Below are 133350 nucleotides of genomic sequence, written 5' to 3'. Positions count from 1 at the left end.
CTTCTTTGTCTCCTATAATGCCAATGTTTCATTGCAATAAGTGCCACTCCTAAGTTCAGAATCTCTGCTATGTTTACTCCAGTTGTATGTGAACTCTTCTCCTCCCACACTGTGGCAGGTTCACCTGGCAGTCAAGATAAACTGAGTAACCCATCACTGTGTTGTTGCTATAGCATGATAACGTGTAAACAGTGCATTGTCAGATTCCATAAGGTTTAGTGGTTTCTCTAAACTAAACCATATATATTGCATTAAAAGTCAGTCAAATGGACCAACACACAGCAATAGTCCCTTTACTGCATTGAGAAACTGATAGAATTATAGTGTAGATATTGTAACTGAATCTAGACATTGCACCAATTTCACAGGCTTCAGCTTTTGTTTATCCAAATGTCACTTCAAAAAGCTTGAAGAACGTCTGGTGTGTGTGTGTGTGTGTGTGTGTGTGTGTGTGTGTGTGTGTGTGTGTGTGTGTGTGTGTGTGTGTGTGTGTGAGTGTGTGTGCGCATGAGTGTGAGCGAGGGCATGCGTGTGTGTTTGTGTGTGTGTCTGTGTTTTGATAGAAGCTTCAGAGTGCTAATCTGTTTGTGCTGTATGTGACACCCAATCCAAGGTGAAGTCACTGTTTTTGAAAGGCAGCTCATCATGGATGGATTCCTGTAAGCTAACCACACAATGACAGGAGCTCAAATAGCATATAGGTATTCTGTTCCATGCATGTAGCAGCTTGTGAGTGCGTGCACCGGCGCTCTTGTATAGGTCTTCATCTGCTTAATAATTGTTTATCTGACAGAGATCAACAGGTTGGTCCAGAGCGAAGGAGAGCGCTGAGCCCTCATCCAGAATTGGGTGCACATTGGGGCAGTGTTATTACACTCTTCAGATGATAAACCTATGAGCAGCTATAGGTTTATTTTATGATGTGGTGGGATGGACATACGTAAATTATGTTTTATAATATAGCTGCTGGCTTCAATAATTGTATACTGTATACGTGTGTGTGTGTGTGTGTGTGTGTGTGTGTGTGTGTGTGTGTGTGTGTGTGTGTGTGTGTGTGTGTGTGTGTGTGTGTGTGTGTGTGCTTTATGAAGAAATTGATTGACAGTTATTGCTCTCTCTGTCTCAGTCTTCCTTGCCGTCTCGCCTCTGTCAGTATTGGTGAGATAAGATTTATGAGGACATTAGATTACATTCGGGGCCTCACGAGAAGCCTTAGATCAGATAAGACCCACCAGTTAATGAAAGAAAGTCAGGTTTTAACATATGCACACACCGCTACAGAGACAGACAGACACACAAACCCACATCCATGCACGCACGCGAGCGAGCAGACGCACACACACGCACACACACGCAAAGGCGCACACCTTTGAGCACCTGACTCAAGCTATGCATATGAACATATTTCACCCAAAGACATTTCAATAAGCAGTGTGAATTAATCCCATGCAGAGCGTTTTGTTCTGTGAGGGAAGCAAGAGTACAGTATGTCTGTAAAAGTACAGTATATCTGTAAAAGTACCCTCTGCTATGGTTGACATTGATCCAGATATGTCAGACGCACACATTTTCTAGGTACGCTGACAATGTAGTTCTCATCAACCCACAGCCTCTAAAGTCACTCCTGTAGTCTCATTTGCAAGAGGAGCTGCTATTTGCAGGTCAGCTCACATTTTAACAGCATTCAACACATACTGTATACTGTAAAATCCACAGTTCATTTAAGTCTGACATTGTACTGGTCCAGGTTACATTTGTACTGTCTTGATCATGAGTTACAAATGAATGAATTAGCACTGATAATTTTACTTCACATTCAATATACACCTGCACTGCCTCTAATGAATGTTCAACTAGCTGAAAAAGTATGGTGTACATTTAGCGTTATTAATCCACATTTATACTGATGTGCATGAAACATATGACGTTATTTTGTTGTTGCTTAAGTTTTCAGGGCTATAAAGCCGTGTCCATTGGCAGACACCAAACAAACTGTATAGCGGTACCTAACTTGGCAGCAAGAAAATAAGCTTATTGGCCCCAACAGTTAATCATAAAAGAAATGCAGGCACAGGCTCTGTAATTCCTTCCCTCTTTTGTTTCTGAAGGAAAATCATTTGGTTGGAGGGCCCCAGGCATAAGTATAAACAATAATTTTCTTAGTGGACTGCAGGTGCTTAACTAAAGAATGAAGTAATGGCCAGCGTACTGTACGTTTTGATGTGTCACATTTGCGTTGAGTTGGCTATATTGTGTGTTCACTTGTAATTGATGTTTTTCATTTTTCTGTAGCTTTCAGGTTTGTTTAACGTTTGTGTAGATGATGCTTCACCCTTCCTTGTATTTGTTTAGCTGAGGAGTTTGTGGTTTGTTTTGTCAAGGGCGTATTATAATGACGGAATAACAACACCAAGTATAATCCCTCAGTCTTTACTCCATTGTCATCATCTTACTGTACAGGAACCGGCCCTCTTCAGAGGGTTTCCACAACTTTCCAGGTTTCAAATCTAATGCAATTCCCGAAACCCAAAGGGCGCAAATGTAATGCCACAAAAAAACTGTTATGAAAATGTCTGAAAAAGGATAAAGCAAATACAGTATTAAATGTTACGTAATGTATGTTAAAGACCCAATCAATGATGATGAATGAGTACTGTAGCCCCACCACAAATAAGCAGTGACAGTTTCTATTCTCTATATTTGTAATGGTGACTTTATTTTGATTTATGATGGGGTAAGAAAGAACATTCAAAACAACTGGGCCTTTAAATATGTAGGGCAAGAGCAGGTACAATGTTCATATACTGTAGTGTCCCTCAAATAGAAACGTACAGGTAGTGCCATGTTCCCTCTTGGATCAAAATTTGTAGGTGATATCCAGATGGAATGTGAAGAAATTGGCACAGATGTGAAATGGGAGTTTAATTTAATGGATTCAAAGTTATGTGGCAGTGTTAATGTGCCATTGTACAGTAGCTTTAGTTATGGCAGAAGTAGTTGGTCAATTAATGTTCTTGACACAATAATAGGAAATATAGAGCAAAATAATCCATGCAATTTTGTTAATTGTGTTATGGTCACTGTGTAAGTTTGGTAGAGCAAAATAATCAATCAAAAGGTTGTTTACTTGTTCTATACATCTGTCACCACTTAAAGGGGCCCCACCATGCTTTTCAAAATTTATATTTTATATAAATATTGGTCCATAATACGGTTTTATACAGGTTTTAGCCTAAACAACCACTTGGATATTTAAATGTCATGTTCTGTCTGTCTCTAATTCCAAGCTATTTCAGATGCAATACCAAAATGCCCTTTGTTGGCAACGGGGCGCTGAGCTAAAATTGGAACGATACAGAGAAGATTAGCATGGTACCACAATGAGAACCATGTAGAGTCGATCGATTCAAGCCAATTTTAGTTCCACTGTACCTCATGGTTCCACCTCATATACCGGTCTCAAACGGAAATGAGCCCCTTTATGACATAAACAAGTTCCTGTGACATAAACAAGGGCCCGATTTCAAAAGTTCAGACACGCCCATTCAGAAAATCACTGAAATGAAACGCAAGGCTTAGAGTTAAAGAATGTTTTTTTTTGAAATTCATGGTGGGGCCCCTTTAAGAAATATATAAGATATAAATATTTTGTATTATATTCTATGGATAAAACTTTGTTATAATGGTTAGAATTGAGATTTTGAAACATCAGGGGAAACAATGTAAATCCTGACTTCTTGACATATTCCTGTTATGTAAACTGTTGTGCCTAATTGCGCAAGCTGTCTAAAAATATCCACCTGAAGATGTCAACCTGCCATGCATTAAGTCTGCATAACTTCAGCCTAAGGGTTGTGTCTGTCGTTCTGTGCTAACAAAAAGCATTTGCGTGCGAGGCAGCACATAATTTCATGTTCAGATGCTTTGCCGAAGATTACGCTGTTGAGAGCGTAAGGATCACTGAGCCCCTTCACACTGAGTGGGACATGGACTCAATGGTTTAAAATAGACAAGGAATTCCATGCTGATTCCAGACATTCCTTCTTGTTATTCATGACAGCGGAGTGTTTATCCTCATTGTACAATACATTCCACCTCAACGTATTTCATCAGGCAATAATTATAGTATTTTGACAGCTTTGTTTTCAAACCACTTTTCCAGTGCCTCAGTACCCAACTGGAGCTTTATGGTTTTGCACAAACATGTGAGCGCTCTTGGTAATCATAGTACAGCTTACAATAGTGACTGTTTCTTCATGTATATTTAGTCACACCCTCTTAATGCACATCTTGTGTTTCTTCGCAACTGCCTTTGCTTTTGGCAACTGCCTAGCAGTAGACCTACTTGAAAACAAACACTGTGCTTCAAGATAAGGTGAGTTTGGATGAATTCGGTATTAAGTTTGTACTGAAGCCAAGTATTCAACCTAACTTGGATCCGTTTTGCTGCTTGGGCAAGGTCAGTTTACATGAACTTTTGATATGATCCAATAAAGCAGTGCTGTGAGCCAAAATGTTTAAGATGACAGTAAACAAAGCTCAAGTTCACTCATGCCCAATGATATAATAAAAGTAGCAAATAGGGGGTTGTTTTTTGCTGGCTTAAGAAGTTTTCTTCAGAGGGAAAACACATGTTCAGAAGAAATGTTAACAAAAATCAGAACAGTTACAAGTACATCAGGTACATTGAGTCTGTCCATGTCTATCTCCCTGTTACTGATAACATATACAAATCCAGAATCATACAACACTAAACTAAACAGGCTTGGCTCTTCCCTCTTTATAACTCTGCCTGTCATTAAACAATAGGTGGCATAAACCTTGAAGATGTACACCCATGTCACACCGCGATAGATAAGAGCCTTCAATCTATCACACCCTATGATGGATGATGAAGATAGCAAGCCCATTATATGGGCAGCGAATTGAACATGGCGAGACGCCCTATCTGGGAATACTGTCTCTGACATTACATACCGTTATATTATACCATAATATAGTTAGGCCTACATCATATAAATTCAAGATCTGATCTTGATTGCAGATTCAAGTCTTGATTGTCCCAAAAGTAGTTATGTGTTTTTTTTTTACCACGCATTATGCTATATGTTATTATATGCAATACAATATGCACACAAGGTGTATAGAAAAATACAATAATGAAACAGTAAGTTGCAAAAAAGACCAACAAGGTAGATAAATGAGATAAATTGAATTTGATTTAATATTAACACACCTTTGAGAGAACGTACACCCTAAATGGAGGCATTGGAAAGTATATTTAATGCTTAAATGCCATTACACATCCAAAAACTGTATTGTGTGCTTGGTTGACTTTATTATTACTAATAAACGAGTGGGGGGGGAAAAGATGCACAGAAAAGTAATAATCATTGCGTGTTGAACAGGTGATACAGTAACTGGCATGCAAAAAAATAACACACTTTGACTGACAGGATGCATTCTTCTGCTCTTCACTACACACTCACAGCTCATTAGCCTTTCAGCACACGGTTCCAGGGTTCTCTGATTTGATTCCAGCCTAGAGAGAAACAGCTCTTCCTGTGCCTGCCTTGGAGGAAGCCCGAGCAAGGGAAAGAGGCAGTGGTGTAAAGTAACTAAGTACTGTACTTTTGCTTCTACTCCACTACATGTCGGATCCTACTATTGTACTTTTACGCCATTATTTGAAACCTTTAGTTACTACTTTAGATATTTGCGACTGTAGGTCGCAAGTTTACTATGAAAACGGTCACAGCTTGTCTGTGTGTAATCTCTGTCTGTCACGCCTGACACTGTGGTTCTATGGGTTGTCTGTGGTTCTATGGGTTGTCTGTGGTTCTATGGGTTGTCTGTGGTTCTATGGGTTTGTCGCTCTGACATCATGCTCTGATGTCACTGTGATGTCAGGGGAACCACTCTTTACAGAATGTGTTGCCGCTCTGACATCACGCTCTGGCTTGATGTCCTTTCTATGCCCATATATGGAGATTGCTGATGTCATCATGAGTCACACTTGCAAATTAATTACGTCCTTGTCCGTTTTATGCCCATATACACCAGTAAGACTCCCTAATCGGGAGATTATCTCCACAATCTGTCGGTAGATAATGCCGGTCTTATATAAGGGTCATTTGTGTACGGTGTGATGTCATACTGATGTCAGCAGTGTGATGTCATACTGATGTCAGCAGCTATGTCTCTATATATGGAGTTATATGTTGTTTGTGTCCAAATATGGGGCTTGTGAGGTCAGACTTAGTGAGATTCGTCGGTTATCTCCATATATGGAGGGATGTAGGGTAAAAAACATGGTTGCTATGGTAAACAGTTGGTTGCTAAGGTAAAAAAAAACATGGTTGCTATGGTAAACAGTTGGTTGCTAGGGTAAAAAAAAATGGTTGCTATGGTAAACAGTTGGTTGCTAGGGTAAAAAAAACATGGTTGCTATGGTAAACAGTTGGTTGCTAGGGTAAACAGTTGGTTGCTAGGGTAAAACCATGGTTGCTAAGGTGGTTGCTAATGTACACTAACAGACCAGCAACAACAGACTGTTGCCACAGCAACGTACACAAAGGTTTGTGTACACATGTGGTGTGATGTCATACTGATGCGGAGATATGAGCAGGGCAAAGGTGTGAGGTGTGACGTGTGACCGACCGACGGACTGACGGACGGCCGGTGGAGGTTTTGATACCAGTAAGACTCCCTAATCGGGAGATAAGCGACCGTTGGTCGCTTATCTCCTGTCACACTGCTGACATCAGTATGACATCACACCGTACACAAATGACCCTTATATAAGACCGGCATTATCTACCGACAGATTTGTAACAAGATGTCAAAATCGTTGAAGGTTGAATCTCCAGATATGGAGATAACCAACACATCACTCCATATATGGAGATAACCGACGAATCTCACTAAGTCTGACCTCACAAGCCCCATATTTGGACACGAACAACATATAACTCCATATATAGAGACATAGCTGCTGACATCAGTATGACATCACACTGCTGACATCAGTATGACATCACACCGTACACAAATGACCCTTATATAAGACCGGCATTATCTACCGACAGATTAGATGCAAGCAGGAACTCGACTCTGACACAACTCATCGGCTCATAAGCTGGTTCTCCCTCCATATATGGAGATAACCGACGAATCTCACTAAGTCTGACCTCACAAGCCCCATATTTGGACACGAACAACATATAACTCCATATATAGAGACATAGCTGCTGACATCAGTATGACATCACACTGCTGACATCAGTATGACATCACACCGTACACAAATGACCCTGACGGCACACACCAAGCAGTGTGATGTCATACTGATGCGGAGATATGAGCAGGGCAAAGGTGTGACGTGTGACGTGTACACAAACCTTTGTGTACGTTGCTGTGGCAACAGTCTGTTGTTGCTGGTCTGTTAGTGTACGTTAGCAACCACCTTAGCAACCATGGTTTTACCCTAGCAACCAACTGTTTACCCTAGCAACCAACTGTTTACCATAGCAACCATGTTTTTTTACCCTAGCAACCAACTGTTTACCATAGCAACCATTTTTTTACCCTAGCAACCAACTGTTTACCATAGCAACCATGTTTTTTTACCTTAGCAACCAACTGTTTACCATAGCAACCATGTTTTTTACCCTAGCAACCAACTGTTTACCCTAGCAACCAGCTGTTTACCATAGCAACCATGTTTTTTACCCTAGCAACCAACTGTTTAACATATGGAGTTATATGTTGTTCGTGTCCAAATATGGGGCTTGTGAGGTCAGACTTAGTGAGATGTCATACTGATGTCAGCAGTGTGATGTCATACTGATGCGGAGATATGAGCAGGGCAAAGGTGTGACGTGTGACGTGTGACCGACCGACCGACCACCGACCGACGGCCGGTGGAGGTTTTGATACCAGTAAGACTCCCTAATCGGGAGATAAGCGACCGTTGGTCGCTTATCTCGCTTATGTGTACGGTGTGACATCACACCGTACACAAATGACCCTTATACCAGTAAGACTCCCTAATCGGGAGATAAGCGACCTCCACCTCTCACGTCATACGGGTAGCCATAGTTACACCTGGAATGTTGAATCTCCATATATGGAGATAACCTACGCATCACACAAAGTCTGACCTCACCAGCCCATACTTGGGCATGGACGACTTATATCTCCATATACGGAGATGGCCATATATGGAGATACGATGACATCACAGAGTCCACAGCTGATGATGTGGCGTGATGTCATACAATACACAAACAAGCCCTATATAAAGGGGCAATTCTCACCAGGGAAGAGAGCATTGCCTGGAATGTTGAATCTCCATATATGGAGATAACCTACGCATCACACAAAGTCTGACCTCACCAGCCCATACTTGGGCATGGACGACTTATATCTCCATATACGGAGATGGCCATATATGGAGATACGATGACATCACAGAGTCCACAGCTGATGATGTAGCGTGATGTCATACAATAAACAAACAAGCCCTATATACTGATGCGATACGATGACATCACAGAGTCCACAGCTGATGATGTGGCGTGATGTCATACAATAAACAAACAAGCCCTATATACTGATGCGGAGATATGAGCAGGGCAAAGGTGTGACGTGTGACGTGTGACGTGTGACCGACCGACCGACCAACCCACCGACCGACCGACCGACCGACGGACGGCCGGTGGAGGTTTTCATAGTAAACTGCTCCCTGACGGTCGCAATAAGACCGGCATTATCTACCGACAGATTAGTAACAAGATGTCAAAATCGTTGAAGGTTGAATCTCCAGATATGGAGATAACCAACACATCCCTCCATATATGGAGATAACCGACGAATCTCACTAAGTCTGACCTCACAAGCCCCATATTTGGTTACCCTGGCAACACGGGGATCTCCATATCTCCATATATGGGCATAAAAGGGATTTGGTTCCCCTGGCATCACAGGGATCTCCATATATGGGCATAAAAGAGATTTGGTTCCCCTGACATTACAGTGATGTCAGTGGCTGGTTCTACAGAGGGGATCTCCATTTATGGGCATAAAAGGGAATGTATGTATGATGATGTCAGATATCATAGACGTCATAGGACTTTCACATAACGAATAACTGAGTAAGCATGTAAACCCGTAAAATCTATATTTAGGCATGGCTAATTTATGACCTCATCATGATGACACGAGCAAACACAGCTGAATTGCGACCTGACGGTCGCAACTAAACTGCGACCTACGGTCGCAATAAATGGAGATCCCTGTCCCGATGTCATCAATATTAAGCGCATATCTGGGAATGCCCATATTTGGTAATGACCATATATGGGCATGTTCTTACATCACATTGTTGACTATCATGCAGGGGTCTTGTGCAACTGGTCCGATATACATCACTGGCCAGATGGCCAAGAATTGGCGCAACCTCGCCCTTATGGCGAGGTTGCATGTCGCCCTGAGGCGTCTTACTAGTAATATCATAAAACATACATTTTCATGCTATTTTCAAACATTTTGAACTTTTGGTATTTAAGTACATTTTGAAGCCAATACTTTCGAACTTTTTACTCAAGTACATTTTGAATTCTGGACTTTACTTGTAACGGAGTACTTCTACATTACAGTATAAGTGCAACATTTGAGTTGTGTTTCCACCACTGGCTGGAGGGCAATGAGGTGCAGTGGTTAGGATGTGCATTTCGTGCAAGCTTTCTCTCTGAGCTCCTCTCTCGTGTTTGGACAAAAAGGAAAAGGAAGGTGGTGAACTGTGCCAAGAAAGGAGCAGTGAGGGTAGGGCGTCACAAGGGGGGGAAAGTGGGACTGAGTTACTAGGGCCCAAGGTGGAGGAGCCTTAATTGTTTTATACTTTAGCTATTGAAAAATAGCAGATCTACAAGCTCACAGTGTGGCACCGAGTGTAGATCTGCTATTTTTTTAAAGTCGTGAAAATGTGTGCAAATCTTTGAATATGTGTATTTTTTAATACGATTTATTTGTGGTTTTTTTCACGATTTAGTGCCGTGCTGCAAGTTTGTAGATCTGCTATTTTTCAATAGTTAAAGCACAAAATAATGCGTTCCCAGTCTAAATGGGTTAAACCCATCCTCCTATGAAGAACATTCATGGGGGGCCCGCAGTGAATCCTTGTACCCAGGGCCCAGAATTTGGTGCGACACCCCTGAGTGAGGGTGAGGCTCAGTGCCAGAGCAGGGATGAGATGCAGCTCACTCACGAATGCTGAAACAAATGTCAGGCGTTGAATGGGGGTTGCTGCTTGTTGCTTCATAACAGCCCGAGTGATAACAGACACTGGAAGCGTTTATAAGCAGAAGCAGTCTGTACTCCTTTGGGTTTCTGGGTGGTGTAGTCCATACCGAGGGGGGCTAGCGTGTAAGGGGCCGCCTCAGACAGACAGATGTGCATAAGCTGTTACTGACAAGCAGCGGTTACATTCGCAGCTGGGCTGGAATACTCCTCACAGCAATGGTGTAGAGAAAGGCCAGAGATACATTTCAATCACGCCAACCAGTAATGTAATACTAGGGGGACTTGATGGTTGTTTTAGAGGATTTCAGACCGCTGCGATTTTACTGTGCAACATTCTAATGCTTCATTTATTCTCCATAGGATGGTGTCAATTGCCGAGATTGCCCGGGTTAAAATTTGTCATTGATTTAACCATTTTTGTAACTTTCTCTATAGTGTCTCTAGTGAAATAGTTTGGTTCTACCATGTTAACAAAAGTATATATGTATACATTTAGCTGGGGTCCCCAGCTAAATTATGTAGTTAAATACAAGTTTTACTCTTATGTACTCTTATGATAGTTGTATTTAGCTAAATGATAGCTAAATACAAGTTTTACTCTTATGTACCTGTACAAACAATAAAATACAACCTTGAACCTTGAACCTTGTTAGGAACCAAATAGTTCCATTTGTACACTCTCAGAATTAAATTAACATAGATTTTACAATATAAATTGGGGTCTAAGAGATAGAAATGCCATTAAATGGGGGTCCTTGAAATTAAAATAGTTGAATCACTCACTTCACTCCCTCCCTGGCATATGGGGGTCCGTGTGTCAATTTGGGGGTCCTTGACATGAAAAGGTTTGAGGACCACTGACCTACAGTATCTATACTTTTATCTCTTTGTAGGCTATTGTAGGCCTGCTTGTGTACTGCATCGTGGAACTTACGACATCGCCTCTTGGGCAGGATTCATTTATTTAGAAACAACAGGGCCTATCTTTAATGGATGTTCTGTGGATTTCACGCATCCTATCTCTGTACACTGAAAAAAAAAACACATTGAAGTGAAGTATTCTTCAAACTCTCGTGTGTGACCACCCACAGAACTCTCCAGCTGTAGGCTACTCCTTTAAATGTCAGACTTTGAATGAAATCTTCCAATAAATCCCAAGCCTCTTATCTAATCTAGTCCACGATTCTTATCCAATATATCACCAGAGATAAACCACTGAACATCTTTCATCATGCTTTATCTCTTATACTATACTGTGTCTCATAAACTGACATTTGTAGAAATACATCTTGTACAGAGTTTGTCAAGAGGTACGTTCACTCAGCAGATAAATGCTGTTCTGAAATCAGTTGAAGGTCACTGAAACTGTATTGAGTTTAGTGCAAAAGATATTCTTAGCCTTTGTAACCAGGACAGCATCGCAACTAATTTAACAGCTCAAGCTCATTCAGGAAACAGCACAAATGTGTCAGATGGATTATTTTTCCTTTGTGGCAACAGAAGGAACAGGGAATTATAGGTCTTAAATAACTAATTAACAGCGTTATTTTTGGGAAATGTAACTGGTAACAATCCTACTAAATTGCAAAAGTAACTCGTTAAGTTACTCCGTTACCCCCAAACATAATGCCGTTACGTAACACTGTTACACCCAACACTGTCTTTCACCATAGTAAAACTGCATTCATGGTCTGGAGAGGACACTTTTTAGGGCACGTACCTTTTTGGCGAAGCCCGAACTGGCGAACAGGGGAAATGTCCCCTACCGTAGCGATCTGGCAAAAGAAAAAGGGAAAAAAAAACCTTCTGCATATTTTTCGTCTTTTTCGTTTAATCCTTCTGGACAGGGCGTTTATCGTGCACTTGCTCTTCGCGGCCACTCGCGCCTGCGGCGCTCGGGGGCGAAGAGCAGGACCAAGGTCCGCTGGCCTTCGCGCCGCTTGCAGTGTCGTGGACAATCGAGCGGCTCCGCCTGGAGCTGCGGCGTCATTTACAATAATGCGCAAGCACTCAATAACTACGAAAAATGCCTTAAAACAGAGCCATGTTTAAGACAATAAAACGATTCGCCAGATCGCTACGGTAGGGGACATTTCCCCTGTTCGCCAGTTCGGGCTTCGCCAGATCAGGACTTTCCCACTTTTTACACAAGGATAAAAGGGCAGGGGCTCAACCCCCCTTTGATGTCCATGTGTGCACGTGCCTGTGTGACACACCAAACAAGAAGCCGTCCACAGTGCACCCACTGCAGAGAGCCCTATCAAAACAACTATAAACATGTACTCCTGGCTCATAATTAGCATGTGACATTGAAAAAACATTAAAGCACAGCGCCTACTCTGACATATAAACGTACTTCACAGGCTGTAACTGTGAATAACAGACACTGTACAGTAGTGCTTCTCAAAGTGGGACCCCCAGGGGTTCTTGAGGGGGTTTCAGGTGGTCTCCATCAAAATGAGTTCACAAGGCTTCAAAATCAGTTTAACCACTTTAAACCATAAAGATTCTACAAATGCCTTCTAAATCCTATTCGTGCCAAGGATACTATTTTTGAGAACTTCGGTTCTAAAAACCACTCTTCTAAATCCAGAGTTTTCTGAAAAAGCTATGTTGCTATATAAAGTATAAAAGCTCAAATCTATCGCTTTTCTGCCTTTGTTGATTGTTCAAGTGAAGATTGAAAGGAAAGAGGGAAAGAGAGATGGGGATAGACATGTAGCAAAGGTTGTCGGGATCAGGACTCAAACCTGCAACATACACGGTGTCAGGCATTAGAACCTATGTGGTATGCACCTGGACCGCTAGGTCAGCAGGCACCCCTTCACACCGATTCTTTCCCGGTTTTAATGGGTTAAACCTATAGAGTAAAGATGAGTGTTAAAATGTTTTAATTTACTCGTTTTAGCAATTTTAACAATTTTGATTTCAGTGGGTGGGCATGCGTACAAGTGGCTAAATATGTTTTTTGAGACACAAATAGGCCCATTCCCAAGATGAACTGTTCATGGGCAGATGTGACTTATAGGGGCTAGTAGTGTTACTGTAAATAGTAATAAATAAATCGCCGGCTTATTGTGTCTAAAAATACATATTTAGCCACACACAGCCTAGGCAGGGACAGGTCTGCGCTTCCTCAAAGCCCAAGACACTGAGCAAATAGATGAAAAAATTAGCCAAGCAACACCTTAGATTTTCAACATGACTGCACACCTTTCATGACATCTCCTCAGATGCCCTTTCAACTTGTCACTCTTGTTTAGAGTAGCTTATAGACAAGCCATGTAACAGTTTGGGCTTCGATGGCTAAATAAAACAATGGCTTACCTAAAGAGCTTTCGATTACTATTGGGAATTTAATTTTTGGGGTCTTTGTCAGAATGCGATAAGTATTGGATTTTATGATTTCCAATTCCAATACATTATTGAGAAAAGTATCTTGGTAGATTATACATTTAAGGTGGCATGTTGGAAGAAAAGCTAGTAATAAGATAATAAGATTTAACTGTAACTGTCAGGAAGGCATATGTGAACATCTCAAGCTGCTTTGGGTCCAACTCACATTGAGTACCTATTTTGAAATGTACACAGTCAAAATTCAACCCACAGACATTTAGTCAGTTATAATCTGTAGGTCGAATTGGGGCTCTTATAAGCTCAAATCTAATTATGAATTGTCTTGTGCCGCAGCTTTTCTCCCAGAGAGGAACACCGTGGGTTCATCATCACCTGCAGGTAACCTTACACCATAGTTATTTTAATTGACAGTCCTGATACATTTCTGTTGCCATCTGTTTGGCAGCCTGGGTGCCCAACGCTTGAGGCGTTGAGACATAACCAAAATAGAAACAACTCAAAGCCATAAACAGGCTAAGACCTGTTCCCTATCACCTCCAGTGGCATGTCATTGGTGAACATGTGAACTGAATCTTCAATCCAAAAGTTACTGCGAGTGCCAAGTCATGCCACCACAGTGAGTGCTGTATAGATGGAAGACTACCGGTCCTCTATGCCAGGGGTTCCCAAACTTTTTTGTCCCAGGGCACCCCATAAATATTTTTTTAATCCGAGGCACCCCTACATTATACATTTTACATATCGTCGTTGTCAGGTGGAAAATGTCCAATGTCCGTTCGTTTTGTATTTATCATCTATAAAATGTACTAAAATAGTGAAAACAGCAGATCTACAAGCACACGCCTTGCATCGCGAGGCATTGTGTGCTTGTAGATCGGCTGTTTTCACTAGTTCTGTGCGACAGTCTTGTATGATGAAGCAGGGTTTTGCTTTACCAAAAGACCTATTTTGAACAGTGACGATATTTTAGCGATTATGTTGCGAGGAAAACGTTGAGATAACAGCCATTTTGGTTAGAACTGACTGAAAATAACTTTGTACTTCAAGTTTGAAATGATACTAAATATTTTTTCAAGTGTCCAAATAAATTCCAAATCATCTCGCGGGCACCCCTAGACTGCTGTCGCGGCACCCCAGGGTGCCCCGTCACCCACTTTGAAAACCCCTGCTCTATGCCTCTGACTTGGGTCACCTGCCAGAGAACATTTCATACCTTTTTATGCACATTTTTATTGGTCTTAGGCTTGTATTGCATCCTTTGTTATTGTCAGGGGCACACACAAATCATGTGAGCCCTTCATGTTTTTAGGCTCTGGCTTGTTTGCATGTTACTGGTCAGATGTCAGTAGTGTACCTTGTTGGCAGTTCTGGGGAATATCCATGAAGCTCAACTATTGTTATCTTCCACAATATCTGAACAAATAGCCATTATTTCCATCTCCAGTTGTGACCACATTATACAAACATCTTTATTCCAACTGACACCCCAGAATAAGTATATGCAAAACAGATAGCAGACTTCTTTATTCTTTGTCTAACCAAAACCTATAGTAGGCTATATACTCTCTTCAAATAGCAGACATGCAAGCTCACACGTTGTGAGCTATCAAAATTAGACTACATTCTTAACACTGTTTGTCAAGGAAACAGACCTAAGTGACAAAAACATGAGAACGAGTGAGATGTCTGCATGGTAGCCATATCTTGATCATTCACTATATAGGCTAAATCAATCGAGATTCAAGATACATCCATATCACTGTGCAGATGCTGTGTCATTTTGTCAAGCAACATGTTGCGAGCTTGCATAGGTCAGCTATTTTTGAATAAATAAATAATTGTAGCAGTGTCAAAATAAAATATGTGTCTCTGAGATATGCTGTAGTGGAGTAGAAGTATACTATTAGGTATCACAAAATGTAAGTATCTCAAAATTGCACTTAAATACAGTACTTGAGTAAATGCACTACTGTGCACTAACACTCAATTAAGTTCCATGGCACACATTCAGGTGAACCTTCTCACCTGTGTTTGTGTAACTCGATTATTTTCCCTTTGTCTCATATGTCTGGATAGAAGCCATGGAATGTCAGGCTTTGCTGTAATCTTTGCACACTATATAGTTACTTTGTAGTTTGTTAAGTGTAAGAGGTTTTGTTTGGACGTTTGCCAGAAGACAGCTGACCAGTGATCCGAACCAGCCTTATCTGTGAGGTGAACAGTAGCATGGTCTGATGCCCTGTGCCCAGGGGTGTCGCACCAAATTCTGAGCCCTGGGTACAAGGATTCACTGTGGGCCCCCCATGAACGTTCCTCATATTTTGTGCTTTAACTATTGAAAAATAGCAGATATACAAGCTCACAGCTTGCGAGCTTGTAGATCTGCTATTTTTGAAAAATCGTGAAAATGTGTGCAAGTCTTTTAATATTTCAAATCCTTCTAAGGTTTTTTGAAAAACCTATTCAATGGTGCTCAAACTTCTTCATGTAAAGGACCCCCAAAATTATTTTTCAAAATATTTAGTTCCATGGACCCCCCAGAAGCAAAATTTGAGTTACAAATGTTCGCTTAAAAAATACATATATTCAAAAAGATTTGCACGCATTTTCACGACTTTTCAAAAATAACAGCTCACATTGCCACATGGCATGGATGCCAGGCGGTGTCGCCGGTTCGATTCCCGATCCGGACGACCTTTGCCGCATGTCACTCCCCATCTCTCCCCCCTTTCCTGTCAGTCTACTGTCTTATCAATAAAGGCAAAAAGCCTCCCAAAAAAGAAATCTTTAAAGCTTACTATAACCATGACAGGACTAGTGTCAGACTGCTTACATGTCACCTTTGACCCTCAGCAGTGCCATTTACTGTGGGTCTTTGCTGCTGCTTATTTAAATGTCTCTGAAATCCAAAAGGTCTTGACCTTGACTAGAAAATGACTATTTACACTATAAGCCAGTAAGGGGGGAAAAAAAGCGAAGCCTCTGAAAGATCTTGGAAGGGGCTTAGCCTGCCCCGACGGTGCTCAACTTGTTTCTTGCCTGTAAAAAAAAAGAAAGGGAGTTCTGCTCCGGGCCTCATTCGTGCAGACGAGGAGGAGGAGGAGGAGGAGGTGAGGGGAAGCAGCCCTGTGACGGGATCCCCCTTCAGGTGAAGTGTGCTTAGATAATATCACCGTTACTACGTCCACAGAACCTGTTTGGGTTATTTTCGAATGAGAGAAAAGACGCGAGGGGGGAGGGGCCGGGGGAGCGGGAGGGGAAAGCTCACAACGTATCCTAGTAGACAACAAAGGGCCCTGCGTGCAAACTGGAGGAGGAACTCCCTTCAGGTGAGTGCCTGCGAAACACAGGCTTTGCACGAAACCAACGCACGTTCACCGGAGCACACCTTAATTTTTTACTCACACTCCACACACTCATGTGCGCGCACGTGCACACACACGTCAGACACACACACACGCACACACGCACGCACGCACACGCGCGCACACACACACACACACACACACACACACACACACACACACACACACACACACACACACACACACACACACACACACACACACACACAGGTGTCAATTGGAGGGCAATTGCTTTCCTGTAATGAGGCTTGTGTTGCGTGCTAGATCTAAAATAGCAATCTACCTGACTGTATACACACCTGTCAAGCCCTCAGTGTTAATTTAACTCTGAGAGAGTATACACATGTAAGCAAATGGACCAGTAAGAGTTAAATGAACACCCTGAGTTAAGAGAGGTGATGCTCCTGATTACTTTTGACTACATTTCAAGTTGCAACATTAGGTTTGATGCTGTTCCTGCGGCTGCCATACTTGGTTGCTCCCTGGCTGCAGTGTTGGAAGAAGTAGCCTCCGTTTTCCTCAAGTAAAAGTTGCAATACCACAAATACTTCAAGTAACCAAAGTACATTACTCATAGGCCCATTATCAGAATTGGCCCATTTTAGAGTCATATACTGTATATCATGTTATTGCGACCGTAAGGTCGCAGTTACTATCAAAATCTCCACCGGCTGTCAGTCAGTCAGTCTGTCCGTCACGCCACACTTTTCCCCTACTCATATCTCCGCCACTGTTGCCCGATCCATGCCAAACTTTGCACACACACTCCTTGTCTGCTAAACCACAACCTCATTTCTCACATGGCCCTCTTCTAGCGCCACCATGAGGCCGATTCTTGCAAGACACATTTTTGGACACTGCTCCTACAGATTTTGCCCTAAAATCACTCAAACCGGTACACAGTATCTCTACAGTCATGTCATCAACATGGATCTGTCCCATTTCCCATATTCCCTCCTGATTGGCTACCATTGCCTTCCAAAGTTTGTGTATGCGACCTGACAGTCGCTTATCTCCCGATTAGGGAGTCTTACTGGTTGTTGATAATTAATCATTAACCACATATGCCTTGTTTAATGCTTATGCTATTCAACATCCCAGTGTGACGCGTTGTGAGTTTCTAAATGTCCAAAGCTGTAAAGCTGTCAAATAAATGTACTGGAGTAAAAATGACTTCGACTTTGATTCTGCGATGTAGTGGTGTAGAAATATAAAGTAGCAAGAAATGGAAATACTCAAGTAAAGTAAATGTACTAGAAAAGATGCAATTGGAAATTGCAAGTGTGGTTGCTGGCGGTTGCTGAGGTGACCCTGCAGTAAGCTAACTGTCATGTGAAGCTCGACCAATTGATTCCCTATTGATTCCCACCTCCATTGATTCCCTATGGAGGGTATGCGCGTGACATCATCATTATACCCGGAAGTTATGCGGGAACGCCCACTGAGTGACAAAAATCTACTTTCTGGCCTTGAAAGCTCATACCGGTACATCCAAACAGAAAAGTCCCATCTGATTGCGTTAAACAAAGTTAGACAACGTAACTCACTTTGCAATTCACTTTGCCCCTCGATTTTCCATTCAGTTTATGCATTCGCATACCCTCTATAGATTACCTGTCCCGGACAGAAGTCTGTCTGTCTGTTAATTTCCAATAGCAGCGGAAAAGTTACCCTAGTAATAAATAAAGTTTCCCCAGGACTATAATGTGTTGCCCTGTTGGGCAACCACACTAATTATCAGTGTGAGATGGGCAGTATTTGAAATACATGTATTTGAAATACGTATTTGAAATACTTTTTTGTATTTTGTAATTTGTATTTGGCTGGGATGGAAAGAATTAGATGTAATTTGTATCAAAATACTTTAAGGTCTAGTATTTTCTGTATTTGAAATACAAAATACTTTTTTTAATTATAATTTTATTCTCAAATTGACACATTTTAAACATTCACAAAGGTTTAAACTGGAGGGGAAACCTTTTTCAACCTGGGTAGAGCCCTGAACTGAGCTCATGCTTCCTTCAGTGAATGAAGAGTGAGCAGGCCGCTTCTTGTCACCTAACAAGGGGGAGCCTCCCCAGTTGGACGTAGCGTGTGGAAGGAACATGTTATTCCAACCAGTTCCTTTCCCCTCCATTAGGGCCCCGGCTGGCCAGGGGGAGGCAGTATAGAGACCAGGATTACTGTATGTTTTATGAGGGTACCTACCCTAGGAGACATGGGGAGAACATGCAAACTCCACACAGAAAGGCCCTTTCGCCAACCCCACCAAGGGTGTGGGCACTGATGGAGGAGGAGGGAACAGCTTTCACCGATAACAGTAACTCTGGCCTGCGCTCTCACACACTGACACACAGTGGTAAACATTAAGGCAGCCTGCTCCAAAGACAAACACCATGAAAAACACTCTGCTAGTATGGTCAATTTATTCTTAGGCCGCAATCACACATAAGCGAGAGACATCTTCTCCGTATCGTTTGAGATTGAGGGGGGGGGGGGGGGGGGGGTCCAATTATCCCCTTTGCAAATCCCGCCCCATTCTGCCCTGTTACTATGGTGGTACAGATGACCCTGGGCAAATTGTTTTTATAGTGGCAGTGAATGGGGGGAGAGGGTATTTTCATTGCCTCATTATTGCAATTTAAAGTACCAAAGGAAAAACATCTAGGTGATATTAATAAAAAGGGAAGACAAAGGTACAGTAGTTACATTGCAAAACAGGGGGTTTCCCCGAAAATATATGTTTTAATTTGTTTAATCCCAGTGGGACAGAATCACCATTGCAGATTCTTTTATAGTGGAAGTGGATGGGATTTTTCTTTTTTTCATAGCCTCATTACAGCTATATAAAGTACCCAAAAAAACACATCTACGTGATATTAATAAAAAGGGAAGAAAAGGGTACAGTAATTACATAGCAAAACAGTAGTTTTCCCCTGATAAGATAAGAATTATGATACCATAATTCTATGTTTGTGTATGAGGCTCATATGACCATATAATATATATATTATGAACTGAACTCACAGTATGGAGACCACATTTTGGTCGGATACTCTGGGCTCAGGCTAAGAGATTACGGGTCATAGTAACTTTGGTTGCCCTGACTACGAAATCATGATATACTGTATGTCACTAGTGGTGGAAAATTACCAACACTACGTGTCACTTTCTTCCTGTTACTTCCTTGTTATGATATGGGAACGAATCAATAAGTCCCACGATTCTTACTGTCATAAACTGTACTCTTTATATACATTATACACATTATATACGTCTCCCTAACTAACTTTTTTTTCCCGAACCGGAGCCAATTCAAGCCGGATATTAAAAAAAGGCAAATCTGCATTGCCTCCCATGTAGTCTCAAGTGACCAGACTGTTGACTCCCACAATTTGCAAATGCTCCCGTCATACAGTCTGGAGCCACGGAAGTCTGACGATGAGTGCGAGATAAACCGGATGTGACGCACCCGCTCCCTTGGTGCAGTAGCGATAACAAGTCCTACTGAAAGCGTTTTCTTTCAATATTCTTTGAGGCGTTATTTCGTCTTTCTATGGTGTTGTTGGCGTTACTTCCATGATGTTTTCAAATTATATTCAAACTATACATGCATAACTAGAATATGCCGCTCAAATGAGTCTGTCATGTCTGTGCTAGTGTGCTTCCGTTATGTTTCCAATGGGACTACAGTTCCGTGCAGCAGTGACTACTTCCGTTACTCGTCGTTCGGAAGCTGCAGTTCCAGACTCTATATAGCATTCGGAGATTGTGGAGTAGTTGTCTGGCTACACAAGACTACATCCCAATCCCATGTAAAGTTTTGCAGGAAACTCCAATATCGCTGTTTCCTGATCCTGCCTGCCGTCTCCATTGTAAACAAAGTGAACTAGTTACTAGTTAGCTTGCATCTATACAGCAATCTAAGATATAGTCCTTTGGTCTCTTTGTCTTATTTTAATTATGGATTTATAGATCCATACTTGTTTAACATTAATATTAATTTACATTTCAATGGTCCTTCGAGAATGGTCAAGCTGCGGTGCGTTTGACCAGCCAGGGGGGGACTTGAGGACCATACCGGTCCTTCTCTCACCAGGGCTGGCCAAAACGCTCCGACACGCTTTAAAAGAACAGCTGCCAGGAATTCTCTACATTGCTGTATTTTCAGACAAAGGGTTTTTATTGGACAACAGTGTTATCTGAGTTTTGGATTAATGTGGACCCGCGTGGACATCCATCAGCACCGGACCGTGTGACGAAGGGTTGGATATCTCCACCGATGTTCTCCGTGTGCGGTGCTTTGGGATCTCCACGCCTGGCAAATTCCTAAGATGATTAAGATAAGTACATATTTACTTAGTCCCCGTAACGTGTCGTGTCTTTGAATTTTGAATTAACGATGTTAATGTAATGATAATTGATATGATTTGTGAAATGATGTTCTCCCTCCGTCGGAGGAGTCCGAAAGCTCCTAATAATGTTTTCGTTTGACACGCGTTGTAAATTAATCCTTATCTACTAGATATAGAATGGTCGTAAAACTCTTTGTTTCACCTCACAAAGTTTCAGGGTGTATGTACAACACCTTAAATCTATTTTTTATCTTTCTCTCCGTTTGGTTTCTCTCCCTCTCATTGTCCATGAGGAAGTAGAGACAAATATTTTCATACTTTAACTTTTTCGGTACAGTCGTCGTCTTCCACAAGTTTTGTCATTATTTGTTTTGTCTGGATGAATGGTCATTATTTGTTTGCTTTAGCCTAGGGCGAGGCTTATAACCTAGGGCGAGTACTTCTAGTCGGCCTGAATTTAACATGTACTTCTAGTCAGTTGTGGTTATAGCTTGTTTGTACTTCTAGTCAGCCTGAATTAACGTGTACTTCTAGTCAGTTGTGGTTATAGCTTGTTATTGTTTGTCAGTATTTGTACTGTTATGTCTGGACCCTATGAATGGTCAGTATTTGTCAGTTTGTTACTGTTATGTTCACTGTACCGATAATCTGTGTTTATTTGGGTCTCTCAGTTTCATGGCTTTGCGCCAAGCCATTGGAAAATGAGAAACAATATTTTATCTTTGACTATGTTACTGACCAGTTCTGTTTTCTGTAATATTAAGTACTTTTAAGACATTTTAAAATGTCTCTGAGAAATTAAAGTTAAGATTTAAGATTAAGAATAACTAACTCAAATTATTGATGCCTAAATTAATTTAAACTATTGTAACATTAAGATTTTAGAGCCTTCTATAGGACTATGGTTGTGTTTACAGTATCGATAATTCCCGTTTACTCTTATCTGTCCCTCACTCCCTCGCTGTAGTCGCGACACAGTGTGGGGGAGTCAGGAACAAGTCGAAATTAATTTAATATGTTGTAACGTTAAGTTTTAAAACCTGTCGGAGGATTCTGGCTGTGTCATTTATTTGATGACTTCTCTGTGAGAATGAGTTTACTGTACTGTATGTGTGAGTGCGGGCATGCGCCTGTGTATGCGTGAATGCGCTTTAAGCCCTTATCTCTTTTCACTCCCTCTCCCCCACTCCTGCTGAGTGTGTGCGTCTGCTCTTGTATGTCTGCTAGAATAACACCTGCCTGCCAAGGTCAGATTGTTTTTGTGTCTGATATCATGTTTTGGGAACACGAGAGTGTTTTGACCTCCTCTCTTCCATTTTTCGTCAACATTCTAATTGTTTTCTGTCTAAAATATTTTGTTGATGTTCTATCCTGTCTTGTTATGAATACATTTTAGAAAAACTTCATTACCCATAAATCTCTTGTTTTAAAAACTTCCTGTTCCCTGGTTACCATAACAACCTTTAGACCCCACTGTTGAGAAGGACACAAGGTCGCTTCTCGCCCTTCAGGCGTATTACTTATCACTGACACTGTGCAGCTCTCCCCTGTGCCCACTGCTACTGTACTGTACTGTAGTGTATGATTTAAAGCTCTTTTCATTGATTTAAATAATTTAAATTATTTTATTTAACTTTTACAACTATGGTTGTAAAAAAGGGGGGAGTAAGGAGTAATATATTTTAATTTTGATTTGTTTTCATTCATTTAATTTGGTTTTTCATTGATTTAAGATTTATTTGAAACTTAATTGGAAATATTTCTGTTTCATGGGCTGGACGGAGAGATGGAGAGAGGAATGCAGAGTGTGGAAGGAAGGAATCGGGTCACCGGAAATCAACCACGACTGAGGCGGGGTGCAGACGAACCACCACCTGGACAGGCCAGGACAGTGCATGCCAATCCACCGCAGAGGCACGAGTGATCGTGCCTGGTCGGTGAGTTTCTGTTGCACTGTTTGTTATGCCATGTAGTACAAACGCTACCTGAAGTTCTGAATTAAATTGTTTTGGAAACAGTAAACTGGCCAAAGGTTTTGTCCCCCGTAGGAAACACCTGAGAAGAAAGAAGAGACCCAGAAGAACCCACAACAACTGCATGTCCTCCTCCCTCACGTCTCACAATGCCCCACCGTCATCATCGTCCCCATCATCATCATCATCATCATCACCATCATCATCATCATCATCCGATCCTTGGACTTATGGACTTTTTTTTTTAATTCATCTTTTATTTGTTTTCATTTTTCATTCTTTATTTTTATTTGTTTATTCAATTTTAATTCTGTCTTCATTCATCTGTAAAAAACGATGAAATATTTTTATTGGTGTCATGTCTCTTTAACTTTAAGGATTTATTACAGTTCCCTTTTTGAAAATTTGAATTTCTAAATATTATTAAAGTCTTCATATTATTATTATTACCCTGATAAAAATGTTTAATATGGAGGTCATATGAACCTCATACAAAAATTAAAAGGGTAGATTGATAAGATAAGAATTATGATACCATAATTCTATGTTTGTGTATGAGGCTCATATGACCATATAATATATATATTATGAACTGAACTCACAGTATGGAGACCACATTTTGGTCGGATACTCTGGGCTCAGGCTAAGAGATTACGGGTCATAGTAACTTTGGTTGCCCTGACTACGAAATCATGATATACTGTATGTCACTAGTGGTGGAAAATTACCAACACTACGTGTCACTTTCTTCCTGTTACTTCCTTGTTATGATATGGGAACGAATCAATAAGTCCCACGATTCTTACTGTCATAAACTGTACTCTTTATATACTGTTCTCCTCCATCTGGGAGGAGAGAGAGATTTAGAAAGCTACCCCTATGGTACGCTCACTGTCTGTCTCCTCTGTCTGACTCCTCTCAAATACAGCAATCTAAGATATAGTCCTTTGGTCTCTTTGTCTTATTTTAATTATGGATTTATAGATCCATACTTGTTTAACATTAATATTAATTTACATTTCATCCCCCGAAAAGATATGTTTTAATTAGTTTAATCCTCTGGATCAGAGAGAGAATAGAAATAGAAAGAGAAAGCGCTGTGCATCTTGGGTAGGAAGATGACAGCCAGATTATAGTTCTCCTCACATAATAGGCTGGCTTTCGTAATTCTGCCCATTTAAAATATATGTACCCAATCGTAACTCTTAGTTACATTGATCCTAGTTACAAGGTCCATGTGAACTAGTTTGTTGAAGCTTATTCATTATATTGAGCGAAATCGCGATCACCTCGCGCGGCCGTACTAGACGCACGCCGTGTCGCGCAGTGCGGACCGTTCTTGAAAGCCTGAAGCAACATTCTCCACTGCACAAACTCCACCCCCGATAGCAAAAAGTGAATGTTTTTTTCTGGTTGGCCAGTCAGGGAGTCTCAGGGACCAATCAGAAGGCTGACAAACGGTGGATTAATTCTCTATGAAAGTCACATGGTTTCATGTCGTTGCCGTGTCTCTTGCTCAAGCGAAGGCTGTCTTTTGGCCAAGAGATTTGCAAGAGACAAAAAACCATGTGACCTCCATTGAGAATGAATTGGACCCACTCTCCCCCTCTCGCAAATGTCTGTACGGCGCCTTAGAATTTTTTTTATTTTATTTTTTTTATTTTTTTTAAACCTTTTAATACTTGGCACTCAATCTATAAAATTACTAATCATTGTATACATTTTTATAAAATGTATTTTTTATTTTCATGTATTTTCAAAATACAAAATACGTATTTGTATCTCAAATACATTTCTCTGGCCTGTATTTATATTTTGTATTTTGATACATTCTTTGACCCAGTATTTGTATTTTGTATCAAAATACTTTTCAATGTATTTCTGCCCATCTCTGAGTGTGGTTGATATAGGCAACACACTATTGTATTCAGTCAGAGATTTGTTTTCCCATTAAAGCGAACCTGTGTTTTGTAAACTACCTCGGTAATGTTATGCGGGTTGTACGGCTGAAATGCACAGACTTTGTAATGTCCAATTAGACACAATTGATCTTGCTTTGCTTGACATCACAATATATAATTCATTGATAACCTTTTTCTGATCTCTGATCAATTAGACAGGAGTGATATCACAATATGTAATATAAATAAGACAGAATTCAAGAAGGGAACTTTTCTATTAAACCTGTTGATTTCAAGTGTGCAAATGGAAAGTATAATGTGCTTGAAGGTGCCTCAGAAGCGCTCTCGAGGCATCTACATGTTTTTTGGTGAACCTGTGTCTTGTAAACTTTCTGGGTGATGATATCCAGGTTGGGCGGCTGCACAACAGAAAATGCTTCACTTGACATCACAATATATAATATAAATGGTAAGACAGAACTCATTTCCCAGCGGATTCCGTGTGACTCGCATCACGGCAACCACACTTGCAATTTCCCAGAATTGCATCTTTAGTTGTACTTACTTTCCACCAGACCACTGCCTTTAACTATAGGGAATTTAAGCTTGTAAGCCATGCTAGGGACTATCACGCATATACTGTAGCAGTAAAGACTGCTCGGTGCTCGGCCCTCGCCCATTGGTCCTTGTTTATATAACCAGGTCTATTCTATATATCTTTATAATCCTTCTTTCCGATCACAAAACTACATCTAGGATGTAAGTGAATGAGGCTATTTAGATATTTGTGCTTAAAATGAAATAAAAGTCAGTTTCTCGTATGGTTTCCGCTGGCCACCGTAAACAGATCTCCCAGGTGGTCTGTGTGTGTCTGTGTGTGTGGGTGTGTGTGGGTTTGTTTGTGTGAGTGCGTGTGTGTGCGACTGTGCGTGTGTGTGTGTGTGGGTGGGTGGGTGTGGGTGTGTGTGTGTGTGGGCGTGTGTGTGTGTGTGTGTGTGTGTGGGTGTGTGTGTGTGGGGGTGTGTGCGTGTGTGCAAGAGAAAGAGGGAGAAAAAGAAAAGCAGGCAAGTATGGAAGACAGCCAAAGTCTTATGGATGGCGGGGCACTCCGCAGAGCCAAATGCAAGCTGACAGCTGAGTTTAATGATATTTATTTCCAGTCCACACGCTGCCAGACTTGTTCTGGATCCGCTCTGTTGAGTCGTCCCGCGCTCAGCACAATGCCCCGAGGCTGGTGTGTGTTTGCGCGCATGTCTGTGCTCAGAGGATGTTTATTTTTGTTTTTCGTGTGTGGCATTTTTTGCTTTATTTCAGATAGAGGGACAGGAAACCAAGGGCAGAGAAAGAGAGGAGAGACTTTACATGGCAAGAGTTGGATTCGAACCCAGGTCCTCCTCGCACTCACAGGGAGCATAGTAGTATAGGAGTATAGGAGTCTGTGCTCTAACTGGCTGATCCAGCAGGAACACATGCAGGCTTGGGAAAAGTTTACAGCATATTAGCGCACGCACGCGCGTGCGTGCGTGCGTGCGTGCGTGCGTGTGTGTGTGTGTGTGTGCGCGCGCGCACCCATCGGTATGTTCACTGTCTTTCCCACCTGCCTTGTAAAGAGAGTGTGAGTACATACATTGCTGACAGAATTCATGGGACTTTTATTGCAGCTTGGATATACACAAGCTCTCCTCCAGGTGAATTAGCCTGCTCCTACCCGTCACGCTGGGCAGATTTACAACCTGGGCAGCCGTCCATCTCATGTCTGTTCCCTGGGGCCCAGCACACTGCTCAACGTGGTCAGCGCTCTGCTCAGCATCAGCTGAAGTCTAGGCCGCTTCCAGCAGGCAACACCAAGCCATGCCTTATCTCACAGTGAGAGCACACTGTCTGACTGACCAGCAGTCCTTTAATTCCTGTGTTTCCACAACGGCTTCACGCTGGATTTAGATCGGTCTGCTTTCAAATGTAGCAATCCTGGAAGGGAGATCTCTTTGAACCCTATAGCGTCCCAATTCCTTCAGCTAAGATACTAAGTGTAGAGTAGAAAACATGCAGGACATGTGGTTAAAATCATTTGTTGTTAACAGGATATAACAATATTAATAATAGTCAATATGTTATGAATGTTGTTAGTTACAATTTACAGATTTGTATATACCATTCATGTATGTTTAGGATGTAATTCTCACTCAATGCTTTGAAGGACCACACTGGGATCAATAAATATTATAATATCAATGTCTATTCACAGCTTCGGCCAAATCTTACAATAAATGCGACAAAACTCGGTGAGAATGTGACCTGCGTATCTCGAGAACCGTTCGTCCCACCGGCTTCAAATTTGGCATGCACGTTCCCCGCCGCAGCGGGGAGTGCAGTGCACATATATGGCCTCGACCCGACCATATATGTGGTTTTCCGGAACCGACAGAGATCTCCATATACGGGCATAAAAGGGACACAGACAGACAGATGCAGTACAGAGATCTCCATATATGGGCATAAAATGGACGCAGATAGACAGATACAGATATCTCCATATATGGGCATAAATGGACACAGGCAAACAGTTAGTCAAAACGGGCCCTATGACAACAGGTATAATTCATTCCCTATTTACATCGTTCCCGAGTAGGCCGGTCCCCGACTATGCATACTGTACTGGTTGGAAAATGGTTGGCAGTCATTTGTATCAGGTACAGTACACCACGGGTCATGTCAATGGGCTAATCATGTCAGACCACCGGTCCTTTAAAATAACTAATCACCCCTGCCTAATTGAGGGATTCAGTCTTGTAAGCAGTAAATAGAAAGGACATGTATAGCACTCTATAGGGCTAACATTTGAGTCAAAATTGTACCTATAGGCTTAAGGGTAATCTTTACATACCCTCTTAGCTTTCTGTTCACCCCATTGTCTGTGTGGAGAGTATCGCTGTCAGACTTGTCCATCTTTCTAAAGACAGAGTGATGTCAGTCACAGTAAACCGGACAGGCGGTGCACAATGGCACCATTACCTCATGCTCATGGCCTTACAGCACTTTATGAGCTATTATGGCCGTACAGGTTTACACAGACCCAGGGGCGTCGCACCTAATTCTGGGCTCTGGGTACAAGGATTCACTGCGGGCTCCCCATGAATTATTATTATTATTATTTAGACTGGGAAGTGGGAATGCATTATTTTGTGCTTTAACTATTGAAAAATAGCAGATGTACAAGCTCACAGCGCAGCGCCGAATGCCGTGCTGCGAGCTTGTAGATCTGCTATTTTTGAAATATCGTGAAAACTTGTGCAAGTCCCATCTCAAAATCCCCCATGTCAAAATATTTAGTTCCAATCATTTTCAATAGCTAAAGTATAAAATAATTCCAGGCCCCTCCACCTTGGGCCTAGTAACTCAGTCCCACTTTCCCCCCTTGTGACGCCCCTGCACAGAACTCAGTGTTCAGCCAACTCTCAGTGGATTGTTACACCTTGTAACAAAGGCAATCACAGCTCACGTAATGCGATATAGAACAACAATCCGCTGGGTGTGTAGCTGTTTTAAGAGTAATCTTGTATCAACAGAAAGTGGATTTCAACCTCATCTGTTGCACCTTTATCTTCTTTCAGCTGTTAGAATTGGTTCATTTGTTTGATCTGAATGGCACGCAATTCTTTTGTGCCAGTAGCATACTGGTACCGAAGGCTATTGACATCTACCACCTGTTTAATTGTAGTTGTGAAGATTGTGTGGATTTTAACTCGGTTTGATGCTTGTGAACGTTTTAAGTTTATGTGCGTCATTATTAAATCAACTTTAACATTAATAGAGAGTTTACTTCCTAATGGGTAAAACAATAACTGTTCATTGGACCAATCCATGAACAATATCCCAACATGTATGTGAGCACAACCACTTTACAGGGACAGTGATCACAGCTGTGTTTGCATGCAAGGCTTCAAAAGACAGATTCCCCAGAGCCACTGTCACCCCTCTCAGTGGCTCTGACCCCGTTGATCTCTTTAATGACAGCCCAGGGATGTTTGTCTATGCTGGGGTTGGCTGGAGAGTCTGCGTGACATCACACACAGCGAGTTTCATTGTGTTTGTGATGGCTGCAAAGGGTTTCTCCCGTGCAAATGACGTGTTAGCATCACAGATCACGAACAGAATCCTGCATGAGAGTGAGAGAGAGCGGAAAAAAGAGAAGAAGAGAGGTTATGATTGACAAATTGATGAAGATGACGTCTCAGTTAGGGCTTGGAGCAGTGTTTTAAACACTGCATTGTCTTGAAGACAGTGCTTTGTCTTGAGGATTTATGACATTACCCTTGCCATCTATAAATAGCTGTCAATCGGGACTCTGAACCCTCCCTCCCACTCCTCCATTAACCGCCTGATGTTCTCTGACAGGGCACGTACCTTTTAGGCGAAGCCCGAACTGGCGAAGTGGGGAAATGTCCGATACCATAGCGATCTGGCGAACGTCTTCTGGACAGGGCGTTTATCGTGCGCTTGCCCAGGCCTTACGGCCTGGGCATAAATATAACGATTGCATTCACCACAGCTTCGTAACTCGCGCGGCGCTCCGCCGGCCGCGCGGCCCTGGCCCGCTCTTCGCGGCCACTCGCGCCTGCGGCGCTCGGGGGCGAAGAGCAGGACCAAGGTCCGCTGGCCTTCGCGCCGCTTGCAGTGTCGTGGACAATAGATTCGCCAGATCGCTACGGTAGGAGACAAATCCCCACTTCGCCAGTTCGGGCTTCGCCAGAACAGGACTTTCCCCTCTGACATGTATGTTACGCCGACAGACATCACTTTAAGGAATGCCACCACACTAGAAAATAATGTCTCCCTGTCTTATGAATGCTGGTACAGTATGATGATCATACAGGCAGACATGAATAATCTGACGTATGACTGCATGGGAGCCTTCAGTACGGTAGCCTACTGTACCTTGCCAGTGACCTGCCTACTGTAGTTTGGTCTGAATAGAAACAGGTTTCTTTTACAATGTACTGTCAGCTGCTGATCTCAGCAGACATGTTACTCGTCTCTTACTTTGTATATAGCTATGCTCCCTTGTCCCAGTCAGTAGCCTGTTTAGACTAGACTAGATTATCAATAGGCCATAACTCAAGTCATGACAAACTTGATAAAACTTGAACATGAAATTGGGAGGGGAAAAGGGTTAATTAATATTAATTACAATTCTTATGTTTTTCTGGTATTGTGCAACTCTTAAAGGTAACTGAGTTTAGTATACATCAGAGGTCTTCAACAGGGGGTCCGGGACCTCTAGGGGGTCCTCAGAGTTACTACAGTGGGTCCTCCAAATCTTTGTGTGATAGAAACCTTTTTCTCCTTTTTTATATTAACCACTTGAATCCTAGCGCCCATATTCTGAGAACTTTAGCCAAAAATAGCAGATCTTGAGCTTGTAGATCGCTATTTTCTGAGGTTTGGTGTATTGGGGAAAAAGATCAGACTAAGTACAGAGTGAAAGGTCAAGTTTATTAAGTATTGACAGTTCAAGTGGAATGTCTGAAAACACAAATTGACATGAATCCAAAATACACTGATGATTGTCAAACGATGAAACTATATGGAATCTAGGAGAAGGTTGTGGAGGCCCCTGCTTCATCTCTCTCTCAACTAAGGGGTCCTTGGCCTGAAAACGTTGAAGACCCCTGAATTAAAGGTAACTGAGTTTAGTGTACATAGAAGAAGTCCATCATCTGAAACACATGCTCGCCTAGGACTGACTCCTTTCGGCACCGTGGAGGTTTTCGCTCCACTCCCACCAGAGTGTGTGTGTCTTGGTGTGTGGTATGTGTACTATGTGGAGAATGTAAACTGTGCCTGCAACACGATCCTCCTCTCTTGCAGTCTGCGTGGATTTTAAGATCTGAGATAGATTAACGTACTGTATAGTCTGCACAGCGTTTGAAGTCACCTTGCAGGAAGTTTGGTTTCACCTTACTCATAATCTCTCAACAACAGAATCTGTCAGCCCTAAACATGTATAGTGTTGTTGTTAGTAGGAATAAATACAGAAGCACCCGGGAGGAAGTTGACTAAGAATGGGGAGGAGCCAAACTGAGTTCCTGTTTCTACAACGTTATTCAAAATAACGGCGCAGTTCGGCCAGTGGAGACGCCCCTATACTCTATAGAGCTTAACAACACACACGCATATAACTAAAGCCTGCACTTGACACTTTTGTGCTGTGCTCAAAATAAACTTGACACTTGTACTTTGAAAGGCCTCTCATTCTATTTATCTTCTGTGCTGGGTGTTTTTTAATGGGTTGGCATGGTACAAAAGAGAAATTATAATTAGTGAAAACGGCTCACAACACACTTTGAAAAGATAAAAATGTACTGTCTTGTTTTGTTCACCACTAGAAAATGCAGACATAACTTAGAAGATATAACTGTTTATTTACAACAGCCAAAAATGTAATACAGTTGTAAAACATGGGCTGTAGGAAACAATTAAGGAAACCATAAAATGTGAATTAACGTTCATACTCAGCATTTCCTTAAAGCTTATTCGAATTCGCCTTTACTTTAACATTAAAACCCGAACTACTGTCATACTCAAGATAACTTATAACGTGTCGGGTTAATAAAGTAACGCGCTACGTGCCTGACAGAGATGACAGCGTCCCCACCCGGGTGCCGCCACGGGCCAATCAGAGGCAAAGCGGAACGAGAGGGGCGTCTCCACTGGCCGAACTGCGCCGTTATTTTGAATCACGCGTTTCTACACAAACCTTTTACTGAATGGGTTCCCAGATTGCCTTACTCGTCATCATGACTGCCAACTCAAAATTCAATCAACAGTTCTCTTCTTAACCACTGCCATAATAGGCGAACATTCAGTGAATAGATTTGGTGTAGAGGGAAAAAAAGGACAAAGAGGCAGAGGATATACCCCTGGGGGACCCCGGTCAGTAGAATGTATAGGGTTTAAAGGTAGGGTAAGTGATTTTCTTTGGTTAAAATAAGTGTTAAATGGCTCTATATTCTGATAGTACGCAGTGTTTTTTCAATAACAGGAGTCTCCATGTCTCTTCAGCTCTTTAATAAACCGAAAATGCATTTTCCGGTTTATACAATCAGGAGAACTGAGTCAGGATACAGATTAAAGAAGTGAATTGAAAGTGATGACACAAATACATGAGCAGACAGAAATTGGAACTGGAACACAGTTTGAAGCTGAACAAATGAAGCTGATAGATGGGTACTCTCTCCTGACTGGCTGAAATGCTGTCACCTACCTGAAAATGTCAATGATTACTACCAGAAGTTTTTTGGTTTTACAAAACACAGGATAAGATGTTAATTTCCTTTGTGCAGGCACATGCGTGTGAGAGTGTGTGTGTGTGTGTGTGTCATCTTGGTGGTGAATGATGGATGCAAGGGAGGGGTGGGGGGGTGGGGCTGGGGTTAGTTTTTAATCTAAGACGCATCATCAGTAGTGTTCCTCCAGGTCTTAGGGTGTTTCGGCCATTATACACTATACACCCTCTCCGGAGGCGGCCAGCTCAGGGTCATGAGTCCCGAACTTGCGTCATTTCCAATTAATCATGAGAGTATCGTTCATCTTATGGATGGCAGACTTCTCATGGGACTGTGCAAGGCAGGGGCGTCCTTTTCCCTGAGTCAAGCCTATAGGCTGACCGCATACCTCCTGGCTCCAGTTTAGGCATTTAGCAGAAGCTCAATGCCCAAACTGGAAGCTCCCAATCCAAGCGACCCACAACAAGCAAAGCAATACAATACGCAATACAACCATCAAAGCAATACAATAAGCAATAAGCAATACAACAATCAAAGTGATTAAGCATGCATGAGAATCGCGTTATGCCAGCTCCTCATGAGACTTAATCAACATCAATACCCAAACTGGAAGCTCCAAATCCAAAGCGACCCACAACAAGCAAAGCAATACAATAAGCAATAAGCAATACAACAATCAAAGTGGTTAAGCATGCATGAGAATCGCGTTATGCCAGCTCCTCATGAGACTTAATCAACATCAATACATCAACTGCATAGAGATATCAATCCAGAACAAGAACAAATCGTATATACCTATACGAATGCTATCTAGCTTGGTTACTTTGGGGCCCAGCAGGGGTCCTTCCTCCTCATAAAAAGCCACTGGCTGCTTCTTTCGGCTGCCTCCGATGCAGCTTTGATGGCTGACCGCTGGCTTTGGCCTCTAATTCCCAGGTCTGCAAAGAGCCTGGTTGTAGATCTTGCCACAAACCCTCTGCATCCCACCTCCACTGGGCGGACTTCAGCGTTCCAGCCGCGCTGTTGTGCTTCAGCCGCGAGCTCTGCGTAGCGTAGGTGTTTCCGCTCGTAAGCCTCATCCACTGAGTCCTCCCAGGGTACTGTGAGCTCTATGATGTACACCTTTTTTAGAGAAGGGGACCAGAGCACCAAGTCAGGTCTCAGGGTGGTTGTAGCGATCTCTGGAGGAAACACAAGTTGTCGGCCAATATCAGCCAGCATCTTCCAGTCGCGAGCCAAACGTAGTTGGCCTCGCTCAGATGGTGTCAAGCCACTCCTGGTTACCTTTGCCCCCTCACGGACAAAGGTGGTTGCCTGTTGGTGGTTGGATGCTGGTGACGGTAGGGAGTTGGTGGCAGCTCGTTTGTCCTCCAAGGTGGAGGCAAGGATCTTTAGGACTTGGTTGTGGCGCCATGTGTAACGTCCCTGGGCGAGACTGGTTTTGCACCCTGATAGAATGTGCCTTAGGGTGGCTGGAGTTGAACAAAGGGCACACCCCGGGTCTTCACCAAACCACTGGTGAAGGTTGACTGGTGTTGGAAGAACGTCATATGTAGCTCTTATGATAAAGCTCAACTGCCTCGCTTCCATGGCCCACATATCCTTCCAGCTGATCTTCCTCCTCTCCACACTGTCCCATCGTGTCCACTGGCCCTGTTTTGCAAGAGAGACTGCCTTGGCCCATCTTCCAGCCTCCTCCTGGTGGCGTACTTCCTCCACCACCATCTTTCTCCGTTCTGGTGCTGCTGCCTTACTCCAAGCAGGGCGAGTAGCTGTTAACCCAAAACCTCCTCGTCCCTGCTGAACATAGCCCACAATGTCAGCATGTTTGAGGGCTGCTGTTGCTTCCTCCACTGCTTTGGCTGGTGTCCATTTGCGCCCGGTTGCCAAGGTCGGTGCGTTGTTGCTCACCACTAAATCTCTGGATTCATTCAGTGTCATCTGGAGTCTTGTTTTTGCACACTTGAACTCCTCTGTGAGACTGGTGAGGGGGAGCTTGAGGATGCCATCTCCATAGAGGCCTATGGTGGTCAGGCATCGTGGAACTCCGAGCCATTTCTTGAGGTAGCCTGTGACTCCTCTTTCCAACTTCTCCACCGTTGAAATTGGGACCTCATAAACTGCAAGGGGCCACAACATCCGAGGTAGGAGGCCAAACTGAAGGCACCAGGCCTTTAACTTTCCAGGTAGTTGTGTGTTGTCGATGGACTGCAGGCCACTGCTGATGTCTTTGCGCAGTTGTTGCACCTGGTCTTTGTCCTTCAGGCTTGAATCATACCACCTGCCAAGGCTTTTTACAGGCTGCTCAGACACTGTTGGGATTGGGTCATCGCCGATGAAGAATTTCAGGTCGGAGAGCACTCAATTGAGATGCTTCGTGACTTGGATGGTTTGATCTTCATGCGGGCCCAACTGATGTTCTCTTCCAGTTTTCCGAGCAGCCTCCTGGTGCATGGGACGGTGGTGGTCAACGTTGTAATGTCGTCCATGTAAGCTCTGAGCGGAGGGAGGCGCTGACCAGAGTCAACCCGCTGTCCGCCTACAACCCATTTTGAGGCTCGGATGATGATCTCCATGTCTCTTCAGCTCTTTAATAAACCGAAAATGCATTTTCCGGTTTATACAATCAGGAGAACTGAGTCAGGATACAGATTAAAGAAGTGAATTGAAAGTGATGACACAAATACATGAGCAGACAGAAATTGGAACTGGAACACAGTTTGAAGCTGAACAAATGAAGCTGATAGATGGGTACTCTCTCCTGACTGGCTGAAATGCTGTCACCTACCTGAAAATGTCAATGATTACTACCAGAATATAAAGCTTTAAAGGGATCCCTGGCTAAAACGACAAATATGCCTTAATACATTATAATTGTCCTCTATATACCGGTATGTAAAATGAATGGCCGTCGCAAGTTGATGATGTCATAAATGTAATTTGTGATCTATCCCTATGGAATTTATGGCATGCATGTGCAAATAAAAACAAACATAATACTTCCTATGGTTAATATGAGCATCAAATCAATATTTCAAATGTGTTTGTGTTTTGTTTTTTTGCACATGCATGCCATGAAAATGACACATGACATTTATGACATCATCAACTTGCGACAGGCATTTCCCCTATTGAGTGAAAGATTAGCTATTTCTAGAAGAAATAAAATATTTAAGGTGTTTTTAATTTTACATTGTAATTATAGAGGACAATTATAATGTATTAAGGCATATTTGTCGTATTAGCCAGGGATCCTGATTGGCGTGTCTACACGCCAATCTCTTTGATGTCTCTGGAGGCCCACGACGCGTTTGACGCGTTTTACAATAATCTATACTGTACTGTAGTTACTGTACATTGCTACCGCAATGAAGGCTCTACCACGGTGATCAAACGCCAACAATATGGGAAAAACACTACATTTCCCAAAATGCAGCGCGGTACACGTGACCAGGATGTGCAGTCTCCCTGCAGCCAATCACAAGCTTCTGTTCCTATCCTGCACTGCACTCTATCGTCCCCTCGCAGGCTCGCACGACCCGTATGTATCATGGATACTAGTATTTTCCCAGTAACGGAGTCTTGGCGGAGATACACGTAACATAGCGGATTCTTCTCCTAGTCTAGCTTTTTCAATCACCATGTTCAATGCGTGGTCCTTTCTACCTACCGTGACACAAACGCTGTGGCCCAGGTTTGATAAAAAGATGTCCTGACTGAAAGAAAACTTTATCGTAAAAATAAACAGGACATCCGTGGATTACATTTACTCGTATCATGGATACTATTTTCCCAGTGATGCGGCGGAGGTAACGTAACATGGCGGATTCCTCTCCTGGTCTAGCTTTTTCAATCACCATGTTCAAAACGCGACCCTTTCTACCGCCCGTGACACACACGCTGTGGCCCAAGATTGGTAAAAAGCTGTCCTGACTGAAAGAAAAGATCATTGTGAAAATAAACTGGACATACTTGGATTACATTTACTCAACGTATTACGGATACTTTTTCCACAACGCGAAGGTACGTAAATGACGTGTTGCCATGGAGACGATGGGCCCCTGCGAGGGTAAACCCTGAATTAACGTGGGCATCCGATGTGTTAACCTTCTGTTTTAACCCAAAAATATCACTTACTCTTTAAGCCTTGGTATCATGCCTTGCCACTGTTGCAAGGATGGGCAGCATTTCCTAATCAGCCCTCCATGACTGTTGAGGTGCGTGAGAGACTCTGTTGGTTTGATGAATCATTCCCCAATTATCAGATCAGCGTCACCTGACAAAAGGGCACAAATCATGTGTCTATATAAACATTACTGATAAGAATTGGCAAGAGTGATTGATAAAGGATCTAGGTCTTGTATGATTCATCTGGACAAAACCCAACCAGTCCTCCGCGAGTCTTGGGTTGCACCCAGCATCCTGGTGTACACAGAAATGTCAAGTTTCATATCCCCTCCCAGGCTGTGATGCAGCATATCTATGTAGTGTCAATTCTGTTTATTTGGCAAATTCCCCACATCTGCCTTTTGATTAGTTAGTCCACCTTTCACAGTCAGTTTGCACTCTTCACACATTCTCCACACATTCTCCCCAGACGTTTACCACTGCACATAATGGGCACAAAAGAGACACAGACAAACAGACGGTTACATATTCTCAATTAATATCATATACTAAATTATTAGCAATTTCACTTGTGTTGATTAATTATCAGCAAATACATAATGTCATTACAATGACTTTCCCAACAAATTATTCTGCACTGACATTTTAGAGATGCTATATGATTATGTTTGATTATCTGATGTGGGCCGCACCTGTCAAAGCCAGCCTCCTGCTCGTAACAGATTTGGGGACAGGGAGAAAGGGAGGGTGCTCTGTCCCACATGCATGGCAACAGATCACAGAAATGTAAACCAGGGACGTGCTGGCCATTGGGAAAAGCGGGACAACTCCCGAACGGCCGGTTCATTCCCGGCCGGTCCAGGCCAGCCATTAGGAAAAAAAAATAAATAAAATGTCGGCCTTCGTTCCATTTTGGGGGCTGTGCAGCCAACAAAGTAAATCGTCATTGTCGGGCAGAAACCTCGTATCTCCAATTTTCAAATTTATATATTTTTTTCGCAAAGCAATAAAGCCCTGCTTCATCATACAAGGCTGTTGCACAAAAGTAGTGAAAACAGCAGATCTCGCCTCACAACGCCTCGCGGTGCGAGGCGTTGTGTGCTTGTAGATCGGCTGTTTTCACTAGTTTAAATCATTTTTAAATGATAAATACAAAACAAACGGTTTTGGACATATAAGGTTTCCACCCGACAACGACGAAATATTAAAAAATTATAATAATGAGGGCCTCTCCAACTCTTTTTCCCGGGCTGAATAAGGGGCCCAGCACGTCCCTGATGTAAACAATCTGATGCACAATGAGTGATCTCACGCACATCGGAGACTCAAACCTGCCTCCACATACAGCAGCAGTAAAGTCACATTGGAGCAAACAATGCTTCAGGGGAGCACATAAACGGCACTATAATGAGATGGAATAGGCTATTCTGGAGACTAAACACGTGCTCTGTGTTTGGTCTCTGGTATTTTATGAACTGGATCAGGGGCGTCAATTGGGTATGGCAGGGGTATGCAGCTGCCATACCCTGGGTCCAGGGGGGGAAATAAAAGTTACTTTTAAATATAATTCCATGAATGTCTCTTTGTCTATCTGTGCTGGTTATTATGTTGTTAAATTACAGTAAAATAACTACAAATGCAAAATGTAACAAAATGGTCACTTTGACAAGGTATTATAATTATATTCTCCACACTTGTATTCTCCCACCCAAAATGGTATATTCCCAGGTTCCACAGGTCAGCTGCACAGGTGCAATTCATTATTGTTAATTGTGGCACGTTTACTAACATGCTAAGTTTAGCTGCACTTGAACAGCCGTTCCAGGCTGCCATATCCAGCCCAAGAAACCGTATTAACGGTGAAAAAAATAAAATGTACACCAGTCATGTTGCCATACCTTAGCTTTTTCTGAACTGACGCCACGTACTGAACTGGATCACCCTCACTTTGGTAAAAAACTGCTTTTCTACACTGCAATCTGTCAGTTTGTTGCATTAAACGAGACAGTGATGGTAAATAAGACCCCTGTGGTGGCTGGGTTGTGACCTGCTGTCTATAAACAGGGAAGTTCATGTTCTTCTGAGACACCCTTGCAAGAGACTAGCTCTACCTTTCTCAGGAAGCTGGCAGTGAGACAACTTGTGAAAGGATGTTGTCTTTACTACACCCAGTGTTTGTCAAATCCTAAGAGGGAAGGTGGGTTACTTTGGAGTCGAAAACGGAGGGGATTCTGGCTAAACGGTGGTTTCTATTTCAGTCTCTTTGAGTGAGGGAGGGTCTCTCCCATGGAGGTCTTTGGTCCGTCTCTTACCTTTGACCTAGCCAGTGACATCAGAGCGAGGAAGGCTGTCGGGGCAAGGGGAGAGGAAGGGAAGTCTGAACCTTTTGAGGTGATGTTGCGATCACTGATTCTTTGTGCGCTGACCTTCACCTAATATCCAACTACAAGCTCAACGCCTGGCGTTGTGAGCTTGTAGATCTGCCATTTTTGGCTACAGTTCTCAGAATATGGACACTAGGGTTCAAGTTGTTAATATAAAAAGGATTGGAAGATTTGGAGGACCCCATTTAGTAACTCTGAGGACCCCCTGTCGAAGACCCCTGGTCTAGGTTTTCCTGCGTGAACGTTTCTGATTATCTTGCCCGTCCTTAGTGTCATCACAAGCTGTGTGACAGACACTTTTGGGGTGTTTACCCAAGGCAACGCACAACCTATAATTTTGCTCCGAAGCATCGCAACAACAGCGGTGCCTCTCAGAATGGCAGCCATACATTATGCCTAATGATTATCTGGGAACTCTTTCCAAGAAGCATGAAGAAGTGCCCGCCACATAGACACAATGGAGGGTCAGAGTCAAAGAGCCGGGCACGATGAAAGCGCTTCCTGTTGCCCGACCTCACGTCATTCCGAGCCTGTCATGTTATGCCGTGAGATCAAAACAAACTCTTTGTAATCCGATCCCCATTCAGCATCAAACAACCGCAGCCAACGAAACAACAAACCATGAGGCACAAGGGCAGCAAAACATAAGAGGAAACACAATGCCAATGTAACTGTAGAGAAAGAGAGACATAGGAGACATATTTTGCCAGTGTTCTGTAGTGGACACACCTTTCCATTTTCAATACAGAATTAATTGTTAATAGCCTGTCTATGCAGGCTGCAGTACGTAAGATCGGCTCAAGTTCTGGATTTATAGTAGTAAAGATCACAATACTAGTATTTCAATACACTATATAGAAGAGTGAAATAACGTTTGTGGGCTGGCTAGCCTCCGGTTCTGCAGAAAGGTAGAAAGATGGTTGTCATTTAATGGCCACCCTAGAAACCCAGTATGTCATACCCCATACCCAGATATACCAGACGAAGCTGCTTAAATGTTACCATACTAACAGAGCCTAATGTTAACTAAAGTAAATTCATTCAACCCATGCCTGAACCGATCAAAATGTTATTAATTATTATACCCATGCATGAACTCAATGCGCGACTGTCCTTTCTAGGGTGGCTGCCTATATATAGTGCCTAGTGATAACGCCGGAAACTTTGCGCTATATATGGCATCTATTTTTATCCAGTTGAACTACGCATTGTTTCCCAATTATGACTCACCTGGGCTGTGGCGTACGCCTACTGTATGATAATTGTTTTTAAGTTGAACATTTGGAAGTGTTGTTGGTACAAAGTCAAGTATCAGATGCACATTTCTCATCATCAATTTATGGCAAATCAAAAATTAACCTGAAATTGCATTTGCCTAATAACATAATTGGTATAGCATGAGCTCCCTGTGTGTGTGTGTGTGTGTGTGTGTGTGTGCGTGCGTGTGTGTGTGTGTGTGTGTGTGTGTGTGTGTGTGTGTGTGTGTGTGTGTGAGAGAGAGAGAGAGAGAGAGAGAGAGAGAGAGAGAGAGAGAGAGAGAGAGAGAGAGAGAGAGAGAGAGAGAGAGAGAAAATACTACAATTAGATAGGAGTGACACATAAAACCACCATGAGGCATGTGTATGCTTTCCTTTTGAAACAAGAGTAAAAAAAATCCTCCATGGCTTCCTTCAACAAACAAGCCTTTATTACAGAACAATTGGGAAGGGGAGGTGTTTTTTTAGAAACACAGTGAGCAGCAGAATGAAGAGAGCTTTGAAAACACATGCTATAGGTTCAAAGTGCACACTATCATTGCTACCATCGCATAACAACATGTAGTATTGTCTGGCATGCATTGTTATTTTCTCTCTAGTGGGAGGTATGTGTTGTTAGCGTCTGTGTGAGAGTCATTTTAAGCACCAGCGGGCATATCAGTGACCTCACCGATGGCACATGTTGCAACACACTGCCAATATCTCTAAATGTCTACAGTTCAAGTAAACACAGATGATCTGCCTTTAGAAATGAGATATCGCTCTAGAACCGCATGACCCCTTTTGACCTAAAGTGAATCTAACATTTCACCCATTGAATTCACTAGATTATAATTGCATTAGAAAATTATTTTTGGTTTACATAAAACCACAACATCCCTGGTCCGATTCCTGGCTTGTCACCTGTTGCACATTAAGCACATCTCTGTAGTCTGCCCTCTATATAAGTAAAGCAAAAAGGACATAAACATTACATTAATTTATTGTTGTTGATAGACAGTAGCCTACATATACTGTATATTTATATATATATGTACGGTACATATATTAGACCTTTTGCAGATCTGTCGTGCCAGTCTTATCCTATTTACATTGTGTTGTGTTTTTTTTTTGTCACACCCGAATGTCCCTCTAGGGATCAATAAAGGTTTATCTCATCGTTAATCAAATATTTTTGTTCGATTTGAAACTTGACAAATAATTTAAAGATCAGCATGTGTGGGTGGCAGACAGTAACGTATTTAAAATTAATTGCAATACAGTGACACAAAAATGTATAGAGAAAATAATTATTTGACAAGCTTTTACTGACAAGCTTTTTCTGTGAAATCTTTGTTTTATTCACTAATTATTAATGTCATTTACTGTACCATAATGAGCTTTAGGTATTGAATTACATATAGACACTGTGTGTGAACGCTTACACACACGCACAAATGCGCAGACACGTGTGTGTGTGTGTGTGTGTGTGTGTGTGTGTGTGTGTGTGTGTGTGTGTGTGTGTGTGTGTGTGTGTGCGCGCGCGCGCGTGTGCGTGTGCGTGCGTGTGTGTGTGTTTATATATGTGTACCTGTACTGTAGGTTGGAAGTTTTATCCATAAACATAAAGCTTGTAATTGTACAGCACTGATGTCTGTGTAATAAAAGCACTAGGAACTGTTAATCGTGTCTGTGCAGATCAGATGTAGGAAATGAGGAGTTTTGTGAGTTATTAGAGTTTAGATGAAACCTGAATACATAAACAGATAAACACAAGCCACTGACCTATGATTCTAGCTTTAGCAGAAGAAGAATATATATGAAGATGTCTCCAGGATGAAAACCATATCATTATGATTTTCCTGGCAGGGCTTGAAAACAAGCAAAGGCAGCCGTGTCACGTATTAACTATGTTATACTTACTGGGGCATTTTCATTCGTTTGTTTTATGTTCGGAATGGCTGGCAGGTGAACTTGAATATGTGTCGTAAAATCCCGCGCGGAGACATCTTGGCACAATTCTTGACAGTGTCTCACAGTTAAGGATTATGAAAGCGGCCCCAGTTTCCTGAACACACATTATGCTTTCTACAGGCATTCTCTGGGAAATAATCCTTTCACTGCACGGCTTTAGTTGAACTGAAAGCTGTCACTTTGAGTGAGGCACATATCTAAACAGTCTGAGGAGACACACACACACACACACACACACACACACACACACACACACACACACACACACACACACACACACACAGACACACAGCCAAGAAAATTCCTCCCTATTATTCTCCTGGGATTTGACAGCTTACTTAATAAGGTAACCGATGAGTAAAGGCACGGTGTGAAAAACACTGAAACTGTTCCTCATAGTAAACAGTAATGACTAATGTTTCTCCGAGGGATTCTATGCTTAGGTACTGGTGTTGACATGGATGACTCCTGTCTGGCACGCGATGTGGGCAGAGGGACATAAACAAACCCTAGATGTCTGACTCAGCCAGAGACTCACATAGAGGATAGCAATGTGACAATTATGTCCCTATAATGTTCATGGAGAGACTGTAGCCTTTTGTTCTATGAGGGACAATAGATCCAGGTCTAGTTTATACACTGCTCAGAGAAAGATTGAACAGATCCACTTGCCTAATTAGGAAAAAGATGGTACATAATATGATCAAATTGTACATAATACATTGACATTGTTCAATACAAATATTCTACTGTATTGAGACCACACTGAAATTATGTTATCTTTTTAAAGTACCTTATTTGTATGTATATACTGTTGTGTTGTCTTTCCATTGGTGCTGATTTCACAACAGAACCCTCTTGAAAAGTAAACGTTTTAATCTAAATAAAATCTTTGGTTAAACAAAGATCAAATTAAATCAATAAAATACGCGCACGTTTGCTACAATGACTGGGCAGTTTGCAGTCATTTGAAAGCCGAGACGCTGTAATCCTTATGAACTCACATCTAGTCTATTATGTGTCATTGAGGTCAAGGGCCCAGAATCATGTAGTTGCCTATAGACTATTTTTGAATGGAACCTCAATGGGCTGTCTAGCCCAGTGGATTATGTGGGCTGTTCCGAGCTTTCACAGACACCTGAGATAAGATGACAGTTCAATAGTACAAAGTATATAATTGTCTGTAACGTTTTCTCTCTGTCTTTGTCTCTCTCTCACACACACACACACACACACACACACACACATACACACCCCTACCCCTTCAATGCCCGGCCCCCTTCCCCTCCTATCTCCCTCTCTCTTTATAATGTGCCATGAACATAGTGTTCTTATGGAACATGCCATGGTTAATCTTTATTAGATTCCACACTGTGTGATCATTTTGTTGATACAGCATGTACACAATGCAGAGTAATCAAGGGCTGGTTTTATTGATGGTACAATGGATTATGATGCACTATCCACTTCACACACTTCATATGATGTGTTCATGTTGTTATGTAATCGGCAGTAGGCATTTGTCCATAGTACTGTATATTAAAATCACACGCGCGCGCGTGTGTGTCACAGATTTAATTTTTACAATGCACGACCAGTGATCTGCAAGCGTCATTTTATTTCTGTGAATGTCTGGCTATTGAACACTATTAGATAAGCAAATGCAATGCACTAAATGCCTTATCAAGAGCAACCTAATCAGCTATCTCTGCTGTGGCTTCAAAAACACTTTGCAATTGAATGAGAAAGATATCAAGCTAATATTAAGACCGCTTTATGTTGTTTCAGATTAGCTACTGTGGAAATGGTTTCATATTTACAATGCTTACAAGACTTGCTGTGGTGGTGTGTTGATGCCTGCTGATAAGAATAATGAGCACCGGATGTGGATTGTATTTATTGGAATTTATACACCCTCAATGCCCTGAGGACTTGGAGTTCCTGGAGTTGACATAGGCCTACAGCATTTAACATACATTTCTGTTTTATATTTGAGGAAAACAGGTAATAAATCACAAAAATGTTTGATTAATTTACATTATCATTTAGAATAGATTAATTAAACAACTTCTGAAATTTATCTGGCACGGTTTTTCGGCTGTCACATGTTTTCTATAACTGATTTCAGTATTTATTTTTCACATATTTGCAAAAAAAATAATAATAATTACATTTTAATACAATATAATGGTAACAGGGTTGCACAGAGTAGCAGGATTTAATGGATACATTACTATTTGCATGGGGTCATTTGCATGTGCTGTAGCACTGTGTCATCATAGACCAATTATCAAAGTTTCAAATAAACATGTCAACCAGACAACAAACTGCATCTGGTCAAATAAACAATAGTCATATTACAGTAGGCAGACAACCTGGCAAACATAATCATGAACTTATCAACATTTTAGAAAGCTGTTGTTATTACCCAGCTAGCAGAGCAATGGTGGTGGGCCGTGGTCATCAGCCCACAACAGAACAACTCGGCATCCCACCATAAGCAGTGGTGTAAAATAACTAAGTACTGTACTTAAAGGAGGACTTCACCACTTTTCGACCTATCTTCATATAATTGGTCCTCACTAAAAAATAGCTTTTTTTATTTTGTTCTCAGAGGAGGGCTGTGGGCAGGTCAGAAACCTATCGTCTTGTGACATCATCAGCTAATAGAAACTGCAGGCTTTCTATTCCTGAAAAGTTGCAATGTTAAAGTGGAAGCCATTGTTCTCGCGATAATAAAAATCTAAATATTTATTTCAAAAATATTGATTAATCTTTTTTTGGGGGAAATGATGATGGATTCTAAACTTCCCACAGCTCTCCTAGGAGACTTGGACCGAGTAGAAAAAAATTGCGCTATTTTATTATGAACATTAGTGAGGACCTATTATATGAAGATAGGTTGAAAAGTGGTGAAGTCCTCCTTTAAGTACAATTTTGAGTTATTTATACTTTACTTGACTATTTCCAATTTCCAATACTTTTACTTCTACTCCATTTATCCTGGATCCAAATATTGTACTTTTACTTTGCAGATATAAATGATAATATTATAAAACATACATTAACAACTTGAGCCCTATATTTTATACAGGCTATTTGAAAATAGCCGATCTACAAGCTCACAACACGTTGCGATGCGACGCATCGTGAGCTTGTAGAGCTGCTATTTTCAAACATTTTGTACTTTTACTTTTGGTGCTTTAAGTACATTTTAATGCCAACACTTATACTTTTACTCAAGTACATTTTAAATTCCGGACTTTAACTTGTAACAGAGTATTTCCAGTATTGATACTTTTACTTAGGGTGGACTCAGGTAATGTGGGCCATCAGGTAATGTGAGCCAGCCATAGTTTCAGGCTCCTAGCAACTGTGCCTTTAAATCTTTGCAGCCAATGGCTGCACATGTTCTTGCTACAGCTGTGCTTGACACCAACAAGTGATTTGATTGGTCCATAGTCGTTTTGATGGGAGGAGCTAAGCCACACAACAAGACCTGCTGGAAGAATTTGCAAGGTGGGTGCAGAGACACAAAGTTTTAACTTGAGATTGCTAAGGATACTACATCAATGAAAACAAATGCACATTTATAAAAACTGGTGCAAAATGTGTGTTAAGATGTCCTTTACCAGGCATGATGTTGATATTTTGCTTAATGAAATCATTTTTCATAAATAATGACGTTTTTGTAAGTGGCTCACATTACCATAGTCAATTGTGGTGAAAGCTTAGCTGGGCCAGCTTAGGTGGGCCACCTTCATTAGCATTATGTTTTGTGTTAGCTTAGGTGGGCCACCTTCAGAAATGAGCCCTGGGGGTCCCTGGGGGTCCCTGGAGGTGGTCCCCGGGCGGCAGTGCTCGGAGGCCCGCCAGGGACCTCCGGTGGTGGTCCCTGGTGGTCCCTGGTGGTCCCTGGCCGTCCCCAGGCCCTGTTTTGGGGGCCTGGAGCCGGCCCTGGACCTCCGGTGGTGGTCCCTGGTGGTCCCTGGCCGTCCCCAGGCCCTGTTTTGGGGGCCTGGAGCCGGCCCTGGGGGTCCCTGGAGGTGGTCCCCGGGCGGCAGTGCTCGGAGGCCCGCCAGGGACCTCCGGTGGTGGTCCCTGGTGGTGCCTGGTGGTCCCTGGCCGTCCCCAGGCCCTGTTTTGGGGGCCTGGAGCCGGCCCTGGGGGTCCCTGGGGGTCCCTGGAGGTGGTCCCCGGGCGGCAGTGCTCGGAGGCCCGCCAGGGACCTCCGGTGGTGGTCCCTGGTGGTCCCTGGCCGTCCCCAGGCCCTGTTTTGGGGGCCTGGAGCCGGCCCTGGACCTCCGGTGGTGGTCCCTGGTGGTCCCTGGTGGTCTCTGGCCGTCCCCAGGCCCTGTTTTGGGGGCCTGGAGCCGGCCCTGGGGGTCCCTGGAGGTGGTCCTCAGGCGGCAGTGCTCGGAGGCCCGCCAGGGACCTCCGGTGGTGGTCCCTGGTGGTGCCTGGTGGTCCCTGGCCATCCCCAGGCCCTGTTTTGGGGGCCTGGAGCCGGCCCTGGGGGTCCCTGGGGGTCCCCGGAGGTGGTCCCCGGGCGGCAGTGCTCGGAGGCCGGGCAGGGACCTCAGGGGACCCCCGCTGGTGGTCCCTGGTGGTCCCTGGCCGGCCAGAGTGGTGCAAAGGCCCGCTTTTGGGGGCCTGGCGCTGGCCCTGGGGGTCCCTGGGGGTCCCCGGAGCTCCCCAGGCCCGGTTTTTGGGGCCTGGCGCCGGCCCTGGGGGTCCGCGGGGGTCCGCGATGGCACCATCGTGTGCGGGGCGGCGAGCCGGTTCCAACGGTACCATTATTGAAATTAAATTCAATGAATGAAATTAAATTGACCTCCAAATCTTGTTTGACTGTTTTGCTTTGATTTGCTTTGGCTCATTATAGCAGATGAGTGGCTCACATTACCTTATTAGGGTTAGGGTAAGATGGGCCACTGACAAAAATATGATTTAATATAAAAATACACTAGATATGCAAAATATAAGCATTGTTTCTGGTTAAGGCCGTCTACATATATATTATATATATTTTTTATCGATGTGCATTTGTTTTTTATTCACTTGTCAAACTTATAACTGACAAATTAGATATGTTTGGACAATGCAATTCTCCTCTGCAGGCTAGTTTTGAGACATTGCTCTTCCCACCAAAACAACCAAAGACCACTCAAATTTTGATTGTTTTGTGTCAAGTACAGTTGTGGCAAGAAACATGTGCAGTCATTGGCTGTTAAATTTTAAAGAGCTAGGAATTAATGGGGTCAACCCTAAAGTGGCCCATTTTAGCTGATCAGGTGGCTCAAAAAACCTGAAAAGTGTTAATCTTGAAAATGTGTGACATTTTAAGCTTAAACATTTTTAAAAAAATAACCATCTAATTTTCCTACATACATTTAACACAAATATATTAAGGACAGTCTATATTAACTATAAAAAATACATTCAGCGTTCTGCACTGCTTTTTCTTAGTTTCCCAGGCGATTTACCAAAAAGCGGCCCACATTACCTGAGTCCACCCTACGTAAAATATGTGAGTACTTCTTCTTCCACCGCTGACCATAGGGAGCCATGGCATTGAAGTGGTATCCTGGCATCCTGGCTACATGAAATACAATCATTTGAAGGTGTGACGAAACAGAAATAAAAGCAGCGGAATAAATAATTACCATTTTATTTCTACGTCTTTCCTCCACCTTCGGTCTAAGCACTGCTATCTCTCTCGTTGTAGTGCAACTATTCTAACTACAGTAACAGTGATACGTTTCAAATCAATACAAATGTTAGTTTTTTTCCCTGGAAAAGATGCTACAGTACATGTGGAACGAGTTACAGGGTTGGATTGGTCAGAGTTAAATACATGCATGGGGGTGGCCATAGCAGAGTGGGTAGTGAGCCCGCCTGGGTCTATGGGGGAGCCAGAGCCCCTGGTTGTCCCAGTAGTACGTTTCCAGGCCAGCAATGTGTCCATGTGTGCTCCCCGAGCTCACTGCTTCTAGTTGTTATAGGATGGGTAAATGCAGAGGATGAATTTCATGTGCATACTGTAATAGGGTTTAATAGGGTTCTACCTTTATTTATAAAATATATTTTTTTTCTCGATAATTACGATATACTGTACATATCAACAAAATCATGCCCCGCTCCCCAAACAGTAGATTTGAAAACGTATTTTAATAGTTATACTGTATTTGCGACGCGCGCAGCGCGCGTGTGTGTGTGTGTGTGTGTGTGTGTGTGTGTGTGTGTGTGCACGCGTGTGTGTGGGTGTGCATGAGGGGTTTTAGGTGTTTGTGCTGTAGGCTAGCGACTAACTTGACATCACTGTTCACAAGATAGATAGATAGATAGATAGATAGATAGATAGATAGATAGATAGATAGATAGACTATATGTACATTGTTAAAGAGTGCTGATGATCATACAGTAGGCCCACATGTGCACATATGTGGATTTCTGTGTGTATCTCTATACAAGTATGTGTGTATTTGCGAAGTGTAATGTACACACACATGTGTGCATGTCTGTAGGTTGTGTCTGCACACATGGGTGTGTCTGTGTATGTGACGACGGTGTGCATGGAGTGTATATGATGTCTGTCACGGAGGCAGACAGAGAGAGAGAGAGGCTTCTTGCTAACTGTTTTCACAGCTGAGAGCAGCAGAGAGGCCTTTCCTCACCTCCTGACAGCTGTGTTGTGCTCAGTCACGCCACAGAGGCAGCCAGCGCTGCCCTCCACCTCCAGAAACAGCACCCTCTACAGGCTGAACGCCAAAGGAGGTTTTCATGTTGAACATCAAACCTTCAAATGTCAAGGCTCCCCTTAACTCTGACAGTGTACAATGGAACCAAACTAACTCTGACAGTGTACAAATGGAACCAGTATACAACCATTTGTATACTGTCAGAGTTACAGACCTAAAGCAGGGCTGTCCAAAGTGCGGCCCGGGGGCCAAATGCGTTCCGATGACAAATTTTATACGGCCCGCTTCATTCCTAAAGTGTACTATAAATGTCCCGCCAGCACCGCCAAACAAGAATATTTTATAGTATGATGTGTCAGGATTCCTTGCTCCCTGTTGTCTCATTTTGAAGGGGTCAAAGAAAGGCTATTTTGTTGTATTTTTTACCTTACACGTCTGGTTATATTCGGTAATGTGAGTTATTTGTGTTTTGTTCAGAGCACACAACTGACAAAAGGCCATTGACATTAAAGATTGATGACGACAGTTAAATAACATATTGTAATTGCGATGCATGTTTGTGCCTTTGTTATTGTCTGACCAAAAATTACATTTTGTCAGGAGATATTGTGGGCCCTTGGGTGTTTCTAATGTGGCCCCCTTTGAAAAAGGTTTGGACACCCCTGCCCTAAAGGAACCCACTTTGAGAACCAATGTTACTGTATATATCACTTGTGTCCAGTGGTGGACAGCAACTACACTCATGTACATTGACTTCGTTTTCTTGGGTATTAGTTTTTTTGGATACCTGACTTTAGCTCCACTTTTTCGAAGACAAAAACGTAAATTCTGACTTCACTACATTTAGAGAAAGGGTACATTATGAACGAACCGCGTCTTAATCTGGAGAGATACTGAGTAGTGTAGGCTACCCATTAGAATTACAGCATATTGCCATCAACAGAGATCTAAATAATAGAAATACAACAATCATATCGTGGCAATCAGTGCATAAGAGGCACTCCCACTTTCTACATACAGTAGTCCATTATGATAATGTGGGTAAATGCTTTTTTGTACTTGCTAAGGCAGTTCCATTGTCCTCAATGATAGCTGCAACAACACGATAAAAATGATGATGATGAATGAATGGAAGTTAATCATGGTATACTGAGAGAGCTGCTGCAGTTACTCATGATTCCATTAAAACATAGTTATATGAGACCGAAACACTATATGAGACTTAACACTTTTTTTTGGGGTCATTTATACTATGAGTGATTTTCAAAAAAAATCCTTTATTATCTGTATTAATATTATACTGAAAGAAGCAGCTACTTAGCAGCTATTTAGCTCACCCATGTTTCCTATAGGTTTTTAGTAGGATTAGAATGGACAGAGAGAGAGAGAGAGAGAGAGAGAGAGAGAGAGAGAGAGAGAGAGAGAGAGAGAGAGAGAGAGAGAGAGAGAGAGAGAGAAATAGAAATAGAGAGAGAGAGAGAGAGAGAGAGAGAGAGGAGAGAGAGAGAGAGAGAGAAACCCTTGATGAAGTTGAACTCGATTTACAAAAACAACATCCCACAAACAATCTTAACACTGATTCCACTTTCCTGTCATGTGATGATGATTCAAGTACAAAACCTCTCCCACTATATTTCTAATCAAAATAAAGCCCCCAGGTTGTACTTTACGCAAGCTTGCTTTGACAGTTTTGTTCCTCATCAAAAAGACGCCTGTATGCAGAAGATGCAAGGTGTGCATTGAGAGAGCTCTGCCACAGTCAGAGATCTGGCTTCAGGGTCTTCCTGTGAATCACCTTTTGGACTTAATCAGAGATGAGGCGTTGATGGAGAAATGTCTGCCATTGCCAAGAGAGGGCGAAGCACGTGATATTACACTCAATCAAATATGCAAAGGTCGTCTAGAGGTAATAGAAGACAGCCATGTACTTTCTCTGTATCTCTCTCTCTTCCAGTCTCTCTCCCTCTCTCTGAATATTCATCTCCTCCTATTTATGCTCCATTGTATAACGGTGAGGCATTCTGAAAATAGCAGATCTACAAGTTCACAACACATCGCATTCGTGACACGTGAGGTTCTGGATTGTCTGTTTTTGGCGGGGCGACACCCATCATTATGACAAAGTGTATAAATCAGGTTGTGGAGGGGAAGGAGGGAGGGGTGGAATGTGTGCTACTTGCTGTGCACAGCGTTCACTGTTAACTTCTGTAAACAAACCAAGAGATGTGGGACCTCACAGGGAACTTCTGTTCCAAGCACCAGGAACAAATGTCGCTTTACGTTGAATTGAAATTAGATTATTTATGTTTTTTTTCATCAGATGTACAAATTGTGTAACCAGGGGCGTCACAAGGGGCGAAAAGTGGGACTGAGTTACTAGGGCCCAAGATGGAGGGGCTGGCACCCTAATGCCCCTTTACTGGCAGTCAACAATATTCTGTAGCTACAGACAGTATGTTCATCATTATTGTATGAGCTTAGATAGACCTGGTCCCAACTGAAACATCTCAACAGTATGCAAAATAATCAGGGGGTTTCCGATTTTATCATTTCTGTCATATGATTTTCTCATTGAGATTGAATGCAAAGATTTGTTGTTGACTAATAATAAAAAAATAAAATGATATACATCCACAGAATTTAAAAAAGCCCTGGAATAAAATATATATAAAAGGAATAAAAGACTATCACCTCCCCCCCAAAAAGATTGTGAAATAATAATAGTACTCCAATCCTATGGGATGGCGCCCGCGCCATCCCATAGGATTGGAGGTGCTTCCTTCCGAATCTTAACAAACAGGTGTTTCATACGAAACACTTGTGTTTTTGTTTACATTTGTGAAAGGAAAGGAACTTTTTTTGAACTATTTGTTTCTCTCATTTGTTCAATACATAGCGTGTTAGCTTTGGGATTCAAATTTGTGCTCATATGGTCCATGTTTGAACTCCACACTCCATTGAAAGACTACCATGTCAAGCCAAAACCACAGTACGTTGACTGTGTCATCCTTATTTTTTATTTAAATAGCCAGTCTATAACCCAGACAGAAAGTTACTGACTTTTACAGACAATAACAAAAATAATGTTTTTCAAAGCTCCATCATTGGGACATGGAGGAGGAAAGAGTTACCAGTCCAGAAAAAGAAAGAAACTGTTGTGTTTGCAGAATTTAGAGGCAGAAGGCGTTGTGCACTCAGAAAGGCCAAAGTGATAAACAAAAAAGACGCCTGATTTTTTTTTCTCCACAGCCAGTACATTCAGGACAAAATAAGCAACATGTTTAATGACATCTACTTGAGGCAAACTAAAGTAAGGTTTGAAAAACTAAAATAGGCCTACCTCTCAACACACTCATACACACACGCACGCACACATACGCACGCTCGCAACGCAATAGATTGCACGACCCAGAGTTTCATCAGTTCATGGAAAATCTAATCACTAGAAAATACCTTTAATTTAATGTATACCCAACACTAGAAAAGTGTGCTCACTGGAGCGCAGGTCTTCACAAAGCTGGGTGGCCTACCCAGGGCATTTTGGACACTGCTCCTACAGATTTTGGCCCTAAAATCACGCAAAGCGGTACACAGTATCTCTAAAGTCATGTCATCAACATGGATCTGTCCCATTTCTAAAGTTTGTGTATGCGACGTGACGGTCACTTATTGGTAGTTGTTGGTTGCAGCCAGCAGGACACAAGGAAGATGTGGGGGGGGGGGGGGGGGGGGGGGGGGGGGGGGGAATAGGCATATCAAGACATACGGTTGAACTTTGAGCCTATATGGGGAGTTGCTAGCCTAGTTCCAGACCCTGAATCGCTAGCCACACCCCTTTAATTGTTTTGTTTTGGCGATTCAGGGGTCTAGAAGTGCTCTCATTGAAGAGGCCTGCCTCAGTTGATAATCTGTTACGGCGAATCAGCGTCGTGAATCAGCGTCTCCGTGATCAGCGTGGGTGGGGGTTTCCCAGAACTCATGTTTGTTTCCAAGTACACCAGCGCCGCCTCCGTACCGTACCGCGCATCGCGTCGCGGTAAATTGCGGTAAAATGCGATCGTATCGATCTCGCTATGAAACACCAGTAGCAGGCATGTTATGTTGTGTTTGATTACTAGTTCGTAGTGCTCCTATTCTGACTGTTTCTTTGGTTAGCAAGTAGCACTAGCAAGCAACAGGCTAGCCACTAGCCAGCCCACACATAACAACCATGATAACAACACTATGTCATGTGTTGGTCGGTGGACCAATCGCTGAAGACTGCCTCTTTTTGGCAACGCCCATCCCTGCAATCGCCCTGGGGGGAAGCGACCTCAGACTGAATAATGAAGTGGAAACGAAATGTCAATTCAGGCTGAGTGTCAGGCTAGGGAGTTGCCTCATGATCACTGGAAACCAGGGTGCGTAAAGTTTGATTGTAGGCCTATGACTTATGGTTCAAGAGTTATAGGTAAAAGAAAAAAGAAAAATAAAGAAGTGCGAGCGTCACCATTTGCTGAAATATCTGGGATCGAATGTCTTCCTTGGCCTACGGGGGAGTGCACTGTGAAGACAATTAGTTTCCAAATTAGCTGTATAATGTATACGCAGACAGACAGGGGCGTCACAATGGGGGGCACGTGGGATTGAGTTACTAGGGCCCAAGGTGGAGGGGACTTAATTATTTTATACTTTAACTATTGAAAAATAGCAGATATACAAGCTCACAGTGTGGCACTCGACTGCTATTTTTGAAAAGTTGTGAAAATGTGTGCAAATCTTTGAATATATGTACTTTTTTTAAGCGAACATTTGTAACTCAAATATTGCTTCTGAGGGGTCCCTGGAACTAAATATTTTGAGATGGGGGTCCATAGCCAAATACGTATGATTTTGGGGGTCCTTCACATGAAAAGGTTTGAGCACTACTGATATAGAAACATAGTTAAAAAAAGAAAAAAAGGATTTGAAATATTTAAAGACTTGGATAAATGTTCTCGATTTTTTTAAAATAGCATAGCTTGAGCTTGTAATATCTGCTATTTTTAAATAGTTAAAGCACAAAATGTGAGTGAATCTTTGTACCCAGGGGCCCAGAATTTGGTGTGACACCCCTGCAGACATGGACACAGAAGGACATACCGTAGGTGAAAACATATTTGCCTCCTGAACTGTCTGCCCGACTAAGACAAAGATCCTATAAAAGATCAGCAGACGAAGCTCCAATTCTGCAAGCTCCTTAAAGTTTACCAGCAGCACACCACAAAGGCTATAGAGCCATGGCCAGGACACTGTACTAGACTCTCAGTTGTAGCGGCATTATACCTGACAAATCAATCAATTCATCTGGAAATCTAAAAAATATCTGACTATAATAATTAAGGCATCAATTGAGAGAGCAGAAATATATGTACAGTAGACTGATGTTGAGAAAAGCAAGACAGAAAATGGTCATTTCCTAAGTCACAGAAAACAGCCTTTTTGATTGCATTTCAGAGTTGTATGTCATAATTTAACAGTCTTCCCATCACAGAAGCATGTTGAAACATGCCCCCTACTGGGCATAAGAAAAGCTGTGGGCCAGTGTATGTGAACAGAATTCAGTGGAGCTAAAGTGATAGGTTATTTGTTCAGTTTAGGAGCTCATGAACAGTTAGATAGAATAATGTGATTGTGCTGTACAAATAAAGATACATCTACATGTAATTTTGTAGCAATGTTGTACTGATGACCAATACGTACAGTATCAGTCAGTATGCCTTTAGGGATTGGTATGGGGTTAAACTTGGACAAAGCAACAATACTTTGTTGGTCTTTGTCTTCCACAAAGAGTTAGATCATAGTTCATAGTAGGTGTGTATGCTTGCTGATAGCTGCCCAATTCATATAGCAGGGGTTGCTACAGGGGGTCCTCCAAATCTTTGTGTGATAGAAGAGCTTTTGGTGTAGAGGGGGAAAAGAGCAGACTAAGTACAGAGTGAAAGGTCAAGTATTGACGGCTCAAGTGGTTAAATATCTGAAAACACAAATTGACATGAATCCAAAAAACACTGACGATTGTGCTGTCCAAAGATGTAACTACATGGAATCTATGAACAGGTTGTGGGTGTCCCTGCTTCATCTCTCTCTCAACTAAGGGGTCCTTGGCCTGAAAATGTTGAAGACCCCTGTTATATAGCATTGCATGGATCTGAGAATCAAATAACGTTGATGTAATTTGGTTTGATGATATGATTCAGATGCCTGTCCACATAAGCTGGCTAAGAAAAAAATAAACTACTGGATTTTGCTTTTATAACACTGTGCTGTCCAGTCTCTAGTCGTGTAAAGTAGCACCCTGAGCCACAGGACAAAGCCATCATGACTTATACCAGATTGACTCAACACAACACAAATAGGCTTGCAGACAAGTGTACTATTCATACTGAATGATAGACAGGCTCATAGCTAATCTATATGATTATCACATGGCAAATTAATATACTGTAAGTCAATACAGCCGAGTGTTGACGTAATGATAACCATATGTTCACGGCGGTGTAAGGTTAGTTCCCACCCATGTTCAGCCACTCCACATAAACCAGGACGAGGGTCTTACCCATGCCATGCCAGGCCCTGGACTTGTTGTTGTAACCGGGGTTGTTAAAACCACCGTGTTGCTGTTAAAAATATGTTTCCCGGAGGGACTTCAGCTGGTCTTAAAGCCAAAGCCGGACAGAGGCCGTTAAGTCTCTGTTAATAGAAGGTCAATATTAGTGTAAATCTTGCAGTGTGTCCTTTTCATTTTTACACCTCGCAGAGTGCAACCTTCGGTGTGCTGTTATGGAGTAATGCCACCTTATTAGGTTTAGCTCTATATTCTAAATCTGCCCTGGCAGGCTGCATGTGTGAAGGCCTGTCTGAGAGATGCAGTACCAGTGTGCTCCGGCTGATTGGTCGGTTCATCGTAGTTTGCCAGTACGGATGGGACGATAATCGTTATTATCGTTTGTCGCGATAAAAAACACTTACAATAATCGTATCGTGGAGATTTAAATTTATCGTGAAATTATCCTTGTCATATACTGTCATTAAAGGAGTAGTTCACCCCCAAAATGACTTTTTTTCTATTGATAAGTCACGCCATGGAGAGTAGAGTTCAATAATATTTTTAGTTTTTTGTCGCATTCCTAAGACAAAAATGTGATAACAATAAATTTACCCCCATTCGTTCCGGATGGGGACCCGTTTCAAAACGGGTCCCCATCCGGAATCAATGGGGGTAAATTTACTCAAATCAAAATGTTGTCTTAGGAATGTGACAAAAACCAACAAAATCCATTAACCCCAGGTTAATGGATGTTGGGGATATTTTGATTATCACGATAAGATTATAAAACATAATTTCTTTTGTCTGATGTGGGTTTCCCCTCCTGATGTTCTCTACCTTTTTATTTAAGTCTTTGACTTAAGGTAGTATTTAGTGATATAGTAGCAAGTCTCCCCCCCCCTCTGATTTTTCTGTGGAACAGGGCATTTTCAGGAGTCTTGTAACAGCAATTTTAGAATGACAAAAACATTTCTATTCTATTTAACTGTACTTGAACTATACTGTAGATCCTTGGCTGCAGCTGTCAATCCAACAGCTGACCTCCCCCACAGACTGCGACTTCCAGGCTACTCTACTCTCTGTGCCAGCGTAAAAGCTGTCCTAAGTGATACTATACAATATATGGACCTCCTCAATTTAACCAGTCAGCATGATTATACATTGTACTGTCACTTAGTATAGCCTGTTCATATTTATTACCATTTAGCGAGAGCATCTCTGTGTGTAAGAAGGTTTAAACATTGATGCTCTGCTGTCTTTTTTGCACTGCTGGGGGCTGGAGGCCTCCTGGCCATGGGGTTGTATTAAATGTTGTCTTGCTGTTTTTATGTCCGAATCTTCTTCAATAAATTGTCAACACTTCACCCTGACTGAATAATATTGTCCCGACATAATAGTCTAAATCAGGGGTCTTCAACGTTTTCAGGCCAAGGACCCTTTAGCTGAGAGAGACATGAAGCAGGACCCCCACTACATATTGTATAAAATTGTGTTGCTTATTACAAATGTTCATAGATTTCTTAGACAGCTTAGACTTGTTTGACAGCACTGTCGCCATGTTGGAGTCAGACATTTAACAACTTGAACCGTCAAATACTTTAGTCTGCTCTTCTTTTCCTCGACAAACCTCTTTGCCGAAAATAGCCGATCTACAAGCTTACAATTGTAAGCTTGTAGATCCGCTATTTTTGGCTAATGTTCCACTCAGAATAGGGATGCTAGGGTTCAAGTGGTTAATGTGAAAAACATGATCGTATCACACAAAGATTTGGCTGCCCCCTTGTAGTAACTCGGTCCCGGACCCCCCGTTGAAGACCCCTAGTCTAAATTAATTCTCCCAATGATTTGAATGATTTGTTGGCCAAATGTCTTGTTTGCGTGACAGTGTCCAGTACTTTCACAAACATGTTCTAAAGCAAGCCCAATTCATACGCGACGGCGTACAAACCAGGCCGAAATGAGCTGCCAGTGTCTCTCTTGTGTGTGTTTACACTGTGGTCCTGCAGCTCAGAGTGGAGGTGACGGAGGGCTCCTGATCCTCGTGTTTAGACTGGCTGTTTCCTGTGTGGCTGTTTGGGAGCCAGTGGGGAAAAGTCACTGCAGATACGGGCCAATCAAACATAAACACCGAACAATGGACGATGGAATGAGGGGGATCTGCCCCCCACCGAAACACTGCTGGACTATCAGTGTCCTGGGCCAACGCCATGTTAGATATACTTTCACGCTATATGAAAAATGTATTTGTGGATGGTACATCATAATGCATTTTTCTATGGGACCACTGCTGGTTTAGATGAAGATAAGGAGGCACTATATATGTATGTGTATATGATACTTTTGTAAGTTACTGGAAATGTTTTAAATTCACAATAGAAAATAAAATTGTCAACCTTCTAAATTGTAACCCATTATATAGAGGCTAAATGCAAATAGTTAGTGGTGGCTGACGGTATCATTGATTGATGGTAAGCAATAATGACTGACAAATTAATTTATAGGCCTACTAATGCTGTGGCAATATTGCTTTTTGTCATTCAGCAGACATTTGTGGTGTGAAATTGACTTTCATGACACAGCACTGTACTGTACTGTAGCTCTCTGGGGTAATAACGCTAAGTTGTGTGTTTATGTTAACTAAACAGGCCTCATGTTGCTTGCCCTCTGACCACAGTGGAGGTGGGGATCTGGAGGCACATTAGTTTGCCCGGCTGAGTACCAGGCAAGTCTATCTGTCTTTGATCCACCGGCTATCAGACAAACCTTGCTACTCCATTAAAGCGCTATCTCTCCCCGGAGAGGGTTTGTCTTTCCTATCAAAGCAAGGAGACTGCCTCGGCCTCACACAACTGGACCCCAGCGCCTGGGTGGTCTCCGGGCTTAGCCGTGCAATAGTGGCGTTGAGCTGTTCCCGGAACTGGTGGAGTTCTGCAGTGAGAATGCCTCATTTCAACTGGAGAGGGGATAGGCTGATAACCTAGATGGGACTGATACGGTCTCAAAATGAACTAGACAGCATCATACTTTCATGGGAACGGACATTTAATTAAGTCTTTTAGTGTTACGAAACCGTCGACAGCCGTCTTGAGAGTCAAGTGCAAAGCATTCATTTTTGCAAAGATGTATTTCCGAGCCTAAGACTCTCAAATCTGCAAGAAATTGTTACAAACATTCATTGTATAAATGTTGTATGAATGATTCTTGTGTCTAATGACTGAATATGTCAGAATGGCTGTGCGTCACAGGAAGTCTGTGTCCAGTTCCATGTGTTATTAATATGGACATTTAACCATTTAACCGTTCGGGGCAAACATTCTGTGAAAATAGCTGGTCTATTGGCAATATTTGGCGAAGATGTTTGCAGCCAAAACAGGAGGCGGCCTAGTATCGAGCCCTGGGGGACTCAGTGTAGTTAAGTGTATAGGTTTTAAGTGGTTAAGTCTGAGAGAGTATACAGAATTGAGCCATAAGGCTCCATTTTCATACTCTGAGAGTTAAGTGAACACTCAGGATGTTGCTGTGTGAGAGAGAGAGGACATCACTCGGTAGTGGCAGTGGAGAGAGAGGTATGGGCAGTGATGGAGCGGGGTAAAGAGCTTAGACTAGAACAGTGGTTCTCAACCTGTGGGTCGGGACCCCAGGGGGATCCCCAAATGATTTTGGGGGGTCCCACTCCCCAGATGATTTATGTGCAATGTTGTTTTCACTCACTCAACAGTAAACAAACCAACATAAAGTTTAAGTGTATATGCACATTTCTAAACTACATTTTTTAGGACTTTTTAATACTTCTATAATGATAAATTAAACATTGGCCAAATTGTCAAATATTATTGTGAGAATATCCGATCTATATACTCACAACGCCTCGCAACGTGAGGCGTTGTGAGCATGTAGATCGGCTATTTTCACAATAGAACCATGTTACACAAAATGTAATGCCTCAACTCTTAGTGCTTGTCAGGTTGGGGTCCCCAGTTCAAATATGTTTATTTTGGGGGTCACGGCCTAAAAAAGTTTGAGAACCCCTGGACTAGAGCACTGCTTCTCAAACGTTTTCATGTCAAGGAATTGAAATGTATTTGGCCATGGTCCCCCATCTGAAAATTATTTGGCCCAGGGACCCCCAGAACATTTTACAAGATTTTTTAAATGTTTTCCAAACTAGCAGATTTACAAGCTCACGCCGATGTATAAATGGACAAAAGTATTTCAAATGATTGTGATTAACTTTTGCTGGGGACTCCCTGGGACCACTGGGTGACTGGGGTCACCGGACCCCACTTTGAGAACCACTGGACTAGAGTGCTGCTTAAGACCACCAGCAGTCCAAACGAACCCTTACACAGGTCTGTAATGGGGTCCTTGTCTCCTTGATATTAAAACGTGGGATGATTATGGGGGGTAACCCACTGTCTCCCACCTCTGTCCCATCATGTCCCCAGTCCTGGCTGGCCTGGACACTTTTCAAGGTTGTTCGGGTGGTGGTGGGGGGTGGGGGAGTGGTCTATACTCCTCTCTACCCCATTTCCTGCTTTCCACACCAGCTCTAATTGGAAATTTTTGGGTGGCCTTGTTTATTTACATGGACGAAATGCGCCGCGGTTGTATTTATATTTTCATGGCGCGTTCTCAGCAGTGCTGCATTACATAGCCTTCCCTTGAGATCATCGTGGGGGGGGGGGGGGGGGGGGGGGGGTGGTGTAGAGACAGAATGAATAGAAAAAAAGGAAATCAGGGATTGAATTACAATCCAGCATTCATTACTGTGAATAATTTTGTTGTTCTTTTTTAACAACATTAGCTCTGTTGTTCACTTCCATTGAATCAGGCTGCAGACTCCGTCATGGAAAAATTGACATTGGTGAAATTAAAAAGCTCAAACGGCAGACAAATAGGTCAGTCAAACAGAATACAGACAACATCAATTGATTCAATTCCTTACTTTTACTCTATCGTATATTCTATAAGAATTTCAATGATGCTTTATAGTCTCAATTCAAGACCTATACTGTATGCACTATGAAATGTCCATGACTACCCATGAATAAAGTCAACATTAAGGTTATAATAATAATTAACAATTGATTAATTCATACATTGTATTTATTTATTATTTTGATTAATATACAGCTTGTATATTGCATAAGGTCATGTTATCAGTATAGGACCTGGGATCTCATCTCAACCCAAGGTTCCCTGGCCTTGTCACAACGTGACACATTGTTAGCTTGAACATCAGGGTGAAACCTTCCATGAAGCCCACGATGCATTATTAACATGTACTTATAATGCATTGTGATCTGCTTTTATAGCTATAATTATTGCCTTGTTATAAGCACTTATAGTTATTCATAATGTTTTAGAATATTATTTATTATTATAATCATAACACATTGATACCTTTTAATTGCTAGACACTCACAGTAATGATTTCCAAAGGACATTGATTGATTGAATGTACGGTCAAAACACTTGGTCTGATTCTGAAGGGATAACACACAAAAAAATCCTCTTTAGGGTCCTTCATCACCAAATGCAATATCAAGTATAAAACACTATATATACAGAGTAGTGTATTTGTAATTTTCACTGTAATTTATAATGCATTACAATCACTGGTATAATGCATTATAGGGTTCTTATAGTCACTTACAAGTGGTCATTGGGTGCAAGTATTCGAGGTCTACAGGCAGACACGTTTTGTGTGTTGATCTTGTATAGATTTAATGTGACTTTTTCCATTCAATTAAAGGGACTAGAAATTCGTGGCCGCTGCGCGGCCGCTCCATTCCTAGGACTTCGCGCCCTCCGGGCGCTCAGGCAGGACTGCTCTATATTTGATCAACATAAGGGTTTAGGTTTTAAATCAGGTGCTGCTGTTTTGGTTGTGTTGGAGACAGTGGAAAAGTACTGGGAATGATCATAATGTCTGCACTACACTGTCCCTGCCACCAGGGGACACAGTAGGCCTACTACACTCATAAGTACACTGCACCGTGGAACTATTTGTAAGTCTGTGTTTCGGCCGGAAGGTTTATAATGGACGTACTATGATGTAATTCGCGTCATAGCATTAAATTATTGTTTTGTTTAATTGTACATCGTGCAAGTACAATACGTTCAGGGAAAGCAGCTAGGAATGTAGGGGAGAAATGCAGCGATGTATGTGTGAAAGGAGGAATCTGTAGAAGCAGTGGTGTGAGAGTCTATCAATGACATGCTTAAGCAACACCAGGAGCTGGCCTGTCAATTAGTAGTGAAGATAGTTCACCTCCTATCGATTACTCACCCCATGAAGACTTGAATTCATGGATATTTATTTTGTTTTTATCGCATAAGCCAATAATTTGATGACCAGCAGTGGTTCCCTATGGAGACACAAAGAGCCTGCTTCGTTCCCTATGGAGACACAAAGCGTCTCCTCAAATTATTGGCTAATAGGAATGCGATTCTCAATTCTCATTTTAAACTTGGTTTCAGTAAAAAAAAAAATCAAACCTCGGTTCGAAGTGGAGCGGTGAATCTGAGCAGCTATACCCTGTGTGTGTGTGTGTGTGTGTGTGTGTGTGTGTGCGTGTGCGTGCGTGCGCGCATGTGTGTGTGTGTTGAGTGTGCCTGGCCTGCTAAACAGCGCCCCTCCTTTAACATGTGTGTTGTGTGTGGCCACTAGAGGTATTGCCAGGCTACAGACATAGCCAGCCAGCCACATAGCCAGCCAGCCACATAGCCAGCCAGCCAGCCACAGACATACCTGTCTATTGGGAGCGCTTTCACCGCTCCAAAAAAGGAGCCTCTCAGGTGCAGTATAGTGACTGGGCATGTTTTTAAATGTTTTTATTTCTCCAAAGATTATGTTTTAGCAAATTCAACATAAAAAAGGCGGAACCAGGGTGGGACAAGGCAGAAAGAGCCTGCTGGTTGGTCAGTCAGGGACCAATCAGAAGGCTGACAAAGGGTGAATTATTACAATGTATTGCAACTATAATAATTACAATCCAATGATCCTTGCAGAATGATAAGTCTGTGAGTGACAAGCAATTATGAAGAATTGTGATATATTTTGCATTATAAGTCATTGTAAATCGTTATATGTGTCATAATCATAGTAAGTACTTATGGGTGCTTATATACGGTGTTATAAGTCGATTATAATGCATGTATATTATAAGTTGTTAATGCTTTATAATGTGTGTTAGGTCTATTATAAAGCATTGAGTATTTATGCTTACAACAACAATGCATTACAATGATACAATGCATTATACGATAGACAGACAGACTTTTATTAAAGTGTCCTGCACCAAACAATGCCCAGCCCTTACGGGCTTACAAGACACTCACAAACATATTATACACCAAGACAAACCACAAAGAAAAATGCAAAAGAAAAAACGTATTGGTTTATAGGAATATTTACAGTGCATTAGACATGGCCGAATATCCCTTGTCGGCGAGGCACACCGTAGTACTGTGAGGTATACATAGGAATGAGGCCTCAGAGTGGCGGTGGTGGGACGTGTTTATACTGCAGACTGGGACTGCTGAGTGGCGGAAGGCAGGGCTTTCTAGTCAAGCTGTGGCTACAGAGAACCTGGACCTGGCTTAGGATAAAGTAAACACACACACACACACACACACACACACACACACACACACACACAGGGGTGTCGCACCAAATTCTGGGCCCTGGGTACAAGGATTCACTGTGGGGCCCCTGTGCTTTAACTGTTGAAAAATAGCAGATATACAAGCTCACAGCGCGGCACCGAGTGCCATGCACGCTGCGAGCTTGTAGATCTGCTATTTTTGAAAAATCATGAAAATCTTTGAATAATTCAAATCCTTCTAAGGTTTCTTTGGAAAAAACAATGTTTCGATGTCAGTGGAGCTCAAACCTTTTCATGTGAAGGGGACCCCCAAAATGGTATGTATTTGGCCACGGACCCCCATCTCCAAATATTGAGTTCCAGGGACCCCCCCAGAAGCAAAATTTGAGTTACAAATGTTTGCTTAAAAAAAATACATATATTCAAACTCAAAGATTTGCACACATTTTCCACGACTTTTCAAAAATAGCTAAAGTATAAAATAATTAAGGCCCCTCCACCACCTTGGGCCCTAGTAACTCAGTCCCACTTTCCTACCCCTTGTGACGCCCCTGCACACACACACACACACACACACACACACACACACACACACACACACACAGAGGGCTCTCCCCGTCCTCCTCCGTGCCTTGCCTGTCAGTCGGAGACCACACACCCAGACCACACAGAGTCTGAGCGCGGGCCCAGTCACTCTCACGCAACGCGGCCTCCGAGCTGTCACTCTGACCGTCATCCACGGTCCCCCCAGCGCTCTGTCAGTACGGCTGTCTGCACGAGTCTCCTTACGAGACCAAATACATTGGTCTCGTATAATATGTTCTATCCCACTTCTTTTATAGGCCATATTATGTTTTTATGGTACCAGAAAACATGATTTTGCAGTGTTAACATACTAGCCTGGGGCCAGCCTATATACTAATGCAGCTAACTAGTAACTGCAGTAGGCCTATAGTTGTTTTAACCATATGTGTTACCAAGGAATGACCTAATTAGGAATATGATGTCACACCGAAGGAGTGACATCATAATTAGCCTTATAAAAGCTAGAATCGCCATTAGGAAGTTAGTTAAGTTCAGAAGTATTATTATTGTATTACCAGTAAGACTCCCTAATCGGGAGATAAGCGACCGTTGGTCGCTTATCTCCACAAATAGGCCAAAAGTTTGTTTTACCAATTATTACACTCTATGTGAACATTTACATCAACAAATCCCAAGTACTATGCAGAACGACCCATTTCAAGTTTTTAATGTACAACAATATTTAGAAAATAGGTCTACAAGCTGACAGTCCTCGTCCCTTATATTCCCATAGGTTATATGGAGATCTCAGTGTTTGTCAGTCCTTGTTCATTTATGCCCATATATGGACATCTCTATATCTACTGTAACAGTCCTTGTCCCTTTATGCCCATATATGGAGATCTCTTAACTGTAAGTCCTTGTCCCTTTTATGCCCATATATGGATATTCCTGATGTCATCAGTATATGAACATATATGGGCTTTCTGATATGCCCATATATGGAGATCTCTTAACTGTAAGCCCTTGTCCCTTTTATGCCCATATATGGATATCCCTGATGTCATCCGTATATGCCCATATATGGGCTTTCTAATATGCCCATATATGGAGATCTCTGTATCTCCATATATGGGTATAAAAGGATACTTCAGGTCTGACATCAGGTTTGTTTATATTGGGTTGCTAGGTTTGACATCACAAACTCTATGGGCCATCTGACCTAGAAATCTATATTTGGGCATAGATGACTCATCGTGACCTCATCACACGTCGACCGCACGTGTGACGTGCGGTCGACCGCACGTGTGACCGACGGACGGCCGGTGGAGGTTTTCATACTAAACTGCGACCTTACGGTCGCAACTAGAACATACCAAGATAGAGGAGAAAGACTATTCCCTCAGGAGAGGCGAACTGAGACCCATTAAGGCTTATTGACTTAGATCTCAATAGAGACGGATTAGAACCTATAAGGACAACTCACACCGACCTTTTAGGAGAATAGAACTGAAGTATATTGAAGAAGAGAGCTTATTGCTCATCGACTTAGAAGGACTAAGAGTCCATTGGAAAAGAATAGAATTAGGACCTACTTTGCAATAAAGTACAGAGCTCAAGGGTGTAGTAAACACTAGGATTAGTGCCACCATGATTGACACAGAAGGAGCCCCAGCGCCAAAGGTCGTCCCACCAAAGGTCATCCCCTTCTTCCCGACATTTCAAAGTTATTTGGCAATGGGAGATCAGTTGTACCAAAAGGGGCACTATATCAAAGCTATAGAAAGCTATTCCATGGGATTAATGCTCAAGGTGGAAGACAAGGACTGCCTCGCTGCGCGATCTAAATGTTTCCTGAAGATGGGGGATCCAGAAAATGCTTTAAGGGACGCTGAGGCATCTCTTAAACATGACAAGACATTTTACAAGGGATTGTACTGTAAGGCAGAGGCACTGTGCACCATGGGGGATTTTGAGTCTGCACTGGCTGTTTACCATAGGGGACGGAAGCTGCGTCCAAATGTGGCCGACTTCAGACTCGGCATCCAGAAGGCAGAGTAAACTTTGGAAAGGACTGTGCGGGGGAAACCTACCGGTGTTATTCATCACCTGAAGTAAGATCAATAAAAAACATTCTACGCGTAATCTTAGGAGATCAAACTGTACCAGAAGAAGTTCTAGCTACAACGATCATAGAAATTGAGGCAATCTTAAACTCACGCCCATTAGCTTATGTTTCATCCGACATCGCAGATCCAGATCCAATAACACCCAATGATCTATTGATAGGTCGATCAGACCCTTCATTACCCCAAGTCGTCTATCCACATATCGAAATGCTCAGCCGCAAGAGATGGCAACATTCACAAATCCTGGCAGATCAATTCTGGAAGCGTTACATCCGTCATTACTTACCAACTTTACAACCCAGACGAAAGTGGACAGCTGAAAAGGATAACATTGCAATCGGAGATCTTGTCCTAATTATGGATCCTCAATCCCCTAGAGCATTCTGGCCTATAGGAAAAGTCACAGAAATCATCATGATCGGCAGAGACGGACGCATCAGATCAGGAGTAGTGAAAATGAAAGATCGTGAATATACTCGACCTGTATCACGTCTGATTAAACTCCCGAAACTGCCAGCAGAAGCAAGCTTGATGAGAGAAGAATTTAGATCACGAAAAAGGAAACAATGAAATCGACAAATTAGGTCTTATTATAGATTAGTGAAATCCGCAAGCAGTTTCACGGGGAGACTGTTACCAAGGAATGACCTAATTATGAATATGATGTCACACCGAAGGAGTGACATCATAATTAGCCTTATAAAAGCTAGAATCGCCATTAGGAAGTTAGTTAAGTTCAGAAGTATTATTATTGTATTACTAGAACATATCTTGGTATGTTCTAGTAATACAATAATAATTCTTCTGAACTTAACTAACTTCCTAATGGCGATTCTAACCATTAGGAACCTATAAGGAACCTATAAGGACAACTCACACCAACCTTTTAGGAGAATAGAACTGAAGTATATTGAAGAAGAGAGCTTATTGCTCATCGACTTAGAAGGACTAAGAGTCCATTGGAAAAGAATAGAATTAGGACCTACTTTGCAATAAAGTACAGAGCTCAAGGGTGTAGTAAACACTAGGATTAGTGTTTACTACTGGGTCCGCCGATCTATCCTATCAAGGCAAAATATAGGAAGAAGTTGAGATAGAACTTGCTATAGTGAAGTAATCACACTCAATCTTGATTACAATATGGTTGTTTTAACCATAGGTTTTAACATGTGTGGGGATGATGTCTAGCTCCAGCTAGGCTATTAACATACCACCAATACAAATGCATCTCTGGCATGTGCATGAGTGTTTACAGTATGTGTGTGACTCATGCATCTCTACATGTGTGCTTGCTTAGGCCTGCCGGTATGTGTGTCTTTGTCATCATGCCTCAAACCAGTGGATTCCAGGGTCTCTGTGGGTTCCTTTTATGGGGTCTAGATTGACCCATGCAAGTCTGTAACTCTGACAGTGTACAAATAACAGGTTCATTTGGTTCCATTTGTACACTGTCAGAGTTAAGGGGAGACCTTGAAATGTGATAGTCACAGGCGGCTCCACAGGGGTGCAATGCCCAGTTGCCCACCCAGATTAGACTTTGTGTCCCCCCAGTCCAGATTGGCCAGTAGTACCCTACCCCACCATTATTTTAAGATTTTTACAGGTGTTCATTTTATGTTCCTTTTATGTTCTTTGTGATTATAACTATAAAATATAACATTTCTAATTAATGAATAGTTTAATGAAAATGCAATAATAAAAGGTAGCCTACACTAGCGCTGCACCAGTTGGTTTTGTTTTGATGTCTATTCCTGTGTTGTTGTGCATGCAGCACGGGAAATTCAAATCAATTCAGTGAGAAAACGTCTAAATTAATGGACATTAACTAGTTTGCAAAACGCCACAAAATCGACTTGCTATATACATGACGGGGACTTGCTATATACATAGTTGTTTGTTGAAATATTAAGTGGCCCCTTTGGAAAATTGAAGGCCCCCCTGCTGATTATTCCCTGGAGCCGCCACTGGTGATAGTTTGAGAAACACTGCAAAAACTCTGTCATGTGATGTGTCATACCAAAAAGCTTGTATGTGCTATTTTTGGTGTTGTGTAGCCTATGACTAAGTATAAATCAGGCTTTACACTAGGCAGGGCCTAGAGAGGGTCATTACTACTAGTGATCTGTGCTGATGGCAGGACTGATCAAGTTACAGTGTGTGTGTGTGTGTGTGTGTGTGTGTGTGTGTGTGTGTGTGTGTGTGTGTGTGTGTGTGTGTGTGTGTGTGTGTGTGTGTGCGCGCGTGCGTGCGTGCGTGCGTGCGTGCGTGCGTGTGTGTGCTCACATGGTTGCCTTACAATGTTGGTGAGAATTCATATTTTTGCTCACCATCGCCAATTAGTGATACATTGCACTCTGCTGGTTATTTCTTATACTGCACCTATTACACTGCTATTTCCTCATTGGCCTGCATGGAGAATTCATTGTTTTCATCACTTTGTAAGTGGGGAGAGTGTTTTTTGCAGGTCTTGCAGTCCGAGTGTATCAAAAAGGCAACTGGGTTAAGGCAGCGGAAGCTTGTGATTGGCTGCGTGGAGTAACCTCAGTAAAACTAACGCTGGTGAATGCTAACCTGGTGAAATGCTAACCTGCCGACGCTGGTGAATGCTGCTAACCTGGTGAATGTTAACCTTTCTCAGCTTTTGTAATTGATGTTATCCTATGTAAAGTAGTTCTATCCGTCTGTCTTTAAATGCACCCGATACACGTGTTATCAAATGTTATATGAGATACATAAAGTGGTTCCTAAGTCGTAAAGCTTACTAGGATCTCCTTTCAGTTGATCTTGTACCAGTGATTTGTGCTGTCATGAAACTGTACTTTTTCTATTGCAAACTGCTAATAAACGCTTCAATCAATCAATGTTAAACTGGTCGGACCAATGGTGCTTAACCCAGTTGCTTTTTTGATACACTCGGACTGAAAGACCTGCACTCTCCCAGTGTAAGAGCCTTAGTAGGCCCTATATAGTATAGGCCTACTGTATAAGATGTATGATACAGTATAAATCTTTCAGTGTGAGAACATTATAACAAACAAAAAAAAGATCAATTAGATTATCTTCAGTCAAGTAAAAGCCACGTTTGTAATTTCTCTTATCACCCAAATCTATGATACAGTTGAATGTGTCTGGGTTTATGCTGTGTGTCTATTGTGTTTATTTTATTTCTTCATGAAATTACTGAAAAGATCTTTGAATTTGTATTTTAATTCATGAAATGAAATGAATTACTTTTTTGGGAATGAATGACCCATAAAAATGTGTGACCCATAAAAATGTTTCCACAAATGGGTCCCGATCCAGTGTTTGGGAACCAGTGCTGTAGACCACCATATTGTTCTGCTCATCAACCCATCTGTTTACAGTCATATTGTAACCAGATGGGCCAGTGTTTTCTGGCGGTAGCAGACATATATCCTACAGAAAAATATTATAAATACTACGGTACATTCACAACACTCAAGTAAACACAGCCACATCTGAACCATGCTGACTATTTGAGGCAATACTTTTTCTGCGCGGTGCTAACCACTCCTACATCTGGCTTTCTCTGTTTGTAGTACTGTATGTACTGTATGTCCCGCCCCATCCCCAGGGGTGTCGCATCAAATTCTGGGCCCTGGGTACAAGGATTCACTATGGAATGTTCTTCATAAGGGGGGGGTTATGATATGTATTTGGTCACGGACCCCTTCAGGCCAAGGACCCCTTAGTCGAGAGAGAGATGAAGCAGGGACCCCCACAACCTTTTCATAGATTCCATATCGTTTATCGACAGACCTTGTCGTTCACTTTCATACGACAAAATAAATACCCTGTGTGTGCTACAATGTCACAAACAAGAAACAAGAATAGAATAAAATCTGCAAAATATTCTCTTAAAGGGATATTTCACTTCTTTTGCTCGCCACAAACGTTTGGTCATTTTATCATGTAATCAGGCTTTTATGGACACCCTGAACAGTTTTTAATTTGCTTCATTCAATATTTAGATATTTGATGTAAATGTTATCACCCCCCCCTCCCCCCCCCCCCCCCCCCCCATACACACCCATTGTAACTTCAAACTCCATTTCAACCATGATAGATTCATTAAAAGCACCCATTATCTTTTCTGATGACTCATATTACCCTCCTAATATGTGAGCACAGCAGGCCGTGTTTTCTTTATAACTTTTTTCATTTACTTTGAATAATTCTTTGGGAAAATTAAAAAAATGAATACAATAAAGAATTTTTAAAAATAAATGAAATAGATTATAAAAAAAATCACACCCCGTGTGAACTGAGTGGTGGTCGTGGAGGCTGTGCAACAGCACTACTGGGTGGGTGCAGCGGGGTTAGTGTGCTTTACAATGCTGTAGTTTCTTCACACACTCTAATTTATTTGACCCTAAAACATTCAGTTTGTTAATAATAATAATAATACTTGACCACACATGCTGACCCACCCTTCCCCCCTGTGTGTGTGTGTGTGTGTGTGTGTGTGTGTGTGTGTGTGTGTGTGTGTGTGTGTGTGTGTGTGTGTGTGTGTGTGTGTGTGTGTGTGTGTGTGTGTGTGTGTGTGTGAGAGAACAACAGCGCCCCTCCCTTAACATGTGTGGTCAGAAAAGGTACTGCAGGCTTGAGGCTACATACACGGACGGCCGGACGGACGGCCGGACGGATACCCACACACATGGCCACGTATAGGAGACGGTGTGACCACCGCTCAAAAAAAAAAAAAAAAACACGGCCTGCTCACGTATTAGGAGGGTAGTATGAGTCACAAGTTACAATGGGTGTGTATGGGGCCCTCCTGGAGGAGGACAACTGATAACATTTACATCAATTATCTAGATATTGAATCAAGCCAATTAAAAACTGTTCAGGGTGTTCATAAAAGCCAAATTAAACGATAAAACGAATGAATGAATTCTCCAAGTGAAATATCCCTTTAACAACTGATTTCCGCGGTGACAACTATAGAGGGTATGCACGTCCACTGGGACCCACCTCCCTAATCTAGACTGAGTGGCAAAACATTGAGCAGCATGGAGAACTGGAGTTTGGACGTGCTTGTTGCAAATCACTCAATGGTCCTGCATACCACCTGTTTCTAATTGCACATAATGCAGGAGGCAGCAGGATGTTGTGTTGTTGAAAACGAGTGCTTCCAAACTCTGACACTTAAAAAAAATAATCACCTGCTCAGAATGTCTTGACAGAAAGTAGCTCATAACTTCTCTACGGTGGATTTTTATGAAACAAAAACTTTGCAGATAGAAAAAGGACAATTCAAGCTTTCAGTACAGCTGCAATGTTGGTGAGTTTAACTTTGTTTAATGCAATCAGATAGGACTTTTCTGTTTTGATGTACTAGACCTTACCCGTTCGAAGATATGTGCTCCAAAATATGTCAAACGCACCCGGTGAAAGTGTGTGAGAGAGAGAGAGAGAGAGAGAGAGAGAGAAACATTCCTAACTGTGAGAGAAAGGGGTGTGTGTGTGTGTGTGTGTGGGGCTACAGATCCCATGGCCTGGAGGAACGGACCGTAACCCTGGCAACAGACAGCAGAGTTCAACAGAAGTGGTTAAGAAAACGCTAAGAAACTGCTTTAATTTGGGAGAAATGAAATTCGGGCTCCGTCAGTGTTGGTATAATGCTAATGGCCAATACCATGTGAACTTTGGGATCAGTTGCTGAAGCGAGTGAATAGATAAACGTAGATAAGCGTGAGCGTTAGAGCGTTAGAGCGTGAGCGTTAGAGCGTTAGAGCGTGAGTTTGCTCCTTTATTAGTAGGATGGGCTGTCAATGGCAGAAATCAGTTTTTGAGCGGTGGTCACAACGCTCCTATACGTGGCGGTGTGTGTGGGTATGTATGTCTGTCTGTATGCGTCCGTGTCTGTAGCCTGCAGGACCTTTTATGACCACACATGTTAAGGGAGGGGCGCTGTTGTTCAGGATAGGCCAGGCACACTCACGCACAAACGTTCAGGCCAGGCCAGGCGCACACACACACACACACACACACACCCACACACACACACACACACACACACACACACACACACACACACACACACACACACACACACACACACACACACTCTCTCTCTCTCTCTATTGGTGAGCAAGTGTGGCTCTCAATTCAATTCAAAAATTCAATTCAATTCAATTCAAAAATGTAATTTAATTGAATTCAAACACACACACACACACACACACACACACACACACACACACACACACACACACACACACACACACACACACACACACACACACACACACAGGGAAGGGTGGGTCAGCAAGTCCCCCCCCCCCCCCCACATGCACACACAGGGGGCACACACACACACACACACACACACACACACACACACACACACACACACACACGACCACCGCTCAGTTCACACGGGTGTGATTTTTTGACACTCAGTAGGCGTTCCCACATAACTTCCAGCAACAGTGATGTCACGCGCATACCCTCTATTGGTACAGGAGGTCACAGCAGCGGTCGTCTGGTAGCTGTTGATTGGTATAGGTGTGTGACATCAGCACGATGAGGTCAGAGATCAGGTAAAGGGAAATGAGGTCAGCGCCTCCCTAACGCAGGAGGTCAACCAGAAGGGTTGAGCGGCACGTCAGCTCAAATCTGAACTCTGACCCTTAACATACCTTCAGTGTTGAATTACAACAATGGACAGATTTCCATAACAGAGGTATTCTCAACATCAGATTTTAAAGCAGGGGGTCCAGGACCCCTAGGGGGTCCTCAGAGTTACTACAGGGGGTCTCCAAATCTTTGTGTGATAGAAACGTTTTTCTCTTTTTTTATATCAACCACTTGAACCCTAGCGTCCATATTCCGAGAACTTTAGCCAAAAATAGCCGATCTACAAGCTCACAAGATCATCTATTTTCGGCAAAGAGGTTTGGTGTAGAGGGGGAAAAGAGCAGACTGAGTACAGAGTGAAAGGTCAACGTGGTTAACTGGTTAAATATCAGAAATGTACATGAATCCAAAATATACAGGGGATTTTGCATCATATGAGTCATCATGCTGCATCATATGATGCAAAATGCATCATCAATCATGCTGAAATACTAAAATATCCCAAAACACAGATTGAACACAAAAAATAACTCAGGATTGTGTTGATCGTGACCCCCCGGGGGTCCCGGTCCACAGGTTGAGAACCACCGTGCTATATGAGGCCATATGGCAGCTTGCTAAAGCCTGTCCCAGGCATGCTTTTGGCCAAGTGTTGCAGTCAGAGCTGTTGTGGCCACCCAGAGAATGCATGAAAGTGATACTCTGACCACCCAGGTCAAGAGGAAGGAGGGAAACGTACTGTATCTTTACACTCTCACACAAACACATAGTGCCACTCACATGTTGTGCACGCAGGCACGCAAGCACGCACACACACACACACACACACACACACACACACACACACACACACACACACACACACACACACACACACACACACACACACATAAGTTCACATGCACGCACGCACGCACTGATGGACGCACGGATGGACGCACGCAGGCACGCAGGCACGCACGCACGCACGCACGCACTCACACAAGCACGCACACACACACACACACACACACACACACACACACACACGCACACACACACACACACACACACACACACACACACACACACACACACACACACACACACACACACACACACACTTTCCAATGCAGATTGATTGATTGATTGTTTGATTGATTATATAAGGATAGGACCACAAGAAAGCTTTTTGGCTTGTCTAAATTGGGTTTAAATTGTTAAAGATCCACCATTCTATAAGGGAAGTCAACACCAGCAGAGGTCAGCAAAGTCCACTGAAGTTGTTGAACTCTTTGAGCCTGATGTGAGCATTTTGTTCAGTAAATGTAGTACAAACTATATGTTGTATAGTTTCGTTCTGTGATATCCACTTAAATTTAAGACTGTTGATGATAACACAATATTATTGATAAAATGATCAAGCCTACTTATGAATATTGACTAAAGAGATATTTCATAATGTACAACGTTTTCTCTTCTAAGGGAATCTAAAGGTTTGATTAAAGAAGTCAGAAAAATCCAAATTCTTATTTTAACTGTGACAAACACGATTGTCACTTTAATTAGTAAACCTTCATTTGCTTCAACATTATTATCCCGGTCAGGCCGGAAGGCCAAAGGCAAGGGATTCTGTTTTTAAGTGAGTCTTTCCATGCGTCTGTCCGTCTGTCCGTCCGTCCATTCGTCCGTCTTTGCACATACGGGAGAGAGTGTGCAATTTCTCAGATTGGTTATAGCGCCACCATGAGGCTGACCTTTGCCAAACACATTCTTTGCTACTACTCTTACATATTTTGTCCAAACCGCACAAATACCAGTAAGACTCCCTAATCGGGAGATAAGCGACCATCACGTCGCATACACAAACTTTAGAAGGCAATCGTAGCCAATCAGGAGGGAATATGGGAAATGGGACAGATAGTGCGAGGCCTTAAGGGGAGAAAATACTCATTTCGTGCAAATCAGTCTAAAAGTGCCACATTTTGCACATATGAAGGGCTTGCTCTAATGATTTAGTTTGGCATCGATAGGGCCAACGGTGCCAGAGATAGAGTAGGGGCAAAAGTGTGACGTGACGGACAGACAGACGGACGGACAGACAGACAGACAGACAAACGGACAGCCGGTGGAGCTTTTCTAACGGACAATCAGTACGTATTATCACAGTACACACCGTTTTGCAGAAAAAGTAGTTACTAACACAGCGTTCGATTGTGTGAAACTTCACACGCACACTCCTACTAGGCCAAAGGAAGAACTGCCACCCTACAAAAAACATTTTGCGCCCTATGGAGGCCCTATAACAGTTAACATATCCCTGAGTAGGCAACTTGGCATGGCCTATGATATCTGGCTGATATTATTGCATATATGAAGTAAAGCCACCTGGGTCACTGTTGGCCCACCCCATGCATGCTTCTCTGATGGTTAAACCTGCAGCGTGTTAACTTTGATAGTTTCATTTCTCTGTAATAAACAAATTGGATATTTAAGGTATTCCTCGACTAGTGTGTGTCCTGCTCTGAGCCTTTGACTGGAGCGGTGACTCGTAGTAACGGCTCATTATCTGCGGAAAAACTGAAGGTTGACAAAAAAAAAGCCATGTGGCTTCCTGCAGAGATGGAAACACCATGGCATTGGCTGTGACTTGATTTCTGTGACTCTTTCCCTCTCTGACTGTCGTTTACTACTCATGAGGTGCTGGTGTGAACTGCTGATCGAACAGCAGATGTATGACGTGTAGATCATTCAGATATTCATCGACATTAAGACACACTTCATACATTAATTTGCTGTTTTCGTATATCTTATAATCATGGCCACAGGAGTTCTTTTGTCCCACAAGTCAACTTGAGTCCACTTTTGAGGGTATTTACAGTATGATGTTCTTGTGACAGGTGTTTACTGTTTGGAATCAATGTGACTGTAAATGGATTTTGTGACAATATATGTCTGGTTGTGTTGGTGTATGAGTCACTGATGTAACCAGGTTATTCTCAGTGTGTAGGTGGGGGAGTCACACGTTTCATCCCGAATCCCTAAATGTCAAGCCCTTGCTGCTGAGATGGTGTGGTTTGATATTAAAATGTACCATTTGACCACTCAGGAAGGTGTGTTATTTTTTTTGTTGTTGTTAATGGTTTAACCTTTATCTGGACAACACGCACGCACGCACGCACGCACGCACGCACGCACGCACGCACACACACACACACACACACACACACACAGATGCGAGAGACTAGGAAAGTCCTTCGTGCCGGTTGCTCTCAAGCTATACAATGAGACACACTGTAACCTAGGACAACTGTTACCTAACTTAATGGAACAATAGTTGTACTGACTCTGACCTCTAATGTCTCTTCCAGGGAGGGTTTCATGTGGCGTCTTGCTGTGTCACCCTTTCTTGTTTTTGTTTATCTCTTTTTTAAACTGACAAATGGACACTTGTTTGGCTCTGCACTCTTGGGTTGTGTTGGTATTATTGAGTATTATCGCTTTGGTTTGACATGGCATTGGTAAGTTATGCTTTAAGTATTGCTATTTGTGTTGTGACGTGACACTTATGAGTGTTGACTGTTTTTGACAGTTTATATATTATTCTTTTTATTGTGCCTTTTGACTAGCATTGACTGTTTGAACACTTTTGTTTGGCACTGCATTGATAACTTTAAATATTGCTATTTGTGTGACGTGACACTTATGAGCGTTGACTGTTGTCTACACTTTATGTATGTATTCTTCATTTTTTGTGCCTTGCTCTTTTTTACTGTACACAACAGTACTTTTTCTTTTTCATAATAAATCATAAAACTGCTGTGCTGCCTCTGGGCGACTGATTTTGGGATAATAAAGGTATCTATCTACCTATCTACACACATATTTGGCTTTTGTTGTGTAATGTTTTCCACGGCAGAATGTAGAAATCCACTACTTTTAATTGTCTGATATGAATGTATCCTATCAGTGAGTCAATATCTGAGGAGGAAATTCTGATGAAAAGAAGAAGAAGAAAGAAAATGAAACAAAAAATGAAACAAACACAGCTTGAAATGAGATTAACTGTTAAATTGAAGTGAGCTAAATCTTTCCTGTGCATGATTTTGGGTAAACAACTTAACCATTGTGAAAGTGATGTGGTTTGAAGTTTAAAGGAACTAAATGCAGTGAAACTCTGGACTGGACCTCACTCCCTCCTCCCACTTAAACCTAACCTTTAAAACAGTGGTCCTCAAACATTTCAAGGACCCCCTTGACATTAAAACAGAGTTACAGACTTTTAAGGGTCACATTTGGGTGTTCAAATACATTAGCAAACCATCAGATTAACTTAAATTAGTTAAATTCATTTTGTTAGTAAAAAAACTCTTCGCCAGAAATAGAAGATCTATTGTGTAAATATTTATGCAATGAATGAATTCAATACATAGGAGGACCACAATGGAAACGAGTCCCCAGGACTTTTTAGTGTGGTTGCCCTGCACACTATAGTACTTGTCCGACTTTATTCCATCCATCCATCCATCCATCCATCCATCCATCCATCCATTCATCCATCCATCCATCCATCCATCCATCCAACCATCCATCCATCTTTCCATCTTTCCAGATAAACGTCATTTTGCTTCGTTACTACTCCCACAGTTTTGGTGGCTCGCACAAATCGACTGGCTTCATCAGGACACGTAGGGGTGCATTTTTATAATAGTTACGGTATATAGTTTAATTTATATATACATTTATTTGTGAATGAATTTTCTCCATTGACTTTAATTAAAATGTTTAACTTTTCCCAAATATGTAGATGACTGACATCAAGTCTGACATCATAGACCACATGAGACTGACACAGTATGTCCATATATGAGCATTCCAAGTTATGAGCTTAATAGTGATGACATCAGAGATCTCCATATATGGCCATTCATTTATTGGTGAATTAATTTTCCCCATTGACTTGAATGGGGAAAATTAAAATGGTAAGACGGAATTAATTGTTAAAGACGGAAAGTGTGACTCGGGTCACCACACTTGCAATTTCCAATTGCATCTTCCGCGGGTGCAAGCGGACGAAATGGGTTTCCTCTGACGGGTGGCTGGTATCTCCCTTGAGATAGGGTGAGAAGTTCCGTCACCCGAGAGAGACTTGGAGTAGAACCGCTGCAGCTACACTTGGAAAGGAGTCAGCTTAGGTGGTTCGGGCATCTAGTACGGATGCCCCCCGAGCGCCTTCCTAGGAAGGGCTCTTGCTGCCTCAATGCGCGTCCCACTGGGGGGAGACCCTGTGGCAGACCAAAGACCAGATGGAAGGATTATATCTCCAAACTGGCTAGGGAACGCCTCGTTATACTCCCTGAGGGAGTGGAGAAAGTTGCTCGGGATAAGGAAATCTGGAGGTCTTAGTTGGAACTGTTACCCCCGCGACCCGATTCTGGATAAGCGATTGAAGATGGATGGATGGATGGATGGATCTTTATATTTTTTCAGTTGTCCTTTTAGCCTTATTTCATACTGTACCGTGTGCTGTTTACATGTCTGACTAATACAGTATTCAATCAATCAAAAAACAAGGTGTTGCATGCTGCAGTTAAAGTGGTTAATATATTTGGTTTCATTGTCTCCAGTGTGTGAGTCTGTGTCACCAGGCTTGGGAACCACAGAGCTGCGTGGCTGGCCTGACGACAAGGTGACCACACAGGTAGTTTTCCTTCCCATTTGTTAGCCCAGCAGTTTCACATCAAGAGGAACAGATGTGGTTCCTCAGCATGTTACAGGATGAGCATGACATGGCATTCACAAGTGACTGATGTAAAATGTCACCATTAAATCAAAACCTTAGCTTAGATCAGGGGTCTTCAACATTTTCAGGCCAAGGACCCCTTAGTTGAGAAATAGATGATGCAGGGACCCCCACAACCTGATCATAGATTCCATATAGTTTCATTGTTTGGCAGCACAATTATCAGTGTATGTTGGATTCATGTCAATTTGTGTTTTCAGATATTTAACCACTGGAACCGTCAATACTTAATAAACTTGACCTGTACTTAGTCTGCTCTTTTTTCTCCAATACACCAAAGCTCTTTGCCAAAAATAGAAGATCTACAAGCTCACAACGCCTCAAACTTCTCAGAATATGGACACTAGGGTTCAAGTGGTTAAAAAAACTATATAATATCACTCAAAGATTTGGAGGACCCCCTTTAGTAACTCTGAGGGCCCCCTAGGGGTCCCGGACCCCCTGTTGAAGACCCTTGGCTTAGATCATTGTTTCTCCTTGTACCACCTTGTACCTTCAACACAATAAGCTGATAGGCTCCTGATGCTTTCAGAAAAATCTAGTGACCAGATTGACGGTTAGTAGCGCTCACTCACACGCCAAAACACCAGCGTTGTATTCTTTCCATGGTTTCACTTCACTTAGCAGAAAGACCAGCCGTTGTAGTGTAGGTATATTGAGGTGAGAGTGGACAGTGGTTGTAGTGTGGGGGGGAATCCATGATTGAACATTCTGCAATACATTCAACATTCAGCAAGTTTGTGATAAGAGCTTCCTCTGCCGCACCAGTGATAACATCGATTTCTCTCACATTTCACTCGTAAGTTGCATATACTGTAGCTACAGTAGTGTTTTTTCCTCCATGCATTTTAAACCCTGATTGAAAACAGACACTTGATTATGTACACACCACATAATCATCACATGTCTATTTTCAATCTGGGTTTCAATAAATGGAGGTAAAAAATATGCTATTGTTTTTTTTCCCTATGCCAAGGACAGTGGTTCTCAAAGTGGGGTCCTAACTTAAGAGGTCCTTGACATGAAAAAGTTTGAGAACCATGCACTGCCCAAGGAGGTCTACAGTCATATTGCCTGCCTCCAATAATAAATAAAGACAAAGACAAAGACTCCTTATTCATTCGCACCCCCCCCCCCCCCCCCACACACACACACACACACACATACACACCACACACCCCCCTCCTGGGGGGGACCATTCTTCCTGTGCACCTGTGCTTAGAACTTCCTGTCTCAGTCGCCGTCCGCTTAACGCTGTCACCCCCCTGACCCCCCCCCCAACCCACCACCCCCTCAAACCGCATCCTTCGCGTACGAGCAAAGCCAGACCATATTTCAACACCATGCAGACAAGGACTCCGTCACGTCATGAATTCGTGCACTCACACACACACTTGCAATAGAGAGCAATCAACTGACGGGGGATGTAGGTGAAACCCCTCAAACCAATGGTTTGCGCCGCAATACCATCTCTGGGCCATCTCACCTGTGGGCTTTGAGTCATGTTCCCATCAATGCTCGCAGACAGTTACTGGAAAATAATGACATGTACTGTACACAGACTAGAAAGCAGTGGTGGAAAGTAACTACGGTAAGTAGTTGTACTCAAGTATACTGTATAGGCTACTTACTTGAGTACACTTTGAGGTAGTTTTTACTTTACTGGAGTACTTCCACTACTAATTGTATTTCTACTCCACTACATCTCAAAGGCAAATATTGTACTTTTTACGCCACTATAATGGTTACTTTTTCGAAAGATTTTTCTCTGGAGTGTGCAGTCCCTTCCTTCTTTTACAGTTTATATACTTTTTACTTTATATACTTTTACCCAAATACATTTTGAATACCAAACTTGTACTTGTAGCAGACTATTTCTACAATAAGATATTGATGCTTTCACTAAAGTTGAGAATTTGAGTATTTCTTCAATCACAGACTAAAAGCCTAGTTTATACTCCATAGCAGGCTTATGGGACAGTGTTTCTTGTACCAACAAGAGTTGAAATAATTCCGTCTCATCATCCAAAGGTAAACTACATTAGACAAGATTTTCTTTTTTTGATTAAAACATTGTCTGTACAATTAATCCATCCATCCATCCATCTTCAACCGCTTATCCGGAATCGGGTCGCGGGGGTAACAGTTCCAACTGAGACCTCCAGATTTCCTTCCTAATAATCAGTCGATAATAATGATTTATAAATAATCTATAAATATTCCCTCAGAAATAAAATGTATATGAAACACTGAACAGTAAACAGTAAACCATGGAAAGGAAATAGCATTTCATGAAAAAAGGGAAATAAAATAAATCATATTCTTTATTTGGAAAAAAATAAATTGCTTTATTTGAAAGATAATATTTGCAGTACTGTACTGTACAAAAATGCCACTTTAAATGTACTGTACAAAAATGGCACTTTAAAAATAACTTGTGGGAAGACAAGCAGAAGCTGTCTACATTCTTGTCTTCCACATGGTTGTATATTGTCTCTTTCAGGATTCAAATTCAAAAATAGCAAAAGTAACAGATCTGCAAGCTTAAAACGCATCGTTTATAGATCTGAAAATAACGTACTTGATACTTTTTTTCACTCTCTTCCAAAAAAATCACACCCGTGTGAACTGAGCAGTGGTTTACCCACCAACCCCTAACTGTACTGTATACTGTACTCTACTGTACCTAACTGTACTGTACTGTACATATTCTGTGTTCTATATCTATGAATTCGATGTGTTCTAGATCTATGAATTCTGTGTGTGTGTGTGTGTGTGTGTGTGTGTGTGTGTGTGTGTGTGTGTGTGTGTGTGTGTGTGTGTGTGTCAGTCATGAACAGGCAGCAGGGCTCTCTGGGTGGGATGGTCCCCTGACGGACAGGGGTGGTGCTCTGGTGCATGGTGATCATAGCCCCGCAGGTAGGCACCGCTGGCCTGCTGGTAGTAGTACACCAGCTTCCTGGCAAACACAGGGTCCACCTGGAATCCCAAAGTAGACATGTCCACAACTCTGCATACATTCACCAGTGATGTAAAGCCCCCCAAATGATTTTGGGGGGGTCCCCAGATGATTTGCTTATTGTTTTCTCACTCACCTCAGAAACAAACCAACATACAGTACATTTCTAAAGTGACAATTTAAGGGCCTTTAGGACCTTTTTGATACCTCTGAAGTAAAAATGTAATTGTGTCAAAAGTAAACAACAAACTATGCTATGAAAAATGGTCAAACATTGGTCAAATTGTCAAATATTACGTACCTGCACTGTGATCATCTTCCTCTGACGCTGTGGATCCGGGTACTCATCACCAAAACACAGTGTCACCTGGTACCGAGGGACATGACGGCCATGGTGGATGTAGTCCTGAAGCTCTGGAGAAAAGACATATCAGAGATGTGACACCATGAAAGGACAACGTTTTTACCATAGAGAATAAAGGATTACGGTCTGTAACATTTACTGGGACATTTTATGGAAATCACAGGATCAAAACAGCACCAAAGGTGTCCTTGCTGCTTGTTTGATTTCACTGTTGCGGACCACAAGAGGTGGGTGGGGACTCATTGGCCCCTTGCTGAGACAGTGACATACTTTTGATACACAGTCTTGAGGTTATCTCTCAGCAGTGAAAGGTACCTTCCCAGTAAAGGCTTATATACCCTAACCTACTTGCAAGTCTATCTACAATTATAGACTTGACAGACATACCGGTACATATAGATGTGACCCTACTCTCAAAACTTGTGATTGTCATCTGACTGATTTCAATATGGAGATCAGTTATACCCTCATCGTCAATTATCATCTTCATCAAAAGCAGAGGTAGCATATGGTAGCAAAAGGTATTCATGTAAAGTATTGTGATTAAATAATAAAAGGTAAATTAAGCATAATCTTAAAATGCGTTTTGTATCTTTATTTGACATTCTTGTAGTTTTCTGTCACTATGTTAACCATGGCATCCTATTTTGGTTAATTTTTTCCCTTTTTTTAATAAGAAAAATAAGGAAAAGAGAATTAAAAAATAGTGAAATTAGCAGATGTGCAAGTTCACATTGTGTAGCGATGTGGCGGCTATTTTCACCATTTGTCATACAACAATACTGATACAATATGTGGGGCTGTATCTGTGCTCACCAGTGAGGAACTGCTGGGTGTCAAACAGTTTGCACGTCTGCCCTTTCTCCAGCTTGTTGGGTTTATCCATATGGGGTGCCAGGGGGCCTTCCCAGTACACCCGTCCCTGGCACAGGCGCTTGGCGTACAGCCCATCCTGTGCCATCCATAGGAGCACGCCCCTCTCCAGTATGTTAGGGAGTTTCTCAGCACCCTGCCTCTGGGACTCGGGGTAAGGGAAGGGGAAGAGGATGATCTCTGCCCCGCTGTAAAGCTTGTCCTCTGGGCTGGGGGAGGAGGACGAGGAGGAAGAGGAGGGAGAGGAACTGGAAGCGGAGGTGATCCGACAGCCCTCTGGACTGGTGGTGGTCACCTCCTTGACTAAAGACTCTCTGTAGAATAATGAAACATGCAGGCTGCAATCTGGAGGGAAGAGAATGCGTTTCATCAGAGGTGTGAAGAGAAATGATCAGATCAGGGATATTTAAACAAAGAAGCGAGAATTAAGACGTATTATTAACCACTTGAACCCCAGCATCCCTATTCCAGGGGGGGGGGTTCGTCAAAAATAGCTGATCTACATCTCACAACGCATTGAGACACGTTGTGAGATTGTGCTGTTTTGGGGGAAGAGATTGTGTAGTGCAGTGTAGATCGAAAATAAATATATACAGTATAGAAAAAATCACAGAGCGGTGGTTTACCCACCAACCCCCCCCCCCCCCCTGTGTGTGTGTGTGTGTGTGTGTGTGTGTGTGTGTGTGTGTGTGCGCGTGCGTGTGTGTGTGTGTGCCTGGCCTGGCCTGAAAACAGCGCCCCTCCCTTAACATGTGTGGTCATAAAAGGTACTGTAGGGCAGGCTACATACAGACCCACCCACATACACGGATACACGGATACACGGATACACACACGGCCACTCTATGGAGACGGTGTGACCACCGCTCAAAAAAGATTGCACCTAGAACCTACCTACTGGCGGTTAATAGGAAAAGGAGAAGAGGAAAGCCTGAAAGAATACTCCATGCAATGCAAACACGGGGCGCTTCAAGCTATGCAAGATCGATGTCATGCCTCATTGCAGGCAGGCTGTAGTTTCAAATATACCGTAACTCTCTGTGGGTTTATTATTCCCACTGGTGCATAAGTATGCACCACTGGGTATGTTCACCAGGGACGTGCGTTTGTGCAAGCTGGGTGTTGTCATTTGCATACTTAATGTTCCTATTAAGTGGGTGTATGATTCTTTACCGGATAAGGCAGCACTTTGATCAACCATCGATGATGCTGACTGGGCTTCTGTGGAGTATGCATAGAAGGGCCCAGAGATCTGGAAACCTAATTGGAATGAAAGCAATTGTAACTAGAAAGGTGCAATTCTGGGAAATTGCTAGTGTGAATTCACTGGGAACTGAATTCCATCTTTCCATATTATATTATATATTGTGAATTTGTGATGTCAAGTGAAGAATGACCAAAAGCTTAACTTTTCTGTTGGGCAACCCTACAACCCCCGATAACATCACTGAGAAGGTTTAAAAAAACACAGGTTCACTTTGCTGGCTGACTGAATGCAATAGTGTGTTGCCTATACCAAACACACTGATTAACTTAACTGCATTTAGTTTTGAATCACTATAAAATAAATGCATACCAAATGCATTTCAAAATATCTTTCCTTCTGTAATGACTTAAAAAAGTGTCAATCTTGTGAAAAAAGCCCTTGAACAACAGAACAACAGACTCACTCAACATTCATATTTGACTATATCGGCTACTTATTAGTATACTATGTATTTCATTAAAGCGTGCATGAAATAGAACTGCTGGGTAACAGCATTAAAAACAGTGTTAAATGCAGGCAGCATGTAACATATTGGTTCATACAGTATGACGAATTCAAATGTCATTAACATGTCATTAACTTAAAAAGAAGAGAGCAGTGCTTTTAATGAGATCATTTCATTAAGCGTCCTGTGAAGCTATATATATATATATATATATATATATATATATATATATATGTCAACCACAGGAACCCATATTTGTAGCATCCCTATTCTGGAGGAGAAATTGCAACAAGTTGTGAGCATGTAGATTGGCTTTCACCCAATATATTCAGTGTAGAGGGGGAAATCTTATATACCGGTAGATGCCCTGGGGGACTCCATTCAACTAAGCATGTATGGTTTAAGTAATTATGGGGGCATTACCGTTTTCAACTTGAGGCCCTTGCCAGGGACGGCTGAGAAGTGAGGGGTAGTGGCATTGGCCGTACTGCAGTTCTGCATGTGGTGCATGGTGATGTGGCGTTACGGGCAATGGCTCCTGTTCTGGCTGTGTGTATCTCTCCTGAGACACCACATAGTTCGATACCTGGGAGGGGGTCAAATGGAATGTTATACAAGGAGAATAGCTTTTATTATTATTTATTTTTGTTTTGTTTTGTTTCTTTTAATATATAATGTATTTTAAAATGTTTCAGCTTGCTTGTTATGTTCATTGAAATAGCAGCCACAAAATAAGTCTTCTCACCTGGTTGAGCAGAGTAGAATATGGGGAGAAATAGCTGAGAGAATTAACATGAGACGCTGTCTCAAGTATATTGCTCATCTTAACTCCTGCAAATGCACAACATAGGCGCAAATGAGCTATGATGATGATGTCAGACTCAAGACATGGTCGTAAAAGTACGACTTTCAGTTACACTGTTGGCTACGATGGTGATTTGCGACATGTGGTTAGGTCTGCCAAACAGATTCACGAAATGATAGTTGAACTCAAACTCAGGACACGTACTCCAATAATAGATGCACCGAACCTGAAACTTGAGCTCAAGTAGCCTACTCATTCTGACAAGTTGAAAGTGTTACGTGTAAGTTGTGAAAGTTATGTGTAGTTATGTTTGAGTGACAGGGTGATTAGCGATGTGCTGCTGATGAAGCTTGACTGTGTCATGTCAAATGATAAGACTATTTTATGGCAATTTCAGATGCAGAGGGGCAGAATCATGATATTATTTTGTATTTTGTAAAGCTAATGTAATGTCTCTCTTGCCGGTGTTGCTTGCACTTTGCTCTTGTAACAGAAGTTACAAGAAACAGAAAAAAGAAAAAAAACTCTCTAGCCTTTTGGTACATGCTTCAACTTCCTTTGTATTTCCTGCCGCTGTTAGTATCAAGTTAAGCGGTGACTGTGAGTGTGTGTGCGTGCGTGCGTGTGTGTGTGTGTGTGTGTGTGTGTGTGTGTGTGCATGTGCGTGTGCATGCACGTAATAAATGTAAAGTTTATAGTTTATCCCCCCCCCATTTTTTTATAATAATTAATAATGAATTCCACATACCTCTTTTTTCCCCCTCAGGAATGATTTTGTACACTTTATAGGGATCTGAGATGTCTAATTGGCTCCTGTTCACCAGTTCGTCAAAGTCATTGCTCTTATTGAGTGCACACCGTAGTCTGGTTTTCCATGTCGGCGGGTCTGGCTTGTCAACACCTTCCTTGTGTTTCCCCTTGAAAAGTGCCCAGGCCTGCAGCAGTTATGACAATAATAATGTTTGTTTATGCTCATCATATCAAAGTACCTCGAGTTTTATCAAGTTTATCATGTCAGTATCATGATCATGTGGCTTATCATATGCCTTACTAGTATAGGCATACTAGTAAGACGTCTCAGGGTCGTGCATGTCTCGGCCGTCTGGCCAGTGATGTATATCGACCAGGTAACCATATATGGAGAGCCCTGGTACCCATATATGGAGATCCATGTACTGTAGCCTATATGGAGATATGCTGTGAGACCCCAAACATGCTTACTCAGTTATTCGTTATGTGAAAATCCTATGACGTCTATCACATCTGACATCATACATGCAATCCCTTTTATGCCCATACGTGGAGATCCCTGTCTGAACCAGCCACACAGATATGGGCTGTCTTCCTCCATATATGGGCATTCCCATATGAAGTCCTGTTATATATTGATGACATCAGGGATCTCCATATACAGTATGGGCATGAAAGGGATTTGGTTAGAGTGGTTCCCATGACATCACAGTGATGTCAAAGCGTGAAGTCAGAGCGGCAAACCCATAGACCACGCCTGACACTGTGGTTCCCCTGACACATCACTGTGACATCACAGGACGTATATGGACAAGCTGTGGCGGGCTGTGATGGTCTGATAGTAAACTGCGACCTGCGGTCGCAATCAATATCATACATGATACATTTATTGTTCCTTTAAGCAACAGCCAGAATTGATTCTACATGCAGTTTAGGCCAGTTGTTCTCAAAGTCCGGGGACACCCAGGGGGTTCCTTGATGGGGTTCCAAATAAATATAGCGTCAAGATGCAGGTTAGCATTGGCTATTTGAAATATAGCTCTACAAGATCAGAGATTTCAAAGAAATCTTGAAATAGAAACGTTTAACATTTAGAATAGCCTAATAACTGAACATTGAATTCAGAAGGGGGTCCTTGGCCAATCCTACATAATTCATTTGGCATGGTTTTTAGGCCTATAGAACAGTGGTTCCTAAACTTTTTTGCTTCTGACCCAAAAAAGAACATTTGTGTTCTAATGTATGGAATTTCTTAGATCTTTCTTAGATTTCTTCATGAAATCAATGATAAAAATCGTGGAATTTTGTTTTTAATTCATGAAAAAATAGCTTTTTTGTTGTTGTTTTTTTTAAGAAAAAAATAATAAATTAAAATTAAAAACAAAATGTAAGAAACAAAAAAAAACAAAAACGAATGGACCCATATAAATCTGTCTGCGACCTACAAATGGGTCCCGAGCTCCCGACCTACTGTCTGGGAAACAGTGCTGTAGAAGTTTTGCTGGACCAGGTTGGGGGTTTTTCTCACCTTGAAGAGAGCGGCATCCTCATCTCTGTTGTAGTCCTGCTTGCCCGCGTGTTTCCATGGGATTCTGAAAATGGTTTTGTCGTCATTTTCCCAAACCAACCCGGGGTACTTCCTGCTGTCAATCTGATCGATCAGCCACTGTCTAAGCTTCCCGTTGCCACCGCTGACTGACAGGACGCTGTCCTCCTCTAAGCTCATGGCTGCATGCAATGCAACAGAATGTTGATGGTGACAGGTGGTATGCAGGCTCAACATGCAATGCAGGTGAATGGAGGTGATCGTGCATCTTCCTAAAAAGAAAGAAAAGGGTGACTGATATTGTTAGTGCTAAACGATTTAAATAACATAAAAATAAATGTAATAGCAAAGATGCAATTGGAAATGATTTGATAAATGTTATTCTTACCAGACAGTTACAGTGTCAATGAATTGTTTATAACATCATGTGGTCGTATAAACTGCATGACTTAACAGTCCCGCCTGGTTTGGTTTGGTTTGGTTTTGTCTTGTCTGTTGGGGTCTTCTCTAATGAACTGCGTCTTTCAAAGTAACGCTCGACGACGTCCTTAAATATTGTCACATTGATTTGTTGCGATGATAGGAGGAGCTTGCTTCAGCCTCAGACAGTAGCCTGGTAGTCTTACAGGAGATGCACAGGCAGAACGCGCTCGATTTCTCTGAAGCTTATCGTTGCCTCGTCGGGGAATCCCTGTCGTGACTGTCGTCTGACTCTGAGAGTCTGACTCTGACACCTAACCTTTGCTTGCAGAGTGACAGTGATATGGAATGGAGCAATCACGGTTCACCTGTAGCTACACGGTCAAACACAGTGTCCGTTATTCACATCTCCCCCAATAACATTCTGCAAGCTGAGCAAGCCTATTTTCCCCATTACACGCAGTTTTGTGCATTGCTGAAATGCTGTAGCCTACTTGAAGAGAGACTGATTTAATCTTAAATGGGTCATTCATTATGGTTTAATAATCTTAATACAGAAATAATTGCATTCAAGCAATTTTAATTTGGCAGCTTGGCTGCCCTCTAGTGGCTAACCATCCATTCTGCAACTAAAACATTCCCGTGTATTGACTTTACCATTCTTATCTTATTAAGACAAGACATATACAATACAGTATAATATATAGCCTATTGATGTATTCTTTTGACGTTTTAAATCCACAATAGACCGTGTTGTAATACTGTAGCTACACTTAGGCAAGAGAAAAGGAGACAGCCAACCTCATATTTTACAAGCCTATATCAAATGCTGGCTTTGAGCTTTGGTGTGCCAAAGTAATATGCAGATTGGGTGATTTATTCTGTAGGCTAATGACATTTGAGCAAGTTGTTGAAATATACTGCCTCCCAAAACAGGACTTCTATTTCTTACACATATTAAAGGCACTTTGAATCCTGTCAAACCTGTATTGATTATTCAATACTGTTGCACATTAATTCATTCCTGTTTCATGGTGTATCAAAGAGCCAACATTACAGTGAATACTTTACCTCTGTCTCTGTCTCTCTGCTCTTACCTTTGTAGCACAGAACATCCTGCTACTCTGGATTTGTGAGAAAGTCTCATCTGTTAAAGCCTGACATAAAGTAGTCTTTGAACTTGTGCCATTGGAGTATCTTACTTGGCAAGATACACACACTAAAACAGACCAGTTCATCAAGGTATGGTCATTATAGCCCGACATGTTTGATGTCGTTTCAAGGATTCTCTGAGACTGGTTGCTTCCCATCACACTGGAAACACTGCCATCTGCGTTGTATTTTATGCTTGTACTGTATGTTGTTTCTGTTGGAGTTGATTGAAAATGTCCTTAGGCTTTGATGTAGCTGTTGTGTTTCTTTAGTTTAAGTTCGTGTATAGGTTATTCTCGATGCTTGTAATTATTCCCATGTTTTTGTAAAAACTCAATAATCATTGTAAAATAAATAAATAAAACCCATGTTAAAGACCGATGACTGTGTCTGGTTCAGTTGCTGTTTGTGATGCTGTCATGCAAGACCTCCGTTGCACAGCAGACAAACAGGAAGAGAAGCAGGAAACGGAGGTAAACAGCAGAGTCTCTCCTCATCATATAGATGTGGCAGCCCACCCAGCATTGACACTTTGAGACAAACATTACTTTGATACATTTATAATAGCATATGGCCTGTACAGTAGAAAAACGCAACACCATTTGTGACATTCATGAATTATAGATAACAAACAGTATCGGAAACATTGACCATAACTTAAAAAGGCCCCACTTAGGCCAGTCAATCTAAGCTAAAAAAGGGCCTGACCCAAAAGAAATTGCAATAGTAATCATTCAGGGTTTTTTATGATCCTTAAGAGTCCTTGGGGGTCTTTTTTCCTGTATAGTAAGTGAAGGGACCCAAACTTGAACCCCTTGAATTCACCTTGATCCACTAAGAATATAATGGAAAACTTTTAACATGTTTTTTGGATGACCCTAAGGATCATAAAAAACCTTGAACCATTACTATTGCAATTTATTTTGGGTCAAACCTCAGATTGACTGGCCTACACTGTGCAAGATCAGTAGGCCTCTCCAAATGTTCATGTTTTTGGCATGGTTTCCGGCAGAGACAAACATCGCAAACGGCAGACTCTGGGCTGAGGCCGGACTAGAGAGAAAGATGCTCCTCTGTCGGACCAAAACAGTATATCATCCAGAGGTGCAGCAGACTTCTGGGACAAGCTTTGGTGGATGTCAGGTACCACCAGCTGGGGGATCTGTCTGTACTTCCACCTCTGTCCCATTGGCCTTACAGGCCCTGGCCAGCAAGTTGCGAATATCAGCCTCATCATTGAAGGGATTGTCTTTATATTCCTTCCTCAGCCACTCTCTGAACTACAGAAACAGAAACAAAATGTGTTTAATCTTTTGATGTATTTGCAAGACAAAAATGCAATTGATTATGCTTACATCCACTCCACCCTTACAGTATATTATACGCATAGACATGTCAAGGCAGTGGTATCACTCTACTTGACTCTTCTTCAGTGGTGTAATGTACTCAAGCACTGTACTTAAGTACAAATTTGAGGATTTTCTTTTTTAACTTTAGTGGAGTATATTTAAAAGTTTCAACATCTACTCCACTTGTATCTCAAAGGCAAACATTGTACTTTTACTCCACAACAATTATTTGAAAACTTTAGTTACTTTGTAGATTTAGACTTCTATTACTTAAAAGAAAAAGAAAACCTCCCCCATCTCATACTGACCGTGTCAGCTTGAGTAGTCTCAAACTCCTGGAGTTGCCGCTGGAATCCCAGGTTGGGGCCGGCACAGGGCCGGGCCAGCTTCACTGCAGCCAGTGCATCCTGCCAGCCTAGTCCTGTCACTGTCATTATGTAAGCCACCACCAGGGTCACACTACGGGACACACCTGCCAGACTGCAGGAAGACCGAGATGGACCGAATAAGTGAGAGAAGCACAGACAGTGGTAAAAAAAAAAAGAAATAAAGACACAAGAGGGAGTGCTATATGGTGAGACATTGGTTTCGGCATGTTGCAGTCAAGCAAACTGCCACAGATCAACAGCATAGCATCACCTCGAGAGCAACTGCAACTGGTTAAAAGAATTGATGTGGGATACATCCAACTAAGTTAAAGACATGCTTTTGCTTCACAAACATCCTTAGTGTTTCTGCTTAATATTTCACAAAAATATGAGCAAGACATTTCTCCTAAGGAAATCATGAAAGCATTTTCAAGGAAAATCTTAAAGCAAGATGCTTTATGTAACTGGCATACCAAAGCATATCAGTCTAGTCAACGTGTAACCCTTGGGTCAAGTGCTCCCCACTACACAAACACAATGTGTTGTCAAATGTCATCTGCTGTGTTTTGGGAAGTTAAAGAATAATCTATGAATCTCGTACTTAGCAGTCATGCATGCACTAACCTCTGTACATTGTTTTTCATCGCTTATGTGGGATGAATTTAAAAATTAAATCTGGTTAAGCAGTATCTCTGTTATGGGTAATAGCGATTTTAAAGAAACTGTTGTTCCCACAGCTATAAAAACAAATCACACCTAGTGTGAAGTGAGCGGTGAGTTCATTTCATTAAGCATCCCGCGAAGCTTGGCCAATGTGACCGTGGGCGTGCAACAAACTTTGAGTGCTGTGTGCAAAGATGTAGGCCAGATGTGACCCTGGGTGTACAAACGGACAAAGACAAATGTAGGAGCTTAGTTCCTTCCAGGAGCACCTCTCAAAAAGAGACCGGTGCCTAGGAGAGGGCCTGAAGGCATACAGAACAAACAGAGAGACATCCATACTCCATCTATATTTGAAATGAATAAATAGAGAGAAACGTTTAAGCAAATTCTTGTGTTCACTCTCCCCTCTCTCACCAGTGAACGAGGCAGCCCTCTCCCTTCAGACGGGACTCATGCATGAACATTATGCTTTGTTTAAAGTGCTGAGTCCTGTGGAGGATTAAAAAAGAGTGTTATAATAGATCACGACACAGCTATAGCAATGTGATGAAGTTAATGAGGACTCTGGTATCATTAAAGCACTGTGTGCAAGTACAGACAGCACAATTTATCCTCCTGAATCTTGAGAGGCTATGGTTCTAGAGTGGAAAAAAGAGATATATCGATGTACTGTAAGACATGTGGATGTAAGCATGTTTGCTTGTGTGGATGGATTTGTGTGCGTTTGCATTTGTCTTGACTTTCACTTGCATGTATCACGTGCCACTCTGAACTGAAGAGGCATGAGGCTATCTGGGTGATAAGGGTGAATGGGCATCTCACTGGCGTGTGCGTGTGTGTGTGTGTGTGTGTGTGTGTGTGTGTGTGTGTGTGTGTGTGTGTGTGTGTGTGTGTGTGTGTGTACACATGTGTATTGGAGGAGGAGGAGGGTGCCATTGGTAAAAATAGAGGCATAGCAGCCACCATCGTGGTAAAACTGCAAAGCCGAGCTACAGGGCTTCCTTCCTGTTCAAAGAACTGCAACAGCAACAAAAGGTGTAAGCGGTGTGTGTGTGTGTGTGTGTGTGTGTGTGTGTGTGTGTGTGTGTGTGTGTGTGTGTGTGTGTGTGTGTGTGTGTGTGTGTGTGACTATGTGTAGTGTGTACCAATTGTAAGAGGGGATGCCATTTCCCTGGGTAGAACAAGGTACCCTCCCAGCAGATCTACAAGCTCACAATGTGTCACAGGGTATCTGCTAAATAATTTAGAATTAGTTTTGTGTTTAAGTGATTAAATGGCTCAGTGGTTAATACTAATGGTGATGCTTGTCAAGAAGTAGGCCTACAGTAAATCTCCCCCTCTGTGTGCCTTGACACGTTTTGTGTTTTCTTTTTTATTTCATGTGTTTTTGCACATGGATATCAAATGTTAAGTTTCATATTTAAACATCGTTTTAGTCCTGCACTAATGGGCTACATCTCACATTTGTCATTGCAACCTATTCAGTACTCTAGTTCATAATCAAATGGAGAGCTTTTGGAAGAATATCGTTTTCATGCTGCTTGAGGAAAATGAACCTGTTGACACCCACACACAGTGCAGCCTCAAATGGATCTGGCATCATTTTGGTTCAGCATGTTGTTGTCCTGTTCCGTGCTGCTGTACAACTGAACACTTGGGTACTTACAGGTTTTGTGTGGGCAGGTCGGCTGCTGAAATGCAGAGATAGGTCATCTCCTATGAGACAATACAGAACTACAGTAGTTACCAGTATGCATGGTTACTCAATTGTGATCACAGAGCCCTAAAACAGTAGTCCAAACTGCTAGTAGCAGCAAGACTAGCCCATCATGATGCCTCCCCCTTTCTTATTGTATTTCATCTACTGTATACATGCATTCTTTCATTTGCATGAGCATCTGTGCAATTTACTTTTGCTTCCCGAATTTGATCTTATCTGCTTTGTTAATTAACCGTATTCCCTCCCTCAACCTTTGGCCACCTTTTTAACCAAACCCTAACCAGTGTGCGACCGCGGTTTTTCCGGTGAACCTGAGCGCAACGGTGGGGGCGTGGGAGTGTGGGGAACATGCACCACTGACTATTGCCGATGATGGAGAGGTTATATAGCTTTATGTATTGAGAGGCACTCTTGCCGATTTCGTAAGAAACTCATCGCCAATTGCAAGATATTTAAAAGTTATTTGGGGCCATGATGATAACCCCTTCTTCCCAAGACTAAGGATTTATATTGTCTGTGTTATTGTTTACAACCACAATTATTCACGTGTGGCAAGATCGCGGTTCCACTAGTTTCACTAGTAGGCTAGTGTAGGCTTAGAAGCCTTTTCAGAAGTTAATTTAATGTTTTCCATTTAATGATTTCCTTTATCCTCATCTAATCTTGCGCTAATGCACTGTGCACACAACTGTTTTCACCAGGTTTTAAGGCCTAGTAGTTCAGATTCAGATTCAGATTTCTTTATTAACCATTGTGTAATACACATGGGAATTTGCTTTGGCATACTACATTTTTGCATTCAAATCAATCTTTTCACATATAACATAAACAAAAACAAACAAACACAAAAACACCGACAGAACGCAACACACGTAGTCACCACAGCAGCCATGGGCGGCGCTATCTTGGATCTATAGTAGTAAGCTTTTCAGAAGTTAATTTAATGTTTCCCTTTAATGATTTCCTTTATTGTCATCTTGCACTAATGCACACAACTGTTTTCGCCAAGTTTAAGGTCTTATTTTAGTTGTTTCATCTCTTAAGCTCGCGACCCTCCTTGCCCATCGGCCCCCACTGTTGTGCTTAGGTTCACCGGGAAAAACGCGGTCGCAACGAGGGCGTGCCCCAAACTTTACCCCGACACACACATCATCATCCATGTCTTGTATATTCCGTATGCATGAAGCACATTGTGTTTCACTGTGTATGAAATGCGCTATGCAAATACAAGTTTTACTTGATTGCACCTTTGTCAGCATTTTCCCCATTCACAATAGTGACTAGGAGTGTGAGTGTGTGTGTGTGTGGGGGGGGGGGGGGGGTGGACTAGTTGCAGCAAGTAGGCAGGGAAGCTTCACTCTGGAGTCAATACAAAAAGTCCACACAGACAAAAGCAGCTGCCACCACGCCATCATACTGCTAATTCTCAGTCTACTCCCCCAACCCACACAAAAACACAATGCAGCCCACTGGCCCTAACAAATGTTGAGTATGTAGTGGTGTCCTAGATACATGACAATAATAAACTCTCTCTCTCTCTCTCTCTCTCTCTCTCTCTCTCTCTCTCTCTCTCTCTTTCTCTCACACTTTGCTGCTTAATTGCATTTTCCTTCTGGAAAGAGAAGCCGTTTGTTTGGAGAAACACTACTGACTAGCGTTAGCAAATACTGCGGGCAACTTCCCTGAATTACCTGAAAGACTGGTCCATGGACTCAAGAGCTGCATGTCACGTGTAGGCTACTGCACTGTCATAGTCACAGGGTCTCGCTCACACTGTTGACTTTGGCTTCGTTTGTTTTTAGTATTCTTTACTTGAATTGGAGTGACACACGGTTCATCCTAGTCTACGAAGAAAGAGCTATTATGGGCATGAGCATGTCTTACCTGGAGGATAGGAGCTGCACTGTCATGAATTGACAAGATGTGAGTGATGTTGTTTCTTGCCAACTGCTCTCTGTCTCTTGCATCTTTGAAAGAAATGTCAATTGACAAATTGGCAGTTGATACATCCACAGGACTCTGTGTCAAACAAATCAAGAATTACAAATAGACTCACCTTTGAAATTTCCCAAATATAATTCAGGCAGGACCTGTAAGGAGAGGCGGGAACAAAGCACAGTGATAAGCATCCTTGTTGAAATGCTGATGTGGTATATTTAGAAGGACCACACATACAAACAGCTGAGGGAGCTCAGACAACTGGTGCAACATGTCACTGCCAGCATGCAGAAAGGACAGGGCTGCAGTACAAAATCATAACAGGACGAATATCATTCATCTATTATGATGGCTGTGCCTGTGCGCTCTTGGTAGCAACTTTGACATGTGGGGAAGAGAGAGAGAGAGAGAGAGAGAGAGAGACAGACAGACAGACAGACAGACAGACAGACAGACAGACAGACAGACAGACAGACAGGGAGGGAGGGAGGAGAGGCGACTTGTAGAATGGTTAGTTATTTTTTTCAGCATTTAGGGTTATGACACAATGTGTCATTACAGTGTAATATGTGTCATTGGGATTTGGGACATCCACCTAGCTAGCCTATGGGGGATAGGAGGCGAGGTGAATCGTGAATGTATAATTGTTATTGCGCATAAACAAATAGCTATATTTAGGCTTTTTGTGTAAACGTGCTTTCCAACCAGTTAAAACAAAATCCCCACTCCCACCACTATTATTCACCTATTCACCGATCATATTAGCCTATCTAGTGTATCTCTATCTATATGGTGCGACCAAATCACGAAGGTATCGTAAACTTCACTTTTGAAGACCGTGCATAAGCGCATACAAGATGAAGACCATACCTTATTGATACCATTACCCATGATGGATGATGGCGACACTACAGAATGCGCTCAAGAAGAAATGATGGACAACACTGATGATATTAAACGCTGTCTGTTCCACGCTGAATTATCAGACGGCATGACGGCTTTGCGAATGGGCTTCAGCAGCTGCTGCGGACAAGCACTACATGCATGTCTACGCTCCAAGTGATCTGTCTGACGGTCTGTGCGCCCCGTGCTGCCTTTGCTTTATGGGATTTGTAGTTTTCCGATTAACGCAAGTGGTTCTTCTCAAACTTTTTCACGTAATGATAGTTACCTACTCCTCCCGCGGGGGAAATTCGGGTATCGCAGCCCAACCCAGCTGCTTTTTTCAGCTTAACCCAGCTGAACCCTTATGAGGCAGCCCACAAGGAGCGCAAGGGGGGAGCAGTGATAGCTGGAGCGGGGGATCGTACCTGCAGTGCGACCTCTGGGGTCTCCTAACCTCGCCTCACCAGGCTTTCCCCTGAGAGAAAGCCTGGTCTTCGTTTACTAAACGGGCCGTTTGATCCGGTCGGGAGCGGAAGAGCTCTTACGTTTTTCTGTAGTCCAAAACGGACTACACTTTGGCCGGAAACAACGACCGGAAACAGTTTCAACCCAGTTAGCGCATGCGCAAGTCGTTAGCCATGTAGTTAGCGCATGCGCAAGTACGGGTTAAAACTGTTTCCGGTCGTTGTTTCCGGCCAAAGTGTAGTCCGTTTTGGACGGTTTTGGACTACAGAAAAACGTAGGAGATCTTCCGCTCCCGACCGGATCAAAAGCCCGAAATTGGAAGCCAGCCCAGGCTAGGGGTCTCCGGAGTCCTAGGTATGGACACTAACCACTCATCCAGACCATCACTGCTCTGTAAACGTAAAAAGGACCCCGAAATTGACCCTTATTAGCCGCGGACCCACATTTGAAAATATATGCCACCGACCCCCGTATATGGAAACTCGGAGTTGCAGACCCTTAAGGGTCCATTTGGTCCTAACTATCATTTAGCTGAGGACCCCCTGGAACTCCCTCGAGGACCCCTGGGGGTCCCCGGTCCCCAGTCCCCACTTTGAGAACAATGGAATAAATAAACTAAACCGAGTTACTCACTGCCGGCTCTCTCTCAAAGTGGTGATGACTTGACTTGTTGTGGCTTTTAGTGTGAACTAGGGCGGCTACCAATGTAGGCCAACATCTCACCCACACTTTAGGTGCTTTCCCACCCTGGTTTCAAAGAAACATTTGTTTTTCTTTTTGATACTATTTTTAAATTACATTTACATGAAGTGTTTAGATGAGTCAAACTAAATGACAAATATTTTTATTATTATGATTAAGATTATTTTAGGCTATTATTATCTTAATGGATCCATTTGTTGTTGTTGTTTTTTCTTCATAAAATATTATGTGTTACTGTATTATTATCGTATGTAGGCTACTTACTGAGGGTACAAAATTCTCCACAACAGTTATGCATTATTAAAGCCAAAAGCAGACAGATAAACGGATCTCTGATCATATTGAATTAATCCAACCAACCAGGAGAGGGAGACAACAATACAATTTAGGCTGTGACTGTGGTCTGTGGATTATCGACTTCCTGAAGAGACCACTTGTAATGTAGTCTACACAACACCAGTCAGTCCACGAAATTCACAACCTACAAATGTTAAATTAGGCTAATCATATATGATTAACTGATCATATTTATTAGCTTTTCATATTATACGTAGACAATTATTTGCTGGTATCCAGACCTATTAAACATTGTCGATATATCTATGAGCACCCCATTTCTAATAAGTTGCTGTTTTTCGATTATATAGACCTACCTATTACCTAATAATTATTATTATTTTCTAATCTTACATTATGATAATGGTTGGTAATCAAAGTGGATTCCAGGGACTCCCCCTTTTAGGGGGTCTAAATTGACCCATACAAGTCTGTAACTCTGACAGTGTACAAATGGAACCAAATGGACGGGTTCATTTGGTTCCATGTGTGTGTACACTGTCATAGTTAAAGGGAAGACCTTGACATTTGAAAGTTTGAGAAACACTTCATTGCAGATTGAAGTCATTGCTCTCATGCTCTGCTATTGACTTATCGGACTTGATGTGTTCCCTTCCATCTATGGTCCACGCAGTTTCACTTCGCACTTCGCACACAGCCTCCAGGATTAGGAACTAAAGTTGTTTTGCTGTGGGCTGATTCTCTTACATTTTTGGGTAAGCCGAGTTTAGCTCCAAAGCTGATATTGACAGCGATTTTATTATTTTTTAATCGAAACAATCAGTTTGACTGCTGTATTTCTTTCTTACTTTGTCTGTAGAAGTTTCTGACTCGCATTTCCGGGATTTCCCTATTTACGCTTTCAGCAATCCACCGTTTCATTTTCTAGCGCTGCGTCTTCACTTCAGCCTGATATTCATCATCATGCACGTTGTCATTTGTTTACCTTCACGTTGTCACCTTGTTTAGTTTGTTGCATGTCGTCAACGTCATTATTATTCAGTGGTAGAAGTAAAAGTACCAATGCAGAAATACTCCGTTACAAGTAAAAGTCCGGAATTCAAAATGTACTTGAGTAAAAGTAGGCTACACAAAGTAGTGAAATGTCACAGCTTGTCCGCGTGTAGACGTGTGTGTACACATGTTTACAGTCTATGATGACATCACCTATGTAAAAGTCCAAATGGGTATTCCCCAGAATCCCTTTTATGCCCATATATGAAGATCCCTGATGTCATCGATATATATCACTGGCCAGATGGCCAGGACATGGCCCATATCTGTGGCACGCATATCTGTGTGGCTGGTTCAGATAGGGATCTCCATGTAGGGGCATAAAATATATTGTATGTTGTGATGTCATGGGAATTACTCTAACAAAATCCCTTTTATGCCCATATAAGGAGATATGTGGGCATCCCTGATGTCATTGTTAAGCCCATATCTAACTTGACTTCATATGGGAATGCCCATATATGGAGACAGCCCACATCTATGCGGCTGGTTCAGACAGGGATCTCCATGTATGGGCATAAAAGGGATGTACTTTATACAGTACATGGATCTCCATATATGGGTAACTGGTCCGATATACGTCACTGGCCAGATGGCCAAGAATTAAAGGGCGCGGCGCATGTCGCCCTGAGGCGTTTTACTAGTAGTATCAAAATGTAGGTTACCAAAAGTAGAAAGTACTCATTATGCAGAATTCTATTTGAAGTTTTCAAATGTGTCCACGGGTTTCCAACGCCCCATAGTGCATTGCGCAGACGTTGTACCGAGCTTCCGGCGCCGCAGCCGAGTGTGATTTACAAGCTCACAACGGGCTGCATCTGCGACGCGACGTGAGCTTGTATGTCTGCTGTTAAACCGGAAGTGTGGTCCAAATAATCTCCAGTAAACTCCCGCGGAAACAGGTGGATAAAATCTTTTGAAAATAGCAGATCTACAAGCTCACAATGCGTCAGGCATTGTGGGCTTGTAGATCGGCTATCTCTACTATTATTATGTAGTGGAGTAGAAGTAAAAGTATTGGAAATTGGAAATACTTAAGTAAAGTACCAACTCCTAAAAATTGTACTTAAGAACAGTACTTGGTTACTTAACACCAGTGTTATTCTGTCTCTTTTATAACTTCAGGAGGGATCTCGGAGCAGGTATGGCCACTGCGCCAGGAGAATCCTTCCATATGAGCTCATCTGACCTGATCAAGAAGGAGCCTTTGGACTACGGCGGGTTTGGTGAAGTATACCTGTGTTACCACAAGACCCTGGGCCAGGTGGTGCTGAAGACTGTCTATACAGGCCCTCAACGCAATGAGTGAGTCATGTAGTAGAGAATGTGATGGGCTCCCCCTTTTCTGCAGGTCACCATATCCGTGTAAACAAGATGATTAATATCCACCATTGAATTGGCTTTTAAACAGTATGCACACAAAGTTTGCAGTTTGAGAAGTATAGTATTTTTTTTACTTTGTGTGTGTGTGTGTGTGTGTGTGTGTGTGTGTGTGTGTGTGTGTGTGTGTGTGTGTGTGTGTTTGTATATACTGTGTGTATATATATATATATATATATATATATATATATATATATATATATATATATATATCTCGGTGTGTGTGTGTGTGTGTGTGTGTGTGTGTGTGTGTGTGTGTGTGTGTGTGTGTGTGTGTGTGTGTGTGTGTGTGTGTGTGTGTGTGTGTGTGTGTGTGTAGTGCTGTTGCTTTATTTTTGCATTTAATGGCAGAGTACATACAATAAAGTTAGTGTTGGGTTGCCAGCTTCCAATGCATCTAACGGTAGTTCTCCTAAATTAGTCACCAAGTTCCTATTTACGAACAAAGGAGAACTGTGGATGTTTTCCTACAGTACCAGCTTTTCTGTTAACCACGTAAACCCTTTACTTGGTAGACTGCTGTCCCTCAGGGTTCTGTACTAAGGGTCTTCAACAGGGTGTCTGATCCCCAGAGTTACTACAGGGGGTCCTCCAAATCTTTGAGTTATAGAAACTTTTTTCTTATTTTTTATATTAACCACTTGAACCCTAGTGTCCATATTCTGGGAACTTTAGCCAAAAATAGACGATTGAAATTGTGAGCTTGTAGATCGGCAAAGAGGTTTATAAATAAGAGTGAAAGGTCAAGTTTACAGTTGAAGTGGTTAAATATCTGAAAACACAAATTGACATGAATCCAAAATACATTGATGATTGTGCTGTCAAACAATGAAACTATATGGAATCTCTGAAAAGGTTGTGGGGGTCCCTGCTTCATCTCTCTCTCAACTAAGGCGTCCTTGGCCTGAAAACGTTGAAGACCCCTCTTCTATACTATTGACTTTTTTGTTTGTTTGTGCTCTACATTAAATATCTTCCCTGAAAATAGCCGATCCACAAGTTCATAACAATCGCAATGCGTTGTGAGCTTGTAGATCTGCTATTTTCTGCAAAAGCTTTCCTTCGAAATACGGATGCTGGGGTTGAAGTGGTTAATACGGGAGGCGCGTGACACATTTAATCACGTTTCCTGTGTTTTTTTTTCCTTCTTTTTTTTTTCTTCTTTTTCCTTTCCTCTTTTAAAAGGGCATGCCAGCCTTTTTGACGAGTGGGTCTTTTATATTCATATAGATAGGATAGACGAGAACACCAACATCAGAATAGCATTTTGATGTTTAACAAGTTTAGTGTGATTTTCTTCAATAACAATCGCGAACAGGCCATGACAGGCAACGGGGTAAAAAAAAAAAAGAGAAATAAAAAATCCTACTAATCATGAATACATCAAATTAGGCTGCTATTACATCTGCACAAAACTTTACATTGCTGACTAAAAAATAAAGAATATGTCAGAATTGGGTCTCATTGAGTTGAAAATCAGATTAGTGTCCTACCATGTTTACCAGAATAAAGTCCTCAGTGTTAGTGTGATTGCCTTAGGCAATTACCTGCACCTATTATTTATCTATGTAGTATATATTCGCAATAGTTTTGACAAGCTTCTTCTCCCACAGTTTTCGCCGCAATAGTGAAGTGCAATAATTACCGGCTTCATCCATGGGTCAACCACACTTCTAAATGGCACCTTGCTAGTTTATTTGTTACGCAACAGAGTATAAATGTAAAATTTGATTTCAGTTGTACACACAGTTAAATTACCCCTTTAAAACCGGTAAAGTAGGGGACACAGTGGTGCAGTCAGTAGCACGGTCGCCTCACAGCTAGAAGGTTCGATTCCCAGTGGGGACGCTGTGGGTGCTGGGGGCATGTTCTCTCCTCTGTCATCAAGGCCCATAGAAAAACCTTTCTGTGTGGAGTTTGCATGTTCTCACCGTGTCCTGGTCTCTATACTGCCTCCCCCTGGTCAGCCTGATGGAGGGGTTGGACTGGATGGAATTAGGTGTTCCTTGGCGTGCTTAAACTTAGACCTAAACGTAGATCTATTCTTTTTTTGTCATTTGTGCAAATCTAAACAGTAACATTTTAACTAAAATCTCTGCTTCGCTGGGTACGTGGAACAAAATATTTTGAGATGGGGTGCCAAATACATATAATTCTGTGGGTTGTTGCCATGAAAAAAAGTTAACGCTTTTCAGAAAACTGTTAGGATTTAGATGACATTTGCAGAATGAGAATTGGCCTCAGGTCTCAGGTTAAAACTGGGTATTTTACTGTGCAGTGACATTGTAGAGCCTGTGAGCCTAACCGTACCATTATTTTGTTTCCGAGGGGCAGTAAGAAGTCACTGCTGGAGGAAGGCAGCCTGATGACCAGGCTGAACCATGAACGGGTGGTGAAGCTTCTAGGGGTGATCATGGAGGATGGGGACTATTCACTGGTCATGGAGCTCATCCCCAAGGGAAACCTGCATGTCATGCTGCAGCAGGTTAGATGCCTTCTTGCATGACGCTTCTTTCAAAAATAATAAAGATTTAAACATATTAACCCTGGAGTGTCTGTTTTGGGCATGTCCTCCTTTGTAATTCATTTCTTCCATACCTACTGCCATAGCTAATTTGAAAGCTAGGCACTGTTATGCTATCAACATTTTCTTCTTTTTCCTTGCTGATGGATACTTTCATTGATTGAAGAAAACATATTTCCACAGTACCACTATAGTATAATATGCAATTTTCTTTAGGAATTTGACAATGTTATCGCAGGAAACCGCATCAAATAGTTAAGAGAAATGCGAATGGAGCTGGAATGATTTCCTTTGTTGTATAATTGAACTGGTTCCTACAGGTTGATACATTTTCACAGGATAGGTACTTTATTCAGCTTATTGATCCCAGGAGGGGAATTGCATTGCGTGTTGCATGCATGCATTTTTTAAATGGAACAGATTAATGAAAGTATGAAACATGTCTTGCTGATTTTAAGCATAAATACTGTATGTCTTCCAGGTTCCTGTGCCAGTATCCATCAAGGGCAGAATTATCCTAGAGATTCTGGAGGGCATGGTGTACCTTACTAAGAACCACGTCATACACAAGGACTTGAAACCTGAAAACATTTTGGTGGACAAGGATTTTCACATCAAGGTACAGCACACTATAAGATGACTGTGGTCCTCCTCATACAGTATGTTTTGCCCAGCAGTTTGCACAGTGTTAATGTAACTCTTGAGTGTACAAAATAAATGAAACCAAATGGACTTTTACAGTAGATCCCATAAACCTATTGATTGATTGAAACCCACGCTTTCGTGGTGAAGAACGGTAAATAAGGAGAAATCTCTCTCCTTTATATTTTGTCTTAAAAGAAAATGTAATCCCCTAATGGCAGCAGCTTGGTGCTTGTTTAATTGCCTTGTTATTGTGTGCGTTTCTTATTGGTTGTTCAATAGCTTTTCAGCTTGTGTTGATTGTAAATCACTTTATAACAATTTTACCATAATTGAACACTCTTTGCTGTGTACATTGAGCATGAATGTTTGATCTATAAAAACATGTCTTCGCCGTCGGGCAGAAATCTTGCATCTCCAAGTTTCAAATTTGTGCGTTTCTTTGTAAAGTGAAGCCCTGCTTCATCATACAAGACTGTCGCACAAAACTAGTGTCAATAGCCGATCTACAAGCACACAACGCCTCGCATCGCGAGGTGTTGTGTGCTTGTAGATCGGCTAATTTCACAATTTTAAAACATTTCTTTTTAAACAACAAAAAAAAGTGAAAGGTTTTGGACACACAAGGTTTCCACCCGACAACGACCATGTGTTTGCTTGCAATGTCCGGCAGATCGCAGACCTTGGCATGGCCACCTGTCAGACATGGAGCAAACTCACCAAGGAGGAGACGCGCAGGAAGAGTCGCATGGGGCAGACGGCCGGTGCCAGGGGTGCGGGCACGCTGAGCTACATGGCTCCTGAACACCTGCAGAGCATCCACATCCGCTCCACAGAGAAGTCTGACGTCTACAGCTTTGGCATCGTGGTCTGGGTTGTCCTCACCGGCCAAGAGCCTTATGAGAGTGAGTGGGATTAATTACCATGGGTGATGTAATAAATGAACCACTTGAACCATAGCATCCCTACTCTGGGGCCGGCGAGCAGTCTGCGAAAATGGCAGATCTACAGTGAGCTTCTACTTTCGAACTTAAGATATTTTGTGTAGTGGTTAAACAATAATAATAGTAGTAATAATACATAAATGAAATATATATATTGTTGTTGGGTGGAAACCTTTTATGTCCAAAACTGTTAGTTTTGTATTTTTAATTTTAAAATGTTAAAAATGAAAGTGAAAATAGCCGTTCTACAAGCACACGCCTCGCACCGGGAGCTTTTGTGTGCTTGTAGATCTGCTATTTTCACTAATTTGTATGATGAAGCAGGGCTTTACTTGACGAAAAAACGTTCACATTTGAAACGTGAAGATACAAGGTTTCTGCCCGACAGTGAATGCTATAGGCCTATATCAAATGAATATGTACGTATGCATACATATACACACACGTAAATGTTGTTTTTAACGCCTGTGTCAGATGCCAGGAGTGAGGAGCATCTCTGCTTGTGTGTGTGTAAGGGCGACCGCCCTGACGAGGAGCTCATCTCAGAGGACACGCCCACAGAGATCATTGAGCTGATGAGGAGATGCTGGCAGCATGAACCACAGCACAGGCCAACCTTTGAAGGTACGCCTTAACGGTAATCTGGGTTCGCAGAAGTTTCTCATTTTCGCCACTAGGGGTAGGGGGCGCGGGGGGGGGGGGGGGGGGGGGGGGTGCGGAGAGACTTTAACAGTAAACACTGTGTGTGTGTGTGTGTGTGTGTGTGTGTGTGTGTGTGTGTGTAGGGCTGTCACAATTATTACATAATCGTCTAATCGCAGTTATTTGAGGTAATCGCAATTATTTTTGCATAATCGTTTCCATGTTGAGAAATGGTAATATAGTTTCAAACACTTTCAAAGGGTAGTGGAAATAGCCGATCTACAAGCTCACAATGCGGCGTGATGCGGCGTGTTGTGAGCTTGTAGATCGGCTATTTCCACTATCAATGTTCTTTTTTAAGTATACAATTGTCAGATATGTCAGTAATTTCTTTATATATTTAGGTTATGTGTCATAATTGCCATGTGCAACTTCAAAGCTTAAAAGCCAAACAGAAATGTAATTGTCAACAACAAAAAACACAATTAAATCTTTTATCGCAATTATTTGAGTGACAATCATCATTTAAAATGTCATAATCGTGACGTGTGTGTGTGTGTGTGTGTGTGTGTGTGTGTGTGTGTGTGTGTGTGTGTGTGTGTGTGTGTGTGTGTGTGTGTGTGTGTGTGTGTGTGTGTGTGTGTGTGTGTGTGTGTGTGTGTGTGTGTGTGTGTGTGTGTGTGTGTGCGCGCGTGCAAGAAATAAAGCCTCAGCATGTCTGCTAAGGCTGGTGTAAAAGCTTACACGGAGGTTATTGTGTAATTCCACTACAACATCTTGAGTGCGGATTTAACGCTTGATAGTGTGAAAAGTATGAAAAGAAAATGACCTGGCCTCTTCTTGCCAAATAAATGACTGCAGCACGCATTAATGTCATTAATTTGCAGGGGTAAAAAGTCTCTATGGGCCCCATTTGACACTTGAGTTAAATGAACACTTGGGATTTTTCTGTGTAGTGTGAATTTCCCAGGGTCATATGACTCCTTTAACGTAATTACAGTGGCCTCTTTTTATGCCTCCTCTGTTCCAACCATTCAGATAGCTACAACCTATTCCTGCCTGTCTACAAGGAAACGATGGAACCCGATGTAGAGAGAGACTCGCTTGGTCTAAGGGTAAGTTTAACCACATGGCCCGCCCTAGTGCCCGTATTCTGGGGCGAAAATAGCAGATATACAAGATCACAATGTGTTGCAACATGACACGCCGTGAGCTTGTAGATCGGCTATTTTCACCAAAGCAATTTGCTGTAGAGGGGGGAAAAAGGAGGTAGCCTGGCATAGCCCCTTGGGGGACTCGGGTCAATGAAGTGTATATATAGGGTTTAAGTGGTTAATATTAGCATATATATATATATATATACTGTAGATATAGATATAGATAGATTTTCAGACTGCTATGCAGCCTTTAAATCCAGTCCTATATTGCGCACACTTATGCGCAATATATATACATACTTATATACACGATGTACTTTTATACATGATATGCTTATCGCATAGCAGCAGATGTTTACTCGTGCATGATATACTTAATAGTTGCCAGCATTGCTGAAAGTGGAAATAGACAGGTTGGAAAAAAACATATTTAATTTATACTTATTCAATTCCATTTCCTGACCTTTAAACTCTCATTGGCATGCAGAACTTGTATGAGGGTCCTGAGGAGCTTGTTGAGAAAATGAAGTCATTATCCATGCCCCCAGAAGGTGAGATACACCCACCACAACCCCACTGTCTCCTGCTGTCGTATGCTACATTCGTTGACATTCTTCTTGGCATATTATTATTCAACGAATGTGAACTTTAAATTAATATATGGTTCCGTTGGCATAACTGTAGAGAAGTGATTATGGGTGAGGCAGTGTCCACACAAAGCGTTTTTGGAGCATTTCTTCTATGATAAAGATGCGCTGCAGCTTTCCTCTTCCCAGCAGCCAAGCATCGTGCTTCAGCTCTCTGGCCGTCTGCCGTTTTTTGGCACTGCGCCCATGGGTGCTTCTAGCAGAGAATAGTTTAACCTTTGGAGAGCATGGTTCCCACGGTCATGAAATTCCTTTTAATATTTTGAAATTAGAAAAATATTTTTCCAGTACTGGAGAAGTTTTGGAATTGATCAAGGGTCCTGGAAGGTCCTGGAAAAAATAGCTATGCATTGTCTTTGGTTATTGATTTTGTTAATACCTCTGAAATGACAAATTAAACATTGGCCAAATTGTCAAATATTAGAGGCAGAAATTGTGAAAATAGCAGATCTACATGCTCACAACGCCTCGCAAAGCGAGGCGTTGTGAGCATGTAGATCGGCTATTTTCACAATAAAACCGTGTTATACAAAATAACTCAACTCTTAGTGCTCGTCAGGGTGGGGGGTCCCCAGTTCAAATATGATTATTTCGGGGGTCACGACCTGAAAAGGTTGAGAACCACGGACATACACTATCTGTCTTTAGGCATTGCACATTGCGACTCGTTATTGAGCTGAATTATTGTTATATAGTCCTGGAAATCGGGTTAAATATTCTGGAAAAGTTTTGGAAAAGTTTTGGAAATTAATTGGTAAAGATGTGTGGGAACCCTGAACGCTGCTCTTTTGATCCTCCTGGTTGTGTCTGACAATCCGTTAATTTACACCCCGACTTTGTTCCATGTTATGTTGTTTCAGTGAAGCTATTTGTGTTAATAACACCGGTGACAGCGCAGCAGCGCTTTAATCGGTTTGAATTTGGCGTGAAAGAGCGTATCAATAAACACTGCGTGCCAGCTCTATGGACAAGATATCCAAAGCACCCCTCTGCTCATAAAATGCTTACTGTGGACTAGGGCTGCAACTAACGATTATTTTCATAATCGATTAATCAGTCGATTATTTAAACGATTAATCGATGAATCGGATTATGGCATTTATTTAGCTATAACATTATACATAGATATGAGTTTCTTGTAGACATGTTTTAACTTTGTATTGTGTTTTAATAATTCATTCAAAAATACATAATTTATTACATTACATCAGCTGCCGATTAGGTTTCTAATAAACGACAAAAAATAAATACCTTTTTCTGACTGCATACTGATTAAAGAATAGCTACATTTGTCAGGCTAAAGGGTAACAGTATTCTTTTCAAATTGGTCGTTTAAAAATAAATATTCAAGTCATATATTTTGTTCTTGACCCTATATTCCTGCACGGTATTAATAAAAAAATCCAGCGATTATTTGCAGATTCGATTACGATTACTAAATTAGTTGGCAACTAATTGAGTAATCGATTCGATTACAATTAATCGATTAATCGTTGCAGCCCTACTGTGGACACAGCCCCTAACTCCATCCTGCCTTCTTCCAGACTGTCCAGCACCGCTGTTGAGCTCAGAGAGAACCGGAATGGTCTCTGTTCCCGTGGAGGCCAGTATTGAGGACCTGCACTACCTTCCACACGAGCCCGTCATGGAGCCTGCCATTGAGACGGATGCCAGGGCATCCAGCGGCCCTCCAGGCTTGGAGCACAAGCTAGAAATGGAGTTGCAGTACCACAAGAATGGCAGCTACGTCCGTGCGGAGCAGCCTGACTCCGCCAACCCCTGCTACCCTGGCTACCAGAACCACTTACCCCCGCAGCGCCTCAGCTCATGGGACCACAGAGCCTGGCAGCCGGTGCAGGACCGCTCCTCCCCTGTGTCTTCGGTCCAGTCCTGGACCAAAGCCGAGCCAGTCCAGCCCGCCAGTCATGACAACAGCTACTACTCCCCGACTGCAGATGATCTCTATGAGTCCGTGACCACCTCGCCATACAGTCCGCCGGCGAGCTACATGCCCACATCAGCCAGCACGCCGTCTCTAAGCCAGCATTCCCAGCAATGGTCGTTTCACCGGCAGCAGTCCTTGCCCGTGTACCCAGTGCCTGATACAACTGCCCCTGACTTCACCCAGATCAGATCACTGCAAGATACAGCAGGTGCAGGTGAAATCATTTATTTCTGAAGCAGTGCTGGGTCACCAAACACGCACAGATGCCTGAAATATGCTCAATAGGGATGGGAGGATATGAGAATGTAATGACACGATTATTGTGACCAAAGTAATTGCGATTTACGATATTACAGCGATAATCAAAATATCGGCAACATCCATTATTCTGGGGCGGACAATTTGGCAAAAAAAAATTGCAGATCTACAATGTCGCGTTGCAACGCGTTGTGAGCTTGTAGATCTGCTATTTTATAGATGGAGATTTGGTAGAGAGTGAAAAAAAGACAATCAAGTACGTTATTTCCAGGTCCGTTTACCAATTCTAGAGGGTTTAAATGGTACCAGATATGCAGCTCGGCAAATAAAAGGTGAATTGATCCCAGTGCATGACGGAGGATAATTTCTCGATAAATTCGAATCTCCACAATACGTTTATTATGAGTGTTTTTATCTGATTTTATTTTCGTCCCATCCCTAGTGCCTAATTGCCTCTGCCAGGTAAATGATGGGTGTATAATAAACGTGTGTTTGTGTGTTCCAGGAAAACTTATCATCCAGAATGCCACTGGTGTCCAGATTGGCCATAACAACACCCTGCATCTGAGGAGCCCTGATTCCCTCAGTAGTTTGTCATCCTTTCAGTCCAATGGTTCAGCTTCCTCTTCCCTCAAAGAGGCCATCCATCAGTACGGTAAGTCGGGGGTCTTCAGTGTTTTCATGCCAAGGACCCCTTAGTTGAGAGAGAGAGATGAAGCAGGGACCCCCACAACCTTATCATAGATTCCATAATGTTTCATCGTTTGACAGCACAATCGTCAGTGTATTTTGGATTCATGTCAATTTGTGTTTTCAGATATTTAACCACTTGAACCGTCAATTCAAACTTGGACTCCTCATGCATAGAAGGAAGCATGAGGTCAGTCCGTTGTCTCCCCAGGTGGGCAGAGGGAGTGTAGCACCCAGGATTACATTAAATAATTGACACCGGGTGAAAAATGGGTTACAACATTTTTGGATAAAAAACTAAAAACAGACACAATATATCAAACATTGCCTAATTCAACACAAGCTGAAGACTTTATTCAGCTTAAACTAATGCATTTAGAAGAGCATTGGATTGTATAGCTGCCTAGGCGAAATATGTCCAAATATTGTCATTCTTATGTTGCTTGTGATTAAAATCACCATAGCATAGTGAAACACTTCTCAAAATTACAATTAACAGTAGCACATAAACAAAATGGCTACAAAGTGAACTCTGACTAAATGTAATCCTGGTACGCAATTATGGGAATGTGAAATGCTATATTATTATAACATGAATATCAACTTGCTGACGGTACTCTGGTGGCAAGCTAGAAGACTATAAGTCTTGTTGCAATTTGTGACAAGTGCTCTTTTAGGCAGCAAGGGCGAGCTCCCAGAGTGTCCACGACTGCAGACGCGTCCTCCCCCCACACCCCTGCGCCCCCACCGTTGTGCTCAAACTCGTTAGAAAATACGCACACGCAGCAGCGTCGCACCGTCTTCCCTTGAGGACGGGACGGGAGGACGGAGCGTCAGCAGGTTAGCATTTCACCAGGTTAGCATCACCAGCCTCGAGCTCCGAAAGCGTCGGCAGGTTAGCATGTCACCAGCGTTGGTTTTAATGAGATTAGGGTTAAGGTTAGGTTTAGGTGGTCCTCTCGTACGGGATGTTAAACTGGGAGTCGGGGACTTAGCCAGTACGCCACTGTGTACAATTCCGCGGAGTGGAGCATCCCGTCTGCGGAGAGGCCACGTCTAATCCGCGTTCCGTTCCGTCTGCGGTCGTGGACACTCTGGGAGTTTGCCCTTCCTCCTTTTAGGGTGGTTCTGAATGAGGATAGGAATCTCAAAGTTTTATGGGTCGGCATGGGGTTTTCCACATTGTGGTATAGTAGTGTTGCACCAGCTCAGCATCGCTTTAAGATCACCCATGGATATTTTCCCCTTAATGTTGCAACCAGAGGACCATGCTGTGACTGAGAAGCACCTGGATCTATTACGTGACAACATTGGCGCCAACTGGAAGCGATGTGCACGGCGCCTTGGTCTGACCGATGTGGAGGTGGACACCATCGACCATGACTACAGCCGCGATGGCCTGCCAGAGAAGGTGCACCAGATGCTGGAGCGCTGGAGGATGAAGGAAGGCAGCGTGGGCTGCACTGTGGGCAAGCTGTGCCAAGCTCTTGACGGATGCATAAAAAGAGCCGTCTTCCAAAAACTGCTGGACACTTTCAGGAGCAGCTCCTCCTCTTAGACCAGTGGTTCTCAACCTGTGGGTCGGGACCCCAAATTATTTTGGGGGGTCCCCAGATGATTAACTTATTGTGCAACATTGTTTTCTCAATCAACAGTAAACAAACCAACATAAAGTTTAAGTGTATAGAGCAGGGTTCCCCAATAGGCGGCCCGCAGGCCATTTGCAGCCCGTGGGGAGCTACTGTCTGGCCCCCACCAACCCCAGTAATAATGGTGGTATAAGAGCAGCAACAACACTAGTATATCGTCATTGTCGGGTGGAAAACCTGTATTTCAAAATGTGTACATTCTTTCGCAAAGTATAAGCTCTGCTTCATCATACAAGGCCGTCGCACAAAAGTAGTGAAAACAGCAGATCTACAAGCACACAACGCCGCGCGGTGCGAGGCGTTGTGTGCTTGTAGATCGGCTGTTTTCACTAGTTTAAATCATTTTTTAAATGATAAATGCAAAACGAACGGTTTTGGACATACAAGATTTTCACCCGAGAGTGACGATATCTGAACTGTCGCTGGAGTAGCGGGAACGCCACCGCCGCCCCCTGCAATGCTGTGGCCCTCGGCTTGGTACCCTAGACATAATTCGGCCCTTGGGGAAAACTAATTGGGAAACACTGGTATAGAGGGTATCTGCACATTTCTAAAGTGACAATTTAAGGACTTTTTAGTACCTCTAAAATGACTACTTACACATGGCTCAGGTTGTGGTTGTTCTTTCTTGCATTCCCCGTAAGTTTAAAGATGCAGTGCCACTATTTTGGGACTTTTTCAGTTCTTCATTCGTCTAAGGATTCAATATTACTCCTCTAGACTTGCAAGGCAGACAACATCTGAACAAATGATATTGTTGAATTTTAAAGCTGTTTGTTGCTGTTCAAAATGACTGATCATCTCTCACTTGACCTCAAATGACCTCAACCCAACAGTGTGTAAGTCCTGTCACTATTCTGCCCATCTGGGCATGTCCAAGACATCTCAGTTTTTCTGCTCTAATTTTATTTTATTTCGGTTTTATTTTTAATTCCTCTTATTTTTAAACGATCTGTGTATATAAATGTGTTTATGTTGTGTCTTAATGCTTAATGTTTGTATAATAAAGCACTGTGAATTGCTTTAGTGTCCTCCTATACAAATAAACTTGTCTTGCCATGACTTTTACTGTTAGTATATATAAAAAAAATGTATAAATATATAAAATGCATGCACATTTTAAGGGAATTATATATTGTTTTACTTTTAAATGACCTGTTACTGTATCAGGCAGAAACAGAATATTGTTTTTATGTAGCCTGGTTTGGGTTTTTGTACACACACTTATTTCTCTTTCTTTTGTACAGTGTAATGTCCTTAGTGTATTCTTTCTTAATATATGTTAAATTGTGCAGTATGGTTAATGATTGCCACTGAATAACACCACAGCCAGAGTGGTGCAGAGTAATTCGCCAGTCTTTACTTTAGAAAACGTAGCATATACAAACAAATATCAAAGTATTGTAGAATAAAATGATTTAAACAATAAAGTCTCCCTGAATTGCGGCTTAAAGAACTGGGAAAAAAACAACACCTTTTAGACATTTTATTATATATTATGAAGGGCATATCTATACAGTTTCAAAAGAATAGATCATATTCCTTCTAATAGTGTAACCTGCTATTGTTATCTAGATTCCTTGCCCAGTCGTAGCATTTATTTACAAATAAGAGAAAATAATCGATTAAAACAAATGCTTCAAATGGAAGCCAGTGGGGTGCCTGGCTCAACCAGTTAAACACATGAGCCTGTGTTAGCCGTGTTAGCCTAGTTCCAGACCCTGAATCGCTAGCCTCACCCCTTTAATTTTTTTGTTTTGGCGATGAAGTGAAACGAAATGTCAATTCAGGCTGAGTGTCAGGCTACCCTGGTGTGCCTATTTTGAGCAAATTGTCAAACGGCACATTTTCAAAAATATTTTTCTATAAGCTTACTAAGTGTCACAATTCAACACTAGCTTGTGAATCGGCTATTTGTCATGAGACAAAGTACCATATAGGGCCTAAGTCGTTAATGACTACATGCTCCTTGTGAGTTACAATACATTTTAATTGTGTCGTACAATCTATATGGTCGAGTATGTTAAATACAATTCAACTTTCAATTGGGATGGTTGTATTTTGTCTCCCTTCTCTTCTATTGAGACATTTAGATATAGTGTCAAAGGTCATGTTTGACCTACTCCTAGACACACTGGATCTGACACAAAGTTTGACCTGGTGGTAAAGATTACATTTATCCCCTGAGCAAGCAGGCTGCTAGAGTAGCTCAATGGTAAGACTGTCAGCACTTAAGCAAGAAACCAGGTTCAAATCCGGGGTAGAAGAGAAAATAAGTTACTCTTAAGGGCTTTGCACACAGGACCGTTGCGTTATTCGGAGCCGGTGTGCATGAGGTCATAGAGAATCATTGTTTTCTTTAAAAAAAATGTAATCGGCCGTTTTTTCTGTGCAAGAAAACACATCTGTGTGCAAAGCACTTTACTCTTAAGTAATGAAAATGGACAGCTTTGAGATGCTGTCGAAGGATGATTGTGTCTGTTATTAGAAAATCTCATGACCTTTCGGCATTTTACACACAATAATAGACAACACAAATGAGACTTATCTACAGCCACATGAGACATGGTTACACCCCGTTACTCCGAAAGACCGCTTTTCCGAACGTTGACTTCCATTATTCGGAGTAGCGGTGGTTCCAATTTTTATATAAGACCCCGCTATTCCGAAAAGCCTATTATTTAGGCTATTATTTAATATTTAGTCCATGAGTCCCTATAGTCCGTTCACACCGTTCGAACAGTGTTTAGGCGCAGTCCGTTCTCTCTCTCTCTCTCTCTCTCTCTCTCCCTCTCCCTCTCTCTCTCTCTCTTTAACTTCTGTATCAATCTTGTGATTACAATGTAATAAAATTATATATGTTGAAATGTAACTATCGGATGCCCGCATCAAAGATGCAGCCCTCCAATAAGCCACTCACACATTCAGAAGAAGGCCTTTCTCTCTCCTAATGATTCTAATTTCACTGTCATGTCAGCAGCAGAAGTAGGCTATAATATGAACATGAATTCCTTGTATATAGACCTATATCAGACTTCGCGCAAGGATTTTAAACTGCCGGTCACCGTGACCGGCATGATTAAAATTTACCGGACATCTGAAAAAAATACCGGACATAATAATTGTAATGCATAAATTACAAGCAGGTGCACAAACAGCCAATAGCAACAGTTAAAGTATTAGGCCTAGGCCTACTGCATGGGACTGAAAACGAATTGAATGAAAAGTAGACTAAACAAAAAAAAAAAAACAGCTTCAATCTTGCATAAGGGAATTAATTGGACTACAATCGCGCAGGCTGTGTCTGCATGTGGCACACTCATAGAGTTATAATAAGAAGGGGGCACAGGCACACTCCTTTCACAACGAGGTGTTTCTGTAGGCTATTGCATCATGTTTCATGGCAACAATACAATATGAAGGTTGATAGATTCATCTGGCCAGCAATGAATTAAAAAGGCTACTCAGTACTCACTGTCGAGTGGTGACACAGTGCATCCATGCGCACGTTGTGCAACTTTGGGAGAGTTTAAAAGACTTTGGTGGTGTTCTTCCTACTGTCTCCACTCCATCTCCTCATAAAGAACTTAAATCAATATCATCATGTTTGTTTATGGGTTGATTGTTGACCGTGCGTGCATTCCTTAATTCCCATGGCTTTACATGCATTGCGTGCATCGCAAACTGAGAGGGGGGGGGGGGGGGGGGGTGAGCACAAGGGGAGAGAGAGGGAATGGGTGATGGGTGTTTTAAGTAATGAGCGCGAGGGGTGAGGGGGGGTTGAGAGGGGGGGGGGGGATGAGCGAAGGGGAGAGAATCCTATATTCGTAATAGAGGTGTTTCTATTTTTATTTTTTTTTCGGAATAGGGGTCCGTTGGAATAGCGGTGTTTCGGAATAGGGGACCGTCCCCATGAGACATGACGGTTTGTTTCTCACTCTGTTGGCTAAAGGAATGAACACTAATGTACATGCATAGCACAATTCAAACATTCAGACAGTCAATAGAGCGATGTCCCATAATGAGTGCACTGTGACAAACATCTAAATATATAAACGGTGTACCTGCATTTGTAAAGTGTAAACAATATTGCCTGGAATAATAAATCAAGCACAAAAGCCTCTGAAATAGGTTGGCTTTCAGCTGTGATCTTATAATATTGCTATGATGAAGTATAGGGATGGGACGATAATCGGTATTACCGTTTATCGTGATAAACTCTCACAATAATCCTATCACGGAGATTTTAATATATTGTGAAATTGTTCTCTATCATATCATGCCTGATGCCTTTATCCACTTAAACCCTCTACAATTGGTAAAACACACCTGAAAACATACTTGACGCAGTCTTTTTTTCACTCTACCAAATCACTTTGCCAAAAAATATCTGCTATTCTGATCTGCTATGTTTTGGCAAACATTCTGCCCCAGAATATGGATGTAGGGGTTCAAGTGGTTGATAAAAGTGGCATTTTAAGAGTATTAGGCATATTTTGATTATTGCGATAATATCGTAAATCGCGATTATTTTGGTCACAATAATCGTGATGTGACATTTTCATACAGTACATGCCTACATGGACATCCAGTAACAATGGCCCAATCCCACTGTACACCCTTGTAGTTGGTCATAATTGGAGTTTAACTCCCACTGTGAGCAATTCAGTTGCTGATTTTCAAGGGAATTGACAGTAATTTGTCTGTTTCTCTCTTGGCAAACAAACCGTCAATGTATTCATCAGTCAGATCAGTGTACTGTATACTATACAACCAAATTATTTGTTATAAATATTTGTTGGATATGTACAGTACACTAGAGAGATTAATTGACTGATACATTCATATATATTCAAATGTGAAAATAGCTTATTTACTAGCACATAAAGCTTGCAGATTGTCTATTTTTGCTATTGAAGAATTATTAACATTTTAAATGTAGCCTATGTCACTACATTGTGGTTATGGTATTTGTATTGCCTCAATGCATTCTGTGAGTACACAATAGAATTGATGTAATAAAATCTTCAGAATCATTGTTCTGTGATATGAACACACCATTTCATACTAAAGCCCTTGCTACCGCACATGTACTGTATGCACCCTCCCTCACTCTCTACATAATATCTACATAAGCCTTAAAGTCTGCAGCAAATCCAATGGGCGTACGTTGGAATTGGGCCATATATGAATCTCTCCACACATTCCCATGATGGCAAAGCTACATTTGCCTTTATTCCCTGTGATTCCCTGAGACAGAATTAAGGTTTTAATAAGTTGGTTCTGGCAGTAATAGTTTTTTTTTTTTTTAAATAAGACTGGGTTATAGTAGTATTTGCACAGCAAACCTTTGGGTTTGGCCAGATGCATAGGTTATTTTGTATGTGAAATTATACATTATGCGGTTAAAGTCAACTGCCTGCATTTGCCTTAATTTGGCAGTATAATTTGTTCATCTAATATTGCTGAAAATATTTTTGCAATAATCCTGAATCCACTGTAAAGTTAAAACAGACATTATGAAGCCAGAACAACAAAAGGTTGTTGACCAAAATATACAAATACACTGTACAATATCTGTATAGTTTATAGAATGTCAACCAAAAAATGTGTCCAGAGATACACTGTAAACAATATGAAGGAATGTTTAGGGCCAAGCCACTTTAGCATGCCCAGGTACCATCTGTAGGTTGACCTGAAGATTGTCCATTTCCAAACTTGTGCCACGCATAGCTGCTCGCAGAGACTTCTTGTGACACACTTGCTGTGGCTTTTGCTTCTTTGTTTGTGGCTCCATTGTGTGAGTTATTTCATCCTTCGGCATATCAGTACTGGCTGCAAGGTTGGTGACATTGAACCCTTGGGGGTCGTGACCAAAGTACTGACACGCCTGGCTGCTCGTCTCACAACCGCTGCTGGCTTTTGATCCTACTAGAGCAGGCCGGGCAGACGAGTTGGTGGAGTAGGATTGGTCGGGCTGTCTGCAGATGGTGCGAAGGCTGACCCTATTCACTGGCATGGAATGACACCTTCCAGGGCCCTGTGCGCAGAGGCAGCCCCTCAGACAGGCACGCCGGAGGGTACCCAGGTCCCTGCACATCACTTTGCGGAAGTTGGGCCTCAGCATGAGATAGATGATTGGGTTGTAGATGGTAGAGGACTTGGCAAACATAGCTGGCATGGCAAAGGCCATAGGGGGGATACTCTCAATGTGTCCAAAAGCGGCCCACATGGACACCACAGCATAGGGGCTCCACGCAGCAAAGAACCCAATGCAGACAGCAACACTTAGCTGGAGAAGAGAAAGTCAAGGGAACAGAGTATTGATTCTCAGCGGTTCCTGTGCAAAGCTTACTACTCTTTTCTATTGCAAACTGCTAATAAACTCTTCAATCAATCAAGCCTTTTTCATTTCAAGGACTCCCAGTTTGACATGCACTAGACCATGGAGCCCCATTTGATACTAGTTTTTATCTCTGGCACCCTCAACTACACTATAAAATCCTATTAATTTAACTCTGCGAGTGTACAATTGAAACAAAATGAATGGTCCATTTAGAGCACATCAGTGCATACATCCCCCCAAATAATAATGACTATATTGATCACTAGATTAAGTTTAGAGATGAATAATATTGCTCTGTGCTACTCAGATGATTACATGGAGAGAAAGTGGTTTTGATAACACATTCTTGCATTGATTATGGCCATGGATATGAAATGATGAGCATTATGGCTTCACATCCATCACAATGTATACCAGCATCCAGAGCCCATATCTGCTAATGACAACCTCCATCACCAAAGATCTATTGGGGTCACTGACGCTTTCTTTGAGAAACGAAGGTGCTCGACAGCGGGCTTTGTGTTCAATATGCAACGCTCTTCCTTCCTTCGTCCTTCTCATTTGAATGGTCATTTGATTATCCCCTAACCCTTCTCTGTCCTTTTAAATCCATGTGTTTACTCTGACCCCAGGGCCCATTTATCATATATTTGCATTGGAGACGGTTCGAGGATAGACTCGAATTGTGCCATTAATATGATTTGCAACTGAGTGTTTGATTTGCATGAGCAGAGGCTAGCACCCCTGAGTGCTGGTGGCTACTGGCTAGTAACTATGTTAGTGGCTGCAAATCACATGAAAATGTGACTGGTTTATTAATGCACCTCTGGGAGGTTGATTACATACAAAGCAGTAATGATGATGAGAGACGGTTGTGAGAGTGGCAGGAAAAGAGACGGAGAGAAAGAAAGATAGAATGTGAAAGAGCGAAGGAGATGGACTCGAAGCAATACAATGAAAATGAAAGAAAAGAAAAACAGATTATGAGACAACTCTAACATTCTACTTAACTATTAGGTATGGTATTGATTAAGAATGAATTATGTTTTCTGTGACAGGTGGAAGAAAATAAATTATGGTACCGTACAGTATGTGGGTTCTGGAATGTCCAATTATAACTGCGCAGAGGAGACCTGTGGCCCTATATAAAATATTACTATTTTGAAAAACATTTTTAGATATTTTAAATAGCTGATCTACAAGCTCACAACGTTTCGATGTAGACCGGCTATTATAAGTATTTTAAAATGTTTTTCAATATAGTAAAAAAAAAAGGCAAAGAAGTTTAGGTATAAGGGGTAAGGCATGGATGAAAATATAGCCGATGAACTATATTTCAATCCTAATCCGAACTTCAGAGCACAGCAAACTACAGTATAACAGAAGAAACAATTTGCGTATAACGTATACGAGGCCGTCTCCCTCACCTTGGCGATAATCGTCTGCATGTCGTTCATGTGCGTCTGCCGAGACGCATGCTGCTCCATGGTCTTGCGGGAGGCGTGCACTGTGGCCAGGATGCCCGTGTAGGACACCACAATGAGACAGCACGGGAGGGCGTAGCAGAAGACAAACAGTGCCACCGTGTAGGAGCGCGCGTTGTCGTGCTGATTGGAGAAGCGCCAGTCAATGCAACAGGCCGTGCCATAAGGCTCAGGACCGTACTGGCCCCAGTGGGCCAGGGGGGAGCAGGCGAACAGCAGGGCGTACGCCCAAGCACAGGCAATGAGCAGGCGGCCATGGAGAGAATTAAACCGGTTTCCTTGGGAACAGAACAGAGATTTAACTGGGTGTTAGAAGTTATTTAAATAAGATCAAATCAAAGGTTTGAGCTTTTCAGTCAGGGCTGGACGAAAGCCTACATGTTGTTGCCATCGGGACGGGAAGACACCCCGTATCTCCATATTTTTCCTCATAAATGAATGACCTAGTTTGTCATAGCCTACTACAGTATAGTGTCACACAAAAGTAGCAAAAGTAGTAAATCTATAAGCTCACAATGTGCGGCATAATTGCTGTTTTTTCATTTTGTTTTGTATAGATGAAAGTGAAATTGGTTAAGTGTGTCTGAGGGTTTTATAAATACTGAACCAATGAAAAGTATTCACAAGAGCAGGTGACTAAATAGCAACTAGCCTACATAGGATCCATTGGAACACCAGAAAAGTAACCGTTTTGGACATACAAGGTTAGCCATGATATACGCACCTATTCTGATGAGACAATAAACGGTTCATGAATAAACCATACTGTAATAATAATTTCAGATAAGTGGGTTGAGGGGGGCTTCAAGCTACAGCACAACATCTAAGAGTTACGACAGATTGTTCAATTTCCTGGGAAAGCTGTTTTTTCAACATATTCTGATAAGATAACAAATGGTTCACGAATAATGCATTTCAGATAAGTGGGTTGAGGGGGGCTCTCAGCTACAGTACAACATCCAAGAGTTGGGACAGACGTGCCTTTTCCTGGGAAAACACAGTTTTCAGGGGTCAGGAAGAAAAGCCTTGCACCACAACATCACAGACTGCAATTATTGAGCGTGCGTGGGCTTCAAAGAAAGGCTACTGTAGAACGGCTCGCAATCGTTTAATTTCCTCATATCGATTAATCAAAAATAATCAGCCGCTTTGAAGGATCTGGTGTAGAGTCCTTTGTCTGCTCAATGTTCTTTGAAGACTCACCGTAGAGAGGACAACATACTTTCACAAAGCACACCATGCTCAGCAAGGTCAGAGTGGTCAGACTGCAGATACCGAACAACATGCCACAAAAGGCGTACATGTAGCACACCGTTTTCCCATACAGCCACCTGCGTAGGAGGATGGTAATGGAGGTGGCAAGCAGCATAAAGGAGAAGAAAAGATTCATGAGGGGGTGGGGGTGAAAAAACAGAACACCAGTGAACTTAATCAATCATATTGTCAACCAACCATATAGTTAAATGAACATTTGCAGTTGCCAAGGAGTGCAACACATAAGCGAGGACTGCACTCAATTCGCGAACATATCACATCATTCTGTCATGTGAATCACATGAAAGCCAATCTAGCCGGTTGTTGTTTGGTGCTTTTTAATTGTTTTATTGTTTATCAGGATCCCCATTAGTAGACAAAAGCTAGTCTTCCTGGATGCCGACACAAATAAAAACATTACATGTAATCAACTTTACAATCACTATAATCTAATAATCAAAATGTGAAAACAAAAGTGCAATAACAGTAGCACAATTAAGCCAAAATAATTAACAATGCTGAGATGTGCATACTACCTGTGGTAGATGCTGGAGGTTATTGCCATGGGGTAGAGGGACAGGGTCAGGCCCATGTCACTGATGGCTAGGTTGATGATGAAGAACTCGGCAGGTTTCAGCAGGTGCTTCTTCTTGTAGGAGACGTACAGCAGCGTGCTGTTGCCTACCACAGAGCAGACTCCTGCAGGACCATAACACAGTAACACATGCCCTGCTGTGAGAGCCACAGTCGCAGGCAGGCACGTGAAAAGTGCCCTCTCCAGACAATGAATGCAGTTTTTACTATGGTGAAATAAATGCAAATGCCCTCTTTCCATGCCATACCCGAAGGCAGAATTCAAGAGAATTGCCTTGTCCAAAACTCTCCTGAACCTGAATGCAGCATCTTATGTTGAAAGAATTGCCCTCTCTGTGTAAAAATACATGCTGTTACGCCACATCTCCAGTATTGACTTGATTATGCTTAGTTCAGTGTGGTATCAAGCACTGAAAATAGCCGACCTCCAAGCTTACAATGCGTCGCAGCGCGACCCGTTATGAGCTTGGAGGTCTGCTATTTTTGATGTTTTCACCAAAAGGACCTTTTAGAAATGTCAGCCTCTGCCTCTCTAACATTCTCTGCACGTCCCTGGTCGCAGGGACACACTTGTGGTGCTCATATCATCGAATGGGTATGATTTACGTTCGCTAAGAGTGAATTGAACTGTTGTGATACTGACTCTAATACTGTGGACTCCTTATTATCTTTTGTTCATTGTGGATGAAAGGGGCCAGGGAGAATTGTAAATGCTCGTCTGGCTCACTTACCAAATATTGAGTAGACGATTGCCACTGTTATGTCTGCTTGTGCAGGTATGTTGGAATGGAATGCCATGTCATCTGCTAACAGACCCATCTGCAACAGAGCAGTTAAATAAGAGCAGTTAAACAAGTCTAATTAAGAGCTAGGTTGGTGTCTGTGTACTGTCTGTGTTGCAACTAGTAAAGGTCAGGCTAAAAGGAGAGTACAGTATGAACTCCAAACATCTTCTGTTTTTTGTCTAATATTTACAATAAGAGCACAAATAAATGCACTACATTATTTCTCTTGCATATGCTGTCTATTTCACCCTCTTTCACCCATGTGAAAGAAGAACACGTACTGTATGTTCCAACCTTTGGCTATGTAAGAAGATCGTTTAAAAAATCACATGTTAAGTGAGCAGTGCTATTTATACGTTAATTTTATGAAGCGCCCCAAGAAGCTTGGCCAATGTGACCATGGGCGTACAAACGGACAAAACCAGATGTGGGGATTACCCTGACATTTATCCCCAGACATCAGGTTAAAGGAGTAGTTCACCCCCAACATGACCTTTTTTCTATTGATTAGTCACACCATGGAGACTTGAGTTCAATAATATTTTTTTGTATTTGTCGCATTCCTAAAACCAAAAAAATGCATGGGCCTGGATGGGGACCCACATGCATTTGGGTCAGAATCAATGGGGGTAAATTTAGGGTCAATGGTCAAGTACATTTACCCCCATTGATTCTCACACAAATGCATTTGGGTCCCCATCCAGGGCCTTGTATTTATACAAGGCCCTATAAAAATGTTTGGGGGTGAACTACTCCTTTAACACATTCAACGTTATCATCATGGTATGGAAACAACATAATCCATTTGTTTATATGCTCTAATGTATATGCCAAAGTAGCAAATACTTGCTACTCTAATTGATAAGATCTTTTCAAACTCCTTAGGTCATGACTCATGTGATTAAAAAAAAGTGTTTTCCATGCAGATGTACAGATCACTTACAGTATTTCAGTTTACTTCAACTAATGACAAACATCTGCTTATTTAGCTTTTAAAAATATATCTACCTAGTTTGTAACAAAGTGTCTACGTCGCTTGATGTCAAAGAAATGTGTCCTAATCAGAACTGTCCACTTCAGGGGTCTTCAAAATGTTTCAGGCCAAGGACCCCTTAGCTGAGAGAGATGAAGCAGGGACTCCAACTACATAATTCATGGGTTGCATTTGTAGTCCTACACCAGCCATATTGAGGACCAACACAGGTGTTCTGATGGGCGTAGAACATTAGTTCTATGCCAATCAGACAAATTGAAAAACCTGTGTTGGTCCTCAACATGGCCGTTTAGGACTACAAATGCAACCCATGAATTGGATTCATGTTAAATGTGTGTTTTCAGACATGTAACCACCCTCAATACTTTGTAAACTTGATCTTTAGCTAGGTCTGCTCTTATTTCCCTCTACACCAATTTCACCCTCCCCTTTACCACACTAACTATGTTAAAATGTCCCTCCAATCCAGAGGCACTAATCTTTGGGATAAGCATTCTAAACGGCATATACAACTATCCTCACTTAATTCATATAAGAACTAGAAGCAGTGCTCTCCTGACTCCCGAGCACACACACGTTGGCTAATTGCCATTTTTAATCATGTCTTATATTAATCATGTTTAATCATGTCTGTGTTGGCTTATTGTCATTCTAATCATGTCCTATATTAATATTGTTTAATCATGGTAACTATTTGGTTGCATTTTTAATCATGTCCCATATTAATGTATACTGTATACTGTGTTTTAAATGTTGTCATTCGATATTTCGTATTAGTTTCAGACCCCTTCCTATAACTCCACGTTAACCAGGGTTGACTCATTGAAAACACACATCCTTCATGGTTCTGCTGACTGATAATTGTCCGTGGAGATCATCATCTTTCAATTAGTTTCATTCTATTATGTTATTATGTTAATTATTTTCTGTAATGTAATGTTGCAAGGCAAGTCCATGCATGAAATCCATGAAATTCATGTATGAAATTGAAATAACTAATCCTCATGCAGGTCTGATGCCTGTATTTGGGGTACCACTTCCACACTTCAGATTTCACATCCAACACTTAATTATTATTTCTTTCCCCCAGATTTGGCATTATACCGTTTGTGCTGCTGTGGGTGCAAAATGGTCTAAACCTTGTATAAGTTGTCTCTTATAGTTGCAAACCAAATCAGAAGTATAACAGTGTGTCCCCCCAAAGGCCAGGAGCCGAAATAACTAGATCCAACATTGAGGAACCGGAATCAGTTCCATCCCATTTGGAACCACTCTCGTAACTGGTTGGTACTGTGTGTGACTTCACGTCTGCTGTACAATAACAATCCTAGTGTAGTGGTTCTCAAACCTTTAAAGATCAAGGACCACCGTAACTCTGAGAGGGTACATATGGAACCAAAGGGACCAGTAAGGGTCCATTTGGTTCCAAGTGTACCCTCTCAGAGTTACAGACTTCTGAGGGTTCATTTGGAACTCCCTATGGAATCATTAAAGGTAACCGTTAAGGAACAGGAATTGTTAAAATCCTAAAGGATCCCTACTACTTTCCACATACACTTTATAACAGAAAAACATATTAAGCTACTATAAGCACATTTCTATGTAGGCCTACAGACAATATTTACATTCAAATAAATAGTTTTATAGTCTGATTGTTTGGATTAAAAAACAAAACAAAAAACGTACCCTTAATTCAGGTATATGGGTTCCCAACGTCCCATTGTTGTGGAAAATAACCAATTAGTAGACAAAATGAAAAGTATTTTCAGAAGCAGATATGCCCACGTCTTTGTGTGATGTGATACTGAGACATGAAGGGGTATGGCCCCATTTTTCCACCCCTAAATTATTATAAAATTTGAATGACACTCATTAAACTGTGAATGATTGCTATTGCAATTTGCCCTGGATCACATTATGTAATATGTCCCATGGTCTGGGGATCTTAATTTTTTTTATTTTTTTTTATCCTTTTTTTAAACATTTTTAAAACAGACTTTTACATGAAAATATGTACCTATTTTAAATGTGCATTATGTGCATAATACAATTAAAAATAAATAAATAAATAAACTGCAGGAGTACCAATCCATGAATGGATTATAACTCTGGTAGTTAAACATCATCAGAGAACAAGTGCGGGTATGAAGATTGCTGGATTGTTGCTCAACCTGACATCATACACACACAGATTATAATTATAATTTCCACAAGACAAGCATGACCATTTAAATTTAAGACAGCAAAGTTTAAGTTTATCTTACCTTTTCTAGTTGTCTAGTTTAGCCTAGTCTAATCTGCGCTCTCGTCTGGTATTGTCTACTGGTGCACATGCAGTCCAATTATTGCTTCCACCGAGGGTTTTGTGAGCGGTTGATTGATTGCAAAAAAAAAAACTCTGGCTGGTCTCCTGCAGATGTCTGAATGCATGGACTACTACAGCCTACAGTGCATGCATGGTGAACATGCTGTGTTCAATCTGTGACGTCAGGATGGGTACGACTGATTTTGCGCACACACTCACACACTGATTTTGCGCACACACTCACACACGCGCACACACGCACACACTCACGCACAGAGAGGACTCGAGGAGAGGAGAGGAGAGAAGAGAAGAGAAGAGAAGAGAAGAGAAGAGAAGAGAAGAGAAGAAAGAAGAGGAGAGGATAGAAGAGAAGAGAAGAGAAGAGAAGAGAAGAGAAGAGAAGAGAAGAGAAGAGAAGAGAAGAAAGAAGAGGAGAGGAGAGGAGAGGAGAGGAGAGGAGAGGAGAGGAGAGAAGAGAAGAGAAGAGAAGAGAAGAAAGAAGAGGAGAGGAGAGAAGAGAAGAGAAGAGAAGAGAAGAGAAGAGAAGAGAAGAAAGAAGAGGAGAGGATAGAAGAGAAGAGAAGAAAGAAGAGGAGAGGAGAGGAGAGGAGAGGAGAGAAGAGAAGAGAAGAAAGAAGAGGGGAGGGGAGGGGAGAGGAGAGGAGAGGAGAGGAGAGGAGAGGAGAGGAGAGGAGAGGAGAGGAGAGGAGAGAAGAGAAGAGGGGAAATTCAGGTGTCATACAGCAGGAATCCATCATGATTCATAGGCATATAGTAGCAACAGCATGTGAGCACAGTGAAAGGTAGGCCTACAGCGTACAGTAGACAGTCAAGAACCAATCAATTTTTGATGGTCCAGTTCTACTTTTAATCCTAACAGTCTGACATTGTGTAATTCCCTGGGCAGTAGGCTAATAGTAGGCTAATAATTACCTAATCATATATAGGCTACTAAACAGTAGTAACAGTCCATTTTAACATAAACTCTGATATTTGGAAATTGATTAGATGTTTTCTTAAATTATAGGCCTATTAAGCAACACATTACACAACAAAGATAAAAAAAAAAATAGCATTTTTTTTTGATTGATTGATTATTTTATTAGACAAAAATGGAGAACAGCACAAGTCAATACAATTGAAATGTAGTACAGTACAAGTACAGTTGAACACCCTGCCTAAAAGGAACGTCCCAAATAAGACCTTTTATGGTCTTTTTTACATTGGAAGCCCTTGGTATTTAATTCATGGACATAAACTAGACCAGGTCAACCTGGTTGTGCCAGACCCCCTGTCTGTCATCATCATTTATGACATCATGCCTTTTGTAGGCATGTCGTCATCATCATGTCATCATCATATATACCCTTTATATAGAAAACCCGGACCGACAGACATTTGCTTATGTAGGCCTACCCATTTCATGGGTCTGGCAAAAATAGCAAGCAAAGAAAACATTCAATAATATCGCAGTTATAAAAACACTATATGTATGTACAGGATAGGGGAAACAAGGGGGTGGGGCTAATGTAAGGGGGGGGGGGGGTGCTCACTTCTCGCCTATCTATGGGAGAAGTGATAACTACCTCCCTCTGGCCTCCTGAAAGGTGAGTTTTCAGGGCAGTTTTGAAGGATGCCAGCGAGCTACATGTTTTAAGAGAGGTAGTCAAGGAATTCCACACATGGGTGACAGTGTTGTAGAAGGAGAATTTACCCATGTTTGTCTTATGGGTTTGTGTTATCAGATCATTGTGTGCGCTCCCTCTGGTGTTGTGGCTGTGGGTGTCGCCAACTGCATGTGTCGCTGTAGGTGTGGTGCAGGGTGGGGCGCTAAGGGACCTGTATACGAAAGGGGGACACTAGTCCAAAAAAGATTGAGAAACACTGCCTTAAAGCAAGCTCCTTTTGAGAAAATAGTATAAATAGACAATCTACAATCTCACATCACGTCATTTTGTTAACTTGTAGATCTGGTATTTTTGTTATTTTGGGGGAGACATTTTCACCCATGCCCAAAATACGGATGTCAGGCTGAAAATCGTTAAACGAATTGAGCATGCTGTGGATATCATACTGCATACATGCAAATGCAAACACAAAGACTTCTGTGTTAATCAAAGGTGTAATGAATGTGTCAACAGATTGACCTTTGAGTGTTGAATGGGATTAATGTTTATGATGAAATAAAACAGCATAGGCATAAATTCCCAAATATCCCATAAATTATTAAGCATTATTGCATTACATTCTCCCTAACACCCCCTTGTGGCAAACAGAAGCAGCCATGGCATGCAGCAGGCCTTGATGAAATAGTGGGGTGCCTGGACACTCAGTCATTTTAAATTTGTGTGAAAGTTTATTTTTCACTTCCAATTTGTAGATTATGGTCTATAGAACAATTTTGGTTCGAGTGTCAAGACAGTAGATTGAAGAAAAATATTTTTTTTGCCCTATTTCCAAAATGACCAAAATCGGAATTGTGTTTTTTGAACAATGTCCACAATTGCTGTGTAATATATATTTTGTATTGCTATATCAAGTCAATACTGTGTGAGGAATCAGTTGGAGTCAAATGTTTGTTTTGAATTATTATGGTATTATGATATTTCACACAAATGAGACAATAACATGGTTATTACACTCATACACAACAATACAGTTACACTTTTTTTTCCTGTACCACAATATAGTGCCATTGGATTTAACAACTAGTAGAACAATATTTAAAAAAAATAAAAAATAAATCTAACACATACAGTCTGCTCTGGTCTAGCTAGTTCTCACAAGTACATTTGCACAGATGTGTGCATTTCAACTTTTCTTTCATGCAACTGCACAGAGTGCAGGTTGGCATACAAGCACGTTTACAATGCATTCACACTTTAATATATCCTTGGCAAGGGGCAGAGTGGTCCAAATGGGACCACTAATCCCATAATAAGTGGGACTGTGGACGGGCATCATGGACCTGAATGAATGAATGACATATTACTACAATACATATTCATGCAGATACATAGTTATGTGCTGTCGCCCAGGCGCTTGCTTGGAAGACACTTCTGTTCAGATGTTGTTCCAAAGCATCAGTTGGGGGGGAATCCTTTCCACGTCCCTAGTTTTATGTGAGAATTGTGTCATTCGAACATGATCAACATCATTGCCCACTTTTTTCAGCCTTGGAGATGCTTGTGTTGGGAGTGTCAGCGAGGGTTACAAATTCTTCCATGAGGGATGGCACTTTGCGCATCACCTTATAGAAGGATCGCTTACCCTGCCATGGATTTGAATGACGATGTGCTGTCTGAGCCAGTGAATGCATGGAAGAGAGCCATGGCCTAGCATGCTGTCATGCCCAGGTTTGTGGCGATGGTATTCAAGGAGATCATTCTAGTAATCTTTCCAGCTTTGAAGGAGATCCAGATTGCCGCGGCCGCATTCAGAGCCTGGATGTGATTTCTGTTGAGGAGGTTTCTGTTGAGGAGGAGTTAGTTGTGCCAATTTTTTATGACTTTTGTTATTGATGGTGGAGTACTGAAATTGGCAAAAGTTTCTGGCAAACATTGACAACAAGAACGAGCTGTTAAGTAAGAAGGAGCTGTACTCATTCCTTTCAAGTAAGTTGTTAACACTATCCATGCCAGGGCCAAAATGGCCCCAAGGTCCCTGTGCCAGGATTTTGTATGTTTTCTTTACTATGCAATGAAAAAAAATGATTTTTTTTTTTAGATTTCTCCCCACAGAAACAGACACAGTTGTTGTGATTCAGTGGCAAAAAGAATTTTGTCAATCAGACAAATGGTTCCAGAGATAGAGCTGTTTGAATAAAAAAAAGTGTCCATCCACTAGAATGGACACACATTTTCTCAATCAGCTAAACGAGGGAGCCAACACACAAACAGAGAAAAGCATCTCTCTGATCTCAGGTCATTTTGCCATCTTTAAAAAAAAAAAAAAAATTAAAAAAAGAAAAATAATTAAAAAAATAATCCATTTTTATTATTCTCGTCAAAAGCCGTCATTGGCACTGGGTTTGGCACGGGTTTTGCGATGATTCTCGTCAATTCTCGTCTGTGGCATGGAAAGAGAACAGATACACAGTTTCCAGATGACAAGGATGTCTACATTACTGCAGGTGATCAAGTCCACCACGTTGGAAACAGTCCACCAATGGATCAATGCAACCATGAGGAAGCTGACACTCGTGTCCTAGTAGGCCTACATCTTCTCTATGCCCTCCAAACATCATCACTTGGGATGGTGCATACTGGAGACACAGATGTTGTTGTAGTGCTTCTGTGTAATTTTCATCACATCCAGGCTCTGAATGCAGCCGTCTCTCTCTAGGTCATCCTCAGACGAGCCTTCCATCGTCGCTTCCAGTCATCCCGGTTTTCCATACATCCTGTCAGCTCGCTGGTGCTTTGCGCTCCTGTGTCTTTCTTGAGTACATACACATTATGTTAGTATGGGACGTCCTGGTGACCGGTGCCCATGTGTTGGTTCCCCACAGCACCAGTTTGCTGTCTGGCAGCTGACATGTGCTGACATGTGAACTCTTGCTGATGTTGAGCACTACACGTAACATTCTGGTGTAGCACCCGTCTAGAGACTTCTGCAGAGCAAGGTCCAGCATTCACTGCCATATAGGAGAACAGACTCTACCGTCATAGAAGAAGCTGAGTTTGGTTTGTCGAGGGAGGTTGGAGTTCCATACACTAGCCATGCTAGCCGGGGAGCCACTGTGCCAAAATGAGAGAAGACCTGTGATGTCATGACATACTCCAAATTTTAGTTTTTCCTATTAATTTGGTCAATAAGGTACACAGAATGAGAGGCCTGCTCTGCCGGAAACACTGCGAAAAAAAGTTTCCCATTGACTTCACTATACTGGAAAAAAACACAAAAAAAAGTAGCATGTGAGGGGTCAAACTAAGGGTTCTTCATGATTCTGAATCCATTGCAAGCATTTGTTTTGCATGAAAAACATTCCTTGGGCTAGATTTCAGCCTCTCAAACCTGTGACAAGTGATGAGTCATCACTTTTCACTGTTATTTTGGTCCGTTTTCTAGCCCAAGGAATGTTTTTCATGCAAAACAAATGCTTGCAATGGATTCAGAATCATCAAGAACCCCTAGTTTGACCCCTCACATGCTACTTAAAGCATATTTTTTTTTGTGTGTTTCTTTCCTGTATATTGAAGTCGATGGAGTGAATATACAAATGGCCATAACTTTTTTTCGCAGAGTTTCCGGCAGAGCAGGCCTCTCATTCTGTGTACCTTAATGACCAAATGAATAGAAACTAGACCAGGTCAACCTGGTTGTGCCAGACCCCCTGTCTGTCATCATCATTTATGACATCATGCCTTTTGTAGGCATGTCATCATCATGTCATCATCATATATACCCTTTATATAGAAAACCCGGACAGACCGACATTTGCTTATGTAGGCCTACCCATTTCATGGGTCTGGCAAAAACTAAAGTATGTCATGACGTCACAGGTAAAACCCTATTCTTTGAGCTTTTGGGCCTGTGACTCCCCGGCTATGCCATTAAGGGCCCTCCATGCAAGTGCCTTCCTCACTTAAAGATCTTGCTCTGTTGAGTCGACCTATGAGCACAGGTACTTTAAGTCTTTGACCTCCTTCAGAGCAGTGCCTCCTCTTGTTGTGAGAGGTGGATGTTCTGTTTGAATGTTATTTGTGATCACCTCAGTTTTCTTGGCATTCAGCTGAAGGCCAACCTTGGCACACTCTGACTCAGAATCAGAATCAAACTTTATTGTCACATCACATTCAAGAACATGGGTGAAACTCTTAATTGTGCAGGCCCATCAATGCAGTTTCAAGCTCAATTAAGGATAGGAGTAAAGTGCAGAAAAGAAAGTGGCTCATGTGCTTAATAATTAAGAGTTATAAATGTATCTCTAAAAGTCCAATAAAAACATAAAACCGATCAGATCAGTTAGTCAGTGCATGAAAACAGATCCAGTTCAGCCTAGCTCTCATTCAGCATTCTCATTGTTGCTGGATAAAAGCTCTTCCAGAGTCTAGTGGTACTGCTCCCTATGCTACGGTATCGCTTGCCTGGCCGAGGGTTCCGCAGCGGTTTGAACAGGCCATGCCTGGCGTGGTAAGTGTCCTTAATGATGCTCACGGCCTTAGCTGCACATCGCCTTCCGTGTAACTCCTGGAGCGAAGGAAGCTCACCCCCCACAATGCGCTGCGCCGTACGCACCACTCTTTGCAGTGCTTTTTGTTCAGCTACTGTACAGTTCCCGAACCAGGCGGTGGTGCCACTCGTCAGTATGCTCTCGATGGTACTGCGGTAAAAAGCTTGGAGGATGCGAGGGCTCACTCTGAACTTTTTTAGACGCCGGAGGCAGTAGAGCCGTTGTTGGGCTTTTTTCACCACCTGGGTGGTGTGTGTGGCCCACTTGAGGTCCCTCGAAATGTTTATTCCAAGGAACTTGAAGTTCTCGACTTGTTCAACTGCAACTCCGTTGATGGCAATGGGTGCGTGCTCCTCCTCCTCTCTCTGCCTAAAGTCCACAATGATCTCCTTGGTCTTGTCGACGTTGAGAGCCAGGTTGTTGTCCTGACACCACTGTGTCAGTCTTCCCACCTCTGCTCTGTAAGCCGTCTCGTCATCATTGTCAATATGACAATCACCTCAGTTTTCTTGGCATTCAGCTGAAGGCCAACCTTGGCACACTCTGACTCCACTCTGCTCAAGAGCTCCTGTGCTTGCTCTACGTCATCCGCGTAGTCTAGGTCTGTCAAGACTACTGCAGGGTGCCGTCTTGAGGCCAAGATCCTGCTCTTGTACACTGATGACCTTCCTGAGCGCATAATCCAGGACTAGGGTGTCTCCTTGCAGTACCCCAGCCAGGATGTCAAACTCCTCACTGTTGCCATCTGGGGTCACCACCTTGGTCCGTGTTCCTGCATACATGGTCTCTATTGCCCGGAGTAGGTTGGGAGGGACACCGTAGGCCTTCAGGATCTTCATCATGGTGCCTCTGTGTATTGAGTCAAAAGCCTTTTTGAAGTCAGTCAGGTTGTTCTTCTTCACCTCCTCGATTAGTCTCCTCAAGGCCAAGATCTGGGCTACTGTGGTTCTCTCCTCTCGAAAGCCGGTTTGGTTTTCCCTCAGGTGAGGGTCGATGTCATGCCGAATCCGGTTTAGTATCAGCTGTGGAAATCTGGATCTCCTTCAAAGCTGTAAAGACTACTAGAATGATCTCCTTGAATACCATCGCCACAAACCTGGGCATGACAACATGCAAGGGCATGGCTCTCTTCCATGCATTCACTGGCTCAGACAGCACATCGTCATTCAAATTCAAGGGTAAGCGATCCTGCTGCAAGGTGATGCGCAAAGTGCCATCCCTCATGGAGGAATCTGTAACCCTCGCCGACACTCCAACATAAGTATGATGCCCTTGCAACACGTGCCTCTGTGTAGCTAGACAGCTAGTTAACAGTTCCTGGGATCCTCCAATAAACACACAAGGCTTGACTTTTCTTGCAAATTTACTGAAGTCTCTGTAGGATTTTGTAAAACTGAAACAATAAGAAAATAGAAATACATACAATGAATTGGTACCAAGGTACAAAATATACACTGTAGTGTGAGAAATAGCATACAGTACATACAGTACTATTTGTATTTAAACTAGTTACAGAATGTTCCAAACACAGATAATTGTAACTGCAGCAGGACAGGCTAGCATGAAATGCTGAGCACAAATGCTTACACATTTATCAAACCAAACAATTAAACCAGCTTGCACTGAAAAGATTCAAACATCAAGTTTGACATGAAATGCAGTTGTTACACCAATTAACTACAACTTAAATGTACTTACAGACAAATAATGTCCAAGGCAAAAACGTTTTAAGAAGATTCTCAGCAGACCATGTGTACAGCTCACTTGTTTACTGGAGAAATGCTGGCTCTACTGACTTAAGTTTCACTTTCGCTTTGCTTTTATACCCTTTTAGCATAACCACTAGATGGCAGTACAAACCATATGAACTGATACAACTTTACCTTGACTTGACATATTAACTTATTAAATGACAGAAATATTTATACCTTTTTAAACTTAGATTTTTAACCAATCTGCCGTTGCAAAGGCAGCACACTCCCCGCTTTGGTACAATAACATTGTATCAATACAAATATATCAACCTTAAAGGAATGTCCTTGGGCGCAAGTAGCAACATAAGAGTTCTTTCATTAAGTCTCCTCTGACAGGAGGACTACGAACTCTGAGACTGACCTCAGAAAATCTTGACAACTCTGTCCTTCAGAGCTTTGGTGAACTTATCAGTCAGCATGGATTCAATCAGCTCAGTGTGAGCTCTGGTAGACATGCAGGTAAAGTGTACAGCCCAGCAATTGCTGTCTGCACTACCTCCTCTCATATGACGTGTCACGCTGACACCAAGACCAACACTGGCAAAAGGAGGTGGCTTTGGGGTCGGTCTGTCCATAGGCAAGTCTTTGGCTTGTGAAAACTCACTTACACTAACTGTCTCTAGGAAACATTTCCATCCTTTGCTTCCCACGTTGTCTGAGGTCCCTCTGAAGGATGTAGCACCATGGATGAGGTGTCCTGTGTGACAGACTATTCTCTGGCTTGAGAATCGCTTGAACTGTTCAGGGCTTGACTGAGACTTGAAGGCTTTGGTACCCAGAGTTGTGACTTCAGGTCGAATCTCAGCATCAGCTTCAGGCTCAGCAAGGTTGAAGAGGTTGGATTCAGATGTGTCCTTAGTGTTTAACTGTGACAAGAGGGCAATAATTGAAAACCAACCACTAAGCTGTAGATTGACTGCAGGTGTAGACTTGATGGCATGATCTGTGTGGTTCAGGTCAGCTGCAACATAATCAGAGTGTG

The 133350-nt window shown here is 42.1% G+C and overlaps 4 protein-coding genes across 6 annotated transcripts; 1 reads left to right on the top strand and 3 right to left on the bottom strand.

The window, feature by feature from the left end:
* Window positions 1-81004: 81004 nt before the first annotated feature.
* On the bottom strand, window positions 81005-87698 carry irf4a (interferon regulatory factor 4a; the record flags this gene model as incomplete). Its single annotated transcript, XM_080725741.1, has 9 exons — window positions 87576-87698; window positions 87170-87459; window positions 85640-85826; window positions 84832-84917; window positions 84510-84672; window positions 83548-83634; window positions 82318-82719; window positions 81439-81551; window positions 81005-81157 (listed from the first exon to the last, which is right to left on the bottom strand). Exons 2-9 carry the CDS (start codon window positions 87422-87424, stop codon window positions 81005-81007), a joined length of 1446 nt encoding a protein of 481 aa, XP_080581867.1. The 5' UTR covers window positions 87425-87459; window positions 87576-87698.
* Window positions 87699-89309: 1611 nt separating this feature from the next.
* On the bottom strand, window positions 89310-95851 carry dusp22b (dual specificity phosphatase 22b). The gene is made up of 7 exons (XM_080725324.1): window positions 95668-95851; window positions 94916-94949; window positions 94744-94826; window positions 92806-92855; window positions 91554-91628; window positions 90417-90588; window positions 89310-90039 (listed from the first exon to the last, which is right to left on the bottom strand). Exons 1-7 carry the CDS (start codon window positions 95686-95688, stop codon window positions 89899-89901), a joined length of 576 nt encoding a protein of 191 aa, XP_080581450.1. The 5' UTR covers window positions 95689-95851; the 3' UTR covers window positions 89310-89898.
* A 1953-nt stretch (window positions 95852-97804) lies between these two features.
* ripk1l (receptor (TNFRSF)-interacting serine-threonine kinase 1, like) lies at window positions 97805-110936 on the top strand. 3 transcript variants are annotated; one of them, XM_080726189.1, is made up of 11 exons: window positions 97805-97901; window positions 99325-99504; window positions 101914-102064; window positions 102585-102722; window positions 103419-103650; window positions 104164-104313; window positions 105370-105446; window positions 105976-106039; window positions 107680-108294; window positions 108844-108993; window positions 110291-110936. In XM_080726189.1, the coding sequence occupies exons 2-11, from the start codon at window positions 99344-99346 to the stop codon at window positions 110584-110586; spliced, it is 2034 nt and encodes a 677-aa protein (XP_080582315.1). In that variant the 5' UTR covers window positions 97805-97901; window positions 99325-99343; the 3' UTR covers window positions 110587-110936. The 3 variants fall into 3 exon arrangements, with proteins under 3 accessions (XP_080582315.1, XP_080582314.1, XP_080582313.1); XM_080726188.1 differs by having other exon boundaries at window positions 101908-102064; window positions 107680-108288; XM_080726187.1 differs by having other exon boundaries at window positions 101908-102064.
* A 5388-nt stretch (window positions 110937-116324) lies between these two features.
* On the bottom strand, window positions 116325-121174 carry LOC308285021 (opsin-5-like; the record flags this gene model as incomplete). The annotated part of the gene is made up of 5 exons (XM_080725740.1): window positions 116325-116969; window positions 118451-118785; window positions 119711-119838; window positions 120298-120460; window positions 121087-121174. The coding sequence occupies 5 exons, from the start codon at window positions 121172-121174 to the stop codon at window positions 116325-116327; spliced, it is 1359 nt and encodes a 452-aa protein (XP_080581866.1).
* Between the last annotated feature and the right edge of the window lie 12176 nt (window positions 121175-133350).

The sequence above is a fragment of the Nannobrachium achirus genome, assembly GCF_963921795.1.
Source record: "Nannobrachium achirus genome assembly, chromosome: 5".
Classification (NCBI taxonomy): domain Eukaryota; kingdom Metazoa; phylum Chordata; class Actinopteri; order Myctophiformes; family Myctophidae; genus Nannobrachium; species Nannobrachium achirus.
This window is presented reverse-complemented; position numbering and strand designations above follow the sequence as displayed.

Coding starts and splice junctions, on each gene's coding strand:
- ripk1l (XM_080726187.1), top strand. CDS start 99,344: ATGGCCACTGCGCCAGGAGAATCCTTCCATATGAGCTCATCTGACCTG. Junction 102,065..102,584: donor TGCATGTCATGCTGCAGCAG/GTTAGATGCCTT, acceptor TATGTCTTCCAG/GTTCCTGTGCCAGTATCCAT. Junction 108,994..110,290: donor AGAGGCCATCCATCAGTACG/GTAAGTCGGGGG, acceptor TGTTGCAACCAG/AGGACCATGCTGTGACTGAG.
- dusp22b (XM_080725324.1), bottom strand. CDS start 95,688: ATGGGTAATGGTATCAATAAG. Junction 94,827..94,915: donor ATATTTGGGAAATTTCAAAG/GTGAGTCTATTT, acceptor TTTCTTTCAAAG/ATGCAAGAGACAGAGAGCAG. Junction 91,629..92,805: donor GACCTGCCCACACAAAACCT/GTAAGTACCCAA, acceptor AATCCTCCACAG/GACTCAGCACTTTAAACAAA.